This window comes from Passer montanus, unplaced genomic scaffold, assembly GCF_014805655.1.
Source record: "Passer montanus isolate IOZ18808 unplaced genomic scaffold, ASM1480565v1 scaffold18, whole genome shotgun sequence".
Taxonomy (NCBI): Eukaryota; Metazoa; Chordata; class Aves; order Passeriformes; family Passeridae; genus Passer; species Passer montanus.
The window spans coordinates 1,403,179-1,547,357 of NW_024365381.1; the positions used below are offsets into that span (position 1 = coordinate 1,403,179).

Consider the following 144,179-nt stretch of genomic DNA (forward strand, 5'->3'; position numbering starts at 1 on the left):
TATCATTCTATCCTGACTTGAATGAAGGCAGTATTGTTCCGAACTAGTCTCTGTCAGAATTCATGCAGGGAGAAAGACACAAGTCTTCCAGTTTTGGAGCTGCTCAAGGAGTATCAGGGTATGTAGCCAAAAACCTGGAAGATTATAAAAGAACCACTTATAAAAGACCTTTCCTTTCCCATTAGCAGTGGGAGTTCATTTCAAAACTATGCACTTCTTTTTCCCAGATGGTTTGAATCACTAGATATCCAGATCCCTTTTAACTGCATTTTCTGTTCCCTCTGCTCTAATGCAGTATTACTGAAGAGAAATACTACAGCTGATCTCAGCCACCTGAAACACAAACACGTAATGAACAGAAGAAATAACAAACAATATTCAAATTCTCTTTCACATGCATGAACTATACAGCATGCCGCTCTTATCACAAGCATGTAACGTTTCCCCAGCAGAGGACAAGGAGATCTTTCATTTCTCCTCAAAACAAGAAACCAAAGCCCACTTCCTGCGGCATCGGTAAGAGGAGCTGTAGAAATACTTTGTTTAATTCTGTTCCAAAGCTTGCTTTCAGCCCCTTCCATGGAGAGGGCGGATCACGACCCCCCGTTTATCCATCCGCACAGGGTCCCCCTCACGCTCCCGGCCAGCCCGGACCCGCGGGCTGCAGCCGGTGCCGGTGCCGGAAAGGCGTGACCCGGCCCCGCCCTCAGCGCTGCGGGCTCGCCATGGCGGCGGCGCGGCCGGCGCGGGCCCGGGCCCTGCTGCAGCAGAGCGTCTCCGCCCGCCTGCAGGTGCGGCCGCCCGAGAGCGGCTCCGAGGCGCAGTGGGTGGAGGTAACGTGGGCCGTGGGCCGCCCCCCACCGCCGGCATCGCCCCCTCTCCCGCGGAGCGGGGCCGGCCGCGGCGGCAGCGGGAGAGCGCTCCGTGCGCCGCGAGGAGAGGGTGGGCGTGTGGACATTGGCGGGAGCAGCCTCTGCTCCCCCGGGTGGGCTGCGCTTCGGGCCCTCCTCCAGCCTCGTCCCCTTTCCACTCCAGAGCGCTCTCCTCGCCCCCTGGTTATCAGCAAAGGTTGCAGGCAGCCCTTCGGCAAAGGGACGAGCAGCAGGAGGCGCACAGCGCTTGCTCTCTGCTGCTGTTTCTCTCTCCATGTGGGCCACAGAGTTCTCCGCAGGCAGCAGTCTCTTCAGGATCATGACTGCTCCACGACCACACGCTTCCCTTCTGTGTTGTTCCTTCTTTTCTTAAATGCACTCACAGAAACACTGCAACCTTGGCTGGTGGGCTCAGCTGTCGGCTTTGTTTGTTGTGAGATAGTGTTAACTTGGAGAAGAAAGCACCAGGTAGGGCAATGGACTGTGGCAGCAGTAGTTCTGATGTTTGGTTTCTTTGGTTTTTTCCAGAACTCTAACTAAAAATGAAATTTAGCATGTAGACCACCACTCACGTTAAGAAAAACATTGTGTTTTCCCCCTTTTCCTCCCACAGTCTTCTGCTTGTGCAGGTAGGTAGGTCTGCAGACTCTTGTGTCGATGTGCTGTGCAGGCAGCCCAGGGCTCTTTACCAAAGCATGAAGGCTGCCCTTTGGAATGCACTGACCTGCTGCAGTTGTCATTGCTTGTGAGTTACCTCCCCTAGAATAACTCATTTCTGCCATTGTCAGCTGTTTAGCCCATGGGGTTTTTTGGTTTTGTCTTTTGTGCTTTTTAAAGACTATTACAACAGAAGGGGCTTAATACAGTCAGTTGCATAAATTTTAAAAAGTGAAAGCTCTAGCATGGTTAAAGAGTTTATGCATTCATTCAGCACATCTGAAAAGAGTACACTCTTTTCCTTTCACATTAGCCTTAACCATTTCTCTCCTTGTTCAGAAGGGGCAGGTGGATCCAGCAGAACTAGTATCTGCAGTGTGGGCTGGGAAGTCAGAATGTTTTACTGGGAGGAAATAGGTGTCATCTCACAGATACTGTGTTTCACAGAGGTAGTGTGTCTTTGTATACTGCATGATTAGCCTCTCAGTATAAGCTTAATTACAATACAATTCACTTAGCCCAGCATAAATAAACTATAGAAGAAATAATCTATTCTAGCTTGCTAATCACAAAAGTAATTGTAGATCTAGTACAGAAAAGCAGAAATGAAATTTTGCTGTCTTTCTTTTAAACTATTTTAAAAGGTACATGTTGTGGTTGAGAGATATTAATAACTTTGCTGCAAGGAGGTTATGTAGTTTATCTCTGTAATTTGCCAAATCACTAGGAAAGTAGGAGATATCACTGAAGGAATTTGAAAGAGATTTGGGTGTTCTCCAGCAGATATTTTTCAGACATGAACCTTACTAATATTTGTCATGGGTACTTGGGAATCTTTCCTGGGTACCTGGGGCTTTTTAAGAGAAGTCTGTTTTAACAAGAACTAGTCACCATGCAGGAAAAAAGCCAACTGGAAGTTCATTTTTTCTGTAGTATGACTACTGTAGTGGTTATTGGAAGGAAGTTTTGCTGTTGACATTTTCTTGTAGGGTAATTTTACTCCCTATTTTTGCATGTCAGTACAAAACCACAAAAATAAAAAAGTACAGACATCATCAACTATTATTTACATCAACCTGATGTTTTATGACCTATTGAAAGTAGGACCTCACCTCGAGACATTTCTAGCATAGTATAAGTGGCATATTGTGTAGGTGGCTTTGAGTAGCTTCTGAGCTGTAAGAGACCCCTGTAGGTACTTTAGGAACTTCAGAGCAGATATTTTTTATCTTGAAAAAGGTTAGGAGTATACATGCATGAATTTCTGCCTTCATTGTGTTTTCATGATTGAGTTTTTTGGCCTGTTTAAGGTTACTGCACATAGGATGTATTGTTGATGGAGAATTTTGGTTATATACCCTCCATAAAAGGTTTAGGTATACAGCAAAATAGGAAGAAAAAAAGAATTCTTCTTGTAAAGGTAGGGGTGAAATAAGGTCAGATTTGGTGTATTTCATAACTGTGGGAGAAAAGAAACATAAAATGAATATTCAGCTAAAAAGTACAAGTGCCTACACTTTGTGCAAGGAAAACTGTCTTTTCCTTATCTTATTTCCCGTGACTTGTTTTCTGGTTACTATGGCAAAAAGATGTGCAAAATACCAGGCACAGACTTGTTCTGTGACCTGTGGCAGATGATGTAATCTCTCTGCTGCATTGAATATAAGAAATATGAAGAAATCTTCCCAGAGGGTAGTAAATCTGAACTTGAAATGGAAATGTCACTGAATAATTTATGTAAGGTAGTTTTATGAACTGACTTTCTAAGAATTAAAAAGTATTTCTGATTTTATTATCCATTGCATTTTCTTGGAGGAAAAAGTAGTAAAAAGTAGAGATAATATTTTGCAGAATATATTTCAGTTTTGCTAATGAAATCCTGAAAAATATAGATGAATGTATTTAGTAAGGAGGGTGAGAAAGGAGTCAGTTATTTGTCTTTTCCTGCAAAAGAGCTGAAAAGCAGCATTTGGAGCAGTGTTGCTAAGGCTGTCTGCATGGCATTGGGGCTGGGTACTTCAGCCTTTCATGATCTGGTTCAGCAGGTTGCCTGATCTGATGATTACTGAAGGCACTGTCTAATAAATGCCAGTGTTGCACAGTATCTTGCTTTGCTGGTTTATTTATGTAGGCATTTTACTGCTCACAGTTGATCCACATAGAGCACAGTTTTCCTGTCCAGTCACTGAGTAGGTTCCTTGCAGTGGCTATTTGCACACCAGCAAGTTGAATTTATGATCTTCTTATTTGTGTTATTTTGCTTGAATTTTTGTGCATTAAATATAGGTCTGAGGAGCAGTCAGCTAGGCTTTGATAGGTTACAGAGGACCTGCAGCAATGGCAGTGGTTTTGCTTTGGTCAGAAAGTTTACACATTACATTGACAATGAGCACAAGTCTAAGGACACCTGGAACACTGATATAAGGTCAGACTGACACATGTTATTATTAGGTTTGGTCTTGTAATTGCATTCAATTTTACATCTTCTATTCAATTAAGAAAACTAAAGAATAACGTAAGACTTAACAAGGGGTTGAAACATGGCTGTACATGTTGAACCAGAGTTTTCAGTCATAGTGGAAACCATAAGTTTCAGCTTACAAGTAGTGGCATAGCTTTCAACTATATCATAGTTGTAAAGTGTTCTAGAAGAAAAAAATAAACATGCAGTATAAGTAGAGGCGTCCTCTATCAGCTTTAACTTGTCTCTGAATTAATTGTTTTCTCATTTAACCTCCTGTCCCTCTAATTTTCTTCAATGTGTATGTCTCATCTTGTGATAGTTTATTCAAAAACAAACATCAAATAAGGGCAGGGGCTGGAAAAAATAATTATTTTTGTTTTACTTTACCTCACTGACCTTAGGATTTGCAGGGGTCACTTTAGTTACTTTTTTGTGTCTTTAAAATTAGCTGCTTGCAGAATATTGTTACTGCTGTGAGACTGTACAAAAAAGAGTTTTGAAAGGAGCCATTTAAAGCTTTTTAAAGTTCTTAGCACGTGACATTTTGGCTATAAAGAGCATTCTCTTTTTTTCAGAAGTTAGTCACTAGAAAAATAGTTGAGAAGGCATAGCTTTTTTCTGTCATTGCCTTGAGCATTTTGTTTAATCTCTGAAATAATAAAAGGACAAGATCTCATGTGTATAGCTAAGATTTCTTCACTAAAAACCTTTATCATCTGGGGAGAAAAACAAATAGAGGAAAATATTTTTTTAAAAGTATTGTTAAGAAAGTTGCATTTTATATCCTTTTGCTTTGATAGCATTGGTATTAATAAACTCTTTCCTGTGCTAATCTATTTAACATCTCTTCTGTGGTGTTTCACAAGTTGATGTTTTTCTTACAACAAAATGAAAAATATACTCATTCTTGACAAGGCAATGTGGAGGTTTTTTATATCCTGTCTGTCTGTGGATCCTGTCTGCCTGTGCATACTTTGGGATTTCTCCCAGAGAAGTTAGGCCATGCAGGTATACCTGTGCGTGAGACATAGTTGCTGCTGGCTGCACAGCCTGTCAGTTTGGCTTCATAAAGCATGCCTTGTTGCACGTGCATTCCTTGTGAACTAACCAAGTGAGCAGAAAAGCTACACGAGAGTTTCCTTGTGCTTTCTCCTCAGTAGAGGCCAAATTCTTCCCTCAAACACATAGTTCTTGCAAATAGTTTCTCTGAATGCTAAAGATGTGGCATATCCTTTACTTTATACCAGTCAGCTGAAAAGTTCCATTTTGCCAGTTAAATTTTAACCGGGCTTATAAATAGTATTATGAACAATTTTATAATATTCTGAACAACTTCACAGTTGTTGGTCATCATATTTAAATATTTAATTAACAGACTCTGTGGTTTTTTCAGAATTACATTGTACTAGATGACTTTCAATATCAAAATAAAATCCAGTTCTTTGACAAGTCCTGTGGTGTTTTTCATGTTTCATAATTGGAAATAATATCATGGTTCATACTGAAAATTGATTTTAGCTGTATGTTTGATAGGAAAAAACTTAAATTATTTCTTATGCTGGATTTAAATATCCTAATTCATCTTGTCACCTTGTCTATGTTAATACTGTACACTCTACATTCCAACTAAATTTGGCTTCCCATGGAACTAAGAAATTGTCTTAATTGTATGTAGAAACATTTTGCAGATAATGAGAATACATCTTATCTTCCACAGTGTGGTGTGTAAACTCAATGCCTGAAACTGTACTAAATAACTAAAACTTTGTTACGTGGTTTTGTCATTTTTGATAGTTTTAATGATAAGCATGCATCATAGATAATGAGAAACATTGACATAGTTTTCTGTAATCTTTCGTAGATCCAGAGAGGGCTTGTTATCTACATATGCTTCTTCAAAGGTGCTGATGAGGATCTTGTCCCAAAAATTGGTATGATATAATCCATATACATTATTGTATTGTTTGAAAATGAATAAGAGCAGTTTAGGCAGAGAAGGTAGCAGCCATTTGGATAAGCCATGAGATGGCATTATTCTAACTCAATTATATGGCTGAAAGAGCAGTTTGGTCTGTCTTCTTGCTTTTGACAGTTGTCCATGCCTCTTGGTCTGTCTGCTCATGACCAACCTAGAAAACAAATTTCCCTGATAACATTCTGGCAAACAAAGAAAATGCTGCACCTGCTGTTTAACATAGTACATGTGTCGGGCAATAAGTTCAGTCCAGGACAGAACTGAATTTCAAATAGTTCATGGCTTGATTTGATAAGTGTTTTACCACTGATGTCACTGTATGTGCAAGATATTTAAAATCATAGCCGGTAGAGGGAGTTGTGTGGATAATGAAACAGTGTCTCCCATCTCACTTCAGTGCTGCTTACATACACTGTTAGCATGTGCAGTAACAACAGCAACGTCTGCAATTCTTGTCTTCTTCTCCACATGCACTTTAACATTTGCATTGAAGCAGAGAAGATGCTGTGGATAAGGTCAAATAGTAGCAATTTCTGTCTTTACCCAATGCTGTTTTGGCTTGATTTTTTTTTTCTGTTTTGTGGGTTTGGTGTTTTTTTTTTACTTCTATGTAATTTCTTTTCCCTCCTTTCCTCCATCAGTAGCACTGGTTCCCCTGGGAAATTCTGTGATGCTGCATATTCCAGATAAAAGTGCCCCTTTTCTGTGGCTGGCTGATACTAGTGATTTGGCTAAAGATTGCATAACAATATTTCACTATTTCAGTCTGTTTCAGGCTACTGGCTGACATCAGCAGTGCACAAGTACAGGTGTTATTAAAAATGCTGAGAGCAACTCCTGGGGGGTTCTCTCTTGGTCTTGGGGGGCACAGTCTTTTTGTAATGCTAAATATTTATGATATAAAAATTTATTTTGTGCTAGTGAGAGTTCCATGAGAATGTTGCTTGACATTTTAGCTGTGGGGCAGCTAAAACAGGCAGAAAAAGAAAGTTCTGTTTCCTATCAGGAGATTGATCTAGGACCATCCTTCTTGAGTGCCTCTCTTAGAGAATATATTTCCTAAATATATTTTGAATCTGTTTAAGTTTGTGGGTTTGGTTCCTGAATCACAACTCAGCTGTTTTTGCTTCTAACAACATTAAACATTTATGTTTAGGGTTTGGAGGCATGACTAGTATCCTCCCAGCTCTGACAGAGTTGGGTAATGATTTGATTTGTTACAGAAACATCAGAAAAATCTAAAGTTAGTAAATGCATTGATTTTATTTGCAAGTTTATATGCTCTGGCTTATAAGCCAAATTGCATCTGACCTTCCTGCCCACCTCCTGTCTCAAGTGACAAACTGGTAGCTGCACATCTCAAAGTGGAGCACTGAAGGACACTTGCTCTACTGGAGACCAAACCATGGAGCTGTGCTTTCAGCTCAGATCAGTGCTGGGTCCTGCTGCAAACTGCTGCTACCAGAATGAAAAGAGGGTCAGGGCAGAACACTCTCCAAAGAGCACTGAGGGTGGTGTGTCCTACAGTGCAGAGTGTTGTGCAAAAGCTACTTATTTGAGTATCAAGCAATTAAGGAAGGTTCACTAATTTCATCCTGGGTTCTTTTGGGGGTGTCCAACTAGAATCAACTTTAGGATTTTAGATAGCCAGTCACTCCCCCCAAAAATAGAACTTTAGACATATAATATTAATATCCTTCACATTCCTCACAATACTCAGACATATTAATTGGTTAAGTAGTTATTGATTGTCCATATTTCAGTTCATTTAATAAACAGTTTCTTTTACTCAGTGGTTTGGCAAAATATTTGTTGGATCTTGTTTATGGTGTCCTGTTTAAGTCATTCCAGTAATACTAACTCTTATTTTATTTTTATTTGCAGTTGATACGCTGTTGAATGTTAAATTAAGTGAAAATGAAAACGGCGAGTTTGTCTCTGTTCTTGATTTACCAGGCGATGTACTCATCATACCACAAGCTACCCTAGGTGGTAAACCAAAGGGAAGAAAGATGCAGTACCATGCAAACATTGAAAAAGAAAAAGGGTTGGAACTTTATTCTCAGTTTGTGACTCTGTGTGAAAAAGAACTGGCTGCCAATGCCAAATGCATGGAAGCTGGTGTTCTTGTCAAGCATGGCACATATGGAAACAGGCAGGTGTTAAAACTGGATACAAATGGACCTTACACTCACCTGATTGAATTTTGAAAAAATAAATTGTATCCCAAATACAGTACTGGTGTCTTTTATTTGTTTTGGTTTTTTGGTTTTTTTTTTCTTCTAAGCATTAATTTACTTGATTGCCTGGTAGATAGTTTAAAAAAGGCTTTCACTCATCTGTTTTGGTGTTGCCAATCCCATTAAATAGGAGGATGCCAGAAACTGCCTTGCTATAATGAGTATGTGTTTTTTGCTCATATGCATGTGAAATGTGGTCAAAATATTTGTTAATATTGGTCCAATAATTCAAAATATTTATCAACAAAAATGGGATAATGCAATAATTTTTTACTAAAAATAATGAAGCATGAATTATTTTTTTACTAAAAAATAATGAAACATGTACAGCTTGAATAAATGGTTTATAGATAAAAAAAGAATAATTAGATGTACTTTCATCAATTTTTACCTTTATGTTTTCTATCTATAAAATGACAATGTTTTTCTAACTAACTGATATATTGAAAACAAATTAACTGAATTTTAGCCTCTTAGAGTAAGTACTAAATAAGAAAGTCCACCCCCCTCAACTGGAGTATGTAAGGATGGGAGACTTAAGGCAGTGCAGGACTGATCATGGGCTTTGCAGGGAAGAATAAGTGAGGCACATCTAGAAACCAGCGGTATCACTAAATTGCTTGCTTGAAGTTTGCATTCTGAAATCTCTGATGTGTTTTGATAGGCTGCCTGCTATAGCTTGGTCTATGTCCTTGTTACTGTGGTCTTGCTGTCTACTCAATTCTTTCATAACAGAGCCTCAGGAAAAGAACAGAAACATTCAAATGCAAACAAAAATAAAGATGGTACAATGTACGCAGCCATCCCATTGTTCCTTCTGCCCCTATTGCTTCCTTCCAGCTTTTTGTCCACTGAAGCTGCTAGGCAGAGACTAGCTTTCCTTTTATAGGCAGTGTTGGTACATTTGGGGCTCCCTTCCCAGCTTACCCCCTATGCAGTTCTGTTATAAACATTATTAACAGATGGTGCTAAGAAGATATAATGGGAAATTCTATCTGGAAAGGCAGTAAGAACAGAACAGCTATATTAAAATGTGGCAAATTCAAAACTGATACAAATGTGTTCATCCTGTGAATCAAGTTTCTCTTTTTAATCCAGCATAATGGTTCTGAAGGGTTCAAAGTGGAATCAGACATTTATATGGTTTGCAGCAATTATATGAATTGCTATTTGGATAAGAAATTATTCTGGAAGAAATGTAAAACCTTATGGTTAGTGAGGATGACAGCTTGCACAATCCTAAATTGTAGGCCAGTAGTTACAAATACTCTGTCCTTATCTTCGTTTTGTACAAAACAATGAATGTATAATCTGTAGGCTCAAACTACGCCATGAGAATCCCATTTTTTAACAGATATGAAACTTACAGTTTTCATAAGAGAGTAATGAGATTTTTTTTCAGGCTAGCATAATATATTCTTAATAATTATGAAATATCTAAGGCTACTGAATTCCTGGCAACTGACATTCTCACAGTTGAAAACAACCATTTACACAAATGGCCAGGAAATATTAGCTATTAGGACCCAAATGACATATTTATTCATTAATAATTAACAGTTATGACAGACACAGTATGAGTCATGTTCAAAGTTCCTACTAGCAGCATTTAAATAATTTTGTCCTGATGCAAATGACTAATACAAATTCATTATGATCTGTGTGCTTGAAAAAACATTGTAATTCCTCTTTCTGTTGGAGGTCAAATCCTAAAAAGTGCTGAGTAATGCCACTTTCCACAGACCTTAGAGGAATTGTGGGTATTTAGTGTATCTCAAGAATTGATTCTTTGAGACATAATACAAAGTCTGCAGCTTTTACTTCCTGTCTCCAGAAAGATCTTTGGCAACCTGGCAATTAATTCTCTATATTTAAAGAACTCTAAGGTTTCTAAGAGAGATAAGCTTGAAAATGTTTAGTGAAAAACAGACTTCAAACTAAACTCCATCTCATAGCAGTCTGTCATATAAAGCACATAAGAATTAATGTACATTTCAGTGGTTCTTAGGATCAGACAGAACTCGGAAATTTTTGTAAAAAGGTGAATGTTTATCTATTATCTGCCCATTTCTGATTTATTTGTGTATCCATCTTGGAATACTGATTTCTGCCATCCTCACCTTGAGGGATTGGCAGCTTGTTGAATGCTGTGCCCTTTGTACTGCTTTATTTATATCTGCTATTGATTCACAATCCATTTACTGAAGGAAGCCATTTCTGAATAGCATGCTGGACCCTACTGATAAAAAAAATTGATTAAAATTACTTTTTCGAAGCCAAATGTTTATTCCCTCCAACCATGAATATATACCATTTCTGAATAACATGCTGGACCCTACTGATAAAAAAAATTGATTAAAATTACTTTTCTAAGCCAAGTGTTTATTCCCTCCAACCACGAATATATGCTTTAAACAGATGACCTGACTCTGCTTTAAATAGTTTTTGTAATATGACTAGGCAAAAACTCATATAATTGTCCTGTTCTATACTTAGAGAATATCTATTAGAAGATGCTTAATATTCCCACTTCCTTGAAATAACGTATGAAGTAGGAGTTGTCCTTTTGCTGTTATGTCTCTGATTCAACTGCCACACAGGAATTTGCAATATCAGGTTTTTGTGACCTTGTTTGCAGCGCACACACCCAGTGTGTTGAAGCTGAGCACGTGTGGACTATGAACTGGGCTCGTAACCACTCACTGATGAGTTTAGGGGCAATAGCCTGTTTTCTAGTCAGCAGTATTCCTGCTTCCTTCCCATGCCCTTTCTGGAAATTTTTACCTCTGCTGCTACATAGAGTATGCAACATATGAATTTACAACACACAGATATTAATCCAGAATTGGAAATTAATAAACAGCATGTAGCCCGGTAATACTTGCAACTGTATTGCTACTGCTAGTGACAGTCCACAAGCTTTGTACCAAGTGTTCCAAGAGCTCAGGAGGGAGGCTTATCACAGGAACTTTCCTCAGGCTTCTCAGAGCTTTGGTTTTATTTGATTTGGCTGTAACAATTTTTTTTCAAAGGACAGGAGGCTACAGCTAAATTTTTTTATGTGTAATCACAGTGGTTATATAGATACTAATAATTAGTATATATTCTGCGTAGATTTATATTTCTGTATCCTGTAACACCGTGTTTAAGGCTCTAACATGGTGTTACAGGGTACGGAAATATAGGCCCATTAAAACAGCAGGAACATTGAGAAGTGAAGACACCAACTGCAATGTAAAGTAGAGGCATGGCATAGTAATAGATGGAGCACAGGCTGGCACTGGACACCCCCAGGCTATAAACAGCTTGCCAATGGTCAGTTGAAGAAATACAAACCTGGAGATGGGCAAAACTATTCTTAGGGATAAAAAAAAAAAAAAAAAAACCGGGGAGAGGAAAAAAAAAAAAAAAAAAAAAAAGAATGAGAAGAAAATATGAGATAAACAAAACACAAAACACTTAAGATGAACAAAAAGAAAAATACATAGTTGTTGGCCAGTAAAGAAAAGCAAGGAGTAAAACTTTATTAGAAAATGTATAAAAAGAACCCCAAGTGAGAGATATTTCCAAAAAAAGGAGAGAAGAAATCATAAACATCAACATTATACTCTTGCAGGCACAGGACTCCAGATGCTGATGATCCACTGTGCTCCCTCTACAAGGTGGAAGATACAAGGAGGTGAAAGGTCAAGCATGACACCAGGAACAGGGGTGAGGGTAGGTACTAAATAGTGTGTGCATAACAATTTTTAATGTATTATTATTATTGAGACCTTCTATACAGTTTCTTTATTTTTACTTCCTTTATTTTTCTGCAATAATTATATTTGGACTGATAATAATGATTTTATTAAATTGCTACGGTTGCAATTAAAATAAATTTGGTGTGACTCTAAATATAGGGTGGATTTCTTTTTGCCTGTAACAAGATTTTGCACATAACAGTTTCTGCAGATAGTTACTTCCCCATATTGAAATGGCAGCCACTTGATGGGCTGCTGGATATCAGCCAGCCTTTGTGGTGCTTTTCACTCGGTCTTTTAATGCATCTGTTATGTCTGATCTCATTTACCACAAAAGCTCCACAAAAATTCTTCATTGTGACTCAATGCAACAACTGCTCTTTAGCTCCTCTTCAAGAGCAAAGTTTCACATCTACTTGGATTTAAAAGTATGATCTGCTGAACCTCAATCTCACCTCTAGTATAAAAACAGTTTCTTTGGAGAAGGAGGGATGACTCTTTTAAGCTTCCGTTATTTTTTGCTTTTAGTTTCTGTTCCTGTCTTCTAAACAGACTCCTTCAAAGACATTGTTTCTCTTTGGAAGCTGGAGTAGCAGTATGCCACAGAGAGATAGAGTGATCTCCACAAACGCACAGGAATTCATTACCTGAGGTCTGCCATCAAACTCTGTTGTGACTGACCTAATTTCTTAAATTCTTTTCATCTCAATTATCATCTAGTAAATGGCTATCTATTTTTGTTTTCAGTGTCTTGATCCTTAAGACCACACATGGAACAAAACAATGACCATCACTGTCTAATGTATTGCACAGCGCAGTGGGACAGGACTGGGTTGTCTGGGAGATCCACCAGCTGCTTTATTCTAGACATCAGTCACAATTGCTGGACAAGAACAGAAAGCAGAGCTTCCTCCTTAATGCTTTTCTTGTGGAAACAGCACCTAAAACTTGATGAATTTGGTATTTCCTATTTTGTCCTTCTTTGTTTCTTCAAGCTTCTTGAAAGCAACTCAGAATTTGGGAAACCCCCTAAGATTCCCAAAAGATTCTGTTATCAGAAGTCCCATGCAATTACAGCTGAAAAGTAAATGGTGTATGTGGACAAGAGAAAGAACAGTAGTTAGAATAGCCCAAATACTATGAATGTATTGCACACTCTCTATTTAAACCAATGCTGTCTTCTAGTTCAATTACTGCCAGTGTGTGGCTTTGGGCAAAGCAATTTTCTGCTCCACTTTTTCCATCTGTGATCTGAAAGAAAGAGTGAAAACGAGGGGAAATAGGTTTAAAACCACTGGGTTTTCCCCCTTTCACTAAAAGTAAAACATCACCTCTGATCCTCTTTTTCCATTAGAAGGCAGTACACTTTTACCTCTCTTCACCTTTGTTGGAGCTACAGGAAGTTGCCTTTCACTACCTCCTACTTCAGCCTCTGCCTCACAAATGTGACTTAAGCTAATGCTCACAGAGCACTTTGAGTACCTCAGTGCACAGTGTGGTATCAGTACAAATAACACCTCATAGTATTTCTAAAATAGGAGTGATCCAGACAGCATGGGAGAGCAAATAAATGGCATTCCTGTCTTACTGTTCTAGTTCATATGTACCTCATGACTCTGAATTTAACATTGCTTTCCATTCACCTTAATTATATTTACTGGTGTAAGTGCCATAATAGATGCCCTATTGCAGCAGTATGTGTTAAAAATGTGCAAGAAAGGAGCTTAATGCTATTTAGATGTGTTCCATTAGAAAAGAGACTGGCAATGAAAGTTTTGGATTAACGTTGAGTGCAAAAGGTTTTTGGGAGGCCTTAGTATTTTAGCTGGCAATCCATCTCTAGATCTAACTTACTTATTTCCCCCTTCCATTTTGGTAGCTGTATCTAACATTATCTAGGCCTGCATAATACTTTTATTTGCATTTTAGGATTTAAAATAACAGTAGAACTGTGTAATTGCTTGGCAGGAATTCAGGCCTTGCATTTTGTGATAGCACAAAAAGGAATCATGTTGGTAATAAAAAGAAGCCTAGCAGTATTGTAGCATACAAATATACATTATTTTTGATATTCAATGTGTAAAAAAATGCAATATTGGTACCTAAAGCATTGCAAAAGCTAGGACAGGCCAAAATGTATTGGGTTCTACATGCCTCCAGAAAGTAAAACTAAATGGTTACTCTAATAATTAATATAAAGATATCCCTTCTTAATTATTTTAAAATATAATGGAATTTGGTTTTGTTTGCTATGTAATTATTTGGTGATGTAACATTTGATTCAAATCAGGCCCCTAGTCCTGATTCTTACTTATGCGTGGACAGTCCCACTGAATTCAAAGGCATACATTCTTTTTTCTTCCTCTAGAGTCACTGAGGATTATAAAGCTGAAAGAATGAAAATATTTAGCTCAGAGGCATATGTGACTGTATAGATATTCTACTATGTCTGGAATTTGTATGGCAGAACTGACTCATGCTCTAAATCAGTCAACCCACTTTACCAAAATAGACTAATGAGAAGACTGATCAGTAGCTTTGAGCATTTCAATTATTTGCCATTGCTTATTTTCTTAAGTAACTTGTTATTGGAGCACAGTCAGGACTAATGGGGAAAGGGGAAATTGAATTAATACTTGGTGAACACATCTAATTGCCCTATTTTTTCTGGTTTAGAACAAATTACAATAAATTTGCACAACATTTTTTTTTTAAATTTCAGATTGCAAATGGGGAAAAAAATAGCATGCATAACTGCTAATGTAGATGCTAATTTGAATCAGTGCATGGCTAATAGACTGTTGACCAGTTTAGGGAAAAATAATAGTAAAAATCAAGGTTAGCTATAAATCCAATGAAGACAGACTCTTACCCTTATGTAATCAGTGCTGGCACAAAGGAACCCTAAAGCTGATGTACCCAGAGAAGGAAGGAGCATCCTGCATCAATATGCCTTGTTATTCCAATTGATTCATATCTGTTTAGCATTAACAAAGCATTACTTAGATTGGATATCATGTGTCCTGGGGGGCGGGGCAAGATAATCCTGGGAAAAACTGAGCAAGTCTTTACTTCTTAATGAATGATGTTTTGTCTTGCCCTGTGTTCATGTAACACTCAGCATTATGAGAATTGAGCTGGTCTCTGCCTGCTACCATAACAGAGTGAATAATAGGTATAATAATGATAATAACAGCAATAATCTTCCAAAATTATTCTAGATTTGGGGTTGTTTATTTGTTCCTAAATTAAACATGATCAATCCTTTACAAATATTGACAGGAATTTCTGGTACTTCAGGACTGTCAGAGAGCCCTTGTTTGTCTGGAGTTCTTCTGGGAAAAGCCATCACATAACAGTCTTTGAATATAAATTGTTCAGTTGACCTTTCTCACAAGTGAATTGCAAATCACTGTATTAGTAACAGCAATTCAGCTCCTGATCAAAATAAAGTTAACTTAGCAGATAATTCTTTCCTGGGAATGTATGTGATTTTTGAACACAGGTTAACACCTTTACATCAGTACGACTTTTTGGAGTTGATTTCTGTGAAACATTATATGTAAATAATTTCCTGCTTCAGGTGTGAAGCATATTCTTCATTACCACATCCATTGCCAGAATTTTTTTAAAAGGTCATTGCATCAGTGCTCATGTTTTTTATCACAGTCAGTTTAGTAAAAATGAAACAAGTGTCTATATATGGTAATGCAGCCCAGTGCGCATGGCATCTACAGCACAGTGTAATCAGGCAGCCCTGCATGTTCTCTTTGAAATATTTCTCAGCAGTATAATCTGCATAACTGAGTACAGATGTTCACAGAGGATCCCCTGCATGTAAACTTTACATATTGAACCGATGTGAAGTTGAATGTACAAGCTTATGCAAGGTTTAAACACAATTTCTGCTCCTATGGTTTTGTGTCCCAGGCATTATTCCCTCACCACAACAGTTCCCTCTCTACAGCTGCCTGGAGGGAGCTTGGAGCCAGGTGAGGGTCAGCCTCTTCTCCCAGGCCACCAGTGACAGCACAAGAGACCACAACCTCAAGCTGTGCCAGGGGAGGTTGGACACCAGGAAGAAATTCTTTATGGAAAGGGTCATTAAACATTGGAATGGACTGCCCAGGGAGTTGGGTCACCATCAATGGAGGAGTTCAAGAAATGTCTGAACATGGTACTTAGTGCTATGGTTTAGTTGACATTGTGGTGATCAGTCAAAGGCTGGACTCAATCTTACAGGTCTTTTCCAATCTTAATGATTCCGAGATTCTGTTTGCACAAGTTAAAAGAAGATAGTCCCAGAAAACACAGGCTTGTGGAGAGACTTCTGGGTCCTGGATTCCAAACATGGCTGGGAATCAGCTGGAAAATGACAAGATTTTTGTTTGTTTATTTTAAAACTAAAAAACAATTGAGATACATACTTTCCTCTTATTAAGATAGAACTTAAACTGATCCCAGAATACATTAAAGAAAACGCCTCCAGTGGATATTTTCTCATGACCAGTGAGTTTGCTAATTAAAATTTGGAAGGGTGGAAGTAATTCCCAGTGACAAAGCAACATCCTCCAGCTGGACCACCTATGCAGTAGGAGAAATGAGGTGAAATTCCTGAAGGCGTTTCAGCTGACCTTGTCTGTAAGACACAAAATAACTTCTTGACTTGGGATTCCATATCGATTTGGGATCACTGCTTACATTGATGAAACCCAGGAGTAACAACTTAGCAAATGTTGGGTTCGGCGAACGCTTAATATGAAGGGCGTGTTCCTGTAAGTGTCCTGTGGAGTGCCCGGGGGCCCTCCCAGGGAAGCACGGACGTGGATGCCCGAGGGGCGGGGAGGAAATCAGAAGCCATGGCAGACAGTGATCACAGCCAGGTACAAATCCCAGCAGTGCCAGCCGAGCTGCCTTCACGAAGCATCACCAGGCGGGATCCTTTGTTGCTGTTTTTGGAGGGGCAGCACGGACCGCAGCCCCCGGCTGCGCCCCCCTAGCGCAGAGCCGCTGATCGCCCCGGCGGCTGCGAGCCTCGGAGCGCCCCGGGGCGGTGACTCTGCCCCTCCGGCACCGCGGCACCTCGCCCCGGGCCGCTCCCGCCTCCTCCCCGCCGCCGCGGGCGCTCGATGGCTCCGGGCCCGATTGCGCAGCCCTGAGCACTGGAGTCGCCCTCATACTCCTCCTCCTCCTCCCTTTCCTTCCCCCTCCCCGCGGCGGGCGGCGGCAGCTCGGGCGCAGGACCCGCCGCCCCCCCGCGCTGCAGGAGGGAGGGCGGAGGGACGGGCCGAGCCCGCAGAGCGCCGCGGGAGCGCTGCGGCCGGCAGGTACCGCGGGCTGAGGGAGGCCAGGGGCTGTGGGAAGGGGCAGCAGGGCCGAGCGCAGCGGCAGTCCTGCGGGGCTGTGCTTGCCCGAGGCCTGCGCCCGAAAAGTGCTGGATCACCCCCGGAGCCAGCGGCTGGGTCGGTGGGTGTCACACGCACAGCCAGCTCCAAAGCCGGCGGCCGGGCGGCTCCCGGGCTCCTGCAGCCCAGCCCGTGCCCTGGCGTCCCGTTCCCCGGGGCTGCTGGGCAGCTCTCAGCCCCGGGAGGGAAGGGAAGGGAAGGGAAGGGAAGGGAAGGGAAGGGGGCGGCCAGCCGGGCGCCGCCCGCGTGTCACGGGGAGCGGCTGGGGGTGGGCGAGCCGGGGTGTTTGCCCTGTGCGGGATCCTGAGGCTCGGGCAGGGGGTTGGCGTCCGCTTGCACCGAGGTTCCATTATTTTGGAATAATTATTTTGGGTCTGGTTTTATATTTTCTTATAAACCTTGGTAATTATGAAAATTTGGGGAGGGGTAGCAGTACGGGACATTCTGCTATCTGGAAATGTTATCGTAAGCTTCTGCAGTTTGAATTCCTGGTTGTCTGGATAGGATAACGACTCTGTTTTACACCCTATAACTGGTAAATACCTTGCACTGATGTAAAATGTGTAAAGTTGCATTAATGTAAAATGTGTAAAAGTTGCATTCGTGTTGACATTTTTGAATGTGGGAAAGAGTTATAGATGTAAGTTTAGTTAAGTGTAAAGTTTATTGAGATATAGGTGGAAGGATGATAGAAGATGAGGAAGGCAGATAAAAGTTGTGTCCAGCTCTGTGTTTCTGTAAGTGAAATTTGATATATTTTGAATTTTGGATTCATTAATTGTAGTAATTCATTGAGTCTGGGGTTTGATTTAGTAGGATTAGGTGTTTGCAGTTGTGACCATAAACTGTACATTTATTTTAGTCTCACATGCCAGAAATATTTTCTCTGTCTTCAGAAATAGTCAAGCTATAATGTATGTTTTAGTGTTTTGCTACAGGATATGTAATAGTCTCAATCCATGTATGAAATAACGGTTGAGACACAGAAGATAGATTACTTCTGGTTGTGTGATGAATGGAGCTTGGGTTTCTTTTCCTGATGGTTTGACACAGTGAAAAGGAGGTGGGGGGGAGGAAGCCAGTTTACTGTTACACTAGCCATACATTGAAAACTTGTGCTTGGTTATTGAACATAGGATTGTTTTTGTAGTCAGTAAAAAAATATCTGACTAGTTAGTGATGTTGTATGCGAATACATCAAAAACTTTATTAATCGATGCAGGATGATCTTCTGTTTTAAGACTCAGAACATTCTAATGAAGCAGGAGATTAGAAACATCTTCTCACAAAAACATTTTCAGATTGCAGGATGTTTGTTTCATTCAGCTTTTACCTGTATTTACTGTGTTCAGGTAGCAGAACCTTTAAAAAGACACACAGTATATCTTAATCTACATTGCAGACCACAAAGGCTTTAAACCTCTAGGCAGTTACATTTTTGAACTGTTTTGGAGTTTTCTTTGGGGAGCAGCCACATAAAATACCTAGAGAATGAACCATTGCAGTGAGGTATGTGTGTAATTTGTGCCAGGATAGTGATCTCTGTTCTGCCAAACAAGTCTCCTGCAGAGTTTGAATCTGTGAGGGCTTCTGCTGCTGCTGCTGCTAAATTTCTGTGTTGGTCTTTCAGTGCAGTTGAAGTCCAATCATAGTGAAAGCTATAGTGATTTTCAGGAAAAATAAATATCCTTTTCTGGGATTTCAGTATATATTTGACAAAAATTCCCTGTGGCTTAATTTAATGCTAAGCTAGACTGGATTCAGCATTTACCTTAAGAGAAGATTGGTGGCTAAAATCAACCTGCTTTTTGGATAATCCATATGCGTATACATCACCTACTGTAAGTCCACTTAACATTTTGACAAATAATTTAATTTCCTGAAATTTCTGTCATTGTGACAAAAAAAACCCCAAACAAACAACAAACCCCACCCTATCAGCATACTTAGTTTGGTATATTTTGTCTATATTAGAGAAACAACTACAACGTTGTTTCATGCTATGCTCAGACATATATATATATATATATGTATTGTTGTTAGCAGGTGGATGTTGATACTTTGTGGTTTTCAAGCACTTGTCTTGCTATCACACCAGGTTTCAAAACTGCAAAGAAATAAACACTAAGCATTCTATACATTTTTATTCAGACTGAAGCTAGTTATTGCTTTTTGAAGTTTACTTAGTGCAGTTTTGGGGAAAAAGAAAATGTTTTCAACTCAGTTTCTCAGGCTTTTTGGATAATCCATATGCGTATACATCACCTACTGTAAGTCCACTTAACATTTTGACAAATAATTTAATTTCCTGAAATTTCTGTCATTGTGACAAAAAAAACCCCAAACAAACAACAAACCCCACCCTATCAGCATACTTAGTTTGGTATATTTTGTCTATATTAGAGAAACAACTACAACGTAGTCAGGACTAAAGCTATGCTCAGACATATATTGAAATTGTTATGTATTGTTGTTAGCAGGTGGATGTTGATACTTTGTGGTTTTCAAGCACTTGCCTTGCTATCACACCAGGTTTCAAAACTGCCAAGAAATAAACACTAAGCATTCTATATTATCAGATATGATATTGTTTTTCTGACTATTAGAAGCATTGGTTAATTATTTGTATGCAATTTGCCTGGTTGAATGTAAACAAAATAATATTCTGATGTGCCTATAATGGAACCAAGTTTATCTCTTGACTATTACTTTCAGAAATGAGCCTAAATAATATTCAAGAGTTGTAAGGGCCAGGGAGGTCAAAGTGTGCCAGTAGCTGTTTATATTTCTCAGTAACTGAGTGTTGCTGTTTCTTGGTTTCCTGGGATAATTCTTCTCACGTGGAGATAAAAATTAAAGTGATAATAAGAAACATGAAAGCAAAGTGTATGCATTTTTTAACACTATGAATGAATTTTTTCCAATTGTTTTTTAAAAATGTCTTTAATATTTTGCATTGCTAAAACAGCTATTGCATTTTCAGGCACTTTGTTCAGGGTATTTTTCTCTAATTGTGTCAAGCTTTGTCCTCAAAACTTCACAGAAATTATTCAGCATTCCTAGAAGACATTGTCTTGTCGTTTCTTTCACACTTCAGCAAATATATATTGTGTTGTAGTTCTTATCAATGTCACTGTTATGTGTGAGGATTGTGGGTGGTCACATTCTTTGAGTGAATATTTTAAAACTGGGAAGCCCAGAGCAAGAATTCTGGTAGATTTCACATAGGTCTTTGTTGCTTTTAAGCTTTATTGCTCTTTCAGATACAGGGTAATTCCTCCAAAACTTGGAAATCAATAACACTTGATAAGTATTTTGGGAGGAAAACCAGTCATTTGGAACAGTTCCTGTGGGAGTAGACATGTACTTTGTGTGGGCATCATGATTCACAAAACACCAAAATACACCCCCTTTGTTTTGCAACACAAATGGAAGTAGCTGAGAAGTTAAGAAGAATTCTGTTTGAGCTGCATGGTATTTGTTCTTTAGTACAGCCTGAAACGCTGTGGGAACACTGCACGACCTACATATGTGGAGCATCCAATATATGGAGATGCACTTGGATTGCATATTTAAGAAGTCCCTGCGAAAATGCTACCAAATTTTCAGTGAGACAATAGACACATAGCATTCCTGTGGCAAATTTCTTCAACCACAGCACTGTTAAGAGGAAAGACTGAAAGAAAAGTAACTTGTTTCAACATTCATGATTTCAGAGTTATGTTTCTAAACAGAATAATTGCATACAAAACTATAATGTAAGGGGAAGTTGTCCTGGTCTGAAATCTTCAGCAATAACTAGAGGAAGTGGTTCTGCAATCATCTGTTATTTTTTGTTGCTCATAGTCAGACTGATTCTTAATTGCTTTTTGCTGTTGGGGATAAGCATGTGATGCAAATGTGTACATATTTTTGTTTAAAAAGGAAGATGTATGAGGAGTACTCATTGGCGTACTCAACTGTAAAATTTATTTGCTGGGTTTTTCACATTCTAATGCGCTCATAATTTGATATTAGGAGTTACAGTTCTGCTTGATTTAAAAGCCTTAAAATTTTTTGAACCTTCTTCTCAGTGGCCTGGTATTCTTTTCCATGTGCTCTGAGTTGTGGTCTTGTGATGACTTTCTCTTGTGGCTTGTTCTTGCAAACTGCTGTCAAACGTCACTGTTGGTCCCATCTTCTCTGTGCTTGGCTTCAAATTTCTCTACTGCTGCCCAATGTAACATAACACTGCAAAATACCTGGCATTTTTATGGCTCTGTTTAAATTTTGGATGAAAAGCATTTGTCAGTTTGATGCCAAGGGTAATTTGGCTCAAATTGATGAGACCAGTGAGTGACAAATTCGGGTATGTGTGTGTATGCAGTGAAAGACTGGGCTCTGGTTTTGTAAGTTGTTCTTAAACCTCTTCATGGAATATTTAATCAGTCAAACATATCAGTATTTCTGCTAACGAAACAAAGTCTTCAGGGGAGTTAAATTTCTCTTTGTCTCTTCCTCCCCTCTCATCTTGGTGCTGAAATTTCCTACATTTGCTTGTATGTTTCTTTGAAAATACATACAAGAAAGCAGTAAAAGGGTGTATGAAATTCCCAGCCTTTTTTTTTTGTTGTTGTTGTTGTTGAATGAAAGGCTGAGAGTGACAAGCGCTACTGTTATGTTGGGAGCAGCAGTTACCTGCTCTTGCTTCCTATAGCTCTGTGGAGCAAAAATGTCAAGCTTGTGTATATAGAAAAAAAGGTACAAGTCAGCTGAATGGTGGGGATCCTGCCACACAAAGGAAGTGGCAGTACTGATTCTCTTACACTGATGATTTTATTTAGCTTTGCCTTCTCTAACTGAAGATTTTGAGGCAGATTTTGCTTCTGTGAGTTAGTTGGTAATAGTTTGTAAAAGTCAGTAAGTAAACAAAGCCTGCTCTGTCTTTCCAGTAATTCTAAACATATTTATGTGTTGAATAATCGCACTCTGATATATTTCCAGTGTCTAAACTCCAAACTCATTTAAGCTGAAATTTTAGTTTTTTATTATTCTTTATGAAATTACTGAGATTCTGTAATTGTTGTTTATTTAAATCAGATTATTTCTGTGTGTGCCATAAATTTCCTGGGCCATCATATCTCCCATTTGAAGTTGCTGGAGTTTGAACCTGGACTTTTTGCCTTCTCCAGACTTGGATGCCTCTGTATTTTTGCCTACTGGCATAAACAGTACACTGTAACTATTGGATTTTGGTCTATGTTTCATTCATTAGTTGCTGCGTTTGGCTGGTGCTTTAAGGTTTTTCTGCCCAGCTGGCAAAGACCATCATACTCAGTTTCTCTTGTCAGAGATAGGTCCAAGGGAGCTGGGCAGGAGTTTTGTTTTATGTTTGGAAGACACCGAGCAGGTACGTGCAAGGGTGTAACAAAGGTTTGAGCATCGATGTGTCTCCGTGCAGTCAGCTCAGATGCACTGCTAACGATCATCCCATTAAACTTTTAAACAGTGCTGCAGGAGTAACATTGATCTCAGCTGTTAATGGCTGGAATTAAACGTGTCAGGCTGGAAGGCCTTCTCTTAAACGTGTGGGTTCACTTGTTAGGCAGATGATAATAAATCTTGCTTTCTGAAGAAAAGAACGTGGGTGTGAAGTCAGTTAAAATACTACTGCAGTGGTGCAGTGAGGGTCATCTTGAAGCTAGCAGATGTGCTTCAGCTCTGTTTTTCAGCAGTGGGGTGGTTATGGCATTGATTGTGTAGTCAGCCCAATGGCAGCTGCTATGAGAACACTGGTGGTTGTTATTATTACTGGTCATTTTTCATCTTAATCATTACTATTATTCATTATTTTTACTGTTACTCATTACTGTCAATGAGTAACAGCAGTAGTTTCTTAGAGGAATACTATGCACTCTGTCTCTGCTAGATTAGTCATTGGTACAAAACTGAATCCACAGGTTTATTACCTTACATCAGATTTAGTGCAGAATTATGTTAATACTTTTGAAATTAGAAAGATATAAATAATTTTTATTAAGGTAAGTTAAGCAGCACTTTATTTTCTTCACTACAACGTAGGTATAAAGGACTGAGACCCTCATCTAGACTGTGCATTAGATCCTCACCTGAGCCTCATGTTTGGAGAACTGAGGTTGATCAGATTTCTGTTTGAGCAGCACTTGTTCCTATCAAAGAGAGACAAACTGGTGGGTCAGAAATTAAATGTGAAAATTTTTAAAAGAAAATAAATTTTTAAGTACAAACTTGGCCTGTGGAATAATTTCCATTACTTATGTCACTCTTCATTGAAATAATGAGTCATAGTTTGAAGGCTGATTTTAGTGAGAGATCAGTTAAGAGTTTGCTTTATTGCAGATTACTTGTTTTTGGTACTTCTTATTTTTTTGTGCATAAGCAAAATATACCAGGAGTTGGAAGGAAGAGGAAGAGTGAAGTTCATTAAGTTGCCATTATTGCTCATGGCTTTCTCATTAGTAGTGTTATAATTTTTAACTTAGACTTCCATGTGAAAGATACACAGCAAACTGTGGTCTGCTTCCCTCATCTTTTAAAGCCTGAGGAGATTACTTAGCTTGGAATGAGCTTGATCCACATAGCAGATCTATTTAGGTTTTTTACTCTGTTATAACTGGTGGTCTGTTGGTTCTCATATTTGAAAGACAGTAGCTAAAGGCAGCTACTCAGATCATTCTTACCTTGGATGAGTCACCTTTTATTTAAAACTACAGGTCCCTTTTTTCTCATTATGGTTTGTCAGAAACTTCAACAGTACAGTTGCTGTTGCCTTTTAATGCTTGATGCACCCTGTAATCCTTTCAATTTGCAGGGTGACATTCCATCTAGTGCTTGCTCCAAGAGCTTTTCTGAGCTCTTTTCTTACCAGTCTTGGACAATCCTACTTGTCAAGTTGGCTGTTGATAAATGAAAAAAAAAAATTTGGTAGTAATTAGAAACAACTTCTGCCTTGGCCGATAAATCTTTGTGCCAGTTTTGTAGCATAGTATTAAAGTAAAATAAACTCAGCTTACAGGAAAAAAAGAGGGGTTTTTGATTGTTCTGCTCTTGTAGTACTGATGGGAAAGTAATTCTTGTAATTGCTCCAGTTACCTAAAGACAAAGCCAAAAGGATGGTGCATTATGTTGGTTGGCAAATGAAGATTTCACCAGGCATGTATGCCTTTTTATTGTGGTTGGCATAGCATCCATTTAACTTAATTAAATTTCACATTTTTCCCCCTGATTTCTTTTTCATATTGAGAAGCATAAAAATTACAACACTGGGGGAAAAGCACTATCAAATAATTCAGCATTTCTAAACGTGGATTTCTTGTAAATAGAGGTGCATCTTTACATGCTTAGGCTGTGCTTGCATTGATTTTCTGGGGCTGAGGATGGCCAAGCAGCTCCAGAACATTCTGGAGTTGCTGACAGAGCATTCAGTCTTTCCTGGTGCTTGACCAGCCCAGAGCGTGACTGTGCCACACCTCCAATTAGAGCAGAGTCCCACCCGTGTCTGGACTGTGTGGCTTTGGGGTTGATGTTTTCTTCTCCTTAGAAATTGCCTGGAAACATCTTGTATTCATAACAAGGACACATTATTAATCAAATGCAGTTCATTCTGCGCTTGTGTTCAGCTTTGCACTGTGAGCACTGTGCCTTTTGCTCTGTTCTCTGCAAAACCAGTATGCTGCAGGAGAACTTAATGCCCTACATTCTTGCCCTGCTTCTCCCAAGTTTGTATGCATGTGCCCTTCTTTTATCATTACTTTTGAAACTTCATAAGTGTCCCTGGTGTGCAGCTTACAGCTTATTGAAGGGAATAAGTGTTGGAAGGGAATAAGTTTTTTGGATAGGATAGGGAGTATGCTGCTTTCTATACAGGTTCATGAAATCGAGGTTTGCTTGTTTATCAGCAGTGGAAAGATCAGGTCTAGTATTTTTTAATTATTTTTTTTTCCTGGATGGACAGATCTGTTTCTGCAAAACTAATCCTTGCATAGTAAGCAGTCAGCCTTTGTAATTCAGTACTAATAGTCTCTTTTTTTTTGAGAAATGGTAGTGTTTCTGGTCATGTTAGCAGGTGTTCATTATAAAGATCAGCAACTACAGCAGAACATTCTTTCTTTGATTTAAGCTAAAAATAAATAAATTTATATTGGTTTTGCAAGTGTGTGCTTATACAATTGGAGTGTTTCATTTAGAAACAAGTTACAATCATAACTTGAGATGATGTTGCTTAGGGCTTTGTCTGGTCAAATGTTAGAAACCCCTGAGGGTGCAGGTTCTCCCATTTTTCAACACGGGTCCCAGTGGCCAATAATCCTTACAGTGAAAATATTTTTTACTATCAGGAGGTAAGCTCCCTTGTTTTTATTATGAAGTAAAGAATCTGTCTTCATCCACTTGGTCACCTACCCTTTTGAAGGCTGTGAGGTAATCTTGAACCGTTTCTTCAGCAGTCTGAACACTGGTTTACCAGGCAAAAAAACATTTGGATTACTCCGATTTATGTCTTTTTTATTTGTTTTCAGCATTAATATTTTGAAGAGTGATTGAAAAGTGAATGCTTTTTAAATAACATGCAACATGTATTTTATGTCCTACCAGAATAAGTTCAAGTTGAATGAGTTTTGAAAGGAAATGTTTTTGCCTGTAAATTCTAATATTAAAATTTTATCTGGAGGCTAGGAGAATGGGTTGATAATCCTCATGTCATGTATTGATAGTATTGTACATGAATTTTTCAGAACAGTTGAATCACCTTTGCCAGTTCTGCTGGTTGTTGGATAATCTTTGTAGAAAATTATTATGGTTATAATGCTGTTTGAACTTCCTTTTTATTGGTTTAGAATTAAACTGAGTTAACAAAACAGAAATGAGAAAGGTGATTTCAGTAGTTAAATTACCTCAGTTGTATGGTGTATGTGGTGGGTCTGTCAAATTTAAATGTAGCATATAAGGAGCTAATATTCATGGAGGTCCGGTCTTTTTGGATGAGCTGTTACTTAATAAACATTGTTGGTATTGCAAGACTTTGGAATTCTTGTTTTCTGTAGAAACACTTGTGTCTTATATGCTTTGATTCCTAACATTGATCTTTGTATTAATTATTTTCCTAGAAAATTGAGTCCTTAACATCTTTGATACAAAAGCCTGGAGCAGCAGAGAGACAGTTTTTACAATGAGGAGAAATTATCTGCTAGGTGAGTTAAGTGCCCATGTCTGACAGCAAACTCTGATCTTTTTGCTTGGGGAAAGCAATTGTGGGTTGTAATCCTGTGATGGGTATATAAATTGGATAAGTTGCTGTGGTTGTAGGTGGTTTAGATATGGTAGACATTAGAACAGGCCTTGAGTGAGAGGGAGAAAGGAGCATTTGAAACTTACACATGTAATTTTCATGCTAAGCAGTAATGAAACTCTACACTAAATTCTACTTTTTTGGTGTGTGTTTCAAAAATGTGAGGATAGACCTAAACTCTGTGAGTGTTGTAGGAGTGAGATAACTGAACTGTGAACTTCTATGTACCTAGGTAGAAAAAATATGTTCAGGTATAATGTGCTATGTATATTTAGATCTGCTTGCCGTATTATAGTGTGGTGCCTTGTCAAGCTGCTTGGTATTTCAGGTAGTTTTGAAGTGACAGTTCATGATGATAATTAAATGTGACTTTTTTTTTTTTGTGAGTAAATTTTACATAACAATGTGTAAAAAGTGGTAAAGGTCATCTTCTGCTCTGTGTCTGATGACAACCTGAGTACTAAATTATTTACCAAAGCTTTGTATTGCCCATTTACTGCTTAAGGGATCACTTTACACTATAATATTGTTACTGCATCAGAAAAACTGTGTTCAGCAGTCTTAGTGACCTCTGAAAAGGATAACTTGCTCGGGAGTTTAAAATATGGTTGACATTTTACCAGAATCTCCTGGACTGTTTTTATTTGTGACTCCTACAGAATATTCCCTTTTATATTTTGAGGCTGTATTGCAGGGGGAAGATAACATTAGAAGTATTTTCCATCTTGGTTTGCTTATCCACAATGTGGAAGTTCTCAAATAGTCTGAGAGACAAAAATAAAACATAGCTTCTTTAGAACTAGGTTTCAAAACAATCTTTTCAGGCTTGGGTTTGGGGTTTTTTTCCCAGAAGAAATTATTAGAGGTTTGCTCAGCAATGAAATTCTGGGGGCTCTTTATGCCTTGCTCGCCCTGAGAATACCAAAAGTGTTCGAATAATATGTCAACTTATATTTGTGATTATAATTAACAGGAGTTTGTTAGTTATTGGTTGTGGCTTTTGCTGCACTTCGTTCTTGATAACAAAATCATTATCTTTGAGGTCAGTTGGTCATTACTTTCAGGTATATGATTGAGGACTAGAAAACCTCACTTCATGCAAAACAAGGTGAAGGAATATCAATCCCAACATACTCAGATGTATATTTAACTTCAGTTGGCATATTACATCAATGCCATTTTCAAAAACATTTGGTGTTACTAAAGACATCTAAAAACTGCTATAATTTCCTTTTTATATTAGGCTTTCCTTTGAAATTTTCATTTTAGTAAGTCGAGCATTAATATTTTGTATTATGTGATTGTTGACTTTTTATTAACTTTTTTTTTCTGTTTAGGTGTTCAGACTTCTGATTTGCCAGATATTAATGAGGAAGAAAACTGATTAATGTTGTTTGGTAGTTCGTTGGATTTTTTTTCATTCTGCACTGTTGGGAGATTTGAGGAGAATTTCAAGGAATGGAGTTGGCTCACAGTTTACTATTTAATGAAGAAGCATATAACCAGCTTGGTGAATTTCAAAAAGCAGAGTTCATTTTTGAATGGTTACAGTTTTTGGAAAAGCTTTTACCAATGACTAGCAGAGTAAGTGTAATGAGACTTGAGAAGAAAAGCCTGTCTTTTTATTATTTTGTTTAAAATCAAAGAGCAGCCTGCAATGTTATTTGCCTAATATCTTGTAAAAGTACACTGAGTGTTAACAGGAGCTTTCTAAATGTTCTAAGTTCTTGGTTACAGCCCTTCTAATGACAGAGCCACTTGTACAATGAAAGGAATTTTAATTATTTTTAGCTCCTATTATTACTGCAAGATTTTGAAGCCCCATTATGAAGAATATCAGTAATGCTTCCACCTAATGTTGCACAATTATTTGATGCTTCTCTACCAAGTAGGAATGTAACATCTTTCTCTTTGTTGTTCTTTAAAAATGTTCCTAGTTAAATGATAAAAGATCTGTTTCCAGCCAACTCTCCAATTGGTTGATTCACTCTTTAGTATATATTGAGTAGGTTATGTTGACATGTAAGAATAAACTAACCAACAAATGCTATTTAAGGGTTGTTATTTGTGATGAAAATACATAAATGAAAAACAGTGCCAGGTTCTTTTTTTTTTTAAGAGTATTAAAAATGTATATAAGACTGGATAATTGTTTTAAGGGAAGTCCTTTCTTTTCTAATGCTCAAGTCTTGAAACTCAGCTTCTTTAAAGTTCACATACTTGATGTCTTTTTTTTGAGTATAAAAATGCACAAGAATGTTCATTTGTAGTTCAGAATGTCATTATCAGAATGGTAATAATGAAAAGTAAAGGGCATTTGAATTAGTCATCTATAACTAACTTTTAAATTTAACTGAACTTTAACTGATTACTGATTTTATTTCCAGGCTGATATAAGGGAAAACCAGAAGAAACTGGTTGAACAATTGACTTCTTTATTAAACAATTCACCAGGACCTCCTACCAGACGGCTTCTTGCCAAGAATTTAGCTGTACTTTATAGCACTGGAGACACTTTTTCTGTGTACCAAACAATTGACAAATGCAATGAACTCATTCGGAGTAAAGATGACTCACCAAGTTATCTGCCTACAAAACTGTAAGTGTGTTTTTACCCTCAAGCATCAGATCCAGTAATAACGAGACAGGTTTAAGTGGTGAGATGCATCTGAATTCACTGCCACAAAATACATAATAAAACAAGGATTGTGCTGGTAGTCCATGTTGCATAGGAGCATCAGGAACCAAAAGGGTAGAGGACACCTGGTGTCTCCAGCCAGACAGTTGAAAATTAGGCCAGGGAGAATACCAACAATGGATAACAGAGTTATGAGAGAGCAGGTGCTTCAAAAACAAGGAAAAGGTAATAACAGTGCTGAGAAGAGCAGTAAAACAGACAAGCACAACTGCAGGTATAAAAGACAGTTACTGAGAACGTTTCTTAATTCCGGTGGGAAACTGGATATAGTTAAAAATGCCTGAAATGTTTGTAACTAAATACTGAAAGCCTAACCAACAGAGCAGAGAAACATAAACTGTTACTTCAGAATGTGAAGCCAAATCTTTGTGTCCAGAAATATAATGAATAACCTTCATTCCCTAAATTATGCACATCTCTCACTACAGTGAAGCAAATTAAAGATGAAGGTAATAAAGATGAGATAGAAGATAGTCAAGATAGATGAACATCCTTTTGCATTAATGATATGGTATTGAAAGAAGAGCAGGATGCTGAACCTGTCTGACAACACAAGTAAAGATTCCTGAAAATAGATTTTGCAAGTAGTAATTTGTATTTTCTTATACCATTCTTTTTGTTTCTTTGTTGTTCCAGTTGACCTCTTGTACAGTCTTTTGAGTTAGAAATAACTTTGCTGTAAAGGATCTTAGTCTTGCAAAGTAAATTACTGCTATACTACATTCTTAACAATGATATGCAATAACATTAGAGTTGAGTTGTAGTGTGGGACAGAGATCTGCAGGTCTTCCCACTCCAGCTGTGATGTGCCACACTGGAGGAGGGAGGGATGGGGCAGGCCATTGGCAGTAAAGCAGAAATGAGAGATGAAGCCAGAATGCTGAGTAGTAGCTGGGGAGAGAGGTGGCAGTGTACACTACCTGTTCCTGGGTATGTAAGCAGTGGTAAGAAGAGGAAGAAAGAGATGGAGAAAAAGGTAATTGTAAAACATTATTTTCTTCAAAAAAGTTTTCATAAAGGGATTTCTGGTAGAACTGACACGGAGATAACAGGCTACAGAAAATAACTGGAACTACAGAACTGTGTGTTGAGTAAAATCTTTCATCCTAGGTTGCAAATATATGAATTATTGGTGTTGAGTGTAGAAAAACTGCTTTTTTTGTTTTGTTTTGATCTTGATTAAATGTTGTCTTTCCCATCTGTCCATATTTAGCATGCATGCCCATGTTGTCTCGTAGCAACACTTCACCATCAGTGTTCACAATATGTTGATACACCTGGGAGCTCCTTTAAATACAGATTCCAGTGAATTGGTCTCTTATCTCATAGATTATCACTTATTTCCTATATGTGGAAGACGAAAATGTTTTAGGCAAGCATTTAAACAAAACCTTAGTTAGGTGCTCATTTGCTACTAAATCTCAGCATGATGTGAATGCTCTACCAAATCAGGTAAACAGGTCATGCAGCATGAATGCAGCTTATTACTTTATTAAGGAGAGTACCTGTGACCATCAGATGCTCAATTTAGAAGGGAAATTGGAAAATTGTAATTTCATGCCCAGGCACACAATGAACAAAATTTAAATCCAAATTTTTGGTGTGTACTGAGTTGGATAAAAGCAATAACAAAAACCAGGTTTTTAATGAAAGTAATATTGTAATATGGTAAGAGATAAAGGATACTAGGTTTGCGTTTCTTACTGTGCATTCAGGGAATTATTGTAAATATTAAATGTATTTTTAAAATTAAGAATTTATTCAGTATGAAGAATTTAAAATTATATATGTGGAACGTGAATTCAATTGGGGAATAAGCAAAATGTTGTTTTGCTGAAGGGGATGCTGAGCAATGTCTACATATTTAAGTAGGTCTGGAAAAGAGCTGAAAGTTGATTAAGCATACAACTCTTTTTGAATTCAAGAAATTAATTGATTTATAGATCTGTTATAGATCAGCCAATACAAAACCAAAGTGTTTTCATTAACTAATTACTAAAATTACTAAAAGGAAAATGCTCTTTCATTAGGCACCTCTTTTTCTTTCTTTTTCCCTCAATATTAGCATTTTTTGCCTTTAATAAAGGAAAGGCCAGTGAGCACACAGAGTCCATTTGTCAGGTATTTCACCTGAATGTTAAATTCAGAATCCGTCTACAGTGAAAGAGACGTGGGTTTATAGTTTTATTTCCTTCAAGGTATTTCCTTATTACGTACTGTGGTACATAAATGACAAAATTGTAATTACTAGACCATTTCCAGTCTACTGTCAACCATCAAGTTGTAAATAAACTTTCCCTAACTGCTTCTGGCAGCATCTGCTGCAGCATGGCACAGAGCATGCTTAGTAAGAAGTTAAGGTTAAGGTTTAAAGGTGCATATGAGAACTATTCCTCTTGTAAAATGTCCTGGAAGGTTGTATTACCTGAATTCTTGTATTATCCAAGTTACTTTAGCAATTCTTGTATCTACATTTCTTCTAGAGGGTATGTGCCACATACAGACCTTTTTTTTTCCCTTTTGATGATCCACTTACATTTTTGGGACATCCTGTTTAGTTATTTTGCTGTTTGCACATTGATTACTTCAGTTGTCTTAATCCCTTTCATCTCTTAGTGCATCCATTTTCACGCGTCTTTGGATTTGCTTTTGTTTTAGTGCTGCGGTGGTATGCTTGGGCTATTTATACAAAAAATTGGGAAGAATTTTGGGAAACAGTTTTACTGACACCGTTGGGAATGTGCTTAAAGCAATGAAGAATGCAGAGGTATTGGAACAGCATGTTTAAAGAATGATTGGAAAAATAAAAGGATTTTTACTGCTGGTAGCTGGACCAATGAATGAGAGAAAAAAATGCATGATACCAAAACACAAAAAAAAATTGTGAAAAGTCAGATAAAAATGTGTCTACATTCTAAAGAAATCCTAGAGTTAATGGATTATGACTGTAAAAGGATGGATCACAGCTTTTCTTTATCTGATTTCATGAAACTACTTCATAAATTAGAAAATTTAATTGTATTGTTGATGAGAACATTTTTTCTATAGCTTGTACTTTGTTTTGGGCTTTATACTTGTAATTATTGTTTTTCAATAGAACATAGAATTACTATTTTCATTTGCTTGTAGAGTTTTGGGGTGAGTTATCTGCATTAACTTATTTCAGTATAAATATATCTCTAAAAGACCCAGCCTTTTTACCTATTTCAGTAGTTGGCATTTTGTATTTCCAAGGAACTTAGGGTTACAAAACTTCAAAATTTCTCTTTTTCATTTTTCAGTCTCAAGGTCGTTATGAAATCATGCTTAGTTTGCAAAATATATTAAATGGTTTAGGAGCTGCTGCTATCCCCTGTCACAGAGATATTTACAAAGCTGCTCGATCGTGTTTGACAGATCGATCCATGGCTGTCCGCTGTGCTGCTGCTAAGGTAAACTGCTCCAATAGCTCTTGTAAGTAGCTCCCTAAAACATAAAATTATGTTTTAATGATAAATGAACATGAAAGTAGAAACATTCTTTGTTTATGTGTGTTCCTTTGATATTAACTTGGCAGAAAAAAAAAAAAGTAATTTTAGTATGAAGCAAGGTGCTTATTTTGTTAGGGAGAACTCATTGCATTATATAGCAAACTGAAATTTTTACTGAGTGCTTTTCCATGTCAAAACACTTTTATTTCCCTTTTTTTGTCTAGTGTCTTCTTGAACTTCAGAATGAAGCACTATTTATGTGGACTACGGACCTGGATAGTGTTGTTACCTTATGTTTTAAATCCTTTGAAGGTTCCAATTATGATGTACGATTAGCGGTTTCAAAACTTTTGGGCACAATATTGGCTAGAGCTCTAACATCTAAGCAGATAACAGGTAAAATATGTGCTTTCTTTGCTGATACCTCATTTGCAAAAATCTGTCAGATTATAATAAACTCTCAAGTTCTGTTGAAGCCTGAAGTAAAATCACATTGTAAGCTTCTTCCAAGTGTTCATATCTCTGGTTTGGTCTTTTTTCTAACCTTTTTCTTGTGAAGTGCTGTTTTTTGGTTGTGTTTATCTATCTATCTATCTTTATAAAATAATGAACAATGGAAAGTGGTTAGAAAACTTTTTCTCCACTATGAGATTGTTGTTGTATGGAGAGAAATTAGTAACTTTAGGAACTGAAAAGCAAGATTGATTTAAGCAGTTTAGAAATAATTAAGATTTGGGGCAGTTCTCTCTGTCAAACTAAAAAGTTAAGGATACCTTCAAGCTGTTTTTCTGCAGTAGTCAATACAGCATCTGGATTGTCAGTGGATAGCAGTATAATGATGATCAGAAGCAGATATTTGCAGGCAGTTTTGTTCACACAACAGCTATGTAACGGTTTTTTCTGATAGACAGGACTTGGGTTGACTAAAGCATCCTGGCACAAAGTTATCATCTCCAATTCTTTGTGTGATTCAGACTGAGTGGTTTTAGTCTTAGAAGCCCCAAGCTAAATGTCGAACTGTAATCTAAGCAAAATATAACAGGATGCAGAATAAGTGTGATTCAGACTGACTGTTCTGCTTTTAATGACAGCAGAGAAGACCTTCAGTGCAACAACCAGCAAAGGACAAAATGGCATGCCTTTCAGCCCAGCTTACTGTCTTTCAGAATACTTGGGGCTGTGTTATTTGCATTGTAGACTCTAAAGTCTTGGTTTACAAATTATTTCCCCCAGAAATTTTTGGAGAGAATTGCTATGTTACAGAAAAAAACCCAGCACTTATCTTTTCTCAATAAAATAAAAAAAAATAAATTCTGACCTCTTTATAGACTCATTAGTTGCTTTTAATCTATGTAAGCAATGTACTTGTTATTTCTAAGGCTCTAAGATAAGGTTATGTAAGAAGCTTATAAATTATTTGGTTGTCTATTTCAAGGAGTTTCGTCCTTATTTTAGTTATTTTTAGTTAAAAAGAAGTTAGAGCTAAGTGGGGCAGAAGCTAAATGGGGACTTGAAGGGGCTGGAGGAGACATGGAGGGGGCAGTACATGAAGAAATTTGTACTCCTGAAATTTGTGCATTGTGTCTGATCACCTGCTGATATTGATTGGGTTTTGTTTAATTTTTTTTTCTGGACATCTTTATCTCCAATCCTCTCATTCCTTTTCTCATTTGAATCCTTGAAAGAGAGTGAAAAATGCAGTGAAAATATTAGGTCAGTTTGCACAGTGTGCTGTCATCGTGCTAAGTTTATATGTACATGTCCCAGCATGGATTTTAAATAAACTTTCTATCAAGAAATAAAGCATTGGAATAGGAATTGGGGGTGGATAATTTTCCTAAACAATTGCAAATATTTTATTTTTCTCACTCTTTTAGAGGACTATGTTCATGCTAAAGTGACTTGATATTTTTTGTAAGAGGACCTGTAGCTGTGTCTTTACCTGGCTAGGTGTAGTAGAGGGGAATCTGCCCTGTCTGAGGTTGGGAATAGAGGTTGTGTTTGCTGGTAAGCTGGAATATGTAAGAACTAGGGCTTTCAGGAAGCTGTGGGTGGTAGGAGTAGACCTTACAGACCTTTTTGCAGAGGGAGCATAGATGGTAAATACTGAGGGTGGGTAAATGTAAGTATGCATATTACTTAAAGGTAGTTAAAGCAGAAAAACTTGAGAAATACTGTGTTTTGCTGGAGCACTGAGAGCTAAAATGTCCTAGTTTCTGTTGTGAAGTTATGCTCAAGCAGTATTTGGATTTGATTGTACTACTGAGTTTGTGCAAATTATTTTTACTAAAATTAAGACAGTTGAATCTCTGCTTCTAAAATGTAGCAAGATTTTTGAACTGTTTCTCTAAAGATGTACATCTGTTCTTAGTGTCCACCAAGCATAACTTCCGCAGAATCTCTTTGGAAGATGCGATGGAGCTGTTGGGAACTGGATTTCTGCGTGGAAGTTCTGGATTTCTACGAGCCAGTGGTGATATGTTGAAAGGGACCAGTTCAGTCAGCAGAGATGTTAGAGTTGGAGTCACCCAGGTTTGGATTACATCAGCTATGATTTACTGAGATTGCCAAACATTTGTATAATTGCTTTGTTCTGTATATATCTCTTCTTTCATCCTTTTTTTGTATTTGTAATGAAATTTTGTATTTCAAAATAAGGATTTACATCTTGAGTCACGCTAGAAAGAAAATATTTCTGATGTTGCTTATTGTTTACCCGAGAGTGTGACATTTTAAAAATTAAATATGTACTACTTGTGACAGCTTCACATGATATGAATTTCAAATGAGAAATATAAATAAATTCCTTGGTTTTTAATTTAAAACTTACTTCCTAACATTTGAAAATTAAAGAGAGAAGTTAGAAGAAATGTTTGAACTTGAAATACTTTCCTTCTGTATAGGGAATTCCAAGTCTAGTTCTGAAAAGATGGTTCTGCTTTGAGGAAGTGCATGAAAAGTAAGGAAAACAGAATTTAGTGGAAAAAACCCAGCATCTGTCTTGCTGTATTCCAGGATGCTTAAAGCATAGAACCTTGTAAACTGAACAGGACTGAAGCCAGGCCATGTAGTGCCTACTGGTAAAAAGCAGTACAAAATTTTCAGATAATATTCGGATAATATCGGGTTGGCTTCATCCTGCAAATATTATCTTAAATGTAAACATGCTGAATAGCAGATATTCAAATGTGCAACCTGTGACTCAGTACTAAAGGTCATGATGAACATTTATGTAGAAGTAGCTATGATTAATTTAGTAGGTTAGTCCCACAGCTGTATGATAACCACCTTTGCAGTAAGGGAGTTTGTCAGTACATTTCAACTTCTGTGCAAAAGATCTTTCAATTAGCTTGAGTTACTGATACAAGCTGCCAGATTTTGCAGTGAAACAGCTAGAAGGTGCTACAAATTGTCTTCTGTGTTCAGGTCATGCCGAGTGGAAGCATTAACTTTTGGCAGAGAGAACAGAAAAGCTAGGCAACAATAATACCTTGACAGCTATTTGCCTAGAAAATGCATGCCAGAGATTTCCAGAATGTTCTATATACATGGTAGTTTTATTAGTTTTCCAGGAATATATCAGATATCTCAGTTGAATGTTTTGACTATTTGTTCTGGTTTTTGAAAGTTGTCTCCTTCTTCATGTGTATCTATGTTAACACATGTGCTAGACAGTACACTCATACTGTACCAGAACAGTTTAAATAGTGCAGTGTTTCTACAAAATAAAGCTTGAAAAATTGTGTATTTATCAGTGCTTGTGAATAGAAAACACTTGCAGTTAAAAATGTATTAATTAGTGAGTTACAGCCTATTATGAATTTAAAAATAAGAGAGGCTCTGGAGATGACTTCTTACGTATGGAAGATTTTATACTTGTTCAAGCCAAGTTCAAGACAGAGTTTAAAATGAAGCCATGGCAGTATCACTCTTCACAAATCTTTATTCTGTTAAATTCCTCAGGTTTCAAATCTGTAAAACCAGGGTAATGTACTGATGCATTATGATGCCTAAGTAGTATTTGTCAAGAGGAATAAACTGCTAACAGGATCTAATAGTATAATTATTTTGTCTACAATAGTTCCCTTTCCTTTACATGAGTAATTTTGTTGTGAATGTTAGACACAAGACAAAGTAGGTATGAGGCAAATACACAAATTGATTGATATAAGCTGTAGTTGAAAGTAGATTGATACAAGCAGTAGTAGAACATTCCTTTCTTATGAGGAATTTTGTGTGCTCATTTGCATATTCTCATTTTTGTATTCTGTTTTCTTGATCTATTCATTAAAAACATCCAACATATGCACATAGAAGGCAATTGTATGGGAGCTTATTATGTGTCGAAATAAATGGTCTTGTGGTGATTAGGTTTGTAAAGTGATTCTGCATTCTTTCTCTTTGTGATGACAGTCTTTTTATGGTACCTCCATTGCACGGCAAACTATTAAAATTCATTGGGTTGAAGAACAGTGCTTGGGGGCTGCAAATATTCCCTGATACAGACCCTTTAATAACCAAATTTTCTCTGGGTTATGGGTTATAGTTTTGTAACATAGTAGTTCTTAAAATGCATTCATACATTAAATTTGGGGTTCATGCGCAGAATGTTAAATAGCTGAAAGCTGTTGTTCAGTGAGACCAAACACAATGTTTTACATAACAAGTGCCTGTGCAGGGTAAACTGCCATTTCTCACACTCTGGAATGAGATGACATGGGCAAGCAGCTTGAAATAACTTGCAGTCAAAGCAGGCTGAATATTAGTAGTGCAGAATCACAGAATATGCTGAATTGGAAGGGACCCATAACAGTTTTGATAGTAATTTAAATTATTTAAAAAAATTAAAATAATACATATTATAAAAAATTTCAGAGTGAGAACGTATGTGATTTATGGATTCATAAGTTTATACATCATTACAGTTTAATGTTCTAGTTGTGGCAATGTGAAGATGAAAAAAATAAATATATAGGATAGTTAGCAGTAAATTTCCACGTATTTTTCTCTAAAGTGGGTTTCTTTTGACATCTCTTTCAGGCATATGTGGTGTTTGTCTCTACATTAGGAGCACAATGGCTTGAAAGGAATTTCTCTGCCTTCCTATCCCACATTCTAGACCTTGTGTCTCAGTCTCACCCTAAGGCAGTTCAGAGTCCGATGGATGCTGTCGGCTGTCGCCGCTGTGTTTCATTCATCCTTCGAGCTACAGTAGGAGGCCTGCTTGGGGAAAAGGCTCAGATTGCAGCTGCCAAGGAGATTTGTCAGGCCATCTGGAAACTGAAGAAAGTTGTAGGTACGGGTCTAACAAGATTATCCATTCGGGCCTCTGTTTTTCCTTTTTTAAGTGATTGTCCAACTACCAAATCCAGAATCGGCAGAAATAGAATATATAGTGCTGATTTATTACCATGATAATGTAGAGGTCTTTTGATGGACTGCTTTGTTTTTAGCTTGGGCTGGTTATTTGCTTGTGTGTGTCTGTGTGTACCCACATAAGTATAAACAGATTTTTTTAACACTCCATTCCTGACAAATATAATTTTAACCATTAACACATGAAATAATTGCAATAATAGTATACAGACAGTATTGTAAAATAAGTTAGGTTGGCAGATAATGCATGTCCAGTCAGATCCTGCCTTCCTGTTCAGAGCAGTTAACATTGCTGAAGGTTCAAAAAAGAAGCTTTTTTCCTAAATGACAAATGAGCATTTCTCCTGGAGAAAACAGATGTCTTTCATGATAAGGTCTTGTACACTGCTTCCAGAAAAAGCCTCTGATCTTCCACCATTGTCCTTCTGGAGAAGAAGAAAGAAAATCCTGAACATAACTTGTTGTCCTCTGGTGTACATGTTGTATCTGATTTAAATATCTAAATGTTTTGTGTCTAAACAGACATAATGATTTGTGTCTCAAAATATAAACTCTCAAAAAACATAGGTTTCCCTCCCTCCCTCTTCATTCCATGTCTCTGCCTTCTCACTTGCCCTTGCAAGATTTCATTCTTTTCTTCCCTTTCTTTTTTCCTACAATGCAATACAATCAGGCAAGTAATATCAAAGTATGTCTTCTTCAAGTTACTTTTGGTAGGAAAGACAGTAGCACTCTTGTTGCTAGCTACCATTCCCCATCATGTAAAGATAAGCAATTTGGTATTTTCCATTCATCCACACTCTTGGTCTTACAGATGTTACTACACCATCCTTTTGATAAAGGAAATGTACTTGTTTCAGTGAAGATAGCCCTTTTTGAAAACAATAATAAAAATGGTAATGGTAAAAGCTCATTTAGTAATATAAATTACTTCTCCTGACAAAAATATTTCTCCCATCTGTTTGTTAGATTTTGGTAATGATTTCATGGTGCTTTTCTGGTATGTCTTATCAGATGCTGCAATAAGTGATGGTAATTTGGAAACAAAAATTAATACAACAGATCTAACAGCGAGTCAGCACGTGCTTGTGTGTGCACTTCAGGAACTTGGAAGTCTCATTCATGGCTTAGGAACTACAGCAGCACCATTACTGCAAGACTCCAGTACAGGTACAAGCCCTGAATTATTTTGTGAACCAGAGTATAAGTTCAGTTTATATTTGTTTGTTCACTGTGATCTTCTTTGATTTCTTATGGCTATTCTTCATGTGTTCAGTATCCTAACCAGGATCCTCTATAGTTCTTGTATTATTTTCTGTTTTAATCCAATGAACTTAAAAAATAAAAAAAAAAAAGGCGAGGGGGAGGAGGGAAAGTCAACTGCCTTACAGGCTATAGGAAAATTTCAGACATCGCCCAAAGAGTTCTGTATGTTTCCTAACCTGTACAAGAATGTCAAGGACAAAAATACTTTATTTAATTTTGCTCCATTAAGGGTTGCATCACTTTGTAATGTTTATAATAAAACAGATTGAGCTGGGTACCTTTATTGTTCTTACTTAGCTGCATCCATGGCAGGGATTTCTACTTCCTTACAGAAGCCTACAGATATTTTCTATGTATGTTGGAGGATAACTGTGCAATATGTTAAGTTTTCTCCATAATGTTATATTTCATCCAGGATAAATTTTTCTAAAAAGAGCATAATTATTTAAATTTGTTACAATTATTTAAAAATAAGAAAATAGACTTTTTCAAGAGAAGTATAGAAATTGGATCATGTTGTTTGCCAGTCCTGTGTTTACATTTTTGCTTGTTTGACAATCTGCTTGCCTCTTTCTTAAGTGTGTTTGTGCATATTGTTTTTCAGGTGTTCTGGAGGCAGTAATTTCTGTCATTCTTCACCCCAGCATTTCAGTTAGACTGACAGCAGCGTGGTGTTTGCGCTGTATTGCAGTAGCACTGCCCTCTTATGTGTCCCTGCTGTTGGATCGTTGCATTGAACGACTCAGTGCTTTGAAGTCCTGCCCAGAAGCAGTAACTGGCTATAGTTTTGCTGTTGCTGCTTTGCTGGGTGCAGTAAAACATTGTCCTTTAGGAATTCCACATGGAAAAGGGAAGGTATGGTGTGAATACTTTTCATATACGCTGTTGTTATATGTTTTTTTTAGTGGTATTTGCATGTTTTCTTTGTGACTGATCACAATACCCAGTGATACTGATGAGATACTTTGGTTCCTCAAGAAGAGGACTTTGAAGCCTACCATGACTCAAATAAGCACGCATTTTTCTCACATGTATGAGGAGCAGAAATTCCTGTTTCTTGGGAATGAGTCTCGGGTGTACAGGGTAGTCAGTGCTTACAACAATAACTGCTGTTATGGATTATCTTGAAAATCTTTGGTCAATTCCAACTGATAGACACTTTTGTTTTGTTTTACAGAATATAACAGAAATCAGCTTCTTGCATTAACTCAGTCTAAGATGCCAATCTCCTCACTAGTGCAGATAGAAGATGCTGTGCTCTGAAGTTTTAAGGATATGCAGCTGTAGAAATAAAAACTGGGGGAAGGAGCTGTTTCCATCTTAATGGGAACTTTATCCACTGAGAAAACTATGGTGGATCAGAAATGTCAGCAGTACATGCTAATTTTTTTGCATAATGTAGAAACTTACATTCTTTCTTCTGGAAAGAGCTGTTTCAGCATCAGTGGACATTAAGAACATTCTGGACATTCAGAGTCCTGACTGATGAACTTTTCCTTCTGATTGCTGAAAGGTCATGCAGAGAGAACAAAATGAATGGAGTTTGCCTACTTTTATAGATAAGAAGTGACATTCAAATACTATGTACCTAAGCAGAGCTGAAGTTTCTGTTTAACAGAGAAACATAATTCTTAACAAAGATTTCTTTTAGAGGAATATAATAGGATGAAATAGGGCTAGGGAGGAGGTATGGGAGGGCACAAAAAAAAATATGGGAGGAACACTGTATTCAGTACTAAGCTGGCTGGGGGAAGAACAGAACAGTTGACAAAAGCCCTTTTCTGCTCTCTCCTAGGAACACTGCCAGATTCCAGACTAGTTTCTCTTCTGAGGAGCAGAAAGAGACCAGTGTTGAGTAGAGCAGTTTTGACAAGGGAATATCAAACACAGACAATAGTGATCTGTAGAGAAGCTGTTCTGTATTAATGGATTGTTCTTTGAGAGGGCAGTTAGAGTTGCAGGCGGAACCTAAAGTAATTAGTGAGTTTATATATATATAACATTCTGTTCTATTGCTTATAAATCAGTTTTTAAAAATTCTTCAAATATCAGGCATTCCTACTAGTACACAGAGAAAAATTGTCAGAAATAATTAAATTACATCCATTCTAGCATCTATACTTTATAGGTAATGTAAGTATACTAGGTTTTTTATGATTTTTAGTAGTAAAATTAAAAAAGGTACAGTTTTATTTTAGAATCAAATGTATTAACTCTAGCAGAAATTTATACAAATACATTTTGTCTTTTTCAACCACCTGGTAGCATTATGGAACTGGGAAAACTAATACTTTCAGATTGGAAAAAAGATGTCAAACGAAGTTTTGGAAGTGTAAAAACATAAATGAAGCAAACTTTCATGTGCAACCCTTCATAACATTTTAAGTGTGAAAAGAATTTATATAAGGATGTTTTTTAAATGGAAGCTTTTTAATTATGCTTTTGATAATGACACTTCTTACTTGGAATACTGACTTATAAGCAGTTTATTTTGGAGACTGGATATAATGCAAGATATAAGATATTTTTTAGCATATGTGAAACATAATTTAAGCAAACTACATGCAGAATACTTACAGCATTTGTAGCCATTCTGTGGTAATTGTACATAGGCACAAGGGTGTTTCTCAATGTAAGTTGTAGGTACCTTTTGGTAATAAGTGGAGTCACCTTGCATTTAGCACATAGTGGGCATGTGCAATTATTCTGTAGCAGCTAAAATAGGATTAATTCTAACTACACTATTTTATTTGTCAGTCATATCATTTGTTGATTTGAAAAATAGTCAGAGAGAATGGTAGACTTTATTCTGCAACAAGGATAAAAAAGATAATTAGCACTCTCAACCCTTCTTCTGAGCTGTAATTCATAGATGTCATGCATGCATTGTGACATAAACAGAATATCAGATCACTTGCATCCTTCCAATGCAGGTTCCTGTGGAAATTATCAGTTGTCATTTTACTGCTGATAGAGGAGAGGGTACAAAGCAGCAAAGGAATTTATGTAGTACTCCAGAGAACTGCTGAAGCCGTCCCAGACTAATACTGAAGCCAGGAATTGCAGCTTCATGAGCTTGAGTTTATTTCCATAGTGTAAGAGGAAGATGCCACTCTTCCTCTGGGAGCAAGAGAATAGGATTAAGTATTACACCAAATAGTATTGAAAAAAAATTGGTAACTACCAAAATGTGATTCTCTGTTTTTCTCTTTTACTTTGAAGGTAATCATGACAGTAGCAGAGGATTTGTTGTGTTCTGCTTCTCAGAGCAGTCGCATTTCACTGCAGCGAATGCAGGCTGGATGGCTCTTGATAGGTGCTCTCATGACATTAGGTAGTAGCTTTCTACAATTCTTCTTAATCTACATTAAGGTGTTCAGTGTTCTGTCTCTGATTTTTTTGTTTGAGGTTTCGTCTAATTTACTGGTGCAAAATAATTTAAAAACCCCCAAATGTTGAAATATTTAGAAAACCTTTCTGAGATAAAAATGTTATCTCTTTCAAATTTACTATTGGGTGTTCACTGGGAGCAGTGTCAGAAAAATAGTGATTAGAGTGGGACTGTTGTTAATTAAATGTAGATAATATATTTCAAAGTGAATCTAACCAAATGTCCTAGTGGTCATGAAGAATTTTAAAATAAAAAAATGAGCTAATACTTTGTATTTCCTTCTTGTTAGGCATTTGAAATCTTACAGAACTTTTCAAGATGTATTACTAGTCAGATTATTGACTGTGATCAATAAAATACTAATGAAGAATGTATTTTATTGGCTTTGGTCATATATTTAATGTCTTCAGGTATTACTTCTGCCCAACAACAGCTTTTTTTTTTTTTAATTTGTTAACATTGTTATACTTAATTAACCTAAAACAAATGTTTGCTTTTCTGAACATTACTATTGATCTTTTATGCTGGTGATCCACAGGGTCTGTACTTTGTAACAAACAGACATTGTGGTTGGTTTGGTAATGTACTAGTAAATGTGTCAATGGGTATTTAGTTATTTACTGTTTTGGTACTTATTTTTCATATATATTTGAGAAATTATATGTGAGAAGGCTGGAAAGTAGCATATGGTTTAGTTCACTCATGTAAAGATTTTGTGAACACAACAAAAAAGAGAAGGAAAGAAAATTTAAGTTTTATTAATCCTTGCATTGGCCTGACAACTGCCAATATTTACAGGTCCTGCAGTTGTCCAACATCATCTCCCACGAATCCTGTTACTGTGGAAGTGCATCTTTCCATCATCTCCTAAAGACCTGGAAACAGAGAAGACACGAGGAGATGCATTTACCTGGCAAGTAACACTGGAAGGTCGTGCTGGTGCCCTGTGTGGTAAGCAGGATTTACTGTCTTTCTCTGCATATTTATAATTGGGCTCTTAATTAATTTGCTTTCTGAAAGAACAAGAACACTTCATACTGATTTTTTTTCACTAGATGGTAAAGGCTATATTTCCTTCCTATATAGCATACATGCTTGTATATCAATGTTTATATATATGTTTCATCTTGTAGGGAAAAAATCCCAACAAAAGAAACAAAACCAAACAAAAAACCAACCAAACAAAAAAAAAACCAAGAGAGGTTTTCCTCTCCTTCTTCTAATGAGTATATATTCAAGCAATAAATGATAATCAGAAAGGTTGCTTCTCTTGTTTAGCAAACAAATCACAACAATGACTGAAGATCCAAAGCAGGGGATGTTCTGTTGTTTATACAGTCTATTATATCTGGAAAACAGTGGTTCTGTTTTCTGCAGGCAACTTACAAAATAGAATTGGTGAGTCATTCAAACATGTTTGTGAAAGTGGAAGGACTTGGGTAAAAATTACAATTAGGTAGTTGTGATTCTCAACCAGGAAAGAGCACTTTGAATGTGGCTGCTCTCTGATAGGCTGCAATTTTTTATCATGAAATGCTGTGAATTTGGGGTTTCAAGAAAATACCCCAGTGATCTTCAAATACTGAACGTGTTTCAGTCTTGTGTTCTAGAGTACTAAAGTGTGCTTTGCTTTCCAGAAATGTGAATCCTGGTATAGTAAACACCCCTCTGTCTCAGTATTAAGATATATCACAAAGTCTGGAATTCAATAGTAATTTCATTTTAGAAGTACATAAACAATTAACCTTTAAATATTTTTTCTTTAGAAAATAGGTATTTAATATGGTATATTCTCTAGGTGCTTTTGGAAATGAAACTCAAGTTTAGTTTTCTGTAAATTATATACATATTAATTGGTTCCTAGAGTATAGTAATTGAACTAAACTTCAGTGGAAAACTAGTAAAGTAAGCAGTAGGTCACTTGATAATCCTCCTTTTTTTTTTAATAATTATTATGGAATTACCATGAAGTTCAGTTACTTACCATACTTAGTTCTTAAGAAAATGCAATAAATAATTGCATTTATGTATGCAATTAAAAGTCAGGATATGACTGTCCAAGCTGAGACACTGAAGTGCATCTGACTTTTTTCATTTCTACTTTTATTCATTTTTAGTTATGTGGGAATGTAATTACTTTGCTAATGTGATTTTTTTTCTTCAAATATCTCACACTAAGTAAATTAAAATCCAATTCCTTTTCTAGCTATTAAAAGCTTTGTTTCCCACTGTGCTGGTCTTCTTACGGATGAAGTTGTTCAGAGACTTCTTCCTCCTCTCCCAAGTGCTGTTGATTTATTGACACAGTAAGTGTGTGTATAAAACTGTAATTTGAAAAGCTGGAGTAATCTGTATTTGATTAGAGCCCTTTCTAAAGAAAAAACTTTTCAAGAGACAAAAATCAGTGTTTATGTGCTTGCAGATTCCAGTGTTGTGAAAAATCTAAGGAACACTTTCTTGCCAGGGTTTTTTAAGGTCGTTTTTGTATACTGCTTTTTTAATAAAACATACTCATTTGCATTTATATACCATTATTTTTTATTAAATAAGACACTAAGTTCAAAAATATGCTTTGAAAAACATCTTTTGGATGTGGATATTTTTTGTATTTAATTTCAGATCTAAGCTGGAAAGGGTTTTATTAAACTTTTGCCTTTTGAATATAGAACAATTTAATGCATTTGGGTTCTAAGCTCTAACTTAGAGAACTATATCCACAAAAGTTTATTGTGATAAATATAGGTACAATCAAAGGAAACAGAAATCTTGTTTGTTTCTCTAGTATTAAATGAAAATAATGCTTAGAAATGGACAACAGACATTCTGTCAGAACATGTGAAGTAAATTGGTTTCCTTTTATTGTTCTTTGTGCAATCAAAATGTACTTCTAATATGTATAGATTTTAAAAGCATTCATTAGTGTGGTACAAATAAAACTGGGGTGTTGCATAACTTAAAGTCCCTCCTATCTATAATGTGCTTTTTATATTTTAAGGCTTTCTTCAATATACAAATCATATGGAAATTCCTTAAAAACACCATCAACGGTTTACAGACAGAAACTGTATGAATTACTAGCAGTATTGCCCCCAAAGGCCTACGAAGGTAGGTATTTCCATACAAGGAGAAATCCATTAAGAATACCATGGGCTCATTTTAAAGTTTTTGTCCAACACATATTGAGCCAGCAAAAATTAGTTCTGCCTTTTCTAAAAAACAAACTATTCACTCTATTTAAGTTTGATGAATTGTAGCAAAGTCACTGTGGCTTTGAAAAGCTAGTGTTCATGATCTTTTTTCCCTTCTAATACCAATGCAGACCTCTGTTACAAATAGACCCTTTCACTCTATTTTTGGCTGGTACTTGAGGTTAGACAATGTTTCAGTTTCCAACTAGTTGAAAAATTTATTTTCTTTTATGCTTGTTTTATTTTTCCACTAAATCCTAATTTCCAAAGGTTTAACTTTACCTTAAACTAATTGGATATAGACCATTGAAAGAATTAAAATTAATTTATTTAACCAAGTATATATTAGAGATACATTACTCTGATCCTGTGCAGATTGTGGATAAAGGGTTTGTATTTAGAGAACAATTTCAACAAAATCTGGGGATTGGCCTACTTTTTATAGGAGAACATAACAAAAAGAATCTAGGTCTCTGATAGATTAACTATGCACTGTAGGTGGATGGGTCTAACTTTCAGCTAGAATATTTAATATCTTTGTTGTCTTTAACTCATTTGTTGTACAGTAGTTTATGGACTGCAGTAGGAGCCATAGTGTTTTTGTCAGCTGTGAAGAGATGCAGAGGGTATTCTTCAGGATAGAGACGATATGGAGCAACCATGCTCTGAATTAGCTGTGTCCTCTGTATTTTGGAGGGAATCCTTACTCAAATAATCTGCTCCATCTAGTGGTAACTGCTAAGGGAATTGGGACAAATCCCTTACCTGTACCTTAAAGCTGTTCTCATGTTAGAAGTATGTATATAATGAAGCATAGTGTATAATACTCACTTGTGAATGAAAATTACACCTCCACCCCTGAGAGCAAGTTATTCCTTTTGTTCTTGTATTACAGGAATGACATGTTACAGAATACAAATATTTGGGTATGGCTGGTTTCTTGTTGTGTTTGGGATTTTTATATATGTTCTAACTTCACCACAAATACACGGTGTTTTACAGTGTGACCGGCAAAATGTACCTCTTGTGAGAGAGCAGCCTAGCTGAGAATGCTGCATTCTAGTACAAAAAAATAAAGAAAATGCTTGAAAAGTTTATTTATAATAAGTGGACACCCTGCTGAAATCTTTGAAAATAGTCTTAGAATCAAAGCAGTAATTTGACAGGTGTAGTCTCAGAAGTGTACACGCATGTGTAATACAGAAGTATGAGAGTAGGGAAGGAATGGAAATGCATACATTGCCAGAACTTATTTTTATATATCTTAACATACAGGTATGCATAATTTAAAAATGCAATGAAAAGTTTCTAAGGTAAAACTTGAAACAAATACCATTCTTTCAATCTTACTTGCAGTATGATAGCTTCATGCAGAAACTGTATGTATTCACAAATACTGGGAATTTTTAAAATAAATTGTGTGGAGAAGCAATGTCACTATGGAACTCATTATGCTTTTTTTCAATGTCTACATTTAGTCAGTATAAATAGGAACAATATTAGGAGTACTCTTGTGTTGCACAGCAGGGCTCATTTTACATGGCTCAGAGTGACACACTGATTGAGAAGCTTTTGCCAGTTCATGGTTTTATTTATTTTGTATTTGTTTTCTTCAGTCCAGGTAGTTAACCAGATGATAGAAATCTGTAAGTTGTTTTCTTCTTGAGAAAATTGATGATGGAAACGTGTATCAGGACTTGTAACTTCTAATACTTGTGAATAATGTGCAAAACTTGTTTTCTTTAGCACAAGAGGAGCAAAACAAAATAGCCAGGAAAATAAACAGTTGAAAACAGACTATTCATATACCTGAACTTCTTTGTCAGTGCATGCATTTAAATTTCTGAGGCCTGAGATACTATGATTTAGGCTCTGCTTGGTCCTTTCCTGCTCACTTTCTGCCTCTTCAGTGTTTCTTTCACTGCTTTCTGTCATCATTAAAAATCATATCTGCTCAAACAGCAGAATTTTACAAAGTTTTACCATGAGTGTGCATGAATCATAATTTATTTTTTGCATTATTTCAGCAGTGGCAGATATGAGAAGAACATATTAGGTAAACTTGAAAATCAGTGAAATACATTTAACATGTTTTAGTTGCTGTCTTCCTTTGTGTATGAATGGATAAGACTTGTAATTTATCTGATCCAAAGTATGAACTTGTTAAGCTGAGGAGAGCTGGTTCTAAGATGACAAATCATATTTGTGATCATTTTCATGTGTCATTAGTTTTGGATTATAGTGTTCTCATGTTTTCAAGGCTAAACATTTATTTCTTGTGAGTTAATATAAAAGGTTTTATATTGTCCAAATTGAAAATTTCACAAAAATAATTTCAGTGGCTTGAATTCTATTAGATTTCTTGATGTTTTCTGTTGTCTGAAATTAATATGTTTTGTCAGACAACTCATTGGGGTCCTTTTCATTCTTCAGCTTTTTTGTGCTTGTTATGTTCCACAGTTTAAACCATAAAATTGAATACAGGCACTTTACTTCTTTCTTAATAGGTTGGGATGAATTGCTAGAATGCTGAAACAGCATTCTGGGTTAAAATTTTGAACTGTTTTACATTGGTGTAATATTGTTTAAAGTGTTGAAGATTGCCAACTGTCCAGGACTAAAATAAACCTTTATTTGGTTAAAAAATGCTGGGTATCTCCATGAAATTTTATTTCAAAATCTGGTATTATTCATAGGAAGGGGATTAAAAAAAAATTTTAATTGTCATGGTGATGAGTAATAATGAAAGAACAGTTTCTAGTTGTTAACTATAATAATTTTTTAAAGGCTCAATTTCCATTCCTTTCACACATTATCTGTGGACTTTGCAATACATTTGATAGTGCAAACATTTTGCATTTAGATTTGAATAATGTTTTCTGGAAAAAATTATGTACTTGCTTAATTAGCCAGGGAGGCAGGCCAAACAAACAGATGCCTGCAGGGGAAACAGGCTGATAGGGCCAGGAGTTTGACGGGTAGGGGAGAGAAAGTCAGCGTCTCAGAATAGGTTCTGTTTCCAGGCAGGGTTAAGTATCTGGTTGCAGCTATCAGCTCTAAGTATGCTAATAACTCTGCTTGTGCTCATGAGGTGCTGAAAACTGTGTTGTCCCACTTCTTGAAACTTCCATGTCTTGAAAATTTATAAGCAACTTCAGTGCAAACATGTAATTGTGTGATCAGCTAACATCCAAATAGAATCTAAGGAATTGGATATGTGGTGTTAAGTGCCCATCTTTCTCCTGTCCCCACTCCTTAGTGGTGATAATTCCCAATTCATGGGGAGTTGACTTTTCAATCTTAATGCTCTGGAGGCAAATTGTTATGTAATATTTATATAAAGACCGAGTACATTCTTTAAGATCAGTTCTGCAGTGTTTTTCAACACAGTTGCAAACCAGTCCTTTCTCATCACATGTGATTCAGCACTGGAAATGTTTTCTCACTACAAAGACTATTTTAATGACCTAAATAGTCTGACTCAAAATGCCCAGTGTTGTTGTTTTTGTATTGTGTACAACCTAGTCAGAAATATGTGCAACAATATGTGGAAGTTTTAACTACAGTGAAATTTATCATAACCTACAACAACTCCTACAATAAACCTACAGTGAACTCCTGCTTTGGTTTTTGCAAGCAAACTCCTAAAATGGGGGACTGCATTCATCAGCTTTTGTTTATTTATCAAACCTATGGATGTTTCAAATTACTTCTGCTTGCCAAGTTGAAGTATTCCTTTGTGATTACATAATACATTCCACAGCATTAATTTTCAGGAAACAGAAGAAAATATGGCTGTGTTCATAACTGCCATTTCCCTTCTATTTTATTTGTAAATGTAACTAATTTACTGACAATTGTATGGCATTATGTCTTCTGTTTTTCTGCTTCTAGATTGCTGTGGGTGCTTAGCTTACTTATGTCAGGTACTGCTCTGTGGCTTCCCTTCTAACAGTCTTCTCTAATTAACAATTTGAAAACTAAGGAGAAATGTTACATGGTTGTTACTATTTCAGTATAAATATATTGCTCCCGAAGTTGCTTGTGGCAAGTAACTAACCAATAGTTTTGAATATTTTTTCTTGAATTTAAAGGAGACTTCAGTGCTGTTCTGAAAGAGTTAGTGACTGACTTGACTGTCGCAGATAGCCAGATTGATGCCTCTGCATTCTTGCTTCCATCCCTTTGTCATGAGAACGATCTCCTTTTACTCGGTCCTTTACTGCAGGAGACTGACCACCGATTTATTGAAGAGCAGGTACTTTTTGTTCTCTTATAAAGGTACTATTGTATTTTTGTACAGTTGTAGCTATTTAGGTCAGTGCTTATTTAGACTTGGTCAAACATATGGCTATCACTCTTTTCCTTCTTACAGCTCCTTTTAGGTAACAGCATAGCTGGTGGCAGCCTGGAGTATGACCCTTATTCAATTTATGAGAAATTTGCAAAAGGGGATTCAGTACCTAAACCACTACCTCCCGCATTATCTGTTATCAGTGCAGCAAGTCGACTTTTTGGAGTTATGTTTTCCCACATAACAGAATCTCACAGGTAAAGTATTAAGTGTAACTGCTGGGGAATTTAGGAGATGTTTTAAGATGGTTACAGTGTTTGACATTGATTGCAGAAGAAAACAGTTCTGAAAAAATAATGAATTGCATACATGGAGCCTGCAAACCATCTGAATAGCATCAGACCAACAAATTATTGGACTTTTCTCTTTAGAGTTACTGACAACGAAAAGGCACATCCAAAAAGAGGTTATTGTCATAGCAAATCTGTGGACCCAGAAAAATAATGGGTTTTTTTGATAGCCAGATCAAAATGGAAGCTATTTTGGGAGATATTATGCAGTTTTTGTGGTGCTTAATACATAATACGTTCTTCATAAAAAGTGCATGGGGAGAAACAAGTGCGTGTCTCAACACAGTTCTGTCAAGATAAAAGAATGCTTGAAAGAGATCAAGAACTTCTTTTGGGTTTTTATCTATGTATTTTCTCACTGCATACATGGCATTTTGGTTTGTTTCACATTTATAAACACACTGATTGCTAAAGCATATAATTCCTGAAGATTTTTGCATGCAGTTGCTTCTGTGTACTTCTGTGTGGTAATATTTTTTTTATGTTTTTGTCTAAGGCTCCAGGTGTTAGAACAGTTGTTGAATTCCATAAAGCAAACCAAAGGATCTCGACAACAAATAGTGCAGCTACATGTTGTGTCAGCCTTTTCTACTTCCTTAAAGGTAAATCTGCTCTCTCTCTCTCTCTCTCTCTTTTCTTGGTTTCTCTTTCTCTCTCTTTTACTAAACCACAGCATCTCTTGGTTCAAATAGATCAGAAATAGATCAGTTGCTGTGGTTTAAACCCAGCCACGCAGCCACTCACTCTTTCCCCCCACAGTGGGATGGGGGAAAGAATTGTGAGAGTAAAAGTGAGAAAACTCTTCTGTTGAGATAATGACAGTTTAATAGGGAAAGCAAAAGCCATGCACACAAGCATATCTAAAAAAGGAATTAATTTCCAACTTCCCATCAGCAGGCAGGTGTTCAGCTGTTTCCAGGAAAGCAGGGCTCTGTTGTGCCTAACGTCACTTGGGAAGTCAAAAAAACATCACTCCAAACATTCTCTTGCCTCCTCCCAGCTTTATATGCTGATCACAATTCCACGTTAAAGGAAGAGCTGCTGCAGAGCATTGTCACACTGAGAAGTCATGCACAGACCACCAGAGACTTGAACTGCTGTGACAGGAGCCCCTTTGCAGCAGGCAGCCCCGAGAGCAGACAGGTGTCCCCTTTGTCTCTTCATTGTCACATAGACTCACTCTGGTGTTCTTCCTCCTTCTTCCAGCTTGACTCTGGATTTGCTGTAACAGAGTGTCAGGCATCAAATCTATAAAACTAAGTTATTTAATAGACTTATCCAGCAGCAGGTCAGCTTAATCTGGGTACCTCTGGAGAGGTACTCATGACAAAAAATCCCTAGGCAATTATACCCTTATGATTTAGGCATCAACCCTTCGTATGCTCTTTACATGCCTTGCACGTGTCTCTGAGCCCAGTGGTGATTTTTGGTAAGGGGTCTTCTAATATGTTATTGGGTTCATTCCCTCTGTCTGTGCAGGTAGCTAGTACTTAAGGAATTGCAGCTTCTGCTGTCCTGATCTTCTGATTTCCATTTCTGATGTCCCTGCTCTCTGGCAGAGCATAGAAAACTAACAGGCCCTAGATTTAGGATAACCATTACCTAGCAGTAACCAAAACATCAGTGTGTTATCAATGTTCATGTGCTAAAGACAAAACACAGCATTGTAACAGCTGCTATGAAAATTACTCAGAAAATTAACTCCATTCCAGACAAAAACATCTCTAGATGTCTGTCAGCCTAAGGGTTTACCTAAACCAGCTACTCATGCTGAACCAGTAAAGCTGGGCAAAAAGTATCCTGAATCATCGAGTATTTTACCTCCATGTAATTCCTTCTGCTTAAAACTTACTTATGCTAAATAACTATCTCTTGACTGCCATATGGTATAGAGTCTCCCTCTGTTCCATTGTGGCCAGCTATCCCAGCTGTGTTTCCTCCCAATTCCTTGTACACCCCCACTGTGCTCACTGGTAAGATGGCAAAAGAAGCAGGAAAGGCCTTGGTTTTGCATAAGCATTGCTCAGCAATAACAAAATATCTCAGTATTGTCAGTCCTGTGTTCAGCACAAATCCAAAGCGTGGCACCATGCTTGCTACTGTGAAGAAAATTAACTGTACCCCAGTCCAAACCAGCACAGTACACAGAAGTTTTTGTTTGGATTAACAATCAAGGTGATCAGTCCTATTTTCTATGGTAATACATTGTTTTGTGTTGTCATAGTTTTCTTGAGTGCAAATGAATCACTGTTTAATTTTTTCACTTTTTTAATACTAGTTTTAGGGAAACCTGTTCTAGTAGACTCTAGTGTACTAGTATCCATACTACTGTCATTCAAATAAGAGAGATATGGAAAAGTTCTGTTTATATAATTTATTTTTCACTGTCTTTGGTATTTCTTGCTAAATAAATAAAAATGTAATAATTGGCAAAATAATGTGATCTCATAATTATCTGCTATTTGTTCATTTTCCCTAATGCTTTCTTTGTATTTTCCTCTGTTCATGTGCAGTTTTCATTCTTGACTTCTTGGACAAATGTTTGGAACTGAGATTTTTTGGGGGGGCGGGTGGTTCTTCTTGATATTATTTCCTAAATTTTGTGCTAATATATTGGTTTGTCTGGTTTCACTGCAATCTATCCAGGATTTCCTAAAACCATAATGCTGATACTATAATGTTGTGCTGTGATGTACAGTTATGTAATGTTAGACATCTAACTCTCATAACAGCAAATTCAAAGAGATTAATTCCTCAGACAAAGGGGAAGAAAATCAATCCTTCTGCAGGTCTTGTATTTTTTGCACAATGGATAGAAAAGCACACTGATTACTGTCTAACTGTTTAATATATCTAATGTCTGGTTTTAGCACTTGGCGAACTGCAAGGGAAGTTTAGGTTCAGAAGAAGTTAGAAGATCTGCCCTGATCTTGGTAATGGGTGCCTTGGAAAGCAATAATCCACTTCTAAGATGTGCTGCTGCAGAGTGTTTGGCCAGGTTGGCACAGGTGGTTTCTGACAGTGCCTTCACTGCTGGATTAGCGCAAGTCAGTTTTGACAAGTAAGTTCGCAATGAGCATGAAAAGAGACTGCTTGAGTTTAAAAAATGTTTAAAAAACCTACCCGACACCTATTATGATAATTTTCAAAAGCTGGTTTCCTTCATGAATTTGATGTCACTTCAGAAATTAACAGGAAAGAGCACTGCCTAAATTCTGCATATATTTCTTAGTGTGAGACTAACTAAGCAAGCATGTAGACTTTCAAATGAATTAAATTGTCTGCTGTTCTAGCAACATCATTTAAGTGTATCTAAAATATTTTTGGTGCTTTCTTCAGATAAGAGACCATGTGTGGACTTAGAATTTTGGGAATATAATTGTGTATATAGGAATATAATATTTGGGAATATAATTTTTTTTTGTTGATTATATACCAGAAATTTTATTTGTAGATGTGCTTATTACATAGTAAGAGTCTTGGTGATTAAACTAACAGCTTTCTTTCAATTAATAGGCTAAAATCTGCTAGGGATGTGGTATCAAGAACAGGTCATTCTTTGGCTCTGGGATGTCTGTATAGGTACCTAGGAGGAATAAGTTCTACTCAGCACCTGAATGCGTGTGTTGGAATCCTTTATACTTTGTCTCAGGACAGTACTTCTCCTGATGTACAGGTACTTGTCACTTACATAAAAATGTTGTCTTACAAATCAACTAAATTATATTCTGGAGTTTAAGGTTCTTTTTCTTGTAAGAATAAGACACTTGACAATCTCACAGGCATACTTCACAGGTAACAGCTGGAGCAGCAAAGGCAATGTAGAAGACTGGCCCTGCTCAAAATCCACCATCAACCACTTCCATAGCAAGAACTATGATGAGATGTGGGAGATTCTTTTTCAATGATCTGTGAGACTGATAAGGCTCACTTCAAAACAGTATCTGATGTTTTAGGGATTGATTCTTTCACATTCACCTATATCTTGACTTTGACTATATAGTATCTAGGATTTTCTGTTTATGAGGGGACTTCTTTTGTTTGTGTCAGTTTTTGCCTCTTTTACAGTGTTAACCTCACAGCATATTTTGTTGAAGGGTCATAGAGTAAATAAAAGGGATTTGTAGCCTGAATACTGTAGAACTTGGTGGATATACATCATTGAGTAAGACAAGAAATTTTAAAGACTATTTAATGTTATTTTTCTGTGGCTAAAACTGCTATCTCAAAGTATCTTTGCACAAAGAGGAACTGTTTGTTGACATGAAACAGATGTGGCTATTGGTGCAAAGTAACTGTAACTACAACAGTAGGTTATTTCAGGAACTCTAGTATTTTTTCACAATTTTGTTCTCGCACAGGGAACTGTAAGAAATTTTTTAAATAATAGAATATAATAAAAAAATAATAATCACTGTTAAATGAATTTACTATTACATTCAATTTTTTGTTTATTAACAATGAGAATTTTAAAATGGTTGTTTCATTGCACAACATAGAGTTCCTTGTAAAATATTCAAAATTACTTTACATCAGATTGATAAAGTTTCTTTGTATAACTTCTCTGTTCCTTTGGAACGTAAAAGTGCAACTTTTATTGCATTTTGTCACTGAATTTCACTTTTAACTAGTAAATTTTTAAAAGGTCTTATTTATATCATATATAGATTGCATTACTGCTTCTCTTATTTTGCAGGCATGGGCACTGCACTCTCTGTCACTAATAGTAGATCTGGCTGGGCCCTTGTATCACGTGCATGTGGAACCTACCTTGTCTCTCGTTCTCCTGCTGTTGCTGAGTGTGCCTCCGGCTTACGCTGAAGTCCATCAAAGCCTTGGTCGCTGTTTGAATACACTCATCACCACTCTGGGCCCTGAGCTGCAAGGTATAGAGCATACAAATGTGTCAACACATTGGGCTGTAGCAACCAAATTGCTAAACACTGAATGTGTGTGATTGCAAATGTAACAAATAAGCAGATCTAAGTTTCTTTGCATAGTTGTATGACAGCATTTCATAGGCCTTTTGACTTTATGTAATCAAGATGACATGACTGCTCGTTTTCCAAAAATAGTATCTCTTGACATAATTTCCTTTGTTTGAACTGGTTTTCCAAGCCTTGCCTTGGGCTGACATTCTTACATGAATTTTACATTTTATATTTCTTACATATTTTAATTCTAGCATGAGAACAGAAGGTGTTCGTATTTCAAGAGTTAGGTTTACCATCATAGCCCTTCTATGTGTTAGTTATGATAGAGAAATTTAAAACTTGCATCTAAATCACCAGAAAGCAATGTGATCCCTACTCATGGATATCAAAGTGTAGCACAGATACAAGGATCATCATTTAAGAGGATGAATATTATGAGGACAGGTTATCACGTTTATTAAAAATAAATACATGTTTTAAAAACAAACAAAAAATAACCTTTTTTATTCTCAATACAGGCAGCAGTACAGCAGTGTCAGCCTTAAGAACTTCTTGCCTTTTGGGCTGTGCAGTGATGCAGGATAATCCTGACTGCCTTGTTCAAGCTCAAGCCATCTCTTGCCTTCAGCAGCTTCACATGTTTGCTCCTCGACACGTCAACTTGTCTAACCTTGTAAGCTGCCTCTGTGTAAGTATATATTTACTAGTTTATATCCATGTATTTTAAAATTTGTTCATATTTTTCACAAACACTTAAAAAATGCAGATGTTTCTTTAAGCAGAGAAACTGATCATTGTGTAGGCATGAGGTGTTTCATGTTCTCCTACAGGCAAGTATTCTGTATATCTTAATTTTTTTCCTCAGTTTCTTCTTCCCCTTTACAAGATGAGCACATTCTGTAGAAATCTTGGCCTTCTGAACTACTTGCAAGTACATTCTCCTGTTCTTATTAAGGCCAGTTGTCTGGCTGGATATACTGTTCATTAGAACTTTTTGCTGGATTTGTACCAGCTGATTTATGTTGGCCAGTTTTTTCCCTCTGCTGCTTTTTATGCCTTGCTCGAAGGATTGATTTTAAAAATTGTGTGTACTAATTACTGTTAGTTGTTTTGTTTAATTTTGTTGTTTCAGGATGCTGAAAAATTGTAGATTTCTGTGTTTTGTAATTTCTGTAGCAATAATGGTTCAGTGTACTGACATCTTGGCAGTCAGTATAAAAATTTCTAACACACAAGTTCTGGTCAAATCAGGTCTTTGGAAGAAATAAACAAAACTATTTGACAAGAGGTCGGGGAGTTTATTTGTTGGGTGGGGTTTGTTTTGTTCTGTTTTCCCCCAGTATCTCTCTGTCTTTGAATAGCTGCTCTTCTTAAGTACTTAGTTCTATTTTAAAAAAATAGTTTTCTGGTAGCTATTAGCCTTGGTGGATTTAGGGTGATGGGTGGGGTGTGGGGGCGTTGGTTGGAGGTTTTTGAGGGGTTTGTTTTGTTTTAATACCATTTTCTCTCACTGTCAATCAGAAAGAAGCAAGAGTCCACAGATAATAAAGTGTGATTTTTGTTTTAATGTGGATTTTGTTTTAATCTCATCTATTTCAACGCAGTTCTTACTGACATCTTCCATTAGGTAGCACTTGTGTATCACTACTAAACATATAGACTTAGATTTTTGTTTATTCTAAACATACAGGTTTAGATTCCTTACATTTTTTTTTATTTGACTAGAAACATGATTGTGGGAGCTAGGAAAAACTGAAGAATGTTTTTCTGCCCCACACTGTGAAACACATGAATATGCTAGTTGCAGAAGAGCTGCAACTAATCTGAAGTGTTGTTTTAACATACACTAACAATTATTTTCTGTTTGTTGGGTATAACATAGTTTTTCTTACATTGATAAAATCACAACAAAACATGTCAGTCAGTCTATTGCTTGGAGGGTGTGGTAGCTTTTGGGAGCATTTTTAAGTCCATGTACAGTCTGCTTCAATCTCTCTACTAATACCAAATACCTACTAATATAGAGGGTATCATACAAAGTTGTCTTGTCTATATCATATTACTGATTTGTATTGTTTTTACAAGTTGTCTCAAAGTACTTCATACAGAGGTTTGTGAACTTCATAACACTAAATTAGTCAATTAAGAAGCAGGGGTCATGGCTTGAGTTTCTGTGTTCGTGAATCTGAGTGTGTTCCCCTCTATCCCAGAAATGACTGTAGGCTTCCTGGAGAGGAGTCCACCGAAGTCAGCAGCCTCACATGCATGACCTTCTCTTCTTGAACTTGTACAATTAAGGCCAATATTGCTGGCACTGACAATTCAGTAATATCAGTATATCTCTGAAGAGTGTCATAAACAAGGTTTTTTTGAGTGTGTGCTTTGCAGGTCTGTGAGAAGATAATTGCACAAGAAGAATTCTGCATTTGTAAAACTCACCATCCATTCAAGTAGTTTCCATCCACTAAATTACCATCTCATTAGGCAAGTGGAATAAGTTATTGGATCTGAAATCTGCACCTCAGTGTGCTGTGTTTACTTGCCAGGTGACACTCAGCTAGATATTCTTCATGAGTTTAAATGTCTGCAATTTGGAGAAGAAAGTGTGACGGTCCTCCTTTGCATTGCATTTTGAAATCTTCAGGGGAAGTAGTGTGCAAAAGCTAGGCCCTAGATCATGTGGATATTCACCATTGCTTTCTTTATTTAGGGAAGAAAAACAGGAGAGGCAAAGAATCTGCAGTGAGATGGGTGATCTTTTCCCCCTCCATCCATAGAAACATGAATTTTCGCTTAAAAAATCTTGAAAACCAATATGCAATATTTTTTTTAAACTTTTTTTAGTAACATTTGAACTAACACCCCTTTCCACCCTCTTTGCCCAAGGATTCTGTTACATGTCTGTGCTTTTGGACTTGCCTTTTTAAAGTCCTCATTCTCCTGCCATCCCCCCACTTCTTCACCTTGTCTTTTATCTCCCTCCGCTTTCTCATAACCGTCCCTGTCCTCCCTCTTCTCCCTCTTAATTTCTTTTTTCCATCATTAGGCATGCTAACACAATTTCTTGCGCAGGCAGCTGCAAGCTGCCTCCTCCACCTGTCAAGCCCCTACAGCATGAGATGGTTCAGGTCTCCAGTGTATTTAAACAGTTCAGGGTGTAACTGTGCTAGCACTAGTGAAACATGACTTAGGCAATGGACACACTGCTTCACAGGGTCATATTTTGTGGGTTTTTTCTTTTGTTTTGTTTTATATTGTGTACATGTGCTTGTCATTATCTAGCTTCCCTTCTTCAGCTTCTGAGAGTGTTCCCTGTTTCTCAATTGGATCTTTCATGGGGTTTCTAACAATAATGCATACTTGTCCTGCTGTTTGAATTCTTGGCTGCAGCAGAATAGAAGTTTACAGGTTTATTCTGTACAGAATACCAAATACAGCAGAGTATGCATTTAATCATGTCTAAAATTAGCTCTAAAACTAACTTAGGTGACCACAGACTTCTAAAGAGCTTATCTATGTAAGTTTATGGTGTAGTATTCCTCAACACAGTGAATGCCAGTTTTCAGTTCTAACATATTAACAATAAGATCAACATTGAAACACAATGGCTATACAATGTTAATAACTATGCTGTGCTTGGTATTATATATAGTTATATATAATTATGTTTTCTTGGTCTTGTTTAAGTATTAATTTTAGTGGCAGTTGGATTGGGATTTAAGTGTGTTCAACATGGTAAATAAGAGAAATGAACTAAGCGAATTAGGCTTTTGGCATGTTTGAGATAAGACTCTGAATTTTATTATATGCCGAGCTTACATGTTACAGTCTCCATGTGTGGCTGATATCACTGTGATATCTATTTTTGGTTTTGTCATGACTGGTTGTCATTTGTTTTTGTGCAGGAAATCTTGTTGGATAATTCTGTGTTGGTAGGTCCCTGTGCCTTGTTAATCCTAAACCTTTGCAGTTTGCGGTGGTGTTTTTATTTCATCTTTTATCTTTCTTTTTAACCATTTTAATGTAATTTCTTTTAGCATGTCAAGTGATATTTTATTGTCATCCTAACTAGAGCCTTCCTAACTTTCTGCAGATGGCAGGAATACATTTCATTTATGTGCTTAGTGAGGGATACTTTTGTTTTTAATGTGTTAAGTACAGAAATGGAACTGGCTTTACATTTAAGTTTTAATGTGATGCTTGCATTTTGTGTCTGTCATTTAGTCCTGTCTCCTGCTTAAATGTGGGGGAATGAGAGAGATAAAAATGTGCATCTTGTGTTATTTCGGTTGCCTCAGTTGTGCCCTCTGTTTTTTCCCTGTTAAAAATGAGCACGGAATTTATGCATGTCCAACTTGAAGTAGAATGTGTAGCTTGCTTGCATAAATATTTAATTAAAAGTCACACTTGTTTCTGAAGTTGCAATTAAAGTACCTTGCAGACATACCTATTGAGTCAGGTTCCTTTCTTTATAGAAGAATTATGCAGACAGTGTATCTTTTTGTGTATAATTATGTAATTCTGAGTATTGTAGATTCATATGCATGCATAGAAATTCTGAAGATGAAGCTTAGTTTTGTTAATCTAACAAAGCTAAAATTCTGTATTGCTTATTCTTTTTGTCCTTAAGTTGCTTTCTTTAAGCATATGTTAACTAATATATATTAGTCATTTTGACTAACATATATATTGGCTTATTGCTGACAAATGAGCAGCACAGCCTAATGCAAGATTTTCCTGCAGGAGACACTCAGCTCTATCTATTTCAAGGATGGTAACAGCTAAGGGTGCACAACTGCTTCCTTGTAGAGAGCAATTTTTTTTATGATAACCTAAGTTTAATTTAGAAGAAGATGTATAAATACTGGTGCAGCCATCTTGCCTGATCACACAGCTAGTTTATCATGTCTTTAGGATTCCCTTCAGGATTGTCTTAAAATTGAAAGAAGCAAATAAAAGTCAGAAAGCTCCACTCTAACAAAAAACCCTTGACCCCCTTGTCTTGGGGACTTTTTTAAGTATTTTTTCCTGTTCCAGTAATAGTGAATCTATTATGTATTTTCCAGTAAAATAACCTACACACTGGTCTGTTGGTGTTAAAATATGATGATACTATGAACTTTTTTTTGCTAGAGACTGCTCAGGAGAGCTGACCTGTCTCAGTGTCATACATTCACCAGTAATTCTCACCCTTTCTCCCAGCTTCTCTAAAACATAATTTAATGCAAACTGAATATATTTTTTCCAGTGAAACTGGAGCAGTGTTCTTTGCCCTTACTGCATTCCTTTCATGCATGGAGTTCTGTTTTACTAAGGCCTGATTGACTCTCTCACCCTTGGTTTCACTGACATTTCTCTAGTTACATCTGATGATGACCTGTTCTGAATTTTCAAGCCCACTGTATGCATATACCCAGTAGTCAAAGAGTTAGTTACCATGATTCACCTGGCATTGAAGTTAATGGCAGTTTTTGTACAATATTGGTTGAGAGGTGGATTCAGCATCAAACCAATATTGTAAGTTGCCTTTGGAGAGAAAATGCTAAACTGATGTGTTTTGTAAAATTGATTACTGGACTGGCAAAACTTCTCATTTGGGGATTAAAAAAAAAAGGCTGAGCACAAAGAGCATCAATTACATGTTTACTGACTTAACAGATTTGCTATAGCTGCAAGTGTTCAGAAAGTACCAGCCTTACTGAGATATCACAGAGGTTTGTTAGCCATCTTACTGTATCTTCTTGCATGTTTCAGATGAATCTCTGTAGCTCATACTTATTACTGAGACGTGCAGTGGTAGCTTGCTTACGTCAGCTTGTGCAAAGAGAGGCTGCTGAAGTATCTGAATATGCTGTTGCACTAGTGAAAGAGAGCAAAGAAGATTTTACTTCAGGTAATGTATTGCAATTTTGAGATCAAAGAGCTTGGCATATTGACAGTGAATTTTAAGCACACTTTGCTAAGAGTGTGAAAACTTTGCTATGTTCTTGAAATGTTAAACTCAAAAATTTTCTACCTCACTTGTCTCTATAGTACCAAATTTTTTGAGATCAAAGAGCTTGGCATATTGACAGTGAATTTTAAGCACACTTTGCTAAGAGTGCGAAAACTTTGCTATGTTCTTGAAATCTTAAACTCAAAAATTTCACTTGTCTCTATAGTACCAAATCATGATAAAATGAGGAAATGCAAGGGGAGTTCCAGGGTAATCAAAGCCCATCTAGCCAGTAGCTGTTGTAGTAACTTTTTGCTAAAATGACTGAGTGATCACTAGTTCATCCTCATGTGCCTTTCTGTGAGTGAGTGGTGTTAAAAACTTCTTTCACTTCAGCTTTCAATTCAAGCTCATTTTGAAATTTTCATAAGAAATCGACTATACGCATTTTTAAAAACTGCTGATATTCAAAATTTGTAATACTGGTCAAATAAAAATCGGTTATATTAATTTAACAAATTATTTCCATGTGTTTGGTTTTATGCCTTTTTGGAGAATAGTTTTAACTTCCATTTCAAGCTAAAATGTTGTTTTAGGATTACAGTATGAAGTAAGGTAAGTGAAATATTTTTTTCAGGAGCTAGATGCTGTGGTGATGGTAATGCTGTGAAATTCAGAGTAGGATTTTTATTTTTTTGATGGGGTAACTTTCTTCCTGTTGTTACTATGTTTCTATAAAAGCTCAACATTTGTTTTGTATTCATAAGTTAGCTGCAGTGTTAAAGTGAAAAACAAAATGGTTTCAAAAATATTTCAGGGCTAGTAATTACTTGTTCACAATATACACTATGTGCAACCTTTAATCTGGTTTCTGTTGTCATTAATGCAGCTTTGTTATGTGCAGTACTCAGCTCACAGACTTTATTCTTAGCAGATGTGAACATCAGAGAAATAGGCCTGGAGGGGGCATTGCTGGGTTTGCTGGACAAAGAGTTGGACCCAAGATTGTGCCAAGATATCAAAGAGACCCTGACTCATATGCTTACTTCAATGGCAGTTGAGAAGCTCTCCTTTTGGCTGAAGCTTTGTAAAGATGTCCTTGCTGCCTCTGCTGGTAAGTCTTAAAACACTGTAGTTGAGAACACAATCAGAATAAGGCCTGCAGCAGTACACTGTGTCACTGAGGGAAAGCGTTAAAGTTTCTTGAATGTTTGTCATGTATGGAATGTGTAATCGTCATTCATATTGCAAGATTGGATCCATTAACTTAGTTCCTTCAGAGGAATATGTCTTTCTCTCTTCTGATTGTCCTCTCACCAATGAACAAGTTCTTGTAAACATCTTAGGATGTCTTGCTTGGTGATTTAATTCCTGATCTTAATTCATTTCCATAGCAGAAATGGAAATACAAAATAGGTTTGAGCTTGTGAGTCCTGTACAATTACCTACGAGAAAAGTACTCTGACCAATTCTTCTGTTAGTGATAGAACTGATGGAAGCCTGTTATATCATAATGGAAGTCTTGAGCACACAAAATCAATTACTGTGCTGAATAGTGGTGGGGGTAATGGGAATTCTTTTAACCTGCAGTGCAGGAGGAAAACTTCATGCATTTAGGTTTTTTGATTTTGAACAGTGCTAGCTTCTAATGCATCACACTAATTTTAAAAGGGATTTTTTTTTTGTTTTGCTTCTTTCACTGCAGTTCTTAATTTACTTTCATGGTATTGATCTTGTCTTCCAGCAAGTAATATCAACCAAATGTTAACAGTTTCATTATATTTGAATTCTAGCATTTACTTTAAGATACCAAGATTGAAGGGAGTCACCAAGAATTTGAGGTTAGAGACAGACTTCAAAGAGATTTCTTTCAGTAGGTTTCAGTTATAGCAAAAAAGAATATTATGTTTGTATTTTTCCCTTTTGTGTCCTAAATACAGATTTCAATACAGTAGCATCAATAGATACCACTCAAGAAGAAGAAACTGCCAAAGGGGATGATGTATCTGTATTAACATCTGACAGTGATGACAGGTTCCATCCTTTCCGAAATCCACGATGGTCTACCAGAGTTTTTGCTGCGGAGTGTGTTTGTAAAATTATAAGCCAGTGTGAAAATGCAGGCAGTGCACATTTTGATATAACTTTGGCTCAGGAAAGGAAACAGCGTGATTCAAGAGGTATGTGTTAAGCACTGGAAGAATTTAATAGAATGCAAAGTATGCTTAAAATAAGTATTAGTTCTTTGCATGTTAATGATATTATCACAAATTCGTTGTTTTTAATCAATAAAGCCTTTAATTACTCTGTTTGTAAGCCTGTATTCTTTAAGGTGTAAAGAAACTTTTATTTGCTAAAATAATGGCATCTTACTGCAGCATTTACACTCAGTTTCCTGGTTATAGTACCATGGTGTATGTGTAGGAAGGCTTTGTTTCTGTATAAGCACTGGCAGTCACAAGTGATAGCTGGCACCAGCCTACAACATCACAGTTTGGTGTCTGGGAGTATGACTTTAAAAAATGCCACTTTTTTTCTTTCCATAATTTACATAATCACCAGTAGAAATACAATGCCATTTTTCAGTACCTCTCTGTGTTTATCTGGAGGTCTTTTCCTCAACATTTTTTTAGAAGGTCTCATATGTGAAGGTATTTATGCTTTCTTCTAAGTACTTTTTTTCTACATTTAAATGGAAGGCAGACTTGATCAGCTAACATAAGATAGCCAAGTAAAATTTATCTATGTGTAAGCTGCCTGAAGTGAATTCTTGATACATATTAAGGTAAAATGTAAAATATGCATTTTGAAAATGTTTGGAACAGTCTTATAAAACACATTATGTCTGAATTTAAATTTAATAAAACTGTTTTCTGTTTTTAATTTCTGTTTTCAGATGACTTTTTGGTATTGCATTTAGCTGACTTGGTCCGTATGGCTTTTATGGCTGCCACAGATCACAGTGATCAACTTCGTCTTTCTGGGCTTCAAATGTTGCAAATTATTGTTCGCAAGTTTGCAGCTGTTCCAGAACCAGAGTTTCCAGGTCATGTAATCCTGGAGCAGTACCAAGCCAATGTAAGCACCGTTGATAATAACTTAGAAAAGTTTAGCATGACCGTCAGTTACTTAAAGAAATTTGCATTTGCAGGGTTTAGGTATGGAGCTGGATTTCTGTTACTTTGTTACTGAAGTATTGTTAATTTGTTTGGACTTAACTTCATTGGAAATGATCTTTTCAGTTGGCATATAATCCAGAGTTTCTCAAGTTTCAGCATTTTCCCCTCTTGAATACAACAAAACCAAAATACATCATTGGTGGGGTTATTTTTAGAAAGCATTGATTTCAGAGTGTGAAAGTATTGCAAGAAGTATTATGAATAACTATAGTTTTAAATTCTATTTAACTATAATTTCTAAACTCTTAGAAATAAGTAGCCTTTGCACAGCAGCCATCACATTTGGAGATCTTGGCCAGTAAACAAGCTAGAAAAGTGTGGATTGTATTCATAAGGTCAATTTCAGTTTAAGTCTTGGTTTAGATTTAGAGAAAAGATGTCCTAGACATGTAGCATTCCATACCACACTTGTGTTAAATATGACAGACAGCTGTGTTAAGCCTCATAAAGCTTCAATTTTTAGCAGGCACTGAATAGGTCAGATCACTTTCTTATAGAATTGGAGAGACACTGAAGACATCCTGACCTAGTTTGATTTGCTTTTGCCATTATAATTCTATTTTTTGGCACTCCTTTGTGGGAAGGAAGTGTCTTGGTCTAAAACTATCAAGAGGAAAAAATAAACCATCTGTCCTTGCTGTCCGAAGCCATCAAGCAGGTCACAAGTAAAGCTAATAATTTTCTTTTTAAGCTTTTCTACCTTTAAAGCATTCCTGCTAATACAGACCTCATCAGCTGTTTAAGAGAATTCAGGGAGATGTGAAACTGTTAATCAAATCTACATTGTCTGGGGTTTTTTTTCCTTAAAAACATCATAATAATCCAGAAAAAGATGGATATAAATTTTCTGGACTTAAGTAATGACTTGCTAACATATTGTTCAGAAGTTCCATAAATGAAGTCTCAGCTTTAGAGGGTCTTGAGAAATTGTCATTAATTGCCATTGAAAACAAATCCTTTCACTTATTTCGCAAACATTTATTGTAGTACTTGCTCATTGGGATGAAAGTGTTGTACATGAAACTTAAATATGAATTTTCACATACATGGTAAAGCAACTAGGGAATCTTTTATTAACCTTCTGTGAAATGATTTTCAACAGTGAGAGTAGGTAAAACCTCTGCAGCCCGGTAACTTTATGTTTGTATATTCTTTATTAGGTAAACAAGGTTTGTCCTCTCCCCTTTTTTCACTTTCCAGAGTTGACCAGCTTCAGTTGGTTGTTTTCTTAAATCTGTATTTTTTCTGAGTAAGAAAATGTTACTAGCCAGATATCTTGCAAGTCATTCACGGTTCAGAACATTGGTTTTTTTTTGTGGGCTCCTTGTCAAGTCAGGCATTCAGGAAGGAAGATATTACTGTTTCTGTTTTAGACTGTGCACAAAAATAAGTCAGCCCTGAAGATTCCCTCAAAGAGAACAATGTCTTCAGTGTAAGCAAAACAATAAAAATATGACTGAAACTGTTTCTCTGCTCTTTAATCTCACTGAAACAGGCTGTGAAAAAATTACAAAGGAACTATACTTTATAAAGGAAAACTGTAACAAAGTCTGATTATGATAAGTAAGTCTTAAGTCGATTGTTCACTATGTATTAAATGTTGTATAACTCCTCTTTAGGTTGGAGCAGCACTTAGGCCTGCCTTTGCTCCTGAAACTCCTCCTGATGTCACAGCAAAAGCATGTCAGGCAAGTGTTGAAAGTCAGAAGTCTCTTAGGTAATAGATCCCCTGAAATTTTTTTTTTTTTGCTTGATAAACAACACAAGAAAAAGGAAATAAATCCTCTAACTCTAAATCCTCCATTCACAAAGAATAATGTCACTTATGTTACCTCTAAAGTGGCAATAATCTTTGAGTTGTCACAAGATAAAGTCTTTTGAGAAACTTTGTTGCAGTTGATAGTTTCGCCATTTTTTTGTGGCACCCCACTAATGTTTTGGCTTTCACTACTAAAGTAAAATAAACTGGGATGTCATTCAACATTTTGTTGTTATTGTCTGAGAGTAACTGTATCTGGCTTTCATAATTTTACAGAAGGAAAAAAGTGTATCCAGTGTTGTTTTTTTCTTGTTCCTCATTGTTTCTGTTTCACAACACTAGGTATGCAGTGCCTGGATAGCAAGTGGTGTAGTAAGTGACCTTAATGACCTTCGAAGGGTTCACCAGTTGCTTGTGTCCTCTTTGCTCAAAGTGCAGGCTGGAAAAGAAGCACAAAATGAACAATATAATGAAAGCACCTCAACTATGGAAGTACTAGCTGTCCTTAAGGCTTGGGCAGAGGTTAGTACAACAGCTCTGCAATGTTAGTCTTATATCGGGTAGGTGAGTTAGAACCTTTCAGACAGAATTTTGAGGAATTTCTAACATGCTTCTTAAAATAGAAGGTGCTGATACTTTGCTGTGCTACCTCTGAAGTATGTGAACTTTGTCAACTTGACAAAAGCACTGCTAATTAAACAGGTTTTACTATAATAAGAATAATATTACAATAATAATGTATCATACTTAAAAATATTAATTCCTTAATATATTTGAATAGTTCAATATTGATTTGAAATTGGTGTTGGAATGGTTGATGGAAAGTATGATGATGGTCCACTCAATGTACTGTTTTAAATAGGTATAACTTTTCTCGTTGCCTATTGACATTTCATATCTTGGAAATATATCTTTTAAATTAATATTGTCAGTTCAGTACTGCTTTAGTTAAATAAATCCAGCCCCTGTGAATGCTTTTTTTAATATGTGTAAATGCAAGGTTAAATATTTAAAAGTCAAAAGTGTGAACCATGTACACCTCCAAAAGATGTGTATTAGAATGTAGTGATAATGGCCTTGGATGCTGATGGCTGACCACCAGCTAAAGATGAACATGTTATGAAGGTGGATGGTATTTTAATGTATAACTAGGAAGATACTTTGGAGGAGAAAGTAGGCAGTAGGTAGTTTTTGTGTAAACATTTGTAGAAAAATATATCAATGTTTCATGTGCATATTTGATAACAGATATTGACAAAATAGCAAAGCACTTGGAGATAAGCTAGCAGGTGGGAATAAAAATCTTGAAAACATGCTTTCATTGAGAGATTTAAATAGATTTGTCCATTTAATCTATTCAGAGAAAGATAAAGTACTGGGATCAATTTAAAATCATTACATGAAAAAAAGGTTTTTAATAGCATGTAACAACCTTTCACTGGTCAGAAGTCAGGATAAAATTCAGACTAGATGTGAGACTCAATTGTCAGAAGTGAAGATCTGTAGATTGTTCTAGCCTGCTATTAAGATCACTAGAATTCTTCAAAGGAAACTCTCTAGAGTTTCCTATAAGCTTTTTTTGAGCTGTAATTTACAAATGTTTCACTTAAGCCCTAGGCAGTTCCTTCTCCATTAGAATCCTACCTATTTCTTCTTTACAGAAATTGAAGGAATTCCCCATCCTGTTGCTGCAGGGAGGTGTGAGACAAGGGCTTGGTGTGTGTTTAGTTACTTGTCTGGGACAACCCACTACAGCTAGCAAAGATGAAAAAGATGCAGAAATCATAATTGCAGGGGACTAGTATTCAACAGAGCTGACTTGAGATCCATTGAATCTAAGTGTGTCCTTTATAGTTGAGAAGAGATTCCCTCCCGGGGCATTTTGGAGAGACTACAGAGAGCTGTTTGTCTGAAACTTTCTCAATTCTATCATTTTGATAACCAGAGAGGTATCTTGGGGAATTACCACTGAAATTAATCTATAGATGGTAACACCCAAAGTTTGCAAAGTATGCAAGATTGTACTCTTCATTCTTTACTGCTAACATGAAGTAACACACAATTTTGAGAAGTCAGTTTCAAGTGCCACGTAGCATTTCAGTTAAAAAAAAAGTTAGGAATGGCTGAACTGTTGTTTCTGAATCATTATTATAGGTATATTGTTTGATAGTTCTTCCTTTTTGTAGCTATAACAGGATTTAATGGTTGGAAGCAGAAACTGGACAAATAGTATATTAATTTTTAAGAGCAGGGTACTTAATTGCAGGTAGCAATTTTAGTAGTTTTCCCCTTTTTGGGGATTCTTGCATCATGATTAGCTGGGAAAATGATTCAGAATGTTTAGAGAAAAAGTGCTTGTTCACACATGCTTACTGGACTTGAAGCAGAAATAGCTTCAAGGAAATTTCATGCCTGTTCAACAGGCAGTCATGCTAGTGATCACAGTAATTTTCCAAGTGTTAATATTTGTAACTCTCTATCCAAATATATCAACAGGTTTACATAGTTGCAGTTGAAAAGCAGAAAAATCACAGTGATACATACAAGCACAGTTTAAAAATCGTGAACTCCTCTGAAGAAAGCTACAGAGATGTAACATTTTCAGCTGGTGGTCTTCTGGACTTGGTACAGACAGATCTTGGAACGCTGAGCAAACTCTGGCTTGCTGCACTTCAGGATATTGCTCTTTTAAATTTGCCTCCAGAATATGCATCACAACTACCTGCTGAAGGTAAAAAAGCAAATTAGTTATATTTTTCTAAGTCCCTTGTAAGCAGACTGACTTGTGTTAAGATCATAGTAAGATTAAATGGTATAGAGAATGAGCCAGACCTCTGATCTTTAAATAGGTCTTATGGACCTATTTAAAGATCAGGACTGCTTTTGAAAACAGAGGTTTCATGGATGTGAAGAGTGGTTTGGTATTCTTATTTGTTGGCTAATTTTATGGTTGAAAGAAGAAATAAGTAATCTATTGCATTCTGTCCAAATAAATCTAATTAAGTGCCCTCATTGGCCTGAATTTTAATACCAAACATTAAAAAAAAGTCATACATAAAACACAATCCCGTTTTAAGAATGAGAAAATAAAGTAGTTGAAAATAAATTACACCCTGAAAACTAATTTCTTTTCTTGTAGGTGGTACATTTTATACAGCAGAGACAATTGAAAATGCCAGACCTCATTACTACAACTCCTGGGCACTGATACTTTATGCTACAGCTTTATGGCTCACTAGCACAGGTTTCATTGTTGTTGATCCAGATGAAGGAGTTACAAATCTCTCCAGACCTGTTACCCCAACTACCATGTGTCAAGATTCTTCTACCAGACCCTTGGTGAAATCTCCTGAGGATGTGAATACTGACAGATTTCATCTTATCTTGGGTTAGTGAGTGAGTGCATTGTCTGCCTAGATGCTGTAACTCAAAATGTAGATAAAACTGTTAGCAAATAATTTTTAATTATCCAAATTTAACTGCATCATTCAATATTGCATCTTTTGGAAAAGCATGCAGTCAGAAAAATTTTAAGTCCTAGTGAGAAAATGGTAAGGCATTTTCCCAAATGTGGTGCAAAGACCACTGTGAACTAAACAAGCCCTAAACAAATGCTTATTGCTCTGCTCATAAACGTGCAAGTTCAAGGGTGGATTTTACAGTGTTTGTACCACTGCAGTTACAGATTGTATGGACTGGTTTCACTGAAGTACAGTTTTACTTCACACAGTAGTTTATAGGTTGGAAGGGACTTGTGGAGATCATTTTGTCCACCTCCTGCTCAAGCAGGGTGACATAAAGCCAACTGCCCAGGACCATGTCCGGACAGCTGTTGAATATCTGTGTGGATGGAGAACCAACCTCTCTGGGCAACCGGTGCCAGTGCTCAGTCACCCACACAGTAAAAAAGTGTTTCCTTACATTCATATAAAGCTCTGTTAAGCCTCTACTACTGCAGGAGCTAATCAGGTAGTTGAATTCAGTCCTAGTTCTCTAAGTTCACACAATTAGGCATTTTTGGTTATATTTTTTTCTAGGCCTCTCTTTTGTATCTTTCTTTTGTAATCCCTTTTTGGAATGAGTTTGTATGACTTTGTTGCAAATGTCTTCCTTTGAATCCCAGTCTTTCTGCAGAGAACCAGCTCCCTTTTGAACTCCATTGCTCTGTCAGTTAGAAGTGGGATCTCTGATACAAAAACTGCTTCCTCTACTGCTTAGTGCATCAAATTTCCCGTATTTGACTGGGGGCATTTGGCTTGTTTATTCTGCTTTTGAATAAAATAACATTTTAATTTTCATTCCCTAAAGAGAAACTGAAAGAATTAAAAAACTGCTTTTCTGTTGCACAGCTGTTGTTTAGTGGACATTGATTGGTTTCCCAAGTCTTCACATGTTTTGGAATTACAGCTGTACTGCTGGGATGAGAATATGAAGTGCAGTTTATATGAAGGTTATCTCCAATATCTTGAGGAGTCCTGAAAGCTGAGAAAAAAAGATAGCTCTTATTTGCTCTAGGATTGATAAGCTTAGGCTTCATGTTATTTATTTACTGCTGGTTATCTAGTTGTGTAGTTGGTATTTTTAGCATTTTTTTTAAATGGGAAGATAAAGCCTCAGCCTTAGAGTTTGTGAACTACTATTACTTTCAGCATTTCCCCCATTACATAAACCAGAGTGATTAGGGAAATATTCTGCTCTATACTTATTGTAAATTTTCCTGTCTGTTCATTGGACCTCGTGTTTTATTCACAAATTGCTGGGGTTTTATTCATGTTAGTAGCCATTTTTGATTGGGTCTCACACTGTCTAGAAGGTCGTTTCTTTCCTTGTTTTGATGGAAATAGAGGTCTTGCTCCCAGATATTAGCAGTAGGAGATGAATTGACTTAAACTGCTACTTTTATAGTTGCTCAGCCTTCTGTGAGGTTACTTAGTAGTGGAAAAAATTAGTTCTTAAAATTTCAAGTACACATAGGTTTTTTTTCTGATGCTTACAGGAATTAGTGTGGAGTTCCTGTGCTCTCCTCGATCAGATGCAGCAATGGAGAACATTATTGCCTGCTTACATGCCCTGCAGGCACTCTTCGATGTCCCATGGCCAAGGTCCAAAATAGGTGGTGATCAGGTAATGCATAATGACCAAATGCCCCCCAGAATTAAGGCGTAGTTTTAGTCTGAACAGTACCTCTACAATCTCTTATATTTCCAGGAATCTGCAACATATAAGTAGTAGGTAAATTATATGCTTTGTCCAAATCCAAAGCATATTGAGGGAGGAGATTAAAAAAAAAACCACAATGTGGAACCTGTCAGGTGAGTGGCAGAAAATTTGAGGACATTTTGTCAGGAAGGAGTAATTAGATTAATAGGATGAGAGCCTGGTAAAGACAAAATTCTAGAAAAGGGAGTTCTCCTACTCTCTCTCTGTCAAGGTGTAGTTGAATTAATTCTTTCGTAAAAATCAAAGTTGGTAAAAGAAGACTGGACAAAAGCAGTGCTACTAAAAGAAGAAAAAAGGCAAAATCAAAAAAAAAAAACCCCACATCCCAACAATGATCCAAAAAAGTACTAAACTGAAATTCCTTTTTTTTATTTTAAATTAAGGTTTATACCATCCCCTATGCCATGCAATTGTGTGACCCAGTGAAAGTAATAAAGCCTGTGGACATGGCTAAATTCTGCTGATCATTGATGCCCTGTCCAAGGCAATGCATATAGTGTAGGAAGGGTACAATGTAGTGTCCCCACCTTCAAGAGTTCAAAAGCCAGAAGATAAAGATTACTTTGGCTTTTTCAGTTGTTTTAAGTGCCCTATATCTTAAATAACTGTGGTAACTGTTGTGTTGGGAAAATTGATAGGGACTGCTGTTACTGGGAGCCAGGAGCTGGATGGTGAAGAAAATGCCAAGTCCTGTGATTGTATCAGTTACGTTGTGTTCCTCAGTGAGATCAGAGTATTACTGTTGGCTTTAACAAGTAGTAACAAGTTCCTAGAACTCCTGCATTAAAATTAACATATGTTAGATGTTTTTCTTACTGTAGGAGTTGAGTGTAGAGCTGCTGAATGTTTTGCATCGACTGATACTGACCAGAGAGTCACCTGATATTCAGCTTGCTGCCCTTGAAGTGGTTCGCTTGATTCTTTTTGCAGCTCAGGAGCATGTGAAGGAAAAGAGAAGAAGTGCAGAAGGTACAGTACTGTGTGAGATGTTTGAATACTTGTGATCAGAGTCAAAGCAATTCTTTCTTGGAAAACTGGTTTCTGAGATGTGTCTTAATTGAAGTCTTTCACCGTTGGATTCTAATTCTAGTGTATTTAAGACAGTCCAGGTTCCTCAAATAAGAAATTCAGGTGGTGTGATAGATAGCAGGTGGTTTAGGTGTTGAACAGAGGGCAGAAAGTGAGGAGAAAATCTGCAGAAACTGCAGCTGGTCAGGGAGGGAGGAGTCCTAGTGAAAAGCTGGGGTCAGCTGCAACTGAGCAATGGACAGACATGGCACACACAGCTGTTACAAGCTGGGTTCCAATAGGCACTCTGATTGTAACTTTCTAACATTCATTTTCTAAAAGGAAAAAAATGGGAGTAGAATCAAAATGCTTGTGTCAGGTGACATCATATTGGCTTGGTGCCTCAGGATCTTGTATGTCAAACTCTATTGCACACCCTTTTGCCTTTTGGCAATCATTGCATAGTTTGCTTATTCAGAAGGATGGGTGTTTGCTAGTAGACTTTTGAATACATACCCATGCACATATATATGTGTCAAGATTATAATTTGGTGCTGAAACAGTCTTAAGAAGTAAACTTTTTGGAAACAAGTAACAGCCTGCAGACTTCTGCCATATTTCTTGTTTTCCTTTCAGTTGATGATGGTGCTGCAGAAAAGGAAACATTACCAGAATTTGGAGAGGGCAAAGACACAGGGGGACTGGTGCCTGGGAAATCATTAGTCTTTGCAATACTGGAGCTGTGTGTCTGTATTCTTGTCAGACAGCTTCCCCAGCTCAACCCTAAATTGACTTGTAGCCCTGCAGTTCCACCTGAAAAACATCTGTTGCTGTCAGAAGATGGAAGTAGACTGGTAGCAGCAGCATTAGTTATTCTCTCTGATGTTCCTGCAATCTGCTCACCTGAAGGTATGCTATTTCATCACAAGAAAAGATAAATGAAAGAATATTAGGCCCTTCTGTCCCTTTGTTATTACCTTCTTTTCTTAGCTGGCTAAGTCTGGCAGCAAGTTTTGTTGATTTGCTCGTGACAACTTCTTTTCTAATTATTTTTGACTGTCAAATTGCAAAACAAGTTACAAAACTGAAGCAATTAAATGAGTAGTTTCTCTTTTTCTCCCACCCTATAGCAGTGCAATTAATAGATTCATTGTCTACAGGGAAGTATATAACAACTACATGATTATATGCTACTTGAATTGTCTTTTCTGGAATTTACTATGCAGACATGAATTAAATTTAAAAGGGAAATGTGTGATGTTACCTTTCCATCATTTGAACATTAACAAATGGCTGCAAGGAATTATGGCTGAATTCTCAGATTAGTTGACTTTTGCCCATGATTTGTTTTGGATCCACTCCAAACTTTAGGATGGTTCCCCACCACCAAGCCTCAATATCATATTCATATATATATATATATATACACACATATATATATATAAATATATATAATCTTTCAGTACCATTAATGCCACACATACAAACCATTTCTGCCCTACTCCTCTGTTCCCACCTTAAGTATTGTTGTTACACCTTATGCAAATCTCTGGCATTTACCACCCCTGAAAATTTCTCCTTTTCTTAAAAAGGAGATTTTTAAGAATTTTAAGATTTTTAAGAATCACTTTGTTAAGTGATTCTTCCATGGGGAACATGATGCTCCAGCTGGAATAGCTGGCAGCCCTTGCAGTCCTTTTAATGTGATGATATGCTTTTCTCATTTCCATCTGCAGCCTGTTATTTATCAGTGTAAAGTGAAAGGAAATAAACATAGCATCACCTAGATCTGAGGACAACTATCTTGTATGAAAAATAATCTGTGATTTTCTTCTCAGTGTAGTTAATTTTGTCTTTAGCTGTCCATGTTATTCCACAAACAAACAATTTGCAGGATCAGACCACAGGGAATGCTTGCAGTAGAGAAGTTAAGCATTTTGTTCAGGTGACTAAAAAGAGGAGCTTAAGCTAACTTTCACAGTCAATTGAATAAAGAAGCAGCTCCAAAAGTTGGCTCACATAATCAAAGAGATGAGACTTCCTTTGTGGAATTGCATAATTTTTTCTTCTTTAATAGGTAACTGAAGTTACAGTCCTGTGACTGCTGTGTCTCTTACTTGAGGCACCTGTCATGATATGTTTGCATAAAAAAATTTGCAAGCTAATAATGTTCATGACCTACATTTCCTACTGAATTCCAACAGTAAATTTTCAAAGACTTGGCTGTTCAAAAATATATGTCCTCAGCTTCAGAAAATACTTATGCATAAGTCAGTGACCCTCATTCAACAGGTCTCTCATTAAGAGTAGTATATTAAACTCTTAGAAGCATTTTGCTGTTTAGGGAATGAGATGAGCATATTAAGCCATATGCTTAGATCTGTGCTTTGCTGAGTCATGACTTAGGACAGGAGCAGTACATAAGTATCCAGGTTTCTAGGTTACTTCCAATATATGCAGAATTCTGTATTACTATTAGACTCAAAGACATAAAAATAAGTGAAACTGCTAAGCCTCATTATTCCTGTGAATTTTAAAACATTTATAGTGGTCTCTTATTATGACTGATCAACTATCAGATTCTCAGACATGAAAATCTCTTTATTAGCCTATGGGGCAATCTGCTTCTCTCCTTAGCTCTTCTCTTTTCCAATATGCTTTTTAGAGGCTTCTATTCAAATTCCAAGGGATTTTATACATATATTTATTCTGAAGTCCTTATTATTCTTACTAAATTCTTGACTTAAGTGATTTCCTGGAGCATTGGCATCCTTAGCTAACCACACATCATGTGATGGAATTACATTACATTCCTCTTGCCAGTTTTGAAATTACCCCCTGTTAATTTCCTTCACTGTATTGTCTTCACGTGCAAAATATGCTTAGATGCTTATACTTTTTCTACTCTTCTACTCTTCTTTCTATATATTAGTATAAACAAAGAATTTACTATGTACCAGTGTATATACTAGTATAACCTGTATACACTGCTATATTTTGTGTACTTCCATGTCTTCTCTTCCATAAGAACCACCTCCTCTGTGGTTCTGACCTTTCTGTTCTTGCTTCTCCCTGAATATGACATAATTCCACACTTCATGTAGTAAAACCATCAAGGAAAATATATACAATGTTTATTTTAAAGGGAAAGAGGTTTAAGTTCACTTAAACATCTGACTCCCTGTTTGCTCTAGCAGGCCACATGATAGTTCAAATATTTTCTTCAAATTACCACTGCCTCTGTTCACAGATATGCTTAAAAATTATAAATTATACATAAAAAAGGGAATCCCAGAAAACTGCCTCAATATTTTTAATGTAAAAGGTACCTGTATTTTTTAAAATGTCTGTGAAATTAATTTGCATTGTTTTACAGGAAGTGTTTCAGTTCTTCCTACTATTTTGTACCTAATTATTGGAGTACTTAAAGAAACTGCTGTGAAATTGCGAGATGGCCAGTTACCTCTGACAGTTGCTGCATCTCTACAAGCTCTAAAAGGACTCTTGTCTTCTCCAATGGCTCGGGCAGAGAAGAGTCAGAATGCTTGGACTGATCTTCTACGTAGTGCTTTGGTCACAGTGCTTGACTGTTGGGATCAAGGTAGGCACAAATATTGCGTTTATGAGTTAAAAATGAGAAGTTGGTGTGAAACATTACTTGGTTTTATTTAAATTGAATTAATGCACATCTAAAAAACGACTTCTCTTAGTCACAAGAGAAAGCTGGTTACCAAGCACTGTTGAAACTATAGTGCAATGTTGTCCCTACAGTCTATGTGAGAAGTCATCATCTATAAAAGTATGAATGTGATTCAAGCCCAGCTGGAAATTCGGCATCACACAGCCACTCGCTCAACCCCCACTCCCTCTTCCCCCCACCCTAGTGGAGTGGGGAGAAGAATCAAAGTAAAACTTCTATGCTGAAGTAAGAACAGTTTAATAATTGAAACTAAGGTAAAATAAAGTAATAATGGTAAATGAAAATAATGGTAACAAAACCAGAAAAATAAGTGATGTACTGTTTAGTTTCTTACCACCTTCTGACCGATGCCAGACCCCCCTTCCTGAACCCAGATCATCTGCTCTTCCAAGTAACTCCCCCCAGTTTATTTACTGGGCATGATGTTGTATGGTGTGGAATATTCCTTTGGTCAGTTTGGGACACCCATGCCAGCTATGCTCCCTCCCAGTTTCATTTGCTTATCTTCTCACTGGCACAGCATGAGACTAGGGTAAAAGTCCTTGCTTAGGATAAACACAGCTTAGAAAAAACCAAAATATCAGTGTGTTATCAACACCATTGTTATTCTGAATCCAAAATACAGCACTGCAACAGTTACTGAGAGGAAATTAGCTGTACCCCAGCTGAAACCAGGACAGTGGGTTTGCAGGCTTGCTCCTGCATTGTTTAGTGCCACAGTGTAGTTCCATGGTATGAAGGCATAAACAGGAGCAATGGCTTCAGTGTACAGCTGAGCATTAAAGACAGCTGTCCACTGAGTGCAGGTTCTCCACTAAGAGTTAGTGTCTCTAGTGAAGCAAAGGGTATTAAAATAGTAGTGCAAGAAAAGAATTTTTTGTCTTGAATCGGTTTACTGTGTGCTGCTGCTTCATCTTCCCGAGTTTGTAGTATTATCATTGTTCCTTACATTTAATTTCTTACATTGTAATTTGTTGTTGGAACTTCTCTTTACAAAATTGTTTTAAACTTAGAGCAAAAGAATATATATTCTAAATGCAAATTTTATATTATTCTCAAATAGATTGTACTCTTAATATGTCATACCAGCTCTTCAAAGATACTTGTTGTACTTTAAACAAAGAAACAATGGAATGGAAGTGTGCTCTAATTTCTAAATATGCGTATGATCACCCCTGAGTTCCCATTTTGTCCTTGGCTTTTATTGCAGTAAAAGTCCATCTCACTGTATTAGGGGATGTTGTGTATTTGAAAACTGAGGCTCCTGAAGAAATGCAGACATTGATATTTCTATTCCACCTCTTTGTACCACCTAAACTCATAGAATTTTTATTGCAAACCTAACAGTTTTCTTACTTTGTTGATAGTAGATGGCCTTCTCCAAGAACTGGATGAAATCAGCCTTCTCACTGCTATTACAGTATTTGTTATGTCTACCAGCCCAGAAGTTACCACTGTAGAGTGCCTTCAGAAGCGTTGTGTTGAGAAGTTTAAAACAACACTTGACTCAAAAGATCCTCTTGTAAGTACTGCTGAAGTTAATAAAATATCACTACCATACTAAATGAATATTAGCTTATTTTAGTTGTGTTGCTAGTCATGTGTGTTGATGGAAGTTAATTCTCTCCTGACTATATCTGTGGTATTTTAAAATAAAGTTTGAACAAGTGAGCAAGAACATGTCCAGCAGTGCATTTAATCATTGTTCTGTACGCAATTCCATATTCCTATTTTTATTTTTTTTTTACTGCATCAGACTCAGTGCTTTATACATTGCTAGGTACACGGTACAGTTATGTGGTGTTACAGGCATCTGTCAAATTTTATTTGTTCATTTTATCTTCAACACACACATACTGTCTTTTGCACAGGAAGTCCCTCAGCTGTGAGTCTTTGGGAGCTGGAGCAAGTACCTCTACAAAACTGTTACTGTCCCATAAACATCAGCTCCTGGCCACTGCTGGATGCAGCTTACTGAACTAAATTCTTGTCTTGTTCTGACCTAGCATAAATATTTTCATGTAGTGGCATTAGATTATAGTGCCATAGTTAATATATTACTATCCTTCACAAAAATGTATCAGGGGAAAAAAGCATTTCTACAAATGGTTTGTTTTTCACTTTCAAAGTTTGGCTCTGAAAATAACATGCATTAGATTTCTTATTTGTTAGAATTCATGTAAGCTGCTTTTCTTGTATCTCACTATATATATTTGTGTAAAAATAGAAAATTAAAGTTTCATTTACTTGAGAAATAACTGTATCAGTACATTCCCAATGTTGTAAACTTTGGTTTTCACTATTCGGAAACTGAAAATGCCAAATGTGACTGCAAGGAAATGTTAGCATGCATTTGCAAATTTCATCCAAGTATTTAGGCATCAGAGCTGTTCAGAAATTATGTAGGAACTTGGCAGTTTCAGTCCTATTGACTTCCAAAGAGATGCAAGCCATTGCACCATTTAAGGCTTTTTAAAATTGTATATACAGTTTGATAGGTGCTTATATTTTAAGCACCACTTTTTTGGTATTGCACTTTTGCTAAGGAGAGAGTATTTTCAAAATAATACTAATCTTCAAACAAAAATAGTATTTTTTCCTTAACTCAAAAAAAGTCAGAAGATATAAGACTTGATGGAAAGAAACAGAATGTGTGATCTGGTTTCTATTAATAATTGATTACAAGTTGTAATGGTCCTATAAAGTATTATACATGAGCAGCCTACAACCTGATGAATTTTAAAGATGTGAGGCACATTTTTCTCCCTCCCAAAAATTTTATCTGACAAGCTGTTAGATTTAGCACCCAGAGATGTATTTTGAACTATAATGCTTTTTAACTGCAAATTTCATTTTCCCTTTAGGTACAGTGTAAATGCTACCAGCTGCTGCACTCCATCTTTCAGCATCCAAACAAAACTGTGTCATACCCTTATATCTATTCTTTAGCACCCTCCATTGTGGGGAAACTGCAGGAAACAGAAAAAGCAAAACCTGAAAATGCTGCTGAACTTCAAGTCATTCAGGAGGGAATAAAGGTGGTTACAGCTCTGACAGCTGCTGCTGAGGAACAGCACCGTAAGTTATTTCCATTTCTTGGACCCGAAGCATTAAAAAGGCTCAAAGTTGCCATAAATAACAAACTAAAACCAAAATGACCACTAGGAATTCAGTCCTGAACACTAATTGCCAAAAACATTTCTCACAGTAATGTTGGGTTTTTTACCCTACAGTTCAGCTAACATTTGCAGCTTTACAGTTTGAATTACATGTTAACTTAGAAAAATACTTCCAGTTAGAATTTGACACTATTTTTAAAAATTGTGTATTTAAGTTCTGTTTTCCATGTTTGTAGGTGCTCACTTGGTGGCCTGCTTTCTTCCCATTCTCATTTCCTTTCTTTTGGATGAAAATGCCTTGGTTTCTGCTACAATCTCGGCAAAAAATCTACATGAGTTTGCTTTGCAGACTCTGATGCAGATTGGTCCACAGTACTCGTCAGTTTTTAAAAAGCTAATGGCCTCCTCTCCAACTATGAAAGCCAGGCTTGAGTCAGCTGTTAAAGGCAATCAAGAAAGCATCAAAGTGAAGACTACTAAACATGCAAAAAATCCTGGGAAAAGTTCAAGCATTCAGCTGAAGACCAATTTTCTTTAAAGCCCACATTGTCATTTTATGCACTTTGATATCAACAGCAAAAAAGTCCCTTTTAATTTCTAATCAAAGGATTGTCATGAGTCGGTATCATGTATTTCAGTTTGTGCTGAAGTATTACAGAAAGTTTTTTTAAGAGAAAGCAAGTTTTTAGGTAGAATTCTCTTAGTGTAAGACTTCTTAAATATCTCTAAACACTATGAGTAAATCAGAGGTCGTCAAATCCGTATTTTTTATTATTTTGGACTAAAATATCAGATATAGTGTACTTTACCATAGATATATTTAGGAGCATCCCACACTTTACTTAATGGCTAAGTTAACTTTTTTTAAAAAATCAGTATTTGTCGAAAATAAGTTAGTGTAATTGGTTTTTGGATTTAACAAGGACATAAATTTACTTACAGGTTGTAATCTATGCTAATTACTAATTTAACACACTGCATCATTGATTAAACAGATTAAATATCCTTGTAACCCTTATAACAGTTTATTGCTGATCTCAGAAAATTCAACTCAGTAAAGGTAATATGGATAGCTTTAATCCTAATAACATCTTGAGCTGGCCAAGATGTAACAAATGCTGTGAAATGCAGCTCTGCAGCGCCTCTCTGGGGACTGTGGCTCTGTGCAGAGTGGGACTGTCGTGCCCGTGTGAGGATTGACAGGCTCGGTGCCTTGCTGCTTGACACAGTCTCACTTTTCAGGACGTGTACTTTGGTGGGTTTGTATTAGGGGAGCCAGGCAATAGCTTACATATCCTGTCCAGGACTGGACAGCAATCTAACATACTGTGCCTCAATTCAGATCTCTGCTCTAAGTGGATGGATGTTCCCTGATCTGTGAATGATCGCTGATCTATACATGTAACTTGATTTCTGTATCTCTGCAGTGAGAGATGGAAGTATTTGAAGTCACCTTGTCTTGTGTCTGTAAATAGAGTGCAACAAGCTCATAATAAGAAGTATGTAATTAACATTTTTAGCAAGGAACATATTTTAATATAGAAAAATAACTATCAAAACTGCAATGGCTACAAAGTATTTTCTAAGTACAATATATTGACTTCTTTCTTAATACAGTATTACCTAAACCAAGCACTGTCAAACTGAGGATACTATTTCCTTCTTGAATCTAATTGCTTTAAAAGGAAGAAGAAAAAAATATTTACAGAACTGAGAAACACACTGTGACTCAGGAAGAGTGTGATGTACTGTATTTTATTAGAAGTTTTGTATGTAAATATAATTGTAAATTGTACAGAATTAAAAATTTGACCAAAGTTCTAACAATTTTTTTTCTAATTTACAAAAATAAAGCTAATTTTCTTCACTTAATATTTGTCTTACTTATTTTACCCAGTAGTAGATGAACTCAAAGGATTTGTGTATCAGACAAAAATTGTATGCTGCCTCAAGGAAACTGATAATAAATGTTTAGGTTGGTTGCATCAAGGTCTGTGACTTGATGTTGCAGGTTTTCCTCTGTTGTGAGAAGCACAATGAGTAAATAAGTAGGACCAGGGCAATTTCATTATGTGAAAATCCCTGGTTTGTGCCAAATGCTGAAATGTGTGAACTGTGAGAAAATGGTTGAGATGCATTCCATCTCTCCATGGAGAACCACAAGTCCTGTGTTCTACCTCTTCATTGAAGTCAAATCTGTAGTTGCTATCTGTGTTAAAAGGGACTTCTATTAGATTTGGCAGTTACTCATCTTTATCTCATTAGTATTTTTTTAATCATGTTGCGTTACTCTTCCAAGTTTACTGGTGGGCTTTTTTTGTTTTGTTCTGTTTCCCAAGGCTGCTTCTGGAAATTCATAGATTCTTAGGAAACTTAAAACATTTAAATGAAAGTCAAGTCATGTTTGCTATCAAAATGGCCAAATGTATTGCTGAGGAAGTTAGTTGCTGCAGAAGGTATTTGTGGCTACTTTCTTGTTTTTTGTCACGTATAGCAATGTACCAACATATTTTGGTGATGACAAGACAGTCTGTTGAAAACCTACTTTCCTCAAAAACTTTTAAGAAGCATATTCAAATTGCAAGAGCACCAAGGAAAGCTGTTAAAAGCCAAAAATTGAAGTTTATTGCAGCTTAGTCCTGGATTTCTTAGAATATATTGTTGCAGTAACTCACAATGGAGCCATTGAGAAGTGCCATAATTATGTGATTTGACATTTCTTGATCAAGTCTTGTGGCCACATGTGGAAAAGTATTATTTTCAGCATATCTTTGTATTGCAGAAGCAAAATTTTTTCCAATAAAGAGAACTGCTGTTAATTCTTAATGTCAGTTGTAAATTAGGACAAATGTATGAGCTTTATTTATCCAGATAACTAATTTATTCACATAGTACACATACTTGTGCTCCGAGTTCTGCTCTCTTACATACACATAAAACAATGAGTTGGATCGCATGAATGATACTACTCATTTATAATTTTATAACAGAATCTTAGAGATACTACCTTGTTTCAATTATAAAAAGATTTTGGCCTTTAGACATCAGGTGCCTTTGATGCAGTCTTACACGGAACTTGCATAATTCTCTTTTTTCCTGAAGAAATAAGCAAGACCACAGAGCAGTTTTGGTTTTAATTCCACTCATTCTTTTTAGGCATTGCTTGACATGCAAGCTCTCATGTTTAGCCAAGCAAAAAGAGCCAAACATATGTTTAGCCATAAACCAGAGCCCCACTTTCAGCACTCCTCCTTCCTGTGTCCCTTGTCTCCTTTCTCATTGTTTTTTCTGCCATTTCTCTACAAGAACCAATACTTTTTTTCCAGTTTATTGTCTTTGCAATGAAGTATGTGGCCTGCATGCATGTGTGCTTTGTGTTTCCACTGTTTATGCAAGAAGTTTAATGGGTTTGTGTGGCAAAAGATCCCGTCCATGTCTTACCTCAAGTGTATATGTACACATATGAGTACATCATGGAATGTACTATTTAAATGCTATGCAAAAATTATTTGCAGACAACTTTCTGTTGACTGCAACAAACTAGAATTGGTCAAAACTGTGCAAAAGCATCACACAGCTGGGATGTGGTGGGTTCTAACTGGATACAAGTCTGTAGCAGTGCAGCTGAAATAGCAGCTTTTCTGTTAGTAGTGCTTAGACTAGAATAAGTCTGAGACTGACCTGGTATGTTCCAAGGTGTAGGAGTCACCTTCAGGTGACTGACAGAAGTAGCAGTCCAGTGATGCACATATAGCCATAAATTAGGATTATCAAATGCATAGGAAGCATAGCACATTTTTCTATTAATGAATGTCAGTTACCAATTGGAATTTCCAAGGAAATTTTTCCCCTCAACACTGTCACAGCAGTACCAAAGTGAATTGTTGCAATTGCAGGAGTGGTGGAGGAATCTAGGATCATTTGCTGGATTATCAGAAGTAACAATAACGCTGCTTAACAGGGAATCAGATGGAAAATTCAGCAGCATTTCAATATAGCTTTAATTTTAATAAAGTGGAATGTATCTGTGATAATCACAACATCTGAGGGGTCACTGTGGCAGTTTCCTCTAAAGCTTCATCCCTAACGTCAACACTAGCTGTACACGTTTTGTTTTCATGTTCCTGAAATGTCATTCTCTTATCAGTCGACAGTAAGTCAGAAACAGTTTCCAAGAAAAACATTATGTTTCTTGACTGTACTAGTCTCTAATAAACCACTTGTGCTTCCTGCCAGGGAAGAACCTAGCCAATGGTACTTCAGACTAGGCAAGAAAGCAGGGGGAAAAACCTCAGACAATTTACATTTTGTTTAGGAAGAACATACAGGAAGGTGTCTACTTCTCTGCCCTGTGGTGTCAAAAACCACTGGAAGAGTCACTCCACTCTGTCTTGAAAGTAGCATTGCTTGGCCAGCCCTGGTCCTGTGGGTGTTTCTAGATACTGCTTTTTGCTCATGAGAACCTCTAATCCTAAAAATTGGCTAATAAACTGACTTTTCTGCAGCCAAGTGTTAAAGGAAGTGCTCAGATTTGTCCACAGCACTCAAGCAGGAGCAGCCCTGGAGCGGTTGCTGTAGATGACATTTCACAGAGGACTCCCATTCAATTAGCTGAAGTATGTAGCAAGCAGTTCAAGCTGTTTAATGACAGTGAGCTATCGATTCAAATACATAAAAAAAAAAAGCATATTTGGTCACACATGATATGCTCTACCTGCCTCTTACATATTTAAAGTAATGAATACTGAAACTTGACTAGGCAAAATGAAATAAGCCAGCTGCATTTGATACATGATGTTATCTGCACAAGAGAACCCTAAAGATGTCAGTGCTACACCACCATCTTATCCAAAATGTGTAGTTCTTACTTTGATTTTGATGTACACTTGTGGATTTTTGAAGCTTTCTTTCCTAAAATATTTTCTGGATTCTCTGGAGAATAAGTAGTTTATTCCATATAACAATGAAAGGGGAAGTTACATCTAAATATAGCGAAAGTAGAACTGAAGATACTGTCTGAGAAACAGGTCAGTGCAAAAGCAGGCTTTTAAAACCTCCTGCAGTAACCTGTGGTACATTAACGCAAATTCACTCACTCTGCAGCCAAATATCTGTTTTAGTCTATAGTCCTATGTCACTTCCATGCTCCCATTTATCCAAAGTACAAATCTGATTCCACAAGGAAGAATGTGGCATCAAATCCCCTTCCTCTGTGCTTGCATTCCAGCTGGTGGCACATGCAGGAGGAAACAAGTTGTGAAGATGAGGAGCAGCCAGAGCAGAGCTGCTGTCTGTGTGCATATTGGTGCCTGTGCCAGTTTGCCTACTTATTGCAGAGAAAAACTTATGTATTTAGAGGTTTGCAGATGAAAAAAATGTCTTTCTAAAAGTTGCTGGTAAGGAGCTAAATTTAGTAATGACGAAGATTGATAAAGTCCCATTCTAAGCTACAGCCTTGTAATCTGCAATTTTGTAGCCTAAAAAGGGCTTTTTAAACTACTGTTAATATTAATGTATTGAAATTTATGTGAACTATCTCACTGCCAGTACAGAATTACTGAGAATCCTTGTTGCTACTAGTGGGATTTTTTTTTAATAGCCTTCTCTGGGGACGATTTTGTTTATGGTATTTTTGTAAGCATTTTTTTCTTCCCACTGCGTCAGTTCTCTGTGTCCTTTTCCACGAAAAAAGAAGAAGGTTTTGTTTGAGACACATTTTCTGTGGAAGTATGAAGTACAGGCCTCAGTGATTCTGGAAACAATTTTGATTTATATTTAAAAATAGAAATATTATGCAATTTGAAAATACAACCTATCATTATGAAGGCAAATGCTCTTAACCTCATCTTTCCTCATGTAAAATTCATGTCAAACACTAAGAAAAAATTGTCACAGATGTATGCATGTTTTATGGGAAACACAAGGATAACTGGTTCAAGCTGCTACCACCAAATGAACCTGAAATTCAGTTAGGGGAATAAAATAATTTACTTATAAAAAAAATCAGGCACTTCTTCAAGTGCATTTATTAAATAATCAAGGATGGGCTGAAGAGGGGAAATAGAAGAAGGCAGTACAAGTGAATGTATTTTTCCCTCCAATGAGAGACACAAGGCAATCTGGAATTCAGCTGCCAGGCCATATAATGTGGCCAGGGGAGGGTGGGAGGGTAGACGGGCTTATTTTTAGTCCATTCCTCCCAGTTCCCTTTTGAAAACAACAAATCTGTGTATAATTTTTAAGCTGGTTGGAGTGAGAGTCTCAAGAATGAGTGGTCTTGAGTTGGAGCCACAACCAGTTGGAGCATAGCTCTAGGCACCCTCTACCCCATACAGTAGATATGTAGATACATGCAGACCCTTGGGCTGAAAGACTTGCAGTCTTTTATCCTGATTGTCCCACAGAATTTTGGAGATGTGTCCCCATCTAGGTACAGGGAGGAGAGACAGTCAGTGGGCATTGTGTGAATGACTAAAGCAGGTTTCTCTGTGTCAGGGCAGCTGCACCTGGGGAAGCTATGTGTGAGTTCTTGCTGAATTTCAGTTTCCTACATTTCCAGTCGGTTTCTGTGGCCACCTGCTCCTCACACAGGTGCCTGTTCTGGGATGCCACTGGTCCTGCAGCTACAGCTGCTCAGGAGCATTGAGGGGTGTGTGTGAGTGTGTCTGTGTGTCTCTGTGCATGTGTGTGTGTGTGTCTGTGTGTGTCTGTGTGTGTGTGTGTGTCTATGTGTGTGTGTCTCTGTGTCTCTGTGTGTGTGAGTGTGTGTGTGTTTTACACACAGCCACTGATGGGGTAAAGATGTGCTGAGACTGTTGCTAGTCAAGTACTACCAGACTTCATGGATAAATTCAAGTGATAATGGAAGTGAGCTGCTCTTCACATTGGTCTGGGCCCATGTCTCTCCTGAGATCTTTCAGAGCAGCAGTTGCTGAAGCCTGTGAACATGTATTTTTATCCATACAATGTCCTGCTCATTCTCTGCACTTCCAGCAACATTCAGTCCATGAACTGCAATGATTTAGGATAAGCAGCAGTCACTCCTAAAGACTTCTGGGGGTTTTCCTGCCAAAACAGAGGAGAAATGGCTGTTGACTGCACTGGTTATAGAGCAGAGACTGCAGAAGCAGCTACTACCTGTGGAAACCAGCTGTTCCAGGCTGGTTCCATGTTGGCTGGATCAATTTTACATTTGGTGGTCAGGATTTGAAACTGTATTCTTCTCTGGCTTGTTCTGGACTTCACCTGAAGGAGTAGCTTTAAATGCCATAATTTTCTCCATCAGGAGGTAAGGAATATATTAACTGTCAGGGGTTCTCTCCAGCCCCTCTAGGTTTGTGAAGCTGTACCTAGGCTACACAGAATTCCACCAAAACAGCTGAATATTTTTAATTTTTTTTTGTATCTGTGTATTTCTGATAAGTGGAAGGACTTGGGCAGACATGCAAGTATCTAAAATCCAGTTCCTCTTCTTGCTAACATCCCAGAACTAGAAGTATGTGCAGGTTGCTGTTAGAGATCTTTTCTGGTTGTGCTCCTCATGCTCAGGTAGCCAACGCCCAGGCCTGACTTGCTGAGTGACCTCTGCTGGGTACAGGTGCCAGAGGGCAATGTGCTCCAGTGAACCAGCCGAGACGGAGCAGCTCGGAGGAAAAACCAGCAGGAAAGGAGCAAATACAAAGGCTGCTGAGGAAGCAACAACATTCTAGGGAGATTTTTCAAATCAAAGAAATGCTGAAGGATTAGGACAGGGCAGAAATGAAGGAATGGGGAAGCAGAACAAGAGACACATGCCTGGGTAGTAAAAGAAGAAAGAGAAAATAACAATTAAATCAGTCACCTTGTTGATTCATTGCTTCAAAACAGCCTGTGTGAAATATCATAACTTAATAGTTGACTGAATCCTAAAAAATATTTTCAAAATTAAATTGCTCTGATTTTTGAATTTCGCACAATGTTCTGTTACATGAGATTTCCTTGCTCTGTTTTGTACTGCCTATTATTTAGGAGGAGACTGGCAACCACCCATGTAAATCAAAGCGAAACACTTAGTAGTAGCAGCACAGGATGAGACAAGTTAACAACATTACTATAAAAAGTAACACAGTTGCTTGCACACAATGCTGGGAGTCTCTACCTGTTACTAAAATATGCAAAGCTGCCACAACAGGATCACATTCTGTACAGACTCCAAGTAAATCATGAAAACAGCCACTGCAATGATGGAAACCTCATCACAAAGCACTCCTTGTTGCACACACACAAAAGGAAAATTCTATGTATTATGCAGAGTAGGAGGACAAGTTAGCAGTGAGGTAACTCATCAAGTGCAAGGGCAGCCCCATGCCCTGGTTCCCATTGCCCTGGCAGTGCTGGCTACAACACCTGCGCATACACGCTTTGCATGTGTGCAGCTACAGGTTTTGAAATTGCTTATAGGGAGTGAATTGAATGGCAAAATTCTCACCACCATTCCTAGATAAGGAAAACCTAAATGATCAAAATCTTCCTTGGAAAAGAAGCCCCTTCTTTAGTGGGTGTTCAGAGGCCAGAGGAAAGTTGGGAAGTGTCACTGTTCAGTGGCAGAGGAGTTTTTCTGGGGCGGGTAGGTGGGACCAGAGTGCACTTACTGGTTCCTGGGTACTGTGATCCCAGGGAACTGCCAGCTGCCTGTAATTGCTGGCAACAGCTCAGTCCCTTCAGGGCAGGGAAGCAAGAATAAATACCTTCAGCCTTTAATTATAGCTTGTTCTTACTCCCCAGTTAAGAAATGGAAGCTGCTGATAACACAGGCTGCACAAAGTAGGTCTGAGTTGGGAACTGATTTTCAAAACCACAAATAAATGTGCTTGTTGTCCTTTTGGGGAGAGAGAGGCACTGGAAACAAATCATGGAGGTGCCAGAGAAAACATTCTGAGAAGAATAAATATTGCTGTGCCCTTGTTTGTGCCTCCCCATCCCAGCCCCACAAGAGAGGCTCTAGTTACTTGGGAAGGGCCAGCCTTATCGACCCTGGCAGACATGCACTGGGGCCACCGTCATGCAAACAAGATTCCTGCTGTACAGGTTATCTGGTTTGGAAGTCCTAATAGCAGCTGGTAGCAAATGCTGTCTAGAAATCAGAGCTTCTGAATTCCTTCACAGCTACAGCAAGGCAAATCAATTGGCATTAATAACAGAGTTGTTCCTTCCAAAATAATGTTTGTGGGGTGGTCAAGGTTTTAAACTTTTCCCGTTTTGAGATACAAGATTATCCTGCACCTTAGCTGAGCTGTCAGCGTTGGCTCCTACTATCTAGAATGCTGGAACTGTGAATAAGTTCTCAGTAATTAACACTGTACCAAGGTAACCATTGTACCAAGTAAGACAGAATCCTAAAAACAAAATAATCCCAGGAAACCTCAAAAAATTTAATAACAATTTGATATTCTTTGTAAACTTGAGAAAATTGACTGTTTACCACTACACGGTAAAATGTTTCTATAAGTACAGGGAAGCTTTTTTTCCTGGTTTGTTTCTGGTCTAAAATCTCATTACTCCATTTGTTCAAAGCAGATTAGACTCAAAACCAGATGGGATACATTCATGAAAGGGTGGTAATGAGATTAATTTAATATTTTTACTTTTGGTATCTGATCAGTCACTGTAATTTTTTGGTTTTCAAGCTGCAGTTTGTGGAACTCTTTAAGTATTGAAACATGCAAAATGTGTTAGCCATTTTTTTTCCCTGTGGGTCCACCATTTACTGCTTTCTTGAGATATCTTCTGGTGTGATCTGAACTTGGATGTAAGGCTGAGCTTAAGGTTAGCCTACAAAGAGCATTCTGATTCCATGGCTCTGAAAGCAGCACTTAAGCACAATTTAAATAAAATCCAAATGTTTCTATAGCAACCCCTTGATTTTAAATACTGGAATTTCCTGGAATTTCAAGTCATTTTGCATGTAAAGTGAAAATGAGAGAGAGGAAAAAAGACTGAGCAGACTGTCAAGGAAAATTTTGAATTTACTGCAAATTTGATTTAGACATGCATAATTTCTGGGGAGAAAACAAAGTGGTACAGGAGGCTACTTTTCAGAAATACTGTATCAGTGGTATTGAACTGGTTTAGAGGTTTTTTTTGAGAAGTGTTTGCACTGGCCTATCAGATAGACCCAGCCTTGCTATCCCCATCACCAGGCCTGGATGAAGGTACCCCAAAAAGGGGTTCCTGCTGGGAAAGGAGGGAAGGCAGGAGCTTGTGGGTTGGGTGGCAGAGGACAAGGGACAAGTGTACTGGGAGTGCCTGCAAGGTGCAGGGACACTGTGGGACTCCCATCTCCCTTCTACCCATTCTACTCGATCTCAATAGGAGAAGTTTATGTGTAGGATATGTCTGTCATCTGAAGGATGAGGTGAGAGAGGCCTGTTTGAAAGATGGAAAAACCAATGAACCACTTTTTCCATGGAAGCTGTAATTTTGCAAGTTTATTTAAAGCACTCTGGAGACCAAAATATGTTTCCTTAAAAATCCTTTAACCTTCTATGAAAACTGCACCAAACAGAGAGCTGGCATTAGTGGTATGGGAAAGGGGAGAGAGAATGGGAAGCCCTTGCAGAGGAATGCTGGGGCAGACATTGATACAGTCCCAGAAATGCTCTACATCTGACATGAAAGACCCTGAGGAACAAAATTTTTTGTCAGTCAGGTTTGGTGTTAAATTGATGGTGCCAGATAGCTCTACCAATAGAGGCTACCTGAAAGGAAACCCAGCAGCATCACTGTGAAGTGATACTGAAATTGTCATTCCTATTTACATAATTTATACTAATAAAATTAATTCTAATTATTAAATTGTCAGTCTCATTTATAACTATCTAAGGCCATTAGAAAGAGAATCCTTCTCTGATGCAACTGTGTATTTCAGATCATAGTACAAAATAGTTTAGTTTTGCAAAATTGGCTTTGCATGATTTTTTATTCTGCTATTCTATGTTTTTTACAAACCACAACTTGTACTGGCAGAACTACCCTTTAATATTAATTATTAAGCTTGCTTTTAGTCGTCATCTGTGATTTGAGCTTACTTTTGACAGCATAAAGCAGCACTGAGCTAAGCCAAGAAGAGTCAGCATACACCAGCACTGTGTTGGTTCCTGCCAGTGCAAAAAGCTGATTAATTTAACTACAGAGCAGGGATGGAAACAAGCCTGGAGTTAATGCAGAGTCAGCACCACCATATTAATGACATACTGACCAAGGGTGCCATTTTCTCTTTTTTTGAACTTAATATGTATGTACCTCATGGTACAATTTGAATGAGCTACCTTTTCATTAAAAACAATGAATGCAGATGTGTGGTGATAGTGGTGGTGTTTTCAAATCCTCTTCTTTTGGAATGTCCCTACTATGCCCCTTGTCAACTACGATTTACAGAATACAGTTGATAACGGCACAAACTCTCTCTACCTTTCAAATTCTGCTGCACAACTAAAGCAGCCATCCGGGGTATCTAAAACTGCTGTGTCAGAGCACAGCATCACCTTAGGTGCAGTTAGATACAGGTTAATACTGGAAGGAAGCCAGGAGTCAGATATCTAGCTTATAGGAGATACAAAACTGCATCATTTTACTGCTGAGAATGGTTTGATGGTTGCATCTTCTAACCATTTTAGGAGACACCAGGGTATCAGTATCTACCACAACTGTTTATCAAGGTACAGGATAAAAGCAAATAGGGCTACAGTCTTGAAGTCTTCACTATCTTTATTATCTTTATTATTTAAAACAGGATATTCTGTTGCGACAGTGTAGTTCTGCTGAAGTATACATGAGGCACCAGACACTGAACACAAAGATCTCATCTGTCTGCCTAACACCAGGTGAGCAAGTCTCTCAAATGTGCTTTTGGGTTAATTTCTGCCCACATTTACATGCACAAGCACCTACTGATTGAATTTCATACATTGGTGGGGTACAATATTGTTATGGAGGGCACAATTTATCTCCAAATGTCAGTCTTAAGCCTGCTTCCTAAGGTTACCTGCTTGAGATAACTTGCAAGTGTATTTGCATATAACTTCTGCAGCCAGAAATTAATTGTTTTTCTCAAAACATTGCTTACTACTTTCCTATCAAATTACAAGTAATGCTAAACATTGGACAACCTTACCAGCCCTGTCTGTGAGATGGGGCTGAAATCTGGCTTTGGTTTCTTGTCTAAGTTTCCCAATAAGGAAAAAAGCCCTGAGTTTGTGTGACATGGAAAAGCCCAGCTCCCTTCCAACTTTCTTCCCAGTGCAGAGACAGAATCCTTTCCTCTAGGTGCATGTTGTTTGCCTGTGGGTCACCCCTTGGCCAGAAGTGCAGGCTAGCTTGGAGCCATGATCCATATAGAAGGGCAAATGCAGAGCAGCTTCTGGTTTCCTCTTGGCTTTCTTTGCACAACCAATAGAGTTAGCTCAATAGAGCTGGGAGACCACTAATATGTTGACTTTGCAGTTAGACTAGTGAGCATCTTATCAGCATGGACTGTGTTACTCTCTGATCTACTTTGTGGCCTTTGTCTGAATTTTCTGTTTACTGTTAATTCTAAGGTGGAGATGTCTTTTATCTCATATGTACAGTGAGGCCTGAATCTTCACTGGAGCCTTTCAATATTTAAAATGTCTGCCAGTGACACTGGTCTTCCACTGTGAAATACTTGGGAATCATTAGCAAAAGATTCAGCAGCCCCAGGCTATTCCTTCTCTCATCAGGGTCAGAGTAGGAACTGGGACACAGACTAGTTGTTGTATGTGAAATGTTACTGCAAAAATGACACAGAAAAATGTTTCTCCCCCAAAAGAACTGCTGACGTTGTCAGGACAGCACACCACTTACTTTGAGAACATGTTGTAAGCAGATAACATTTCTCTATCAAAATAACTGTCCAACACTCCCTATAAATTAGCTTGCAAGAGGCAATCTCAATGGTGCTTCTCACTGAAATACAAGTAAAAGGTCTATCAGGTCTTTGTGCTCTTTTGATCTGCAACTTGCTGCTTCCTAAATGAACAGAAGAGAACTGCCACTAGATCTGGGTCTGGGTGTCACCTTAAAAAGCCAAGCCAGCTAAGAATGTTGTACAAAACTTTAAACTTCTGTAGACAGTTTAGCTAAACTCCTACAATCAGTGCTAGTATTTGAGCCCAATTGCATGCTGGCCCAAACTGGTAAGGCCTTACTGACATCTGTAGAATGGCATTTTTTTACAAAGACAGTTTGGCCTGCTGATCTAAAGGCTGGCACTGTATGAAAAAATGTGTAGAGTCCATTCTTGCTTGGATGCAGACTGACACACAATACTTAATCATTTTAATAAGTTACCTCTGTCCACTGAGACCAGTGTTTACACAGAAATTTTACAGACAACAAAGCCCCAAAGAGTTTTACAGTACAAAAATATAACCTTATAACACAGAACTGACAGGAAAAAGCACATACAGTATGCTTGGATAAGAAGACGCTGCTAGTGTCTTACTGCATATAACTAAGAATCAATGCAATGAGAACACTGATATTGAAATCTTAGCTGCAGCAACTTGGGCTGGAATTGAACTGGAACTACTTTACAGCTGACTTAATGTTTTGAGGTATTGGTATTAGGGGCACAGAAACTGAAGTATAAAATCCTGTACACTAGTGGAAGTAATCTGTAACCTGTTCATGGGTATTCAATTTTACCAGCATAAGTCAAAGTGTCCAAAATGAGTAAAATATGGGTACAAAAAGAAAAATGGATATGAATTTTTTATCCTGTGCTACTCACTTACTCATCAGGTGGATCTCCTAAGGACTTAAAACACAGGCAGTGAAACTTTAAAAAAACACACCAATAACCATGCCTTAAAAAAGAAGCAACTTGTAGCTTTCCTTATGTTTCTGTTAGATAGTTAACTGAAAGCTCTTAGGCAAATGATCTGATAATTATACCAATTTTTATCCATGGCCACTTATTTTCCTACAAAAATGCAGCTCTGCCACAAAGCTATGTACTATCAGATCAAAAAGATCTCCTTAACTGGCCTGGGTCACAGTTTGAAATGTAGTGAGCAAAAACAGTGTTTGGAACCTTCATAACTATGTATCCACATCTTTTCTCCCACCAGAAGTGCTGTTTAATCCAGTACAACCTAGTAAGGACTCCTGAGACATATGAGTTTCTCATTCACAACCTGCTTCTTCTTTCCTAAACAGGAATGTGTCAATTTGTTTTTAATATCCTTGTTGTGTTTCTCATCCTTTTCCTCACATTCAATATAACAGAATGAATTTCAGGGCTTTGATCTTTAGGGGTTATTTCTGGTCTTTTAAAAATATTTCTGTTAAGGAAGTTAAAAAAAAATTCAACAAAAGGGAAACAGAAGCTAAGAATATAGGAGGAATCCCTACAGCATCATTTACTGCATTCACCAGCAATGGGCAGAGAATGAAAATCAGCCCTGCTGATATGAAAAGTCCTTAATCTGTCTTTGCAGAATCAGTTCCCCTTTTTCAGCCAGTTCTATTTAATACAGTTTGTAGCCTGGGAGTAAGTGCAAAGGTTACAATAGAGGACAAATCCCAATACAGGCAAATATGATCTTCATTTATGAACAAAAATTAATGCAGAGAAAACTTGGTATACAGTTGATTGCCTGTAATATATTCCTTAAAGAATGTGCATTCTTTCTTGCAGAAGTACAGACTTGAGGATCTGCAGAAACCTGGTTTTACATTGCTAGAAAAATTCTAAACACAGTATAGATATAACTTGTTTGAATGGCCCCTTTCATACAAAGGCAACAGTCCAAGCTCAACTGAGATTGCAGAGTGCTAACTTTCTGATCAAACCATCAGTGAAGTATACTACTTTCCCATTTTCCCTAAATGTCATCACTGGGGCAAGGAAGTTTTCCTGTTTACAGTAGTAAATGATAAAATTTTCTTCTTGTCTGACTCATGTGCCCTAGAACAGTGCTCAACCCCTCTATTCTGATTATTTTTCCTGCTTTCAGTGAATGATGTAGCTTTTTTCAGTTAGCAACTAATCTAGAAATTCAGATTTTAGAAGCTTGAGACTGTTTCTTCTTTTTGCATGCCAAGGTATTTAATGATGGTGAATATGGCATAATTTCATGACAAGACAGTAAAAGGCTTTTAAATATGTAAAACTTACAATCTTTTCAATACAACTCTAAGATGGATTTTTTAAATCCCAGATATAGAAGAATCATTTTGTGATAAAGACACTTTCTTCTTATTGTAAATCTTCTCGTCAACAAAGATCATTGCAATTAATTGGTGGTTTGGAAGACACGTCAAATGCTTGATAGGATTACATGTGCTTTACTGCTGTAACAACACGGTAGAACTATGAGGAACAAATACCAAATCTTAATTAACCTTCTGATTCAGAAAGTCCTAACATAGTCTGTGCCATTAAAACAGTAACAAGTCCTGTGATCTGAGTCACTCATCTTTCCTTGCACTTGCCTTGGATCAGGATTTATTGCTGTTGCCCACAGTGCTAGTGGACGGGGTAGAGCTAGGAGCCTGAAATAGAGAACTCTTGCCTAAGTTCTGTCTCACTTTCCCCTCGGCAGCTGGAGGTAGAAGGGACGTGAGTAAGGGCAGCTTAATTTCTATTTTCTGTCCAAAGTAGTGATATAACTAAAGCTAAACTGAGGTAGAAACTACTTAACTGATACAAAGTTTACTTACTTCTCAGTCTTCAGCCTGGCAGAGCAAAAAAGTAAATTTGAAATAAAAAGCATTCCACAAACAAAAAACTCCACATAAGTGAGTTTACTTAGGAAAAAACACTTTAATGCTTATGATTTTGAGTTCAGAAAGAAGGAAAGATAATTTCCGAGTACCGGCAGCCTTCTGTAAAACACGCTCCTGTGCAGTCAGCTGCGAGGGCAGCTGGCTGAGGAAGGCGCTCCCAGGAAGCGGAGCTCGCAGGGGAGGAGTCCCGCCGCCGTGCCATGACTCAGCCCGCGGCTCGGTGAGCCCAGCGCGGCGCTCGCGTGTTTGTCACGTCAGCCGCGCCGGGCGCTCACCGCCCGGACGCGCAGCGGCAAGGGCCGGCTCCCGAGGAGGAAACCTCCCAGCCGGCTCCTGCTGCGGGCTTGCGTCAGAGCCGCCTCGTAAACACAGCTCGCCGGGCACTGTGCGCCGGTGCCAGGGCTGCAAAGGCTGGCACGCACTTCTGGAAAGTCAAGACGCTGACACTATGTTTGTGCTCCCCAGGCTTGTGCAACAGTGGAGTGGCTAAGAAAAGACTGTGGTAACGTAGGAGGATTTAAATCCAAAAAGCTTTTCACAACTGCTTTTTGTTTATTAAAAAAAAAAATCCATAAGAAAATCTTAACACTATGCCACATTCTATAAAACTAAATCTTAATATAGCAAGAAAGCTTCTGTAATATATGACCTCATTGCTTTGAAGTGTGTAGTAAACATTTAGTAACTTTTTCTTTAGAAGTATAGCATTCATCCAAATAATGAAATGTATGGAATTACTAATCTTTTGGATTTGGAGGAGTAGGTAATTTAAGTGTTTTCAACTATGTTATTGTGTGGGTGGCAGAGAAAAGTGAGTTAAAGTGCGAGAATAAATAATCCATAAATAACCTAACAGTTTTATTTCACTGGGTACAGCCCTGGTCTTCAGTGTAAACCACTCCCTTGAACTGATGGAGGTGTTCGGGGTCTGCTTATATCACCTCCTGATCTATTTACTACAGAGGACTGATATTTTTGGAAACATCAACTTGGCATGTACGCCAAAGTAGGCAGAGAGCTAACAAAAACATCAGTTACGCTGGCTTCTAGTTGCTGTATCAATTTAAAAAAAAAAATCTGAGTCTTCTTGTTTTGTTTGAATTGTAGGTGTATTTCAGCTTGATTATAGGCCAATTTTGTTTTGTTTGAATTGTAGGTGTATTTCAGCTTGATTATAGGCCAGTTTTTTTTTATTTTCTGTAACAAGAGCCCAGTCATTCCAGTCTGAAGTTTTCAATCCTTAGTATCACACATGGACATTAAGAGTGCCCATAACATTCCCTCTGCTATCAGCTAAAACCATATAGAAAGCATCAGCCTGAATATAATATAAAAGCAGGAATAAATGTTATTTTTCTTAGAGCTATAAGTGAAAAAACACTTAGTTTTTTTTCCCATAGTGAGAAGATTTTGTGGAATCTTAGCCAGAAGTGACTTCTTTTGAAAGAGAATGAAATCCATTTGAGAACATCTGCAATGTTGAGAAGCTGTCTCAAGTGAGGTGTCCTTTACAACATGTCTCAGAATCTCTCTGTGTCAGCAACCCAAACCCTGATCCTTGTTACCTACGTGGCATATTTTACTGTTGTTCACATGTCCCTGACATTATTCTAGTAATTGTGCTGACATTTTCTCTTTTTAAGCCAGGTTTTAATTTTCAGGTAAATACTCAGCAAAAATGATGGTAATTGCTCAATATAACACTCTACAAAGATCAATCTATGTTGACCTTATGTGGCCTAATTTCCAAAGGCATTGTCAGTCACTTACATGTGTGGTCTGCTCAAGTGTAGTCATAAATATATGGCATTGTTTTAGACTTAATATAGTAATATGCCTCAGGAAGTCACAGTTCCATAAGTGCTAAGACATTTCTGACTCCAGCATTACTATCTCCTTGTTTGTAAAGGAGGAGACAGAGACACGCAGTGATTAAGGGATTAGGCCAAGGTCATACACGATGTGCGTGCCAGCTAGTGTTAGCATTTGGGTAATTTTTTAGCTGACTGAAAAATATGTACTTTGCACAAGCATGGGGAATGGGAGTTGTTTTCACAAGTTTCACAAAACGCTCAGTGTGTGAAAGCAATTTCTTCAAGCAGCTACGACAGTCAAGCTCCATTTCTTGTCACTTCAATATATTCCATCACTTGCCTTCCCCTTCTGGCTGCACTAATCCATGTAAAGTTCTCCTTCTTCAGACGTCTTAGGCCCAGCACCAATGGAATGATGGACATGGGCTGGAAACTTGGGGGTCTGAACAAACCTTCGCTGTGTGAAAACTCAAATGAATGTCAGTAATTCCATACAAATGCAATTCAGATGTCTTTCTTATCTGCTAAGTGCACTCTTGCTTGCTAGTGATTTCCTTCTTAGTAAGTATTAAAGAACAGCCACTTTGGAAGAGGCAGTTCTAGTCTGGATCAGACTCCCTCTGCACACAGAGGGAGTCTGAAACAGTAACTTCAGGGGTATCACTTGCTGTGCTGTATTTCAATGGAGAAAGAGTATAGAAAATAATTTGAATGCCCATCAGCACAGGAAGTGAAAAAAGTATCAATCAGTCAATGAACACACATATATTGTAAGAAGTATATAATCAATGAAGCAGAAATTATCTAGTCAGCATTATTTTTCAGATTTGTTCTAGTGAGAAGAAATCACATAACGAGGAACAAAAATATTAAGCTCTTAAATACTGTAAGTGTATCAGAATGAAAAAAGATCCTGATTCCTAACTGAAGCTGTAATACGTTACTCAATGTATTTCTTTGAGTTAAAAAAAAAGAAATTTATATATGAAATTGGTCAATTAATGCAACAGGACATAGAAGTATTTATGTTTCTCCTTTTAGAACTAACTTCATATCTGAAAGATATTTCCAGTATTTAAGTTTTGTACTCCTGCTTAATAGTACTTTAAATCCATGATTCATATTCAAGTACAATATTTAAAATTTTGATTTTGTTCTAAATTTATCTGTATTTTTATATCCTCGTATTGGCCACAAATAATGTATGTTATGTATCTGTCCAGACACCTGAACCAGAAACTGCATTTCATGTGAAAAGAGTGAAATGTTTGTTTGATTTCAAAGTTTTTGGTATTCAGAAGAAAATAACAATATTTCTTTATCTGAAACTTTTCTTCATGAAAAAAGCAAAGGCAACTGTTCTAGCATCATGCAACAGGAACAAGCTCACCTAGCAGGTGCACGTCTCATAAGCCTGGCCTAATTCTGCTGCTTCTGCACTGGTGAAAAGTTAAAGAAGACCAAGTTTCTAAATTAAAAGACTGTAGACTCAGTCCTTCTACTGCCTTGTGTCCTTAACTTTAAGCATATCAGAAGTTTTCCTGACCTCTGACAGACAAGCACAGGCAAAGGATACATAGTGAAGTCTCAGCTGAGCTGGAACAAGTCGCAGTTACCAGAGATGTAATATGGTAAGGCAGAAAGACTAAGCTGCCTTAGAGATCAGAAACAGAGACAAAAGAACTACTTGTGTTCTGAATAAAACCTGCACCAATAAAGATAACACCTTCTAGACGTGTTACTACAACATTGACCAATAAAAATGTTGGCATTCGGCAAGTTTTAACCCAGCATGACTGCTACTACCTTTTTGTTCAGTGTGTAGTTTTAGCCTTCTAATTACAGGAAATGTCTATGATGTAGGTAGGACTGACATTCAAATGCACAATAATCTTATTGACTGTACTTATATTAATAGGCTTAAATTCCTTTGCAAAGCATGTCATACTACAGAGAATGAAATTATTTTGAAAATCCCTCATTTTAAATTTTTAGCAGTTTACTTCCTTTGTCTTTTAATCATGTGCAAAGTACTTGCACAGCATTTTGCAGCAGGTATGGCAGCGGACCACTCTACTGCAAAAGGCGTCTCAAGCTACACGGCGTACTTGCAGCTCTTCAAACTCACTGCTCGGTAAGGGCAAACTAAAACCTTCGCTCTCTAACACCCAGCTCTGCGACGCTCAAATCCGCTCACCAGATCCCTTTTAATGGAGGTGCGGGATGGGGATCCGTGTTTTCGAGAGTGACCCCTGAAAAGTATAAGCCCCGCCATAAATGTAAAGAATACTATATCGAAATAAATAATCAGAATATGGCAAGACATAAAATGACCTGTAAACTCAAAAAAAAATTAATCCCCGCGCGGACAGGGGAAGGCCACCGGGGCCGGGAGGGCCCTTGGCGGGCAGGCCGCGACTGGGGCTCGGCGGGCCGCGGCTCGCAGCTCCCCCGAGCGCGGCTCCTGCCGCGCCCGCCCACCCCGCAGCGGGCGGAGCGCCATGGATGCCGCTGGCCGCCGCCTGCCGCGGGGTTCGGGCTGCCGCCGCCGCGCCGCTGCTCCGCTCTCGGCGTGGCGCTGAGGAGGGCTCGGCTCCGGCGAGGAGGCTGCGGGAGGCTGAGGTGAGCGGCTGTGGGGGGCGCGGGGCCTCTCCGGCCCGCGCTGGGAGACGGCGCCTTTCCCGAGCAGCCAGGCCGGGTCACCCTGCGCGGCCTGCGGCTCGCCGGGAACTCGAGCGTCGCTGCCCGGGCCTGTCGGGCCGGGAGGGAGCGGGCCGGAGCTGCGGGCCGGGGGAGGCGGCGAGTGCCGGCAAGTCTGTGCGAGGGGCCGGGGCAGAGCGGGGCGGCGCTGCCGGGGAGCCCCTCACGCCGCCGGGTGCCCCGTGCGGGGGCGGCGAGGAGCTGGAGGCGGTGCCTCCCCTGCCCCGGGCGGCGCCGTGTGGGGAAGGGGCCCAAGCGCCGCGCGGGCCCGGGGCCCGCCTGGGGTGTGCGAGCAGGCCCGGGCGGCGCCTCGCCCGCGGGTCCGGCCGCTCGCCGCGCTCCGTGCTCCGTGCGGGGGTTCCTGTGCAGCCCGTCTGGGGTGTGGGAACAGCAGGTGCCTGTGTTGAACTTACCCCACTTTCGCTGTCTCTTAATTTTCTTGTTTCTTTCGCTATCACTCATCTCTCCGCTCCCGGAAATAGGGATTTAGTCGTGTAAAGGAGAGAATACTTATAATACGATCCTACTTTTAATGTCTGAAAGTAGTTTTATGTAGAATTAGAGCAGGAAATGCAGTCTGTAAACATCTTGGAGAGTCATAGGCAGTGTTTAACACACAGAAAACCAGTTTACTAATATTAAATTACTTTTTAGAGTAAAATAATATCGAATACGTAACTGGTAAGCAGTAGTTGAGTGATCTGTAATATTATGGTTCTAAATGATATAAAAATCCTATCTGTTGTACTTCTGTAACATCTTTGAGTTTGAAGCTATTTTGAAAGAGCTGATTCAGTGTGTGTTTCTTCATATAATAGTAATTTCTGATTCCCTTTTGTAGACATGCCCTTGATGGGGTTATTTTTTAACTATTAACTCATTAGCAGCAAGTAAACAAGTAGGCAGACTTTGTCCAGATCAAGCTTCTTCCTCCCACATCACCTCCCCCCTGTTTGTGGGGATACTGTCCAGCATTTCATATTTACCTATGACTTTCATAAACTAGTTGTTCTTCTCTGAGCTGTGTTTTGAAAGAGTATTATTTTTTTTATGCCTAATTTGGAGAGATTGGTTTGTAACCCACTAGGTTTTATATGAAGATAGTCATGTTTGGTGTGTTTTTAGGCAAGGGAGGTGAATTTGACTGTTTGTTAAACACAAAGTTTAGGCGAGGGGACTTTTTTGGTCTTCAGCTTGCATGTACAACTATGGCATTGGGCCAGCAAATAATGTTGTTTTCCTTATATGTATGTGAGTTATTTGAATTATTTACTGGATTTTTTTGAAAGCTTTTAATTAAATATTTTTTTTCCAAAAAGTCCCCAAATAACCCAACAAACTCCCTAGCTCTTGAAATTTAAAGTGATTTTTAAGTTGTTTTTTTTTATCCTTTGACATAAAGTGTCTCTTTTCCTTATGTTTGAATGTTTAAAAAGATGAAGGTTTCCAACTTTTAAAAGGATTCTGAAGGTTCTGAAAGTCTGTAAATCAGTTTTTTATTTTATGGATTTCTATTTAAAATGTGAAATTCATTATCTTTCTATATTTGAATATTTTCATGAGGAGGTTATCCATCTCTCATAAAGCTGAACACTTTATTATAAAGTGATATTAAAGGAGGGGGATGGGCAAGACATCACTTTCTTTCTCTTAGCTTTAAGAATACACAAAAGGATTAAGCACAATTTTTCTAACGTCAGTTTTGAGTTATCCTCAAAACAGAACAAACTCTTTACTATTTATTTGCTTATAAAGCTTGAAAAAACCCCATTTGTGATAAGAGATGTGAAAATTACGTTAATTTTATCCCAAACATATGCTATACATTCCAGAGAGGAGCAAATACAGAAAGTTCAACAAGGTTGTGATGATGACTTTTTTTACTTTTTCCTGCTAGGTGGAAACTGCAAAAGTGTGAGGCTGACTGAAGAGAGAAATTAATTGTGCTGAAGTTAGTCTGGCTTCTACAATTAAAGGATATTTTTGGTACTTTTTGATTGAAGTGGAGGCGGCTTTTTTTTTTAAATAAAAACCATGGCAGATGTGGATCCAGACACGTTGCTGGAATGGCTGCAGATGGGGCAGGGGGATGAAAGGGATATGCAGCTAATAGCACTGGAACAGCTCTGCATGCTGCTTCTGATGTCAGACAACGTGGATCGCTGTTTTGAAACGTAAGTAGTTCTGGCTTTCCTTTATGGAATGTTGTTTTCCCCTTTCTGCAGCTGAATGTAATATTTAACATTCCTAGAAACTTTCAGCCTGAAAAATGTTTTTACAAACTGAACTTCAGTTTAGATCACTGAAATCAAGTGTTTCTGTTAATGTCATGTGAAGTACCATGTCTGATTAAAAATGTACTGTTGTTTGGTTGATACACAGTGCCTGTTCTGACACAGGAGCTTGTTGCAACTCTTAATGCATTTCTTTAAATTAAATGATGTGGATTTGTGTGTGTGTATGTGTGGGGTGTTGGTTTTTATTTTGTTTATTTGTTTCTTTTGTGGGGGGGGAAGTGGTTGTATTTTTGGTTTTTTGTGTGTGCTTTGTTTTGGTAGGGAAACTTTTTTTGCACTAGGATTATATATATATATACACATACATATACATATATATATATACATATATATATATAAGTATCCATACTCTCACAGTACTTTTATCAAGGGATATAGTAGCTCTTTTTGAGTTCTGCAAGTCCAAGCAAAAATCACGAATAACAGTAACCATTGTTCACACAAATATTTTGCCCCTTCTATGGGGCACGGTGCTGTTCATGCCACCCCCCTTCTCAACTGCATTTGTACATGCAGTATAGCACAGTCCCTGCACTCAATCCTTTTTATGTTTCTCACAGCACAAAATGCTGATATAATCACTTCTGTTACTTGGGTGTTGCTGTGCTGGTGTTACACTACTTCCTGTGAGAGCCCAGCACTAGTCTGGAAGAGGTGGCAAAAGTGTGAGCAGTCACAACTTTTACTTTTTTAGTTGGTTTCTTCAATTCTGATTTTCACGCTCTTGCCTCTCTTCCTTCCCATGGTTTTGTTCATTGCTCTCACTTTCTTTTAATAATAAAATATGGCTGGTGTTTTTCAGATACATCCTGCTTTTTAGGACTGAATTTAGAAGCACTTGAGAAGGTCTGTTACACTGTTTAGTTTTGTAGCTCTGAAGGAAACAGTTTTCACTTACCTATTCAAAGCTGTTCACATGACTGTATTTATTACAGGAAATGTAAAATTCATACACCTCTAAAATTTGGATTTGTAGTAGTTGCAGAGCATTGAGCACAATTTTATACAGTGCTTTAGAAGTTGAAGCTGCCTGTTCTTTGCCTTGGTGAGCTTAGAGGTAAAATTTTGGCTTGAAGAGCCTTACTGTAGTGAGATCCATTAAACTTATTTGTCTATCCTCATACTGCTGATACTGGGGGAGTCTCAGAATTCACCATTGTAGAAATAAACTTGGTAGTTAAGAATGAATTTTTCTGATTAGTCTGGGTGAGCTGCTTGCTTCAGGATATTCTGTTCTATACTGGTGTAGAACTAGGCATAAGCATTTTCTAGGTTATCTTCTGGGTGTTTGAGAATCAGGAATGAAATGTCAACTTTAAAAAACACAAACTTGTGGATTTTATGCATCTTATTTAGAATAGACTTTTATTTCTGTATAAATGAATTAGATAGTCCAAGGTTTTGTTTCTTAAAGTGTGTATAATGAATGCTTTGTTATTGCACTGCTGTGGTTTTAAAATTATTTATGTCTGAAAGAAGAAGTATTTAAAATGCCATTTGTAATTTTTATTTTGAGTATTGGTATAGTGTAATTTTACTGGTCTTCTGGTTTTGAAATTATTTATGTCTGAAAGAAGAAGTATTTAAAATGCCATTTGGCATTTTAATTTTTATTTTGAGTGTTGGTATAGTGTAATTTTACTGGTCTTCTAAGTTCTCTGTTTCTTTTGCTCTTGTAAGTTTTCCTTAAAAAGAAGAGAATGAAGTGTAAATAGGGGAAGAAGTTGCCAAAGTTCTCTGCCTGTTGAAGTGATTTTGCAATAATGTTGAAACTGCTACTTTTTATTGGCTCTGCGAATGTACTGAAGTATGTGATCTGGTACCGTGGTGTCTGGTGAGCTGACATGGTAGATCATTACCTTCTTCTCATTTGTCACTCACCCTTTTTGTCCCTCCCAACCACACTCTTCTTCCTGCCATTGTCAGGGCTTACTGGACTCCTCTAATTCTCTGCAAGTGCAAGCTGCTCTTTGAACCTTCTGAAGCAGGTTGTTTTCTGCTGTTAAGTGAGTTACAGCATATAGGGAGGTGTCTGATGAGCACTGGAGGTGGAACTGCATGAGTGGAAATAATGGGAGAAGCAGAGAAAGGTATACAGTCGTCAGTGAGAACTCAGTATTGTCTTGTTTGCTTATGGGTGCCTGCATTTCAAGGTGACTTTATTTTGGAACTCTGTAAGAAACAGATGACATCTTGAAAAGTATTTTTAAAATCTTTTCAAATGACAGTTCAAGTAGCCAAAATTGTCATGTGCTGAGAGGGTATAACTAAAATAATAATGGGTAATATTTTATAGTTATTTTTCAACTTGTTTTTTAAAAGAATTGGTGCTTGCTGAAAGAGGGGATTTACTGTGTGAGAGGAGGGCTGCTAAACTCTTTTTTCAGGAACTAATCTTGAAAATATTTTCAGTGCATGCGTGATAGAGAATATGGATATATTTTTCTGTTGGTAAGAAAACCAGTCTCTAGGCTTTACAAATTCTTTTTCTTCTACTAAGAAGAGCATTTCCAGGTTTTTGGATGCTGTGCACATGTTATTTGAAGGTCTTGGAATGGTTCATTTCTATTGGTTTTATGTTGACAAAATTTTGAAGAAAGTTTTTAATCTATGAAACTCAGCAACTTTGAGATGGACTTTTAAAACAGTTAATTTCTTGGAGAATGAAATGGGATGTTTTTCACAGCTTAGTTAGAGTAACTTTAAATATTAAGTATTACTCCACTTTTACGTAAGAAATTATTTGCTTTTGTGATGTAAGCTAAGAAGAAGCCTATCATTTTAGTGAAGTACATCTGGTGATTGAAAGCTGTGTATGGTGAGGATGGCAAAACTGAAACAAGACCACATTAGAAGTATTGTCATGAATGCTATGCACCATCTCTAAAACCACAACATAGTTTCCATACTGCTTTCTTAAGGAGTTAAGTGCAATACACAGTCTTATTTAGCCAGGAAAGCGCAAAGTTGAATGGAAAAAAAAGATATTGAAATGTTGGATTCAGAATCTTACACTTCATGTGTGCAAGAGTTTCTTGCAGACATGTACTGAAGGAAATGATATAGCTAATAATAAAAGTAATAATTTGCTTTTGTACAAGAGTAATGAATATTGAAACTAGTGTTTCAGGTCAGCTCCAAACTGGAAGCAGGCACACATGCAGGGTGATGTATTTCATAATGTTCTTGCAGAGTTCTAGCAGCACCACAGCAGATTTCAGGGTATGCAGCTGATTAACAGGTAGTGCTGCCAAATAATTGATGTTTCTTTACTTCTTCCCAGATTTACATATTACATCCAATTAATTGATTTTGGAAGTTACTCATATGTTAACATTACAAAAATCAGTGGCATATTCATCTTCTGGTGATAATGAGTCACGGACTCTGCTAGTCACTTGGATGAAGAATGGCTAATGTTCTACCAGCAACAAAAGCCACTAACTTGAACCACAGAAACTTAATGAATGAGGAGAAATGGTTTTGTTAAGTAGTTTAGTTGGAGTAAAACAGCACAACTGTTGTGATTATAAGTGTTAGTCCCAAATTGTAGTTAAACTGTGCACTATTAAATCCACTTGAACAGGAGTTTGAAGAATGCATTTAATATAAACTTAATTGAAATTATGGGCTATTTTTGTCTTTTAAATTACATGTAACAGTTTAAATGTATGTAGAGGCTCTTAGTTGCAATCTCACATTATTAATATAGCTCTTTTCTGCCTAGGTGTTTCAATTTATTATTTTTCACCTCGTGCAATTGTTTCAATTTTTTTGTGAAATAAAATTAGAGCTCTTCTGGTCAGGCTTTCTGTTGCTATCTGTCAGAGTAAAATTACTTAGCAATTAATCACAATGAAAATTTTTAGATTAAGGCAGTGGTATAACAAAGTAAGACCTGCTTAAAACCTTTTTTACACAGCAGATGAAATAGGCTTTATCAGTGCTCAGAAGGAGAAAACATCTTCTTGTTTGGCTCTTCTGTAAGTTACCTCTGTATATTTGGCATTAACAGACTTGGTAAGCAAAAAATTACCAGGAGTTATCAGCTCATTTGACAAATACAAACAAATTGTACAAAGGGTCATATGTTAGGGTTCTAATGTGTAAAATAGAAATCCTTTCAGTTCATTTTTTAGATCAAATATGTTTACTTTAATTCACACTGAACCTTTTTCTTTTCAAAGTATCTATTCACTAGGGAAGACGTGTATAACTTTATATTGTATTTGCTAGTAAGTATAAGAAGAAATTCTAGTGGACCAAAGACTGTTGATGTGAGCTAGTGAGACTGTTAATGTGGAACAGTTTAGCTTTACCTCCACCTTCTTAAAACTACATTCTCCTGTCTTTATCAGGATTGCAAAACTCCAGTAAATCAAATTTAGATATATGAACAAAAAAAAAATAATTTAGAGATAGGGATAGAAATCCGAAGTGCAGATTTTCAGGAATATGTTTACAGTCTGGGCTGCCTTTCTTTACAAAGCATCTTTGTAATTCAGACAGTAAAGTGCCCTCTGACAATTACGGAAAAACTAGCAGGCTGAGAGAGCAGCTCTGTTGGTATCAAGGTGATTTCACGTTTTGTGTCTTACAGATTTGCTTGTTTTGTTATTTTAAGGAAAAAATAAAGTCAGGTCATTGTTACACTTTTGTGCTGGAGTGCAGCAGTGAGTAAATTAGAGTAAGTATTGCTGTCAACAATAGACTACAGTTTTCATGAGTTTAAACCATGCAAAGCATATGTTCTTAGTGAATTATTGGTTTGCACTAATGCAGACATCTCTCCCAAGTGAAATTTTGTAACCTTCACAGGGCAAGTCTCATGTGATTCCTACTAAGCTTTTTTTCTTTTAATGAAGGCAGAGGGTATGGCAGGAGTGGAATACCAGCACTGGGGTATTCCACAGTGGCCTCCAATATGGTGGGATCTTCAGCATCCTATAGAGTGGTTTTCTGAGATGGAAGTAGGGATGTGCTCTGTATTTTTCCATTCTTGTTACAATGTAATGTTTAGAATTATCCCTGATTTTAGGGCTGTTTTGTTGTTTTTTGGGTTTCTCTCTTTTTCAGTTACAATAATTTTAAATACTAATGTCTTTTTGATTGCTCTTTGTAAAATGGGAATTGTGGCCTCATTGTCACTGGTATTGTGGAAATTAATTAACTTGTCTAGTTATTTTGAGAATCTTAATGGCTGCAAAGGTCAGAAGAGAAAATTAAGTCTAAATTGACATCTCTTTTGTCATGGCCCTTATATTTTATATCGTTATTACTGGATTGAACATCTTGTTTGATACAAGCATAATGTATAGCTAATGCTTCTGAGAGGGCATCCTACCTAATTTTACCCTCCCTTTTGCTATTAAATCTGCTGCCTAAGTTGTCTTTGTTGTTGAAATTTACTTGCTCTTTTCCATAAGAATTGGCCAGTCTGATGAATTCTGTAAACAGCAGTCAGTTCACCTTTTACTATGTAGATTAAAAGCCAGTAGTGTTCTTGCTGTAAATCTATCTGCACACAAAGATTTCATCAGCTCTTGATCTTCCTCCCCTTCTCTAGTTCTTCAGTTTAAAAGTTCTTCAGAAATACTTCCCAGTGTTGCCTTCATCCCTGCTGTTTGTAGTAGTGCCTTTGACTTGCTACTAACAGTTAAACAAGCCAAGTTGTGTTAGATGTTTCCAAAACTTTGCAGAGGAAGTATGGTTTTAGTTATCTGTCTTCAGAGTTGCTTTCAAGGATATGAGTGCTTGCTGCTTAGGTATGGCTTGATGTATTATCTAGGCTGAGATCTGTAACTTGGCATTTGTGTGTGTTAAAACACATTTTGTTTAAATGAGCCCATGCCTCTGGGTATTCCAGACAGCTCATCACGATGTCACTATTTACTAGTCTGGCGTTTAATTTTCTAGTGATATCGTCAAATATTCTTTGTTTTGTTCAGAATTTTGTGTGTGAGATTAAACTGAAGTGATTATTGCGAGTACTGCGCAAAAGATGGGTGCAGGATGTTAAGGCATCAGGTTAATGACCTTTTGAAAGTGTCAGCTCCTAACAGATTGGATGAGAGCAATAAAAGATGTTACAGGAATTTCAAATTGCGGGGTTCCTTTCTTGCATGACTAGTGGTCAAGTGATTTTTAATATTGGCCTCTGAAGAAGAGGTATAGATAGCACAGATGTTAAGTAGATTGCTAATGGGGAAGTGGAAGTTTTCTTGTGTGAGTCAGTTCTTTTTTTGAGCACCTGGGAATCCAAAAGAAGCTAATGGTTAGATGTGCATTTTTAGGCACATATACAAAATCACACTTTTTGTTTAAATGGCTTATTTCCTTTTGAAATGTTGACAGATGTAGTATGTACTCAAAGCATTATCTGTTTGCACAATTGAGGTTGCTACTAGTGGAAATCATAGACAGAAAGACCTGTAGTTTCACATTCTTTAATTTATTCAGCTATTGTGCACTAAGAGTCTGTAAAATATTTACAAAATGCTGGAGATTGGCGAACAAACACGTGGAATTATTACTCTGAGGTATGACATAGCTTTTATACGATGCTGAAAAATGCAAAAGGCAGCCTAACACATCCTTCATAAATTCAGGAATAAAGCAAATGCTAATTTATTTAGAAATACAGAAATTACCTATCCTGTGGAAGCTGTTTCTTCATATGGATTTTCTTATTTTTCATTTTACACAGGTGATATTTATTGAATGTGTAGTTGAATACTAAATGTCCAGTATGAATTGTCTTCCAACACTCAGAGGAGGGTTCCGCTCTGTCATTTATTTAGCTAAAAGAAAACTTGGAAGTTTTTTTTAAATGTCAAATTCTAATTCTAAATTAATTTTTCTTCTATTTTTAATGAAGTGGAGTTTCTACTGGAATGAATACAGGATGGAATTGTTAATTCTCCAGTTTAATTTTATTGGCCTGGGCTGTGGTTGCAATTAAGAGTAGGGATTCAGAATTGTGCAAGTTTTAATGCTTTTTAATTCTGGAAAAAGTTCCTAAATTGCCAGTTAATTTTTTGCCTTCCCGTGTACATTTAAAATACAGTATGGTGTGTCTGAAGTCTTCTACATGAGTGATGTTTTCTGCACTTCATTTGTATTGTAACAGTGTTAAATGAAAACAGGGAAAAATGTGTTTTGGCAATGAATCCGGAAGAATACATACAGGCAGTGCAGGTGTGTGGGTTCTCTTGTGGATGGTCTGGATTACTCTGCTGTTGGTTTTGGTTCATATGTGAAAACAAAACAGTCTTCCAGCAGAAGAACAATGAAGGGAAAGTCTGAGATCTCTTTCCATAGAAAGAATTACAGAAAGGAAAAACAGTGATTATCAAAAATGAGTCGAAACTACTTTTGCTTTAAGAAACATCAGTTGTGCAGGATGTTCCTAAAAGTTTCAAAGTTGTGTGATGTGTTGTTGTAAATCTTTATCTGGTATACTTTTCTTGAAAAACTGTTACTAATGAGAGTTAACTTCAGTATTTTAGTTTTTTTTTTTTAAATCATTATATACTAAATAGTGTAGACACATATAATTCCTTATTTTCTCACTTTTAACTGGTCTCAGCAGATGGTATGCATTAAAGATCCAGCTATTGCTGGCAGGCAGCTGAGCTTGGTTTTCTGCCACAAGTCACATGTCTTGGAGCAGGCAGCTTCGCTGAAGGCTTTGTCACATGCCAGGGGCTCCACATCAACTGAATCCAGCGGTTACTTTGGAATTGAGTAACACACCCTAATGCTAGGAGTAGTTGTTAACTATTTTGGGAATGAACTGAACTGTCTTTTCATTCCTTCCTTAAGTTCTTGTTTAAGCATGACAGTAGTGTAGTTGTCACTGTTATTGTTTCTGTTTTAGCTAAGGATATTAAGTGCATTAAAATATGAAATGTCATTACAGAAATGAGTTTACAGTGACTATTTTTACTTCCTTGGTATCTTTTTACATTGGCAAGCTGTAAAATCAGCTGAGTCACGTCATTAGAGTTTAAAGGATTAGCACTGGCAGGAGCTTACTGCTGTAGCTATTTAAGAATTTTATATCTGTATGGATATTTCTGTTCCTAAAGAGGTGGGTGTGTGTGTAAATGTTCAGAAGTGTGTCAGCATATGGAGTTATGCTGATTATAGTGCTGTAAATTCGGTAGTAATGTAATTTACTGACAAATTTTCTTAGACTTTCTTGACATCAAGATGATTATGATTATTTAGAAAATATTTTTAGATCAAGTATATTTTTGCAGAGAAAGAATGCATATTAAAGAATTTAAGTTTTATGCTTTTTACAACCTAATAACTCATTTTAACACAGAAAGTATGACTATATTTAAATTATACAGGATCAGCACTTTTTAATGTGTTTTAATTCTTGATGTCAGTACAGGAAACAGAGAATGCTCTAGCAACCTAATCTTAATGGATCATAATATAGATGGGAAATATTGATAAAGAATATTGCCTGTTTTGGACACCTATCTTTCAGCAAGATCTTTGAAACATGGTGGGTGGAAAACTTGGAAGATGACAGCAGCTCTTCTCCTGGAAGTACAAGAATCAAGTTGGGCGGACATTGAGAGCTGCAAGATTTGAAGTAATTAGCAAGAGTTCTAGTGTGGGTTGTAGAGTGACCTCATTAACTTGAAGTCGGTCTTTCACTAAGGAGTAACACAGAGTGACCTCATTAATTCACTAAGTAGTCCCTAATCACTCTTCTAAAATACACATTTGAAGCACTTTAGGAAGTGCCCAAAGTGGTATTAATACAGCTCCCTAGAAATAAAAATGTAAAAAGATTTTCCTTTCGTTTTCATGTTTACTAGAAAAAGGGCCTAAATATAAACCTGAACTTCAGAGGTACTTTTTTGCCATTATTTTCTGATTTGAAAGAATAAACACAATTAAAGGATAGCTTTTTCTGTATTAAAAAAAAACTTGCCATCTTTTTGCTAGTTTCACTGCAAATAGGTAATTGTGAACGGTGATTCTTCACCTACAGCTTTAGGAATTTTTCTGTCATAGTTTCTTTTTTTTCCAGAGATTTTCTGAGATACTGCTTTTAGTTAATATATGGTGTGGATAAAAGCAATGTGTGAACCTGGTTTTGATACTGGGATGGTTTAGAAATTATATACTTATCTTTTCTTTTCCTTGGTGTGTGTTGATGCTTGCAGTAATGGCAGGTTTATGGGTGTATTTTTCTCTTGGAAATCAAAAGCATCATTTTTCAGTAGATGGAAGTGTACTAAAAGGTGACCATTGGTTGCTATCCTGTCACATCAGTTCATTCAGAGCTGTAGCTTTGATCTCAGTTTCCCTTATGTCCCAGGAAGTTTTGACAGCCTTGTTTTTCTCATGTAGACTGTTTCCTAAAGATGAGTCCAATGTTCAGCCTGTGTCTGTGTTATGGACACTCCGGAATGCTTTGTTTTACTACCTGTCAAAACACATTTTAGTTCTGAGCATAGTCTTAGTTGGAACAGAAATAAGGTCTGTAGGGTCCTAATATTCCTCAGCCAATATTTGAAGCAGTTTTACATCCTTTTAATCTGTTCTGGACTGCCTAAGTAAACCAGTAAGGAGTTACCTTGGAATTATGGTGTAATAGTGATGCATACATAACTATTTGTGTGATTCACTCTTTGGTTCCTGCTGGTGTTGACTGTATTTGCTTACTTGGTGCTTCATTAAAAAGAGGGGCTGGTCCTGAGAAGGTGCTGTGCTTGGCCTGTTTGCTAGTATTGCTTCCAGGTAAGCAGGGGATTTCTCTTCCCTCTGCTGCCTTTGCTTATGCTTTAATGCCTTTGCTTAGGATTGGATTGATTGAAGACTTAAGGGCTACTCTGAAAACCCATTTTCACAGTTTTGAGGTATAAAGATCATCCACTGAAATAAAGCAACACTTTTTTTCTCTTTTTATTGATCGAATGCCTGCACAGAGAAATCCCCAGTGGAGCTGCCTCAACAGAAGAGAGAGGTGTACTTTGGGCATTTGCTATATGGCTCTGATCATGTTGTACCTCATCTTGTGGGGCTGGTGTTCCCACCAAGTCCTGTTTGTTCTTTCTCTGGCACTACTCACACAGGCACATTCTTCTCCCTGAGACAAGAGCTGATGCATATGGTTTCAACCACAGGAGGTCCATGTCATTGTTTAGTGCAGATTTGAGGGCTGAAGGGTAATTGCTCAGAGTCCTGATGAACATCAGTGGCAAGTGGTGTCCCTCAGCGATCTGTTTTGGGACCAGTGTTACATAATATCACCGTTAATGACATAGAGAGATTGAGTGTGCCCTCAGCAAGTTTGCAGATGGCACCAAGCTGAGTGGTGTGGGTGACAAACCTGAAGGTTGGATACCCTTCAGGGGAATGAACAAGGTTGAGAAGTGTGTACATGGAATTCTCATGAGTTTTAACAAGACTGGGTACTGGTGCTACACTTGGGTTGACAGGAGAGAGATAGTATGATCAAGTGTTCATGGTTTTAGATAAGGTGGGGGAGAGAGATCACTCATTAAATACTGTCATAGGCAAATCAAAGTTGAATTGGGATATTAACTGAATTTATTACTAACAAAATCAAAATAGAATAATGATATATAAAATAAATCTTAAAAAGACCTTCTCCCCTACCCTTTCTTCCTTCCAAGTCTCTACTTCCTGCCGCAGCAGTAGTGAAGGGAGATGGGGAATGGGTGTTACAGTCAGTTCATCACTCATTGTTTCTGCTGCTGCCCAGGAAGAGGAGTCCTTCCCCTGCTCCAGTGTGGGGTTCCTCTCATAGATACCATTCCTTCAGGAACAAATCTTAAAAACACCTTCTCCCCTACCCCTTCTTCCTTCCAAGTCTACTTCCTGCCGCAGCAGTAGTGAAGGGAGATGGGGAATGGGTGTTACAGTCAGTTCATCACTCATTGTTCCTGCTGCTGCTCAGGAAGAGGAGTCCTTCCCCTGTTCCAGTGTGGGTTTCCTCTCATAGATACCATTCCTCCAGGAACACCTTCAACGTGAGTCCATCCCATGGGCAACAGTTCTCCACAAACTGCTGCAATGTGAGTCACTCTTCCTTGGGCTGCAGTCCTTCAGGCACAGCATGCTCGAGTGTGGGCTCCCTGGGTTGACAACCTTCTCTTGGGCATCCATCTGCTCCAGTTTGGGTCTCCTCCATGGGCTGCAGCTGGATCTCTGCATCCCTGTGGTTCTCCATGGGCTGCAGGGGAATCTCAGCTCCAATTCTTCCTGCCCCTTCTCCACCTTGGTGTCTGCAGAGCTGTTCACCTCACGTACTCTCACCCTGCTCTTCTCTGGCCACAATTACATCTATGCAATGACTTTTTTTTTTTTTTTTTCTTAAATACGTTATCACAGAGGTGTTGCCACCATTCCTGGTTGACTCAGCCTTGGTGAGCAGCAGGTCCATCCTGGAGCCACCTGGCATTGGCTCTGCAGGACATGGGGGAAGCTTCTGTCAGCTCACAGAAGTCACCCTTGTAGCTCCCTCTACTACCAAAACCTGGTCACACAAACCCAATACAGTTGCCCAGAGAAGCTGTGGATGCCCCATCCTTGGAAGTGTTCAAGGCAAGTTTGGGTGGAGCTCTGAGCAACCAGGTCTAGTGAAGTGTCCCTACCCATGAGGTCCCTTCCAACCCAGGCTATTCTGTGATTTTGTGATGAAGCCTGGTTTTCTTATGAGGAGACTGGAAATCATTCCTGTAAGTCAGAAAACAAAGGTACTGACAGCAAGTGGAGATTGTTCTGTACCTGCTGATTGAAAAAGTGGTTTCTGATTAGTGTAGCTGGAGGTTCTGGCAAAAAGGTAATTTTAAAACAGCCTCAACCCTTAAGTTTGGGCTAGAGAGCTGTGCTTTTTTAAGGACAGCATTGCTGATACAGTGCACTGGCATTTGTGTGCTGACAAAGAATTCATTATAAGTGATATGCTCTTAGTAACTTAGTATTTTACTGTGTCTGCTGGGTAATTGGCTCTGGTGGATAGGTGATGGAATTTTAATTCTTTACTTTCATTTGAAAAAATGCAGCTGTGTTTCTTTTGTGTTGTGCTTCTGTTAAATCATAGAAAAACATGTAGGTTTTAGATTTGCTAAGTATGGCTTTTAACTTTCTGCAGCTGTGTGGCCATCTAAGAAAAATGGTGTACTACTCTTGCTCGTATTAAAATAGACAGTGGAGCTCATGACCTTCCACTTGGTAATATGTGTGTGGGTTTGGTTTGTTTGGGGCTTTTTAAGATTTGTGTTTATTGTTTTTTTAAATTACAATATAGTTTGAAGAACCTCGTTCATAGCAATGTTTTAGTGATTGGCCTGGTGTATAAAATTCAGTATAAAAGATCCAGTACCAAAACCCTTGAATACATTGTCTGCTTCAAAATTTATGTACCAAAATGCTTCTTGTGTCATCGTATGGTGGCCATCTAATAATGAGTACAAATTTCAGACCCTTTTTTTCTCCCAGTGGATAATGTCTAAAATGCAAAGTTTCTGTATAAACCCTCCTTAAAGATGTAGAGTTAAATAACAAATTTCTTAAGAGTAGCAGACAATATAGGCTGGATAGGTCAATATAAGTTTTAATATGTGATTGAGCTTTATTGAAGATTCACTTATTAATTTGTCATTAAGTATTGTTGGGTAATGTATTTATTTGTCAGGCAGCACTGTTAGTTACTTCACAAAGCATGGTAAGATCTTGAAGGAAAAGTAGCATTTTGCTGTCCCAGGATTTGGTGTCTTTGTGTGAGTCATTGCATACCAGATGGGATACTGAATGACCTCTGAGTCTTCAGAATGATTCATTAACAAGTACTTCACCTGTCTTCCAGATTAAAAAATATGTTGTTATTCTTTCTTTTTTGGATTTAGAAAAGTTTTAAGCTATCTTTTTCAAAACCAAAGCCCTACTTGAAGGAAAAGTTGCAATATTTGCTTCCTGTAGATTTAGTCTGGTCTCCTACATCTAGGGTTGAGGTATCCAGCTATTTTGACTACTGCAGGAAAAGTTGCAATATTTGCTTCCTGTAGATTTAGTCTGGTCTGATTGAGGTATCCAGCTATTTTGACTACTGTTACAGCATATATCCCCTTCACTCATTCCCCACCATCACCTTGTAAGTGTTTTGCCACTGTGGTGAGCCATCATAATGCTAAGTTTTGCTAAATATGCTGCTGGAAGATAAATCAATTTAAAATAATAGCTCCATGTCTTAGAACTTTTGAGTAAAATCAGTCTTAGCCACGGCTGTTCTAAAAATGGTAAGTATTATTTCAGTTTATAATAGTCTGTAATGTCAGAGGAATAGAAGGAGGACCATTGCAGCTTGCTTTTTTTGTATTGAAGTTTTGGGAATATTCTTCACCATTCTTGCATATGGAAATGAGGCTAACAATTAAGAGGAGAGACAGAGGCTACTGAGACATGGATATGGAGTGAAAATGCAATAGATGCAAGCTTCCTTAATTAAATATGTTCTCAGTGTGATTAGGGGGAAATAATGAGGGAGAAGAGGAGACTGAAATAGGATAAAAAGACAAGGGAAATAACATAGGGAAGAAGGACCACTCAAAATCAAATTGTGTATTGAACCCAAAATCTTTAGTCTTTGTATATGAAATTTCATGATTAAGTAGCTATTAATCATCATGAACCTTGAAGCACTTTTAAGAAAACATGCATTCTGTTTGGTGACAGAAATTAGCAAAAAATCCCAACAAGATAATTTTTTTTCCCCTGCATGACTGTAAAATTTCAAGAGTATCTTTTTCTTCTGGATTCTTAAAGCATCATCTTTTCAGATTACGTATTTGAATTTTCATGCATGTATGAGATGTAATGTTCTAAATGAATGTTCTGAACCAACTCTAAACTAGTTGAGCAAATGATGCATGCATGGCAAGTGTTAATGTGGAAGCGTATGAAATTGCTTACTGTGGAGAAGTATGCACAACATAGTAATGTGTTGTGGTTTTTTTTCCTGCAGATGCCCTCCTCGAACTTTTTTGCCAGCACTGTGCAAAATTTTTCTTGATGAAAGTGCTCCAGACAATGTACTGGAAGTAACAGCTCGTGCCATAACTTATTACCTGGATGTGTCAGCTGAATGCACCCGTAGGATTGTGGGAGTGGATGGAGCTATCAAAGCACTTTGTAATCGTTTAGTAGTTGTTGAACTTAACAACAGAACGAGCAGAGATTTGGCTGAGCAATGTGTGAAGGTAAGTATACTTAAGAACCTCTTGTTTTTAAGAGGGAGTTGGATAATTTGGTGTTTCCAAAGAGCATCCTCATATTCCAATCCTATTTTTTTATTAAAACGTGATGCAAAAATATAGACTATGACAAAAGTGTAGATGGTGACGCTACTACTTATCCTTACTGTCAGCCTCTATCCTTGCTGTCAGGTGCTCTCCATAGCTCAATTTTCTTAAAAAAATATATAGAAAAGGAAACAAAAAATATTAGAAGAAATTCCTTGTTTATCTTGTATGACTAGAGTGCTAGTGGAATGCCAAAGGCTATTTTTATGCTATCAAAGAAATGAAGAATTCCTCCAGATACTGATAGATTACCTGGTGTAAAAAAAATTGTCTACTAGCTCTTCGATAGCACTAGATACAGATCCCCTGCACCCTTGTAAAGTTTTTAGAGAAATTTAGAAGACCCTTACAATCTCTCATTTAAAGAGACGCAAATAACTCATGAACATGTGATAGCGTATAGCTGGTTTACCATGACATCAGAATTTATGCATGTATTTCCTATTTACTATTTCCAGTTGACTCAGAAGTGCATCACTGGGGAAACGGTGCTCTTACAAATTTCAAAACTCTCGGTTGTGTGTTTCTCCCAGGATGAGAGTTAATTATCTGTTTTCATGAGCACCTGTTATGACCCTGTCTTTGGGGAATGTATTGGCTCCCATATTTTTGAAGAAAGCTGTAACTACTAATTAGTAAAGTATTGGAGGCTTTGGCCCCTTCTGGGTGTTGAGGAAGAGAGAGTATTTTCCCCCCTCTGTTGTTCATTTTCTTAACCAGTTCTGTAGATGGATGTAAATATCTGACTATGGATATAAATAACTGACTTTCTGTGTGTACTTTATTCAAATTAAATTTCTTTTTGGCATAGGTGTTAGAATTAATCTGTACCCGTGAGTCAGGAGCTGTGTTTGAAGCTGGAGGGTTGAACTGTGTTCTGACATTCATTCGTGACAGTGGACACCTTGTTCATAAAGATACTTTGCATTCAGCTATGGCTGTAGTATCCAGACTCTGTGGCAAAATGGAGCCTCAGGATTCTTCATTAGAGATCTGTGTGGAATCACTGTCTAGTTTATTAAAACATGAAGACCATCAGGTAATGTAATAGTTGGCTCAATGTGCTGTGAATTTAACTTTCACTATGTTTAATAAAGGAATGACTAGGTAACTTTATACAGCCTTTCTAACTGTATGTTTACATAGAAGTTGTTATATTTGGGTATTTTGACAGTTTCCTTTATAGTTGTGATGTTAAGTGAATAAATGCACTACTTAATATTTGACTCCAAGTGCTGGTGTTTGAATATAGTCTTATTTAATCTCTGAAAACTGTTTTGAAAAATACCCTGTAAGTTTTTTTGGTGCATTTTGAGGCAGTTTCTGAAGTAATTATTGTTCTATGAATGTACCTCAATCACTGTAAAATTGAGCATAAGTAAGAGGCAAAAATGAATTTGGTTTGTGTTTCTTTTACCAAACTAAGAGAAGCAATAAAAACATCCATAGTTAATGCTAAGTATTACACTGGAAGCCAGCTTAAATGATACAAGTAAAATGCTTCTCCACTTCTTTATTTCAGTTTTACTAACTTGAGGAAGCAGCCCTTGTAAAATCTAGACAATGAATCCCAGAGGAATTATCTTTCTGCTAGTACAGTCCTTTTGTGTATGTCATACTATTGCTGTGGAATAGCCATTTAGCCAAATTCTTGCTGTAGCCTGGCCAGGCTTTTTTGTCCATACTCAAATCTGAGTCCCCATTTCACTCTGACCTCTGTCCTCATTCCTTTCTCTACATGCACTGATCCAGCCTCCAGTCTGGTTTATTAAACACAGCATATTTGGGAAACTAAATCTCTCTGGCTGTGAGAATTTTTTAAAAATACATTTTAGATCTTAAAAATTTCCAGGGGGCTGTCATACACTAGCCATTTCAGAGCAAGCTAACATGTTTTTTAGCCATTAAATAATTTTATTAGTACACTAATCTGAGGCAAGGTAATCTTGAAATTCAGACCGTTAAGTCTGTACTATTTTAACTGTTTCCCAATTTATAAGGTGTTAGAGAAAAGCAGTTGCTGGGGCTGTTGGAGATGTGAATGAGAGTTCAAATTAATTTAATTGTTCAGCAGTTAAGCTTGAAGATAAGCATTCTTAAGATGGGACCCAGATGATAGAAAATATATCTCTACTGGTATCCTTGAGAAATATGTTATGCACGAAACAAGCCTCAGGATTACAGTGGATGTTGGATGTGTATTATGAATTTGTCCAGTAATGTGCCTTTTCAAGCTTGTTGCTCCCTACCTTGTCCTTTCGCACTGTTGGGTTTGGTCACTTTTTGTGTGGGCTGCCAGTTAGTAACACCACTAGATGGATGAATATGCCCCCAAGAACAGTTTATCTATCATTTTGCATCTTTAGCCTTTGTGTTAGATTTGCAATTTGGGAGAAGAAATGTAAATACTTTCCAAGTACTCATTTGCTTTGTAAGTACATTCCAAGTACTCTTTTGCTGATGCTGCTAATGCAGTGTGTTAAACAAGTGATTTTTTTTTTGTGTAATTCTGACAGCTGTTAAGGTAAAGATCTATGGAGTATTTGCAAATTAAATTAAGATTGGCAGAATTGTTTATCTGTGTTGTCAAAGAACTGGAGCAAGATGCCAGAAGACGCGAACAGTGACCATTGCACATTAAAGAAAAAATTCCAGTGCAAATGAGTATTGATAATGGAGAATGTTTGGCATGTACAGACCATTCCAGAAGTCTGGAAATTTAATGGTGGTTTAAGATTTTTGTCTTCCTGAAGTCTGGCTAATATTCTAGTCTTGTTCTGTGTGTTGATGAGTAGCTGTCTTGAAGTCCTTGTTCTGTGATAGCAGACAGTGTTTTGAAAATGGACTGCTGAGCTGACATTTTAGGGAGTAAGAGCTGTAGCAATTCAGAGTTTGGTTAGAGAATAGGTATTGTGGGGGTTTTTCTTGACATCAGTCTGGTTTGCTATTGCCCATTTTTAAGGGCAAATGTGCCTGAAGCAACTTATCTCGATAGGCCAGTGCAAACCTCCTGATGTGAAAGACTGAGACACTTCTAGTGTATAGATAGAGAGATGTTAAATGCAAAACCTTCCTTTATTTTCAGTATTGACATGAAAAGATGTTGGATCCTTTTCTGGGCAGTTGTCCAGCAGTATTTTTTGCTGGATTGTTAATAGGATCACCAGTAAGCCTTGTTTCCACCGTGTCACTGGGGTTTTTGTATGCAGTTGGTTGGTTGGATTTTTTTCCTCCCTTTAGTGACATACTTAAATTTGGAAGTTTGTATTTTATTATCACCATGTCGCTGTGTCAGGTGCTTAGTAGATAATCTGCATTATCCAAGACTAAAATTTCCTTTTCCCAGTTTGTCCTATTTTTAGGTTTGGTCCAATTGAAAACTTTTTTGTGCTTAAGAGAAATATGTAGACCTTTAAATATAACTTGAATAATCAAGCTCTATGGGAAAATCAAGTTCTTTTATGTGGTCTGTATTCTTATGGATATCCCCTTAGCACTTTCTTACCTTAAATAAAAGATATTTCATCAGTTTTTCTTGCACGTCTTTCTTAGGTTTCAGATGGAGCTTTGAGATGCTTTGCTTCATTAGCTGACAGATTCACACGGCGTGGAGTTGACCCGGCCCCGTTAGCTAAACATGGATTAACTGAGGAGTTGTTATCTCGCATGGCAGCTGCTGGTGGGACAGCCTCAGGACCATCTTCAGCTTGCAAACCTGGACGGAGTAGCACTGGAGCACCATCTACAGCTGCAGACTCTAAATTAAGTAATCAGGTGTCAACTATTGTAAGCCTGTTGTCAACCCTGTGTAGAGGCTCTCCAGTAGTAACACATGTAAGAAATCCTTTTATGTTACAGCTTTTTGTTTTCATGGGGCTTTTCCCTTTGTATACTTCAATATATGCAAGATTTATGTTGGTATTTTATAGATAGATATACATATACATATTTATAAATCTTATTTTTTTATATATATATGTGCACACATACGTACATGTAAGATGCTTTTAAAGAGGGGGAAAAAGGAAACATTTCATATGGAAATGAAACCCAATTCTGATAGTGTTTTCTAAAGCCCTGTATATTTTTTATTGTTCAGACTTTTAATTATTTCCAGGATCTCCTAAGATCTGAACTTCCAGATTCTATAGAAAGTGCGTTGCAGGGTGATGAGAGATGTGTGCTGGACACCATGCGGTTAGTAGATCTTCTTTTGGTGCTACTGTTCGAAGGCAGAAAAGCCCTGCCAAAATCTAGTGCTGGATCTACAGGCAGAATCCCAGGACTGCGAAGACTGGATAGTTCTGGGGAACGTTCTCATCGGCAACTGATAGATTGCATCCGCAGTAAGGATACTGATGCACTGATAGATGCAATTGACACAGGAGGTAAGGAAAAATACCCAAAAAAAGAATATGAAATGCTTGCTTTAGCTTTGATTTTTATAATCTGAGATGTCATAACAAATGCTGAAGTAGTTAATTGAAATTCATTATATACAAGTTGGCTTACTTTGTTACATACTCAACAGTGTTGTTAGTAATCATACCTATGCCACCTTTTTTTATTGCAATTAGGAGTATAAATGCTTCTCCAGAATTACTGAGGACACTTAATTTTTAAGACCTTATTTTTCTTTAAAGAATACTGTTGAACTTTAGTTTATGGTTGTGGGAACTTTAACTATTTTATTTAATTTTATCTTTCAGCTTTTGAAGTAAATTTTATGGATGATGTAGGACAAACTCTTTTAAACTGGGCCTCAGCTTTTGGAACTCAGGAAATGGTAAATTAGATTTATAGACCCTTAAGAAGTTGCATTATTTATGTAAAGGAAGATAAAGACTGTTTTCCTTTTTCTTATCTAACAGGTAGAATTCCTCTGTGAAAGGGGTGCTGATGTTAACAGAGGTCAGAGGTCATCCTCATTACATTATGCAGCATGTTTTGGAAGACCTCAGGTAGCAAAGGTATGATTTAAACTAACCCTTAAAAAGCCGCTGACTTTTCATCTTGTTCTCTTCAAAATATCTTCAATGCAATATGCTGGACATGTGCACTCTTAAATATTTACATGTTCTTTACAGTATTTATCAAGACACAGATTTTTCATTATAGGGCAGTACAGCAGTAATGAATAAAAGTAGTTTATATTAGCTCTACAGATATAAAAAATACAGAATACTTAAAGCATAAGAACACTGTAGGAGTGATGTACAAAAAGCACATTTGCTACTTTGGAAGAAGAAATGCAATTTTTTTTCATACATAAAAATATTTATTCTTAGACTCTCTTACGACATGGTGCAAATCCTGATTTGAGAGATGAAGATGGGAAAACTCCTCTGGATAAAGCTCGGGAAAGGGGGCACAGTGAAGTAGTAGCTATTCTTCAGTCTCCAGGTGAGTGCAATATTTAAATCCATAACACTTGCTATAGTAGAAATGCTGATATGTGTTAAGTTATGCAGTTACAAGAATTTTACTCTATTAAGGTTATTAAAAAACAAATTGTGACCTATCTTCCTTAACCCATGAAGTATGCATAAAAGCATTAGTATTTTAAGATGTTATTAAGTGAGGGGAATTACCAAAAAAATAGCTGAGCAGGCATGAGCAGTGTCAGTTGTTCTGCTCTTTAGCTGTGGAATCAGGCTAGGCTGGGTTTTGTTGTGGATTCAGAGCTTGTCAGCCTTGGTGGCTTCTCTGGTATCCTTTCTCCATGGGAACTGAACTTTCCCTGTTCCTGAGAATACTGGTGCCACAGGTGATACTTGCTATTAAATACTTTTATTCAAGAAGTCATGCATGTGTAAATTTTATATTTGTAGGAATGCATGTTCATGTTCAGGTACTTGGATGTTAGTAAACAAAACCTGGATGTTTAGAAGGGGATATTGTTTGCTTTGTTGACTTTGGCATTTGAATGTGTTGGGGAAAAAAATTTTCCAGGGGATTGGATGTGTCCTGTCAACAAAGGGGATGAGAAGAAAAAGAAAGATGCAAACAAGGATGAGGAAGAATGTAATGAACCCAAAGGAGATCCAGAAATGGCACCCATATACTTGAAAAGACTGTTGCCTGTGTTTGCACAAACATTTCAACAAACTATGTTGCCTTCAATAAGGTAATATTATCATGAGGGACAATTTCTTAATGCATGCTTAAAAAAGCCAAACTGAAAGTTTAAGTAATGCTAGTGACAAAATGTATTTGAATAGAAGTGATTGTTTGGAAAGGGTTCCAAGAGTGATTTTTACTTAGCACTTTCAGCAGCATTTTTTTCTTTCTGGTGAAGTGCTGTGTTGGAAAAAAACCTGGTTAGTCATGGGAGAGCAGAGCATACTCTTGACTCTAGCAGCATGATGAAAGAATGCTATGTTCATACAGTATGTTGTATACACTGTGCATCAGGGTGTGGTTACAGTTGTTTGTAGCCACTCTAATGAAAGCTGTAATTTAGTAGAGGAAAACTAATAAAATAATATCAAGATGCATTCATTGAAAAATCAGCAAGACTAGAAAAAGCTATTTTATAAGGTTTTAGGAGACTTACTTAACAGTGTATTAACTGGACAAGATGCTGCTTCTATTTCTGTTGAATTGCAGAAATGTAGTCTAATTTATTACTTAGAAGGGCATACTGCGCATGGCATAATGGTTGTGATAGAGTTGCATCTGATCATAACCTCTTAGCCTTTTATACCACAAACATTATTCCAACTGGTTGTTATAAGTTGCATCTGATCATAACCTCTTAGCCTTTTATACCACAAACATGAAATTTATTCCAATCTCTTATTTATGTTCCCAGTGTTTACAGGTACTTTGGGTGAAAATGCAAGATAAAAAGGCCTCTAGTGGAGACAGACTCCTCATGAGCTGATGATAGAAAGCTTAAACTAGGTCATTTTAAATAAAAGAAATAAGAAACTATGTTAACAGTCTATGCATGATTAATTGTTGTTGCAGATTGTGCAAAGAAGAAGTTGGCTCTCTACTTGAAAGTTATCTTAATGAATCAAACTTTTGGAAATTAGTCAAAGAAATTAATCTATAACCCTACAGGAGTGATTTGTTTTCATATTAATTATGGTTCTTAGTGTGGGAAGCTGAATGATCTAATAGTATTTTTAGAGTTAAAAGTTAAAGGGATCTTTCCCATATATAGGAAATATATGACTACAATGAAAGGCTGAATACCTCTAAGGGTGACAAAGTGTGCAGAAGTGAATTGCCAGCACTAAAAGTGGATAAAGACAGGATGTAGAAGGTTTACCTGGTAAAGGGTTGAGGAGAAAAATGTATGTCAGACTGATAGTGCTGTCGAATCAAAAAATACCAGAGGTGCATTATTCTTAAAGATAATCCAGAATTTAGTAAGTGTAACTAATCCAAGAACTGAAACAGATTACATTTCTTGTGTTTTGAAGGCATGCACAAATAGAGTACAAAAGAAGTCTTATCTTGAACCTTTTTGTTGCTTTGATTATTGCTTGCTTTATCACTGTAAGAACTTTTTTTTTTTCCCTATGATTTTTTACAGGAAAGCAAGTCTTGCACTCATTAGAAAAATGATACATTTTTGTTCTGAGGCGCTGCTGAAAGAGGTTTGTGACTCTGATGCTGGCCACAACCTGCCCACAATACTGGTTGAGATAACAGCTACAGTGCTTGATCAAGAGGTAGGAAGAATGAAAATGTTATCCTTTATGAAACTAGTACAACAAAAAAGGGAGTTATGCTGATTGATTCCATGTATTTGTTAATAACTAACCCTAAAACGTTTACAGTGTCCATCTGTGACCACATGTGCAATTCAGGGTGTAAAGTAACAAGATCTCCTTTGTTATTTTCTTTTCATCCCAATGTATTACAGGATGATGATGATGGCCATTTGTTAGCCTTGCAAATCATAAGGGATTTAGTGGATAAAGGTGGTGATCTTTTTCTAGACCAACTGGCTAGACTTGGTGTGATTAGTAAAGTGTCAACTTTGGCGGGGCCATCATCTGATGATGAAAATGAAGAGGAGTCTAAACCTGAGAAGGTAAGTGTATGGAATTATTTGCTTTATTTGTTACTGTAAAACTGCCGCTTCTAGTAAAGTGTTCATTGATACAAAAATGGCCAGGGCAAGGGAGTTAGGATATTAAATTAATAATATGTTAACAGAAAATGAAGGTAGAGAAGAAAGCTATTAAAAAAAGTGGTATAAAATAAGCATTATATACTGAGTTTTCCTATTCATACTTCCTTGTGGTCAAGTTATTTGGTGCTTAGTTTTGCCTAGTGTTTGGAAAGTGACTGGTAAACAAAATGAATCCTTCCTAAAGTGTTTGTGTCAGAAGTGTATCTCTTTTGATGTCCATGCATTAAATATTTGGAGATGTTTAAAATGTAGCTGTTAAATATATGAAAAAGAAAATAATTTTCTGCTTAAGAAAAGCTGTAAGTGCATATTGAAGTTATTTATCAGTTTCCAAGTCTTATTGCCAGTCAGATGAACTGAATGGATAACAGACTTCTTCTGTTACCAATTCAATTAAATTTATAGTTAAATCTTAAGTGTGTAGTTAAACTTTTTTACTGTGGGGTTTGGGTTGTCTGGGGTTTCTTGAGGGGCGCTGGTTTTGTATTTTTGTGGTTAGATATTAAAAGTCATATGGACATGGTCCTAGATAACCAGTCATATGTGGCCCTGGCTGAGTAGGGGTTTGGACTAGATGGCCTCCAGAGGTTTCTTCCAGCCTCAATAATTTTGTGATTCTTCTCTCACAATTCAAGTTTTGAAGAGAGGTGGATGTTGCAGGCAGTAGGCCATTGCTATTGTTGAGTAGATAAAGCTGTATGTGAAAGGAAACTTCTAAGTATCTGATTCTATTAAAGAATATTTTTAAGGATATGTTTTACAGGCAGAAGTAGTATAGTTCCTGCACTTTTGGTTTGAATAATTCTGCTCTCCTAAAGAGAGAGAATCTCCTCCTTTTAAAACTATCTGTGGTTGGTTTGTTTGTTTGGGTTTTTTTCCCCTCTTTTTAAATGGATTGGAGATTTTTTTTTTGTTTGGGTTTTTTTTTTTTTTTTTTTTTTTTTTGTTTTGTTTTGTTTTGTTTTGGTTCTTGTTGCTTAATACAATGTTATTACAGGAGGATGAACCACAGGAGGATGCTAAAGAACTGCAGCAGGGTAAACCGTACCACTGGAGAGACTGGTCAATCATTAGGGGAAGGGACTGCCTGTATATCTGGAGTGATGCTGCAGCCCTGGAGCTATCTAATGGTAGTAATGGATGGTTCAGATTTATCTTGGATGGCAAGCTGGCCACAATGTATTCCAGTGGGAGCCCTGAAGGAGGATCCGACAGCTCAGGTAGACTTTTTGCAATTCAAGTCCAGGTTAAGTTTTGAGACTGTTACATTTGTTTATATAATTTGATTTGAGCTATTTTGTTTTGCAGGAATTGGCTTACTAAATAGTAAAGGATGTAAACAGGTGGAAGGTGGTCAGTTAATTGTGATGCATTTTATCAGATAGCATGTGGCCATAACTTGACTTTCTTGGTGAATTGTGTTAAGTAAACATCTTGCCAGCAAAAGCGTATTAACTTTTTGTTTTGATTCTTCTCCATGCATACTTAATTTTTTCACCCCAGTCATTAAAAGCACTTTGTAGTGGCCATCCCAGGAAAAGCAGGTTGAAATGGTGATTTGTTGTTTGCTTCTAGCTAGCAGAATGAATTTGCATGTGTTTGAAGACAAAGTAATGGAAAGTTTCTCATCGAGATTGGGAAACAAATTACAGTGTCTTAATTGTTTGTTGGAGAGAGGATAAGGGAACAGACCTTATGCACTGGCAATGCACAGCTGGTTCTGATTTTCTGTACAGAATACACAACTTGTTCTGGATGCAGAAACAACCCTCCTTTTATTGTTTCATCTTTTTTTTTTTGCAGCAGTTCATGCATTTATGAACCTGCAGGCATAAAATGCTTTGCAATATTATGATGTTTTCAATGAGCCATTGAGTGAAATAACAGAACATATTATGATTCAGGATGGAAATGAAGTGCTAATGACTTCATGCATCAAGTTTGGGGCAAGAACACAAAATGCTATGTAATGTTTCTGATCATAATGCAGCTGAAAACCACTTATAGATTTATGGGTTTTTTTGGTCAGAAAATGTCTTTGCATTCTTTTTAATATGGTTGATGCCTTTAAAGGTAGATAAGTCCTGTGTTGAGATACTTGTTTATCATACAATACAGTTTTTAGAAGATTCAGGAAGATAATTTCTTAAATTCTCATAGAATTCTTAAATTCTCATTTGGCATTCCCTGCATGCCAGATTTTTTGGTTTTTGCTTCCGAATGGTCAAGGCAAAGGGACGAGACTATTTCTGTATAAGATGAGTGGAATGGTGATAGCTCAGATGAATTTGGAGTGAAGAGAGCTTAGAGGAAGTCAGATTGAGCATTTAAGATGTTAGTTCAAATCAGTCTTTCAAAAATTATTGCATAAATCCAAAAGTTTTTTAATAAGATACCTAGTCTGAATATCATGAGGGGGAAAGGAGCTAAATGTAGGATTAAATGAGGCTTCTCAAAATCTGTACTCAGACATCTACTAAGATTGCTGATGTTGCAGTGTAATTTGCCTGAACTTTTAACTGTGAGCTCTAAGCATGTGCAGCAGCCTTTTTTACTTAAAAAATTAATATTTGTTAACTAAAATGACTACAGTGCAGCATAGGCTAGAATGGTATCTTTAAGTCCTGAACTGTACTATATGTTCTGCTGTCCTAAATCATTACTGATCAGTCTCGTGGTATAGTTTTTAGTAACTTCACAACTGGCAAGAGTATAGAGGGTTGAGTAGTGAAATCTGTTAGTGTGTATTGCATGATGAAAGTTGGGGTGGATGGTCAAATATATATACTGTGAACATTTTGGAAGGTCTGTACTCACCCCTCTCCACATTAACTCTGTACTTGTTTTGCTTGAATTTTTAGAAAAAAAAATTCAATGCAAAAATTGAAATTTAATGGTAATTCTGAAGCTTTGAGTAAGTCTCAAAATTTTGTCCAAGGGAACATGAAATTATTCCCAACCATGTAGAAATATAGTACTTTCAGTGCAATGTGCTATATAATAAATTTATTAAAATGTTTTCAGATTTCCATAATTACATTCAATTAACAGAATTTTCATCTGGCATATCAAATCTCAATTATTTTTATTAGCCTTCTCTGTATATGCTATGAAATTTAAGCAGTAAAGAATGTGGTGCCTCAAGTGCATATTTATTGTTTGCATTATTTTGTATTATAAAAAAGGGGCATATTTAAAAAGCCTAGAGCTTGTCATTGCAGCAAAAGGCAAACAGCAATAATCTTTAATGAGATGTTTCCATTTTTACCTTAAATGGAATTTCTGAAAAGTTATGTACTCAGCATTTTAATGATTAAAATACAGATATATAATTTAATAAAATGATATAATTTTTAATAATAAAAAAATTCTTATTTCTGAAAACTTTTGAGAATATTCATGCTTACCATTTGAGACCCATTTTTCAAAGACTAAAAATTTATACTCAATTTTTTTGATCTTCCTGTTAAAATTGTAATGATGAATTAATGCATCTGAATTGCATCTCTCAAAAAGAGTTGCATTGTTGGATTGCAACTTTAATGAGATCGTAAAATAAATCACTGTTGAAGCACAGAAATATACTACACTGAAATTTAGGACACCTTAAGACCCTTAATTTCAAAGTTAATTTTGCATTGAATGTACTCAGTTGTTTTGCTCTTGAAAAAAAAATTCTACATAATGATGGAAGCAGTTGTTGGAAAAAACCAAATTTGTTTCTCTTTAAATAGAAAGTAGGAGTGAGTTCCTTGAGAAGTTGCAGAGGGCTCGAAGCCAAGTAAAACCATCTACCACAAGCCAGCCAATTTTATCAACACCAGGGCCAACTAAACTTACTGTAGGAAACTGGTCACTGACCTGTTTAAAAGAAGGAGAAATTGCTATTCACAATTCTGATGGTCAGCAAGCTACAATACTGAAAGAAGACCTGCCAGGCTTTGTGTTTGAATCCAACAGAGGAACAAAGCATTCGTTTACAGCTGAGACTTCCTTGGGTAAGTATGTAGGTATGTGTTATGTGCAGGTAGGAACAAGTGTATATGAGATAGTTTTACTTGTTGCTTTTCATAGCTATGAGAAAATGCAACTTTTCTAAAATATATGTTGCAGGGTCAGAATTTGTGACTGGCTGGACAGGTAAAAGAGGAAGAAAACTGAAATCTAAACTGGAGAAGACAAAGCAAAAGGTTGGTGATCATCAGTAAATTTTATATTTAGAATTTGAGTTTGCTTTACATTACAATATTCTTAGGGAGGTGTAGTTTCCTCTTAGAAGATAAAAATCTCTGATTTCAACTAGATACAGTTTTATGTGAGGCTTGATGGGGAAAACGTCAAGCAGAACAAAGCACTTCTTTGGGTGATTTTATCCAAAAATCTTAGTAAACTCAATGCTCCTTTAGAGGAAAATGTTTGGGTTTTTTTAAAATGTAACAAAATCCAGTCTTCCCGACTTGCATTTGTATAATCCTTTAGGATTATACATATAATACTTCTGTTCATCTAGGTAGTAATTTCAGACTGGATATTGTGACAGGGTGCTGGAAGTGAACAGTCTGCATTGTTAAGAGTTATGGTAGTGAAGCAAAATGAGTAAATACCCTCATTTTAGCTTTCTTTAAAATTCTTCTTTTTCCTCAAAGTGAAGGGGAAAAAGGAGGAACTAAGAAATCAAGTATTAAGTTCTTTACAAGAAAACCACAAAATAACAGTACATTTTGTGATCCACTTATGCCAAGGACTCAGGCTGATCCTCAGTCTTTATCTGTCTTGCGGTTTCTAACAGTGCAGCCAATATATTCTGTACCTTATATCTGTAGCATTTTAGGACATATATTTTAGGAAATGTGACACTAAATTGAAATACTGTGTGTGAATGATAATATGTGGGATGATAAAAGAAAGACAGTGCTCTCATATACCTAAGATTGCACTGTGTAGTTCTGAAGCTTGTGTAATATATTATTGTAGCACATAGAATGATAATGAAAAGGAAATTTTTTGGGAAATTTCTTAAAAAAGAAAGCTGTTGCTTAATCAGAGCTTATTTAATCTGTGAACCATACTTTGTAGAAAGAGTGATTCTTACTAAAAGAGGTTGTATAGGGAGTTAGGGTTGTATAGGAATGTTATCAACATTCCTTAACTGTATTAAAGCTGCTTAATTGTACATTTAAAAATATTACCTGATCCACGATACAGTTCTAAAAGAAAGATTGGCAGATTGAGAATCATACCTTTTCCTACTACCCTTTATGCTGTAACCTAATACATAATGGTAAATTTCATTTCTGTCTATAAGATTTTGTATATTTCCATTTAATTCTCCTGTAGCTTTTTCCTTTCACAACCTTTGCCATTTTGTGATGCACATGGGTTTTTTATTCTTCCCATTTGTCTGCCTGTTGTGGACTTAGTTAAAAAAAAATGTCCAAGGTTGCAGTATCTGGGAGTATAGTAATAGTCTCATTACGGTAAGGTCTGACTTCTGATTATCAAAATCCATTTGTAGGTACGCACTATGGCAAGAGATTTGTATGATGATCATTTTAAAGCTGTTGAAAGTATGCCTCGAGGAGTGGTTGTAACACTGAGGAACATAGCAACACAGTTAGAGTCTGCATGGGAACTTCATGCAAACAGGCAGGTAAGTGTATCTCCTTTATTTTTGTGTGATATCCGTGCAAATCAGATAATGTTCAGACTAGTCTGTCATGATGTGAAGCAGAGTCATGAAGCAGAGATAGCATGTCTCTGATATGGGGAGTTTTAATGCATTTATTACCTAGTTAGGTACTTTCCTAGGACATGATTTTTCAACTGAAGCAAGTGGACATTACTTTTCAGGATAATGATCTTTTTGTCTTTCAGTGCATTGAAGGAGAAAATACATGGAGAGATTTAATGAAGACTGCTCTGGAAAACTTAATTGTACTGTTGAAGGATGAGAATACTATTTCTCCATATGAAATGTGCAGCAGTGGCTTAGTTCAATCGCTGCTGACAGTTTTAAACAATGTGAGTTTATAGAAATAAGTGTTAAAAAAAAACTTCCTTACAAAATAAAGTTAAGACATGTGCCATAATGTAAAAGATGTGTTATAAATATTTTTCCTGTCTTCCTGAAAATTTGGCAGACTTGCTCCAGTTACTGGTCTGCCTATTGAAATAAGCTATCACAATAGATGACTAGTTTGAATGAAAATAAATCAACTCTGTTCAGGTTGAATGGCTGATGATTAGCTTTTCACATACAGACATTAAATTGGGATTTCAGTGAGACTACATAGATGTCTTTGCCTGTCTGTAACTTGGTTTTTTTTCCTCCTAGAATGTTGATTTGGATGTGAAACAAGACTGTAGTCAACTGGTAGAGAGGATAAATGTTTTCAAAACAGCATTCAGTGAAAATGAGGATGATGAAAGGTAAAAATAATACCAAACCAGGAAAATCCTCTTTGAAATTTTGAAGCAGTCATGTTTAAAATAATGTAAAGAAAAAGTACCTGTTCTTTAAATTTCAGTGGAATAGAAAATTGATCTGAAAGCACAGCATCTAATACTGAAGTAGCAGTTGAAAGTTTTTATCTCTAAGAATCAACCTATAGAACATCTATTGACAAAATAAAGGTGACTTGTTCATCATTATGCAGATTAGTATCTTTCTTACTGTGCTGTAACCATGTGACTAGGACAGATACCATCAGTAGAAATAGCATGCTGAGATAGTTTCCTCAGCTGGATCCTGTTTTGTTTTATGGTAACATAGTACCTGTTCTCTTCCGCAGTCGTCCGGCAGTTGCATTAATTCGGAAATTGATAGCAGTGTTAGAATCTATTGAACGTCTGCCTCTCCACCTGTATGATACACCAGGATCTACGTATAATCTTCAGGTAAATGCACAGTGATAACAGCATATCACACTGAGTGGTGCTCAACTGAAGGTTATATGTTGCACATCTTGTCTGCAAGAGTCACATTCTTGTAGATGTGGGTAGAATTAGGTAAAGAACAATCAAATTTTGGCATCTATTTCCTCTAATGCTGAAATGCATGGCTGTTCCTCTATTGTCACTTAAACACTGTGAGGTAAAAGGAAATTTTGATTGAGGAGATAATGTGTTCTTTCTTTTGTCTTCAGGTGTTGTCTTTATATAGGAACATGCCCTCTAGTTAAAGGGTACTGCGATTACAAGACAATTATTAGTAAAAATAGGGGATAGGCTTTAAAGGGTCCTCTACAGCTCTGTGTTCTATTGGTAATGCAAGATGCCTCCAGGCTCAGCAACTTGTTATACAGGAAACTTGGCAGTTTGACTAAAAATATTGCTTGTTTTTCCCCAGTTTGTGTGGAGTCTTAATTTTTTCTATTTGAAAGCACAGTTCAGGGTTTTGCAACATGGGTAGGGAAGTATAAATATTTCTGTTTTCATGTTAAATGTCCAGGAAATAGTTGCAAAAAGTTGCAAAACCACTGCTGCTGTTCAATATTTTTGAAAATAGTTTTCAGTTTCTAGTCAACAAATAGCTATGAAGACATAGGAAAAGTGAGAAATTGTTAGTTAGTGTGTAATTGACTTACACATTGTCATAGTAAAGAATTCTTTGGTTAATTGAAAAAAGGTAGTACTAGGATACTACTTTTCAAAGCATTTCCTTGGAATATTGTGCTTAAGTTAGAGCAACGAAGATACTTGACAGGCCACTAAAATGGTTGTATTGAAGTACACTGTTTTTATTAAAATCCCAGAACCTAAACAGGAAAGCCTGTATTAATGTTGAGCTGTTCTTTCAGATCCTGACAAGGCGCTTGAGGTTTCGTTTGGAACGTGCCTCGGGGGAGACGTCTTTAATAGATCGAACCGGTAGAATGCTCAAGATGGAGCCATTGGCAACTGTTGAATCTCTAGAACAGTATCTCCTGAAAATGGTGAGCTGCATACCACACACAGAGTTCACAGGGGATACTTACCTTCTGCGTCTTTAATATTTGATGTTTTTTTTTTCATGTGTAGGTAGCAAAGCAGTGGTACGACTTTGATAGGGCTTCATTTGTTTTTGTACGAAAACTACGAGAAGGTCAGACATTTGTGTTCAGGCATCAACATGATTTTGATGAAAATGGAATTATTTACTGGATTGGAACAAATGCAAAGTGAGTTTTTCAAAGCTAGATATTTTTAAGTCAGACATAATAAACTACAATCTGTGAGGCAGGATGGGGACAGGGAATTCATAATGAAATGAAATCTGTTATTTTCTTAGAAGTGGGAGATATCTTTTAATCAACAGAATTACATTTCTCTTGGATCTGCTTAAATAATAGAAAACTATGAATCACTTGTGTTCAGACTTTGTATGGTTCTCTAAGAAGGTGGAGTGGGGAAGTATGGGTCTTTGTTTTTGCTTGCAGGGTTCTGTTTGTATGGTTCTCTAAGAAGGTGGAGTGGGGAAGTATGGGTCTTTTGTTTTTGCTTGCCAGGGTTCTGTTTGATTTTGTTTTTGTTTTTTTTTTTCCTTTGCTACACTGTTTTAAAAAACACAAACAAAGTGGTGTTTGGAACATATCTAAAGTTATCTAATTATCTAAAATTATATTGATAATTTTGGTGTAATAAACTGAGCTGTTATATGCAATTTACAGTAAATGTCAAATATTGCTCAAACTGGTTTTTTGGGTTTTTTTAATTTAGGCAATAATTGAACAGTATATTTCTCTTTTTAAATACAGAACTGCATATGAGTGGGTAAATCCAGCAGCCTATGGATTAGTAGTGGTTACATCCTCAGAAGGAAGAAATCTGCCTTATGGTCGTTTAGAAGACATCCTGAGCCGTGACAGTTCAGCTCTCAATTGTCACACAAATGATGATAAGAATGCTTGGTTTGCCATAGACCTTGGCCTTTGGGTTATACCATCAGCCTACACATTGCGCCACGCTCGAGGTTATGGACGATCTGCTCTCAGAAATTGGGTTTTCCAGGTATCTAAGGATGGACAGAACTGGACTACTTTGTATACTCATGTTGATGACTGTAGTCTCAATGAACCAGGGTATGTCAGTGTATTTTATCACTTTTCATAAAACTGAGTGCAGTTAAAAATGTACTTGACTGTAGACTAATTTAGCGTGTACTGTGTTTGTAATAATGTGTCTATCTAAAGAAGTGTTAAGTGATACCAGTTATCAAGAATGGGCTGGAGAGTAAGTGATTCATAGGTTTTCTGTGTGGTTTGTGTAATGGTATTTGTGCTTTTCCATCACTGTGAATTTTGAATTTTGTTTTTTTATCAAAATCATAACACCAAAACTCATCCGAAGTTTGTCCTGGTGTTAATAGGTTTATATATCTTGTAGTATGCATACATGATTAGTGTTAGGGTTTTGTTTGCTTTGATATTAAGGTTTTTTGGTTTTGCTTTTTTCTTTATTCCTGTTACCTACCAACATCCCTTTGTAATAAACTTAAAGGTCTACAGCAACATGGCCTTTAGATCCTCCAAAAGATGAGAAACAAGGTTGGAGACATGTTAGAATAAAACAGATGGGAAAGAATGCCAGTGGGCAAACACACTACCTCTCCCTGTCTGGATTTGAACTTTATGGCACTGTGAATGGAGTATGTGAAGATCAGCTGGGTAAGAAAAATAACACGTATATCCTACTTACTCTTTTAAAATGCTAATGAGCATACCATATAAAAACCAGTGTGAAAAAGGAGGTTAACTTTTGCAATTGACCTTGCTTAGAAATAAGCTCAGAATTATTCCCCATTCAATACTTTCAAGTATTTTCAATTTACATTTCTTGTAGGAAAAGCTGCTAAAGAAGCTGAAGCAAATCTGAGAAGGCAGCGACGTCTGGTCCGTTCTCAGGTGTTAAAATACATGGTTCCAGGAGCTCGTGTAATCAGAGGAATTGATTGGAAATGGAGAGATCAGGATGGAAGCCCGCAGGGTGAAGGCACTGTTACAGGAGAACTGCATAATGGTGAGCATGAATTGCCTGAATTTATGTTGTTGAATCATGTCTGTTGCATGATTACATCATGCAGAATAGGTAGCATTAAAGTACTTCCTTTGTAAGGCCTTGATAAAGTTGATAAAAGTTCAAATACTTTGGAGGGAAGAAGCTTAAAATACTACTGCTGTTGGGGTCCATTTGTGAAATGCCATTTGAGCACATGAAAAAACTTCTTGTTGTATATGAAACTTCTATATAGTTTTGGTTAATTAAAATATTAAACTGTTATTCAAATATGAAACTGTTATTTAGACATCTGTTACAAACTATATGAAGGTAAGTGATGCAAAGGGATAAGCTTTGCGCCTGCAAAATCTATAATTACCTTCCTCATTTCTTCTAGCTGAGCATTTGCCATATTTTTCTTGACTTTTGTTATATCCTGTACCTTTCCTACCTTGCAAGCTTCTTTGGGATCAAGGTTTTGGTTTTGAGTTAAAGCATGAAAATTTATTAACTTAGGGAGTAAAATAAAAACCTGCAACAGCCAGGGAAGTCAGTACTCAGAAAGTCAAGTTATTGAAGAGGCTTCAGGAGAGGTGGTGATCTTGTCAGCTGAACATGCTTTCCACCATTTCCCTTCTCTTCCCCCTATTTTGAGGTCTATAAGGCTTGCCTTGTTTCTGAAGCACCTTCAGCTTCTTTTATGTTCATTTTTAGCTAGACTTGAGAGTTTCTTCTAGTTAATTGAGTTGTCTGCTCTCAAACATGGAGAAATCTCCAATGTACAATTCCTTAAAATGATTTGAAACTGAACTTTATTTAACCTGTTCAGTACAGCTTGTGGGCAAGTCGTCCATCATCCATATATTTTTCTTATCAGATGCAACAGTGTCCATAGCTACATTATAGCTTTGAAGACTTTAGGTGAGGAGTATTCTACCAAAGCAATGATTTTGTTCCTGTGTTCCAGTAAAACTTCCCCATGTAGCCATAGGTAAAATTGAGGTTCATTTATCAAATGGTGATGCCAACTCATCTCATTCCTGTCACAACTTTTTTTCATGTAGAATTTTGACAATACGATCTCATTTACTTTTTTGGTTGTTCACAATTGTAGACAAACATTTTATGCCTGTAATGATGGAGCAATATGAGTTCAAGTACATAATATGTACTTAAAGCTTGTTCAGATATAAAACAGCTCGTAATTAAATCTCATTTACTTTTTTGGTTGTTCACAATTGTAGACAAACATTTTACGCCTGTAATGATGGAGCAATATGAGTTTGAGTATATAATATGTACTTGTTCAAATTTAAAATGGCTTGCAATTATAATCTGGGAAAGAAACTACACAAAACAGAACCAGTTATTTAGTTATGCTTTGGAAAAGAATACCTGGTTCAGATATTCGTAAAGGGGAAAAAATTATACTTGGAGTTGAGCTCCAGTATGGAGCTTTTTTGTGTTTGATAAAAAAGTCAAATCATGGAAGACAAAAAAATCAGATTAGCTTCGTAAAGGGGAAAAAATTATACTTGGAGTTGAGCTCCAGTATGGAGCATTTTGTGTTTGATAAAAAAGGCAAATCATGGAAGACAAAAAATTCAGATTAGTTTCACAACTTCACCCGTCAAAGGTTTAGTGACATGAAGCTACTCAACTATAGCTTGTGAAGAAGGAATGAAATACTCATAAAAATAAAAATTAAATTCTCATATGAGAATAACATGATCTAAACCTGCTCATTTGGGGATGAGATGTCTACTTATCATATCTGTAAACTTTATCCTTTTTTAGCTACTTTTCCTCCAGAGTGATATTTGTAAATAGCAAATTGCCTGTGATCATCTGTTGCAATCTAGGAGTGGTGATTTTTGCATAGTTAAAAGCTGAAGGTGTACGTGACAGTAATAAAAAGAACATTTTACTTGATATTAGCTCTTTCCTGTTTTAATAAAGAAAAAATTGTGTTTATCTGGACCTGATATTTGTTTTGACTTGGTTTGAGAATGGAGAAGATAACTAAGCTTTAGAAAATTTATTTTTGGATGGCATGTGTTTCAATTGAAGAAGTTACTCCAATATTTGTTGCATTAAGATACAGTGAGAAATATTAGAAGGAATTTTTTAGGTGACTCGTAAGTTGTGGTACATATTTAGACAAGTAAAAATAAATCATTTTGCCCCCATTTCTATCCTAGTTAGCTAAATTTTGTATGTTACCCTCATTATTGCAGATGTATTATATTCAGCTGTTAAAAAAATTTGCTACTCAAAATAATAATTTAATAAAGGAACTTAAGAGTAGCATCTATTTGGAGTTTTCTTCTCGTCCCAGGATAGTTTTTTTCTATGAAACATATTATCTTTGCAGCCCTGAAATTTTACTTGATGTAGCCCTTACCTGATTGCCATAAGATTTTTTTATGAGTAATGAATGTTCGAGTATGTGGAACTTACTGAACTAAAAAGCTGTGTATCTACAAATTAGTTCTTTCAATTTAAGAATATGAAATCTCAAACGAAGCAGTTTTATAACATGTCGTCTGTTGGGTAAATATGCTTATCCACAAGCATCCAACAAAGAAAAATATTATTGAATGTCTATGTAATAATTACAGCCTCTTGACAGATGTAAAGTTATGATACGTTTTGATATACATTTTTGTTATTGGAGAATCCAGTTTTGATAGAGGCTAATAAAATTTTGAGAGATTCTAGTCAGGTCCCTTCCTGAGGGAAACTTTATTCTTGGCTGGATTCTGTGGCCCTGAAGATTAAGGTGGCAAGAACGAGCAGCCTCTGAATTGACAACATTACAAAATACTAAATTGGGTAGATTTAAGCACTTCCTTTTAAATTGGCATTAAGGGTTACTTAGTGATTTCATTGATTCAGACATACAGCCCTTGTGAGAAGCTGATCCCACATTGTGGAGCTGCTGTCTGACACGCCTCCTGTCTGCTTTCTGCTGGATCTCACAAACTCCTGTCCCTTTCCAGGCTGGATTGATGTCACCTGGGATGCTGGTGGCTCTAACTCTTACCGTATGGGCGCAGAAGGAAAGTTTGACCTCAAGCTTGCACCAGGGTACGACCCTGATTCAGCGGCATCACCCAAACCTGTTTCATCCACTGTTTCAGGCACAACGCAGTCATGGAGCAGCTTGGTGAAAAACAACTGTCCAGACAAGACGACTGCTGCTGCAGGCTCCTCAAGTAGAAAAGGAAGCAGCAGTTCTGTGTGTAGCGTGGCAAGTAGCAGCGACATCAGCTTGGGTTCGACCAAAATGGAGCGGAGATCAGAAAGTGTATTGGAACAAAATATAGTTTCAGGCACTGACGTCCATGAACCAATTGTTGTTCTGTCCTCTGCTGATAGCGTGCCTCAGGCTGACATAGGGTCATCTTCCAGTGCGAGCACCAGCACCTTAACAGCGGACATGGGAAATGAAAATGCAGAGAGGAAGTTAGGTCCTGATAACTCAATACGTACTCCTGGGGAGTCCAGTGCTATATCCATGGGACTTGTTAGTGTAAGCTCTCCTGATGTGAGTTCAGTCTCTGAACTGACTAACAAAGAAGCAGCTTCCCAACGACCCCTAAGCTCTTCAGCGAGTAACAGACTCTCAGTCAGTTCTTTGTTGGCTGCTGGGGCACCCATGAGCTCCAGTGCAAGTGTTCCAAACTTATCATCTCGAGAAACTTCCAGCCTGGAGTCCTTTGTACGAAGAGTGGCAAACATAGCACGTACCAATGCCACAAACAACATGAATTTAAGCCGGAGCAGCAGTGATAACAATACTAATACTTTGGGAAGAAATGTTGTGAGTACTGCAAGTAAGTAAGCTATTTTTATTTTCATTTCAGGATTTTGTTGTCTCTTTGGCTTTTTTTACGCTTGAGTTTGGATTGTGTTGGCTTAATAGAGAAATGTACTTAGAATAGCCTTGACATTATGTAGGCCTGTAGAACTCATGAAGGACTCACAGAGTTCCTGTCAGCTGAAAAGTGTTACGTTGCCTTATAATGTCAGATCACAGGTACCCATCAAACAGAAAGAAATTTGAAATTGACATTGATTATATGTTTAAGGAGAGAGTATGGATTAGACCAAGAGGATGGAAGTCTTGCAACAGTAGCTAATGTCAGGTACTTAGGCTTTCTGACCTGTGTAGATTTTGCATATTTCTGTTGTTTTCCCATTTTTCTCAGGAAGGGCAGTTTGTGCATATTGTGAAGTGTCTGAGCATAAGGAGCTGAGAACAAAGTACGAAGGAAAAAGAACTACAGTATGATGAAATGTTAGCAGATTCCTAATTTTGTCAAGCTGCATAACATAACACTCTAATACTGAGTGTGTTTTCTAGAAAGAGTCATTAAGGCTTAGATTTAGTGAACTGTTCAGGAATATTAAATGGAAGGAAGTTTGTAGTTAACAGTGTTTTAAATGACATTATGTACATGCTTTAACATTTGCATGTTCTTAGATTATATGTAGGAGCAAGGTATTAGCAAGGTAAGTTGTAAAGCTGCTTGTTGTGAGTTCACTCTTTTTTTGAGCATGCTCCCATCAAAGTTGTTACTTGTTTGGTATTTTGTTTTCTCTGATGGTGGTAGTACTTTAAACAGAGAACTGCATTTCATGGGCTGGACAAGTTAGAAAAAGTTAAATTACCTAAGCCAGAAAAAAGCATACATTTCTGTTAAGCTTTCATGCTTGTCATGATTGTCAGTGAAGCTGGTGAAGGGTCTGGAGCAGCTATAGCGTGTTTAGCCTGGAGAAAAGGAACCTCAGGAGAGATACTGTTGCTCTCTGCATCTACCTGAAAGGAGATGTAGTAAAGTGAGGGCAGCCTCTTTTTGCAGGTAGAAAATTACAGGGGAGGTTTAGATGAGATAATAGGAAATTTTTTTTCATTGAAAGGGTGGTCAATCACTGGAATGAGTGGCTCAGGGAAGTGGATTCACCATCTCTGAAAGTGTTCAGAAGTTGTGTAGAAGTGGGACCTGGGAACATGGTTTAGCAGTGAACGTGGCAGTGCTGGGCTAACATCTGGACTCAGTCTTTGAGGCCTCTTCCAACCTTAACAATTACATGACTCTATGCTTCCTTATTTAGAAATGTGGGGCTTGCTTTTAGCATTTTAAAATATTTTTAAATGCTGAGTGTTTTGTTTTTTTGATGGGGAGGTTTTTTTTAATGTATCCTTACATTCATGTTGTGATACTGGGGATGGGGGTGAAGTCTTTTGCAACTTGACATAAAAATGTAAGTAAGATACTTACTTACTTACTCAAAGCTTTCCAGGAATTGATCCTCTTATAGACAGATAGTGGCTTTGGTTCTGAAGTAGTTTTGTACTGAGGGGAGAGAAAAGAGATCACCTGTAAAAAACATGGTAAAATACTTCAACAGCATATTTAAAATTTCATGAATGTTTGATACAGTACACTACAAAAGCTAGAAATAAGAATGGGGCAACTTAAAAATTTAATTCTGTGATAAAAATGGTCATACTTTGTATTATCTGTCATGTAGGAAATATTTTGGTTTATGCTTTTTATATTATTAGAAACTCTAAATAGTAACTTGTGCTCCTAAAAGATATCAGAGACTAAATTTGAGCAATCTCATCAGAGTTCAATTAGAGCGATGCAAAACACTTGATTAAAAAAAAAATATTATTTGGTTTTTTTAGCCTGTTCAGGTTAAAAAAACCCAACCAACCAAACTCAAGACCAACCAAATAAAAAAATCCCCCACCATCAAACAAACCACCCACAGCAACCCAACACCCCAAAAGTCAAGACTGAAATCATCGTCAGTGAGATAAGACTCTGGACTTTCTGTACTGGTTACATTAAAAACATCGGTGTTTGCCAGAAGCTAAGTGATGTCTAGAGTAGCCAATTTCCATTTCGTCTTGAATTCAGAGCAAACAAAATGCTTAATGGCTTTTTCTGTTTTCTGTAACAGCAAAGAGTTTGCTGTTATTAATTAGCAGAGGGTGAAAGATATGAATACTGAACAACTTATTTTCAAGCTCTTGAACAACAAAAGAAAAATTCTTTGGTTATTCATTTCTATGCTTTCATAGAGAAGACCATAAGCTTATTTTATTAACCACCCTAAATTTAAAATTTGCACTTTCCCTCATCATTATACTATTACTTCACACCCCCCTGCATTGTTAAATTTTTATTTGCGAAATGTTAGCTATGTTCTTAAGGGGCAGGGATGTATGTAGTAGCTATGCAACAGAGGAGGAAAGCAGGGATAGTAACTTTTTTTTTTATTTCCCCCCCAAAAAAACCCAAATTCACTTAGGGAAGAAGCTTTGTTATATCCTTCTTCCAGGCTAATAATGTTTGCAAACTTTGGTAATAATAATATGAAATGCAGAGGTGTTTGTGGTTTGGGTTTTTTTTGTTTAAGAAAGCAATTTCTCAGTTTACATTACAGGCAATAATGAAACGTCTTTTAAAACTGAAAAACTTGCATTTGATCAAGTTCAGAAAAAGTAGATAGACTTAAATTCTTAGTATAGATGACCTCTACACTTTTTTCTCCAAACAGTGAATTTAGGTTTTTTTAGTGAGTTTAGGCTTTTTAGTGAATTTAATGAGTCTACCGCGAATTCAGGTTTTTTCAGTTGTTCACTAAAATGAGTTTACTGTTTTGTTTGTATGTACAGTAAGGTAACTTTTTAGTAGTTGTTACTTGCTTATTCTGAAAATTATTAATCATCTAACATAAGTCATATGTTTCACAGTAGTGTCAGTTCAGGTGTGTTGACTGTGATGAACATATTTTAGTAATTGTTTGAAAAATAAGTAGTTAGAGGTAATTTAAGAACCTTAGAAAAATATACAACAATTACAAGTTTCACATTTGTTTTAATATGTTCTGTTCCCAATTCTCTTATATATAATTAACTTGTTTGCACTATATAATATTGTAATTTAGATATTGGAGTTTCATTTTAGGCTTAAAGACAAATCACAATGTTGGAGTAACAGATTTTAGAAATTCTTTACATATATTGAAAATGCAATTAAGTAATTTCAGGTTTATAGTGGGATTTTGGGGATTTATTTGGTAAAATTATTTATTTCAAATGTTTGCAAGGGAATAAGCTCAGAAGTGGGCATATATGTTGTAAGGTGTGCGTTTGCATTGGGGAACTCTTCCCCTTTATAGTCTGTTGTTCTTTATTATAAAATAACACACTTAAAATTTTTCAACCCCAAATATATTTTTCAACACAGGAGTCATGCATGTAAGTTGTACTCTTCAAGTCATCAAATAATTTATTTTATCTTACCATATCTTTATCTATAGCTTCTCCTCTAATGGGTGCCCAAAGTTTTCCTAATCTGACTACAACTGGTACCACATCAACAGTGACCATGTCTACATCCAGTGTTACTAGCAGCAGCAATGTAGCTACAGCAACTACAGTTTTATCTGTTGGTCAGTCGCTTAGTAATACTCTAACTACTAGCCTAACATCAACATCTAGTGAGAGCGATACAGGGCAGGAGGCAGAATATTCTTTATATGGTAAGTTTCATTTTTAAATGAACATAAGCATTAGACTTCCCATTAATGACTTTTCCTTTTATCCTATTGTTATGATTTTCTTATATGGTAGTTTATTTACTGAAAAGTATTGAAAAGTTGAGCTCTTTGTATGGTACTTGTTCTGTAAGGCAGTAAGTAAAATATTGTTAATGTAGTAGTATTTCCTTATGTTTTCAAATCTTTATTTTCAGCAGTTTCTGTCCCATATTGCTATTATTTATGGTATAGTTTATCTAAACACTTGAATATTTTCCCTGATCAAGTTTAGTTCCTAATGTAGTTTGCATACTTACTTCTAATTACAATCAAAATCTTATTTTTTGTTGTGTTGTATAGGCTTACTACATGCAAAGTCCGATTACCTTGTATTACTCTGGTTGAAAAGCATCCACCATTAGGCACATTGTACCTTTAAACAGCTTCCATAATAGAAATTTCAAAAAATTGGAAAAACCACAAAAAATTGACAGGAGGAATGAAATTATATGATTTGACAAACAGATCCAGAGTTGTGTGCACACTATACCCTAGAAACAGACTTTAGGACAGAAGTTTGAGGCGTATGAATACAGTGAGAGAAGATATAGGTCATTTGGTCAGTAATACATAGGAATCAAGCTGATAAAATGAAGTCAAGAAAAACATGGGTTGGATATCAGAAAATACTTCCTAATGTAAAGTTTATTTACTTGTGAGATATTCTTGAAAGAAAGGTACTTGATTTATTTAAAATATTGTTGGATTAAGATTGTGTTCTATTTTGTTGCCTGTTGAAATTGCTTGAAAAATTTCTGGTCATTTCAATGGGTATTGGAATTGAACTGCTTGGAGGCAGTTGATTAATATATCTTCATATACCATTTCTCTTTACTCTTTTAATTAAGTCTAATTTGATACTTTGGGTGACACGTCTTAAGATATATCACCAACAACTGAGCAAGTAGAGTGCATTCACATATCAGGAAAGGTGATAGCAACAGTAGGAAAGGTGTTTGGGTGGTATAGATGGTTTCTATGTGCATAGAAAAGTGTAAAACTTCAAAGCTTCATCCCAATCCACTTGGGTTGCTGTGAACTTCTTTTCTAGTTTTGGGAGGTTGTTTTTTAAATCTTAGTACTAAGTGAGTAAAATGGAACTTTTCCTTCAACTTCTTGTTACAGTAATTAATTAGCAATTGAATCTTTAAGATATTACTCTTAAATGTTTATCTTATATGTCTTTTACATTGTAAGTTAAGGTCTAAACCACATGTTTGTAGTGGGAATTACATCACTCACCTGTTTTTAATATTGAGACATAGAAACAGACAATATACATTTGTGCACCATTTTCTGGTGATTTTTTGTAATCTCCTGTAAGTGTAATTATAAAATGTTATAATCAAATGAGAAATAGATCACTCTTGCTGATCACTATTAATTGTACCATTAGTACCTGTTTCTGTAGTTATGCTATTGACTAGGTCCATGAACTTTTTAACAGGTGTATGCTTTTATTACATCTTTTATTCCTGTTCTGCAATAAGCACTTAAACCTTTTTGTGGTTTAAGTGAGATTTGTTTTTACACTCTTCCCAATGCTTCTGTTGTTTATTTTAAAAATTCTGCTTTAAAAGTTATTCTTTTCTTTTGTTCTGTATGTAAATATATATATGTGTGTTATAGATTTTCTTGATAGCTGCCGAGCTAGTACTCTGTTGGCAGAGTTAGATGATGATGAGGATCTACCTGAGCCAGATGAAGAAGATGATGAAAACGAAGATGACAACCAAGAAGATCAAGAATATGAAGAAGTTATGGTATGGTATAGTTAGCATCGATGATATCTTAATTGACTAACAGGTGCTTTAAAAATCCACAGATTTTTTTTGGAAATAGGAAGTCCTAGCTACAATATCTCCATTAGTTAAAACAAATTTATTTAGATTCATTTAGTTTCTTGCATGTGGTCAAAACCACAAGAA

General features: G+C 36.9%; 3 protein-coding genes across 20 annotated transcripts in view; all 3 read left to right on the top strand.

The window, feature by feature from the left end:
• The first annotated feature begins 263 nt into the window (after positions 1-263).
• On the top strand, positions 264-8,203 carry DTD2 (D-aminoacyl-tRNA deacylase 2). 2 transcript variants are annotated; one of them, XM_039705520.1, is made up of 3 exons: positions 264-833; positions 5,855-5,924; positions 7,853-8,203. In XM_039705520.1, the coding sequence occupies exons 1-3, from the start codon at positions 399-401 to the stop codon at positions 8,176-8,178; spliced, it is 831 nt and encodes a 276-aa protein (XP_039561454.1). In that variant the 5' UTR covers positions 264-398; the 3' UTR covers positions 8,179-8,203. The 2 variants fall into 2 exon arrangements, with proteins under 2 accessions (XP_039561454.1, XP_039561455.1); XM_039705521.1 differs by having other exon boundaries at positions 264-791.
• An 8,598-nt stretch (positions 8,204-16,801) lies between these two features.
• On the top strand, positions 16,802-81,419 carry HEATR5A (HEAT repeat containing 5A). 7 transcript variants are annotated; one of them, XM_039705174.1, is made up of 38 exons: positions 16,802-16,834; positions 26,479-26,562; positions 27,998-28,244; positions 29,048-29,259; positions 32,017-32,125; positions 32,640-32,789; positions 33,053-33,224; positions 35,200-35,360; positions 37,869-38,124; positions 39,219-39,374; positions 40,075-40,325; positions 42,693-42,804; positions 43,660-43,812; positions 45,068-45,167; positions 45,857-45,966; positions 50,144-50,307; positions 50,425-50,600; positions 51,190-51,295; positions 53,564-53,754; positions 54,210-54,369; positions 55,390-55,579; positions 56,146-56,315; positions 59,533-59,559; positions 61,382-61,520; positions 62,497-62,676; positions 63,503-63,742; positions 64,459-64,640; positions 66,361-66,429; positions 66,843-67,022; positions 68,997-69,231; positions 69,640-69,888; positions 71,497-71,624; positions 72,542-72,689; positions 73,365-73,637; positions 76,105-76,329; positions 77,796-77,950; positions 79,293-79,506; positions 79,784-81,419. In XM_039705174.1, the coding sequence occupies exons 3-38, from the start codon at positions 28,119-28,121 to the stop codon at positions 80,083-80,085; spliced, it is 6,171 nt and encodes a 2,056-aa protein (XP_039561108.1). In that variant the 5' UTR covers positions 16,802-16,834; positions 26,479-26,562; positions 27,998-28,118; the 3' UTR covers positions 80,086-81,419. The 7 variants fall into 7 exon arrangements, with proteins under 7 accessions (XP_039561108.1, XP_039561107.1, XP_039561111.1 ...); XM_039705173.1 differs by lacking the exon at positions 16,802-16,834 and adding an exon at positions 17,133-17,278; XM_039705177.1 differs by lacking the exon at positions 16,802-16,834 and adding an exon at positions 17,133-17,278 and having other exon boundaries at positions 77,799-77,950.
• An 18,199-nt stretch (positions 81,420-99,618) lies between these two features.
• Positions 99,619-144,179, top strand: part of HECTD1 (HECT domain E3 ubiquitin protein ligase 1) — a 60,845-nt gene continuing 16,284 nt past the window's right edge. For 2 of the 11 annotated variants that reach the window (XM_039705314.1, XM_039705322.1), the window contains exons 1-28: positions 99,619-99,772; positions 101,748-102,024; positions 116,165-116,399; positions 117,313-117,540; positions 120,054-120,335; positions 120,601-120,889; positions 121,211-121,287; positions 121,373-121,471; positions 121,790-121,904; positions 122,454-122,628; positions 124,048-124,186; positions 124,381-124,551; positions 125,651-125,873; positions 125,962-126,006; positions 128,388-128,663; positions 128,767-128,843; positions 130,169-130,303; positions 130,528-130,674; positions 130,988-131,082; positions 131,445-131,550; positions 132,453-132,587; positions 132,673-132,812; positions 133,389-133,712; positions 134,131-134,297; positions 134,473-134,649; positions 137,631-138,467; positions 141,973-142,194; positions 143,881-144,014. In XM_039705314.1, the coding sequence (XP_039561248.1) occupies positions 101,885-102,024; positions 116,165-116,399; positions 117,313-117,540; positions 120,054-120,335; positions 120,601-120,889; positions 121,211-121,287; positions 121,373-121,471; positions 121,790-121,904; positions 122,454-122,628; positions 124,048-124,186; positions 124,381-124,551; positions 125,651-125,873; positions 125,962-126,006; positions 128,388-128,663; positions 128,767-128,843; positions 130,169-130,303; positions 130,528-130,674; positions 130,988-131,082; positions 131,445-131,550; positions 132,453-132,587; positions 132,673-132,812; positions 133,389-133,712; positions 134,131-134,297; positions 134,473-134,649; positions 137,631-138,467; positions 141,973-142,194; positions 143,881-144,014 (5,190 nt within the window). In that variant the 5' untranslated portion in view covers positions 99,619-99,772; positions 101,748-101,884. The remainder of the gene's footprint in view (positions 99,773-101,747; positions 102,025-116,164; positions 116,400-117,312; positions 117,541-120,053; positions 120,336-120,600; positions 120,890-121,210; positions 121,288-121,372; positions 121,472-121,789; positions 121,905-122,453; positions 122,629-124,047; positions 124,187-124,380; positions 124,552-125,650; positions 125,874-125,961; positions 126,007-128,387; positions 128,664-128,766; positions 128,844-130,168; positions 130,304-130,527; positions 130,675-130,987; positions 131,083-131,444; positions 131,551-132,452; positions 132,588-132,672; positions 132,813-133,388; positions 133,713-134,130; positions 134,298-134,472; positions 134,650-137,630; positions 138,468-141,972; positions 142,195-143,880; positions 144,015-144,179) is intronic. The other 9 variants (XM_039705321.1, XM_039705315.1, XM_039705316.1 and 6 more) reach the window with 9 other exon arrangements.

What these genes read in the sequence shown, in the direction of transcription:
- HEATR5A (XM_039705174.1), top strand. Translation starts at nt 28,119, where the DNA reads ATGGAGTTGGCTCACAGTTTACTATTTAATGAAGAAGCATATAACCAG. An exon ending in GCTGTTGATTTATTGACACA is followed by an intron (nt 45,168 to 45,856) that starts GTAAGTGTGTGT and finishes TTATATTTTAAG; the next exon opens with GCTTTCTTCAATATACAAAT. An exon ending in GCTTGACTGTTGGGATCAAG is followed by an intron (nt 76,330 to 77,795) that starts GTAGGCACAAAT and finishes CTTTGTTGATAG; the next exon opens with TAGATGGCCTTCTCCAAGAA.
- DTD2 (XM_039705520.1), top strand. Translation starts at nt 399, where the DNA reads ATGAACTATACAGCATGCCGCTCTTATCACAAGCATGTAACGTTTCCC. An exon ending in CCGAGGCGCAGTGGGTGGAG is followed by an intron (nt 834 to 5,854) that starts GTAACGTGGGCC and finishes AATCTTTCGTAG; the next exon opens with ATCCAGAGAGGGCTTGTTAT. An exon ending in GGATCTTGTCCCAAAAATTG is followed by an intron (nt 5,925 to 7,852) that starts GTATGATATAAT and finishes TTTTATTTGCAG; the next exon opens with TTGATACGCTGTTGAATGTT.